General features: G+C 42.5%; 2 protein-coding genes across 2 annotated transcripts; one reads left to right on the top strand and one right to left on the bottom strand.

Moving 5' to 3' along the window:
* Positions 1–37554: 37554 nt before the first annotated feature.
* On the top strand, positions 37555–104141 carry SLC7A14 (solute carrier family 7 member 14). Its single transcript, XM_033855466.2, has 7 exons — positions 37555–37858; positions 65609–65845; positions 67448–67665; positions 75710–75856; positions 78381–78589; positions 80775–81649; positions 103819–104141. The coding sequence occupies exons 1-7, from the start codon at positions 37555–37557 to the stop codon at positions 104139–104141; spliced, it is 2313 nt and encodes a 770-aa protein (XP_033711357.1).
* Positions 104142–128945: 24804 nt separating this feature from the next.
* On the bottom strand, positions 128946–143649 carry CLDN11 (claudin 11). The gene is made up of 3 exons (XM_004321657.3): positions 143178–143649; positions 139461–139625; positions 128946–130254 (listed from the first exon to the last, which is right to left on the bottom strand). The coding sequence occupies exons 1-3, from the start codon at positions 143401–143403 to the stop codon at positions 130022–130024; spliced, it is 624 nt and encodes a 207-aa protein (XP_004321705.1). The 5' UTR covers positions 143404–143649; the 3' UTR covers positions 128946–130021.
* Positions 143650–144179: the final 530 nt, after the last annotated feature.

Here is a 144179-nt window from a genome sequence, read left to right as displayed (position 1 = left end):
CTCTCTGCAACTAGAGAAAGCCCGCACGCAGCAACGAAGACCCAATGCAGCCAAAAAATAAATATTAGTTAATTAATTAATTTAAGAAAAAAAAAGAAAAGAAAGTAAATTTGCCAGCCTAATCTCACAGCTTAGCGTGTCTACAGGGCCAGTTTCTAGTCAAAAAGTAGGGTAATATCAGTTTGTGAGTGGAATGTTAAAATGTAACTTATGGCTTAACTGCATCACAACACTAAGGGTGGATCCATTTTAACTTTGCTTTAAATGTTAAAGCAAAGGTTTCAGGGTTAGCTTTTTGCTGTTTTTTTTTTTAGTGAACTATAAGGTGGTCCTCACCAGAATTTGTTTGTTGCTCAGCTGCTTGGAGTTTTTTGGAGAAGTGTTTCATTACAAGCTCGATGGCTATAAGATTAGTAAAACTCATCTGTCCCGGACCTTGAATGCTGAGCTAAGATTAGGCTTTAAGTCACAAGCAGTGGGAGCCCCCCAAGGTTTTCGTACAGTGAAGTTGTGACCAGAGGAGTGACAGAAGGTTCTGGCAACAGTGAGTGGGACAGATGAGTGAGACAGAGAGAGGGTGGAAATAGAAAAGTCAAGTCAGGAGATTAAACTGTGAAAAACGTACAAGAAAAAGCGCACTTCATAGCTGTAGAATCAGTGGCCGTTGTTGCTACTGCTTGGCTGGGTGGAACCATGTCACCTGGACCTTGAGATGAGCACAGCTCCCAGGACTGGGGAGAGAGAGCACCCTCTCTCCTAGGCGTCACGCCTGACTTGGGGCCCCCCTTTCTCTCAGCTGACAGGAGCCCCTCTACACTTGTGGTGAAAGGGTTGGTGGGAATGGGCAGAAGTACAAAGAGGGGGAGCACCAGATAAGCTTTGCCTGCCTGGAACCAAAATGGCGCCAAGGAGGCACCATGAGGAAGTGAAGCAGGGTCGGTGGTTTCAGGTCTGCCTCTCTCCAGCTGCCTGTGCATCACCTTGCACAGGTCTCTTTGCTTTTCTGGGCCTGAGATGCCTCATCTGTAAGACAGAAAGGCTACCATGGATGATTATCATGGTTCTTTCCAGCTTGAAAATTTATAACACCAGCAGCATATTATTAAAGATGCATTTCACGGACCACATTCAATTCAATTCAATTCCAGCGTGGACCACTGTACAAAATGCCAAAGCTCCAAAGGGCTTGATTTCCTCTGTTTATTTTTTCTCCCTCTGTTTCTTGTATTTTTCCATTATTTTTCTGATAGAGTATTTTTCCCCTGTTCCATTTGTTTCTTCATTTTCTGGTGGCAGCAGGGAAGGGGCTGTTTCAATGAGACAAGAAACTGAGATCACCTGTGTATTGACAAGACAAGGAGAAGCCAGGGCCTAACCAGCCAGCTCTTTTCCACATCATTCTGCAGGTGACCCTCAGCCCAGCACCAGCAAGAAGGGGAAGTTGAACTCACCCTGCCTTCTGACTTATTTTTTATCACTGCTTTCTCCGCCAAGCTGCAGGCTTCCAGATGTTCTAGGCAACTCTCTCCCTCACTGCCTGCAAGCCAAGCAAGGTGATGGTTGTCAGCCCCTTTACCCTAGGAAAAGTAATAAAGAGAGAGGCGTTTTTTACAAGTCTTATGCACACGCACGTGTACACACACCGTCCAGCCTCCTATCTGCAACTGCCTCTGTTTAAGCTTGGCTTCCTCAAATCCAGCCAGTCAGCAGGGCCATGGAGGCCTCACTTCCAAAGGACCGGACACTAAATTAGTCACTTGTCTTTTAGTCGCTTGAGCTACTATTGCATTTGAGAGGCATCAGCTCCTTGTCTTGCTCAGCTCAGCTGAAGCTGAGCTCAGCTAGGGTCTCCCCTGTTTTGCTCCTCTACCTCACTCCCACCCCCAGCCCAGGGCTTCCGACCCACTACTTCGGTGTCTCACTTCCTACACCAGTCTGGTTGATATTCCAAGGGCAACTTCGTTATCTCAAAAGAAAGAGAACCAGGATGGTTCTGCTCCTCATAGGCTAAGGAGACTAGAGATTTCCTCCTAACAACCCAGGAGTCTGCAATGAGAACCAGATTACTGGGTGGCTAGAAATATTTTAAAAATAGAAACTTGATACCCAAGAAAGGCCTATGTGGATCTACATAGGGCCCAAAGCTGGAGAGATAAGGAAAGATTTAGTTGCCAAAAAAGTTCTATGGGAAGTATAAGTTACTATTAGAATTAGAGGAGGCAGTTGGTCCAGCCCTGTCTCCTAGAGTAATAACAATAATATCTGTATTTTAATCCAGTACGTACCAGGCACTTCATATACTGACTACATTAACATGAATTAGCACAATAATCCTATAAGGTAGGCATTTCTACGTGCATTTTTTAGATAAAGAAACAAAGGCTCAGGGACTTCCCTGGCGGTCCAGTGGTTAAGACTCCGCACTCCCAATGCAGGGGGCACGGGCCCCATCCCTGGTCGGGGAACTAAGATCCCTCATGCCGAACAGTGCAGCAAAAAAAAAAAAAAAAAATAAAGAAAGAAAGAAAGAAGAGAAAAAGAAACCAAGGCTCAGAAAGACTATAAACTTTAACAGATGAGGCAGAGACTCTAACACAAATCTGTCTGACTTCAAAGATTATAGCCTATTACTTTTGCAAAAGGATAAACTGCTAAAACTTAAACTTGATGAAATAAAACCAAAGCTAGTGAACTGGAGACAGACCTCCTGGGTCCTGGGACTACTGCCTGTAACCAGCAGTGTGACCCTGGGCACATCTTTTAGGTTACACTTTCCTTGTCTATGAAATGAGTTTCGGATCCAATTATTTCTTCCAGCTCCAGCACCTGGGAGTGTGCTTTCTAGTCCCTGCGTGTCTCTTTCACAGGAGCCAGCAGCTAAAATCATCTCAGCACAACAGATCTCTAACAACAGGAAGTGCCACTTCAGAGGCTCTGGAAATGACTCAGAAAATCATTCCGTTCTCCAAAGAGAACCTGTAATTTATATGACTGTGATTACCCACTGGTCAGGGCCAGCCTAGGTAACACTCAGCGCTGTTTATTCCACCAGCATTCCACTCCACGGCATTCTGATGACATTAGAGAGAGGATCTGTGCTCCGTTTTTTGTCACCCATGTGTTAAAGGGGATAGTGACTCAAAAATGAAACAGGGTAAAAGATTCATATTACAACCCACACGTACCTCTTATGTGAAAACCCATTATGAGAACGCGTTAATGGTAGGTAGAGCTGGGGTTATTTACTAGCAAGGAGTCTTCATTTAATAAAAGGAATCACCAGGATTCCTAAATAGTGTATGTGTACAGTCTGTCAGAGACTGAACTTGATGGAGTGATAGATACCAAATCCAATGCTGACTGAATGCAGATCGAAACCAAAGTGGGAACGTGTGTTATTTAATGTGAAAATAAGATATCCTGTTTGCAAAACTTTGCTTTACACACAGCCATTAGGAACCAGTATTTGCTGAACTGATGTGAGAGTACATTTTGTATGGCAGGAGCCCCACAGGTATGAATCTATGCAGCGGGGTGAGGAAAGGAGAATGGAAAGTGGAGGTAAGATGTGACAGAGCCCCATTTTTCTGCTTAGAAAGGCATCATGGCAGTAAATATTTCACTGACTTTTAAAAAAACTGGAAGGATGTTGCTAGAAGAGAGGATGATATATGGTGCAATTCTTTGAGTTAAACAACCAAAAGTGAAGCTTCATCTAAGCCATCTAGAATATTAATAGGGCTCCTTTGGTCAACATGTTAACCATTAAAGAGAGTCTGACAAGCAAAAACAATATTTCTTGTAGCAAGGACAGCAACCAGACAATGCCAAAATAAACAATATTTCCCAGGAGGAATCAGGAAATCTTATTACTGCCTCTGTGGTTTACCATGTCCTGACCTACAAACAACAATACATTATCAACAACACACCGTGGACAGCCTTTTAAAGTTTATATCACTTTTCCACATGGCATTTCTTATTTAATCCTCTTCACAACCCTGCAGGGTACACAGAGTGAATATACTATCTTCATTTTGTAGACAAAGACACTGAGGTTCAGAAAGGTAGAATGACTTGTCTAAAGACACACAAGTTTTCTGCAACAGATTAGTCTAATACCCTAGACTTCTGACTCAGTCCAGGGCTCTCTCCACAATACCCCAATAAGATCTGAGGCTTGGGGCACCCCCAACTATATCAGTTTAAGTGGAAAACAGCTTATATATTTTGTGTGAAGGTGCAGACATAGCAACTTCTCACACTGGGAAGTTTGTGAATCAATTAACAAATATTTGTGGCAAGAAGTTTACTAGGTTGTATATTAACCCTGAAAAAGACTAAAACATAGGTCATGTCCTCAGTGAGCTGACAGCTGTGGCGCCTAGACTGTGAAGGGACGTGAAGCCACAAGATGTATTATCAGAAGTAATATTAGCATCAATTAAGGCTCAGAGAATGAAGAGGTGAGTCAGAAGAAAAAAAGAGAGTGAGGGGAAGAAGGGTTATAAGACCCAAGACAGGGCACTAACGCTTAAGGACTTGGCTTTGAAGTCACACGCAGGAAGGACTGTAGATTTAGGCCTTCTGGAAGAGGGGACTTGAAACTGAGACCCCTACACAGATCTAGGACCTTCAAAGTACCTCATTCTCAGCGAAAGGAGAGACAAGAAAAATCCTACCCACTCCATCAATGATCATCAAGGGAGCTTGTCTCTGCCCAGAGCTCTGAATAGAGAACAAAAAAAGTCTTGCCTGAGAAATCAAAACCTCAGCCTTTCCACACAAGGGTGGAGGCCAGATTCTCACTGCTCACTCAGTATGAGAATCCCAAGGCTGGGAATTTAACATAAAAATTGGGCCACAAATACCCATGAGGCACCTGGCAGAAGCAAAATGCAAAACAACTCTGGAAGGATACTCCCACAACCCAGGCCAGACAGGATATCCTAGATAAAACAAGCTCCACTGAAGTTTGCTCACAATCAAAAATTTAAAAACAGATAAATACTCCCCCATGAGTCAGAATGAGTAAACACAGAGAACTGGAGGTTATCCCAAGAACCTAAGATAATAGAAAATCTGAAGGAGACTGAAATAAATGTGTTTAAAATAATTTTAAAACCAAAAGAAAGTGGGGAGGGGACCACAAAGAAAGAACAAGGTGTCATGAGAAAAAAAATAAATGAATTTGAAAAAGAACCAATTGAATTTTTAGAAGTGAAAATATGGTCACTGAAATTTAAAGCCTAACGAAGAGATAACACATAGCTGGAGAGAGAATCGCTGAATTGAAAGATTTTAGGCAACTGCACAGGATGCAGTAGAGAAAGATAAAAGAGCTGGATATATGAAAACACCATTAGAGATAAGAAGAATGAAATGAGAAGGCCAAGCATTTATCAAGTAGGCATTTCAGAAAGAGAAATCAGAAAAAAAAAATGTGTAGGCAACAATGTTTCAAAATATAATGCCTGGGAATTTTCCAGAATTTCATAAAGATATGAATTCTCAGGTATAAGGATAGCCACCAGTTCTGAGCAGGGCAAATAAAAATAAACCCATACCTAGGTACATGTAATAAACTTCAGAATGCCAAAGACAAGACAAAAAAATCCTAAATGTACACAGCAAGCATAAAAAGATTACATAGAAAAGAAAACAGTGGAATCTAAGCATACTTTTCAATAGCAACAATAGAGACCAAAAGACAGCAGAATAATATGTTCAAAATGCTGAGGGAAAATAACTGTCAATTAGTATTCTATACCCTTTTAGAGTAAGGCTGAAATAAAGACATTTTCCAACAAATATTAGATTACTTAGTCACTCAGAGACCTTCAATAAAAGAACAACTAAAGAATATTCTTCTAGGGCTTCCCTGGTGGTGCAGTGGTTAAGAATCCGCCTGCCAATGCAGGGGACTCAGGTTTGAGCCCTGGTCTGGGAAGACCCTACATGCCGTGGAGCGACTAAGCCCATGTGCCACAATTACTGCGCCTGTGCTCTAGAGCCCGTGAGCCACAACTAATGAAGCCTGCGTGCCTAGAGCCCATACTCTTCAACAAGAGAAGCCATCGCAATGAGAAGCCTGCTCACCACAACCAAGAGTAGCCCCCGCTCACCGCAACTAGAGAAAGCCTGTGTGCAGCAACGAAGACCCAACGCAGCCAAAAATAAAATTAATTAATTAATTAATTAAAAAAAGAATATTCTTCTAGAGGAAGAATATTGAGACCAGAGGAATAATGAGCAAAGAAAGAAATTGGAAACTTGGGTAAACCTAAAGAAACACCTCCACACCACTGAGAGGCTCACATACCGCAAAATAAATAAATAAATAAATAAATAAACAAAAATAAAGGATAATGGCCAAGGCAGTGCGGACTTAAAAACAAGGTAGGAATATAATAGTAGCCAACAATAACACTGAAGAGTGAAGGAAATTAATAAGAGCAAAAGGAGTTAAAGGCACTTGTTTCATGTAGAAAGTAGGGAAAGATATTGACTAGCTTCATATTTTAGGTCAATAAATTAAGGGTAACTAGCAAAAATAATAGATGGTATATAATCAAATGAATAAAAAGGAAAATGTATTTTTTATTCATTTGATTAAAAAAGGGGTAAAGTGGAGAGCAAAAAAAAAAAGACATGGTAAATACATAAGACAAAATAATATAGGGGAAATAAATCTAAATATTCCAGTAATCCAAAAATATCAACATATTAAATGAGTAACTTTAAGGTTCTAGGGTGGATTTTTAATATTTTATTTAAGGGATATACTTGAAACACTAAAGACATAGAAAGGTCTAACATTTAGGGATAGAAAAATATAATCAATATTTTTCAAATACTAACCAAAAGAGGATATTATAGCTCTGTTAGTATCATACAAAATAATTTTAGTATAAAATATAAACAAAAATGATAGTAACGTAATGATAAAAGGAAAAACTTATCAGGAATATATAATAATTCTGAACCTGTATACCCCTAACAATATAACTTCAAAATATATAAAGCAAAAGTTATCAAATACATAAAATTCCCAAATGGGAAAAGCTATTAAAAATTTTTAGATGTAACATAGTAAATCAACAGTACTTCCATAAAAAATTATTTGTTTTGAAAAATAATGTTTAGATAAACATATAAAATAAAATCTTTATTGTGTCAGAGTAAGGAAAGATTTCTTACATAAATCACACACACACACACAGCAGATCATAAGGGAAAATACTGATAAACTGACTACATTAACATTAAAGACTTCTATACAAAAGACACTATTTAAAAAAAGACAAGTCACAGAGTCATTATAGCATTATGAGCTACATATGACATATTAGAATGCAGAGTGAATGTTAAGATAGAAAAGATGTTAAGTCTTAGGGAACTGGCTGGTACTGTTTTTTACAGGTCAATACTACACAGTTAAATGTGTATGGGTATGTGTGTGTCTTTTCTGTTATGTATTGTTCTAGACACATGGTGAAAGTGGTTATGTATGTGACTCAGGCAATATCAATGTATAGGCTAAATAAAATAAGTCAAACAGATTAACTGAATATAATATTTCACTGGAAATTAAAAACACCATCCAGCTATGCTCAGGATTTCCTTCTGTTATGGAGAAGAGCTGCAAATGCTAGGCCACTCCCTGCTCTTGGTATGGTTTTCCATAAACCAAAACTTTGGTCCATCATGTGCAGATTATGAGGGGCTCTGTGGAGAGGCAATGCTTGTTTTGTTTCTCAGGGAAGAGGCTCATCTCCCAGTTAGTTGACTTCTTTTGGTTTTCTAACATAGAAGTTGTTTTAACCAAAAAATTCTTGAAGAGCACAGCAGTACTGGATAAAGAAAACCCAATCCCCATTGCTCCTTTTTTTTGGGTAAAATTTCTCTCCTCAGTATTTTCACAAGAATTAGGAGACTTAAAGCATTATTCCAACTAAATTCTCTTTTGAAGCAAATTTTACGTTAGCTATCAGAGGTGGAGAGAAACATCACAGGAGGTCTACATTTGCCATGATATTTTAGCACCTTCCATTTTAGATTCTGAAAACCATGCTTCACTGGAAAGAAAAATCTCTGTTTAATTTGAGGATTCTGTCAGCAAAAGAAATGCAAGAGCTGTAAGTCTCCTTGACACCAGGATAAAATGAACTTTTAACAAAAAAGAAAAGAAAGGAAAGCCACAGACCTACAGAAGACACAGTCAATGCATTTAACTATCGAAGAATTAGTATAAATCACATGTGTTTTAAAATTCCTACAGATGTATAAGAAAAGAAACAACAGCACAGTAGAAAATGGGCAATGATCAGGAACAAGCAATTCACAGAAAAGGAAACCCATGCGGTAAAACAAACAAACAAACAAAAACCATGAAAAGACCTACTTAACAAATTGAATAATCAGAGAAATGCTGAACACATTAAACCCACTGAAGGCTTCTCAAACCTATCATACAAGCAACAATTTTAAAGCCTGATAACACTAGGTGTTGGTGAGGATGTGCAGAAACAAGAAGTCTTGCACGTTTCTGATGGAAGTACCAATTTCTGCAACCATTTCAGAGAGCAGTTTGGTGGCTCGCTAGTATCTAGTAAAGTTAAAGGTCCCCCCACTTTATACCCAGCAACCCAATCACACACATGGAAGGAGACACACACTGAAAGGATGTTCCCTGCAGCATGGTTTGCATTCGTGAAAAAAGAGGAGCAACTAAACTGCCAGCATTAGGAGAATGAGTAAATAAATTAGTAGATTTGTACAGTAAGATTATTACACCTGAGTGAAAATAGATTACCTAGACATAGAGACAGATCAACTTCAAAATTAAAAATTTAAGTGCAAAAGCCAGTTGATACGATTTTTAAACATTTCGAACACAGACAACACAATAATCTATAAGAATACAACTTACGTGGTTAAAAAAAAAATGTTTAAAACATCCATGGGAATGATGTGTACTATCTCCAGGATAGTAGTTACCTCTATGGAAAAAGAGGGAAGAGATGAAATAGGAGAGTCTTGGCTATTAACTGGTACCTTTGATTTATTTTCAGAAAGAGAGACCTATAGCAAAATTGGTTAAATAGGAGTGGCTATCATATTGCTTTCTATACTTTTACATATGTCTGAAGTATTTCATAATTTAAAATTTTTATGTTTTGTTTTAAAATTTGAGGCACTGTGCCTAGTCCCGTATCAGAGCAGCAAGATGGCCTCACTGAGGTTGGGGGCTTTGAGAAAAGTCTTCCTAACAATTCATGAGAGAGTGGAGGGGGAATTCCCTGGAGGTCCAGTGGTTAGGACTCTGCACTTCCAATTCAGGGGGTACAGGTTCGATCCCTGGTCGGGGAAATAAGATCCTGCATGCTCCGCAATGCGGCCATTGTCAAAGAAAAGAATTCTCAAGTCCCAAGAGAAAATAGTTTTTAAAAAAAGAGAGAGTGGAATTTTGGAGGTCACAGTCCTACAGAGAGAGATGAGGGATGAGACCATCAGGTACCCTAGGCAGGGCTCTCGCACACCTTGACTAGCCCAGTCCGATCCGTGTTTGTTTCTTCAGAGACTGGAGATCCCAGCAGCTACAGCCACAGGTGCTGTGTCATGGAAGGAAGCTCCTGGTCCCAGTGAATGACTCAGCTTGGCCAGAAAGTTGGCAGAGACTGAGCTGGTCCTTCTCACCTCTGAAATGCCAGTGGACTGAAAGGGTTCAGTTCGATTTGGTTGTTAATTACACACCGTGTGAGACTGGAATCTCACCTAATAAAGCCAACCATAGTCTGGCCTCCCAAATTCAAGAGGGGAGGGGGGATGGGGGGAGAAACTCCGCATGTGTCAGTTGAAACTATTTGCTTGTTTTATAGCCCAGGTATTAGAATTAGTAATTTAAAAAAAAAAATCTGTGGCATTCAGCTAGAACACGGATTAATCAATATCCCATTCTTGAGTCAAGCAACCTAATGAGTGTTCAGGGGTGAAAAATTTTTTGCTAGAGAAAAGGAAGGAACAAAAAATTACTCTGTGAATGCTACATCCCTTACATGAAAACAATTTTTAAACTGGTCTAATGGTAGGCATGTTAAGGTGGAAGACTATAATCTTCTTCCTACTTTCTAAATTCTTCACAATGATAGTTATCAATTTTATAGTAAAGTTTTTAAGAAAAAAAGAGTAACATTGTATTTCTGAAATCAGAAATACAGTTCTACTGTATTTCTACTGATTGAGAGAAATAGATCTTTTCTGGTACCCGGAAGAGAATCTTACAATCACTTAAGAAATCAATTTGAATTAATGACATTCCACCTTTCTAAAAGAGAAAAGAATTGCATTCTATCTTCTCCCCCTGAACAAATTTAAAAATTGAAACAACCCTGTGAAATCACTAATGTTCTGTTTCAACAGGCCCTTTATCAGCATTAATACTAGCAATTGGTAGGAACACATTAATTAGTAATTTTGTGAGGTACAAGTTTAGAAAGCACTATATGTCACTTGTGGTTTTTATGAAACAGACTTTCATGCAACTAGACTCCTATATAAACCTCCCAGGGCCGTCATTTAGCCAGGCAGTTACTAGCATGAAAATCAACAGTTCCCCAGAGAAAAACATAATTCAAAAAAACACATGTACCCCAATGTTCACTGCAGCACTATTTACAATAGCCAGGTCATGGAAGCAACCTAAATGCCCATCGACAGATGAATGGATAAAGAAGATGTGGCACATATATACAATGGAATATTACTCAGCCATAAAAAGGAACAAAACTGGGTCATTTGTAGAGATGTGGATGGACCTAGAGACTGTCATACAGAATGAAGTCAGTCAGAAAGAGAAAAGCAAATATCACATATTAATGCATATATGTGGAATCTAGAAAAATGGTACAGATGAACCTGTTTGCAAGGCAGAAATAGAGATACAGACGTAGAGAACAAACATATGGACACCAAGGGGGGAAAGGGGGAGTGGGATGAATTGGGAGATTGGGATTGACATATATATACTAATATGTATAAAATAGAGAACTAATGAGAACCTGCTGTATAGCACAGGGAACTCTAGTTCACTTCGCTGTACAGTAGAAACTAACACAGCACTGTAAAACAGCTATACCCCAATAAAAAAGAAAATCAACAGCTCACATCCTTTAGCTGAACAGGGCCACACACAGGGAGAACAATTTATATCAGGACTAAGCACTATTATAACAGGAAGGAATTGCCACCCCTTCTGCTTAGGTGTAAGGAGAAGATTAAACAAGCCATTCTTATACTATAACCTTATATTTATAGCCAGTGAACAAGCCCAGTCATTGAAATCCAACTTTGTAATTCTCCATTGAGAATGACATTATAAGAAAAACATCATGTTTAACTCTGTCATTTGACATTTTCCATACCAAGTGGGTGTGTTCCCTATATGAATTTCAGCCACACAGTCTTATTACTGAGCTACTCACATCTACCATGGTGATCTGAAAATAAAACTGGCTATTTGCCCAGATACCTCAGTGTACAAAACACAGCAAGTTAGAAGTAGAATGGGGATTTAGAACTTGAGAATTGTAAACCTGAAAGGGAACGTAAGCAGTTAATCCCTCCCACCCTGCCTTTTTATTTTCTAAATTGAGAATACCAAGGTTCCCAGCAGTTCTGCCTGAATTGGGTTCGTGCAGTTTCCCAGTGACTTGAGCACAGGACAAGGTAATATGAGATGCCCTAGGGGAGCTCCTCCCTGTATTCCAGACTTATCCTTCTTGCCCCCATTGTGTAGTACAACCCAATTTCCCCTTGGCTGTCAGGACCAATCAGCCCAGCCAACACAGTAACCCCCTTCCTTCCCTTTTGATTCAGAGACATGAATATTACCCAAGATTATAAAACTATTCAGTGGGGAAGAGAGGACAAGAATTCAGAATTCACTATTGTCTCTCAACAGATAGTAATTAAACAACATTTACTGATGCTTACTGTAAGTCCTGCATTTTCTAAGCAAGTTCCATGGAGCATCTCATCTAATCCCTACAACAGCACTTTTAGGGAAGATGCTATTATTACCCCCATATTACAAAAGGAAAAACTCAAACCAAGATGTGGAGAACTCAAGTTACAAGGTCACACAGCTGATCAGTGACAGAGCTGGGATTTGAATGGAGGTGGTCAGATGCCAGGTCTCCACTCTTATCCACTAGGTCTTACTACTTCCTTCCCACCTATGTCTCCCAACCCAAGGCCACTTCCACTACACGGGCTCAAAGGGTCCCACCGCTTCATTTCCGGCCTCAGCACCCAGAACGGAGTCTGACACAGAATCGGCACTTGGTTAGAGTTTGATAAATAGGATTGAACTATTCTAGGTAACAAAATTAGGCAACTCCAGAGGCACTGTTCTTAAAATCAATATGGAATTACATAACTCAGGAACAGTGACAAATTAAGGCTGATTGAAAACTTCCTGGCCTGAAGCCATGATATGATAAATCATAAAAGGTTTGGTTTGTGAGTTTGTTTCTTTCTTTTTTTCTTTTTTAATTAATTAATTAATTTATTTTTGGCTGCATTGGGTTTTCGTTGCTGCGTGCGGGCTTTCTCTAGTTGTGGTGAGTTGCTCCGCGGCATGTGGGATCTTCCCAGAGGAGGGCTCGAACCTGTGTCCCCTGCATTGGCAGGTGCATTCTTAACCACTGCGCCACCAGGGAAGTCCCTGGGTTTGTTTCTTTAGTACTTCCAATGTGCCTGGACTGTACTAAGCACTTCACGTACATCATTTTATAGAATTGCTCACAACCACCTTGTAACGTAGGTGCTGTGATTATCCCCAGTTTGCACAGCTTGGCGGGCTGGAGTAACTTGCGCAAGACCATGCACTACTATGGGGTAGAGACAAACTGTTAACACAGAAATGTTTCATTCCAAAGTGTGCACTTTTCTACTATAAATATAAAATATGTGTTAATCCAGCCATTTTGACTATTTTTTCCCATGTGGTGACTCACCATTTACTGTGCTGATGTTGAAAAAGAGGGTTAATGTCTTCCTTGAAGAGCAACCCTGTTATATCAAACTTGTGTGGCATCATCCAGGGCACTAAGTGATTCACTGAAATGTGTATTACAAAAATAGCATGACAATTAAAACCCACCCCTACAAGGAGTCCTACATACATTATCCCTTTTGGTCCTCACATCCAAGTAGGGATGATTAATAGTGTTTACAAAAGAAGATCTGAAATCCAGAGAGGCAAAGCTGCTTTGCCCAAGGGCACCCAGATGAGCAACGGAAGCCAGAACTAAGGGAATGCAATCCTGCGGACTTCCCAACTTGCCATACTGCCTCCCGGCATCTAACCCCAGTCCTTATACAGGCTGCAGGCTGTCCTGAGCCCCATGGGACATTAGTTATCTATATGAGAAATGGGCTGTGATCCCAACTATTTATGAATATCATATCTTAAATATATGTTATTAGCTAAAGTCTGAAGGTACAAAAACTTTCGAATGGCATGCCTTGAAATAATATAATTCAATGCTTCCATTTTACAAATGAAGAAACTGAGATCCAGGGAGGTGAACTGTCTTTTAATTCAACCAACAGTTATAGTACACCCACTTCAGGCAGAACTTTGTGCCAGCTCGCACAGGGTAGACACATGTTAGTAAAGGAGATAAAACAAATATGCCAATTATTAAAATAATAGGCAGAAGGGTTATAAGTTGCCATCCTCTAGGAATCTCTTCTAAGCAAATATTAAAAATGTGGTCAATAATGTATATGCAAGCAAGTTCATTTTGCATTATTTATAAGAGTAAAACCTTGACAGGAACCTAAATGTCTAACAGTACCAACAACAGATGAATGATTATGTTAATTATGGCACAACTATATCATGAAACACTGAATAACCATTCAAATCATATTTTATAAGACTATTTAATGATCTGAGCAAATGTCCGTAACATAATAAGAGGTGAAAACAGCAGAATCCTATATTGTATGTACAGTTTGAGCATAACTTGGAACATTTTGCACCAAAATGTTAACAGTGGCTAATTCTAGGCAGTGGGATATGGGCAATGATTCTTTTCCTCTTTATTCTTACATTTTCAAAATTGTCTACAATGAGCAGTTATTACTTTCATAATTAGCTGAACAAGCAATATTTTTTCAAAGTGCTTGGCAGCCTCTTCCAAGATTACTTTCCACTGGAGCCATCTGAGAGTAACAGAATAGTAGGCTGGAAAGGCAGACTTGGGCAAATAACCTGCTAAGGGCCTGAACTTCATTCCTTTCCCATCAGGACCCTGTTAAAGGTTTCTGAGCAAAAATGTAATAACTAGGGCTGGGCTTTAGGAGCAGCATCCGCCGTGGGGCAGAAGATAGAGAGGAAGGAATTGAAAGCAGAAGCCAGTTGGTTGTCAGAAGTGGTTAGGGCAGCCGTGGCTCATGAAGGCTGAAGTGCATGAGGATTGTGGGAAGGAGGGGAGCTGTGCCAGAGACATTGCACAGGCTTAGTGCTGCCCGTTTGTGGAGAGGAAAATGCTGAATGTCAGTTAAAATGCGGTTTCAACGTAGTCCTTTGGATTTTGTACTAAACAAATGAAACATAGGCATAGAAGAGAAAATACCGAATCAATAAACCCCGACAAAAATCATTTCTCCTTAGCTTAAAAAGCCAGGAGCTGCCAACTGACTCATGGTTAATTTCGTTCTGGTCATTCTGAATTGTGTTGCTGACGTCACGGCTGTGCAGTGCAACATGTAATACAATCAATACTCTAATCACTCCTAGCCATGCCCAGCACAATCCTTGGACAGAGGAGAAGAGTTTATCCTCTTCTTGCTCTTGTCCTCTTTTTTTTTTTCTTTTTTAGCTCTGAAATCTGCAGTTTTCCCCAATGACTGACTATCAAAGTCACACCACAGAGGGGTTAAAAACACCGGAGGGAAAGTTACTGGAAGCATGTGCACCAGAATGTTCACAGTGCCGTCTGTAGGCAGTGGAATTCATGGTGATGGATGTTGTTTCTTTTTATTTAACCATACTTCTTATGATTTTTCCAAATAGTGTGTGTTAATTTTGGAATGAAAAAAATCATTTAAAAATGTCAAATCATGCAAAAAAAAAAAAACTTTTATCAGTGGCTTGGGCATCAGAGCAGTAGCAGGAGAATTGGTGTCCAGGGTTGACTCTAGTGCCAATGTTTGCAAATAAGTAATTTAAACACAGCAGCTGCCACTTCAGACAAACTTATTCTTCCAACTGTTCCCTGCACTCTGGCTGCTTTTAGTTCCCCAGAGCTTCCTCATCTCTCCATAGCTTCTAATCATTTTCTATCAGACATTTCCACTTTCCTTGAATATATCACATGGGGCATTTGGGTATTAAACCGCCTCTTTCCTAATGGAACAAAAAGGCTTTGCCCCATCATAGAATTTCTAGCATTTGGAAGATTTTCTATTGTTGTTGTTGTTGTTGATGATGATGATGATGATGAAGTTGATATTTTTACCTGGAAGCTTCCTTTCCTTACTCTCTTGAATTACACATACAGACCCCTGTCTGTCTTCTCAAATAAAGGTATATGTGTAAATAAGTGATAATAAATCTTTATGAGCTGCAAAGCTAATCAATGCCTCAGGAGAAACAGAGCAGTTAGTTTCCTGAGGAATAAGAACTTAGGGGAGTACGCTGAGAAAACCATAATTCAAAAAGAGTCATGTACCAAAATGTTCACTGCAGCTCTATTTACAATAGCCAGGACATGGAAGCAACCTAAGTGTCCATCAACAGATGAATGGATAAAGAAGATGTGGCACATATATACAATGGAATATTACTCAGCCATAAAAAGAAATGAAATTGAGTTATTTGTAGTGAGGTGGATGGACCTAGAGTCTGTCATACAGAGTGAAGTAACTCAAAAAAAAAAAAAAAGGTCATGAAGAACCTAGGCGCAAGACACAGACCTACTAGAGAATGGCCTTGAGGACACGGGGAGGGGGAAGGGTAAGCTGGGATGAAGTGAGAGAGTGGCATGGACATATATACACTACCAAATATAAAATAGATAGCTAGTGGGAAGCAGCCGCATAGCACAGGGAGATCAGCTCGGTGCTCTGTGACCACCTAGAGGGGTGGGATTGGGGGGCAGGAGGCTGGGAGGGAGATACAAGAGGGTGGAGATATGGGGACATATGTATATGTATAACTGATTCACTTTGTTATAAAGCAGAAACTAACACACCATTGTAAAGCAATCATACTCGAATAAAGATGTTAAAAAAAAAAAAGAACTTACGGGAGTACTGAGGATTCACTCTTGCAACAAAATTCACTGATCCCAACAGTGTACCAGGCAGTGTGCTTCGGACTGAAGTGGAACCAGAGATGCCAAGATGAACAAAGCCCAAAGTCTAAGCATGTTCCTTGCGAACTCAAGGAAGGGCACCGCCAGCTGGAGAGGGGACCCACAAGGCTTCCAGAGGAGCTGATAGAGCTGGTTCTGGAAAATGAATGTGATTTCCTAAGAGCTGTCAGTGTGCGCAATGCAGGGGCAGCGAGTAGTGGCAAGGCCAGTTCCGTAGGCCAGGTGGCGTGCAGGACAGGGATCTGGAGGGTAATCGAGCTGATGAGCTATGCTGGAAGACTTGAACTTCATTTCACAGAGCATAAGGAGCTATTAAAAGCTTTTGAGCAAGGAATAACCTGGAAAGACTCATATTTTAGCCGTGTGGGAGATGGGCTGGAGAGGCAGAGAAGGAAAAAGGCTGAAGGTACAGAAGGTGCCTTTAGAGAAGTGGTTCTCAATGGGAATATTGCTTCCTGAGGGATACTCTAGAAAGTTATGAGACATTTTAACTGTCAAAATGACTGGAGGGCGCACTGGCATGTAGTTGGCAGGGGCTAATAATGCTAGATGTACTGCAATGGGCAGCATAGTCTCACAGAAGGAAGAATTGCCCTGCCTCTCACATGACTTACAAATGCCCCACTGGACAAACATACAGGTGAAAAATCTGTTGACAATTGTCTGAGCCCAGAACATAATACCATTTTACATGGAAATACTATGCATAAATTTTATATATGCCATAAAGACAGGCATACAGATCAATGGAACAGAATTGAGAGCCCAGAATTAAACCCTTACATTTATGGGCAAATGATTTTGACAAGGGTATCAAGACAACTCAATGAGGAAAGTATAGTCTTTTCAACAAATGGTGCCGGGGCAGCTGGATATCCGTATATAAAAGAATCTTATCTCAAACCATATACAAAAATTAACTCAGAATGGATCAAAAAAAGACCTAAATGTAAGAGTTAAGACTATAAAAGTCTTAGACAAAAACATAAGTATAAATGTTCATGACCTTGGATTAGGCAATAGTTTCTTAGATATGACACCAAAAGCATAAGGAATAAAAAAAAAATAGATAAATTAGACTACATCAAACCCAAAATTTTTGCATTGTAAATGATACCATCAAGAAAGTAAAAGGACAGTCCACAGGATAGGAGGAAATATTTGCAAATTATATATCTGATAAAGATCTAGTATTCCGAATATATAAAGAACTCTTAGGTCTCAATAATAAAAAGACAAATATTCAATTTTAAAATGGACAAAGGATTTGAGTAGACATTTCTCTAAAGGAGATATGCAAACAGATAATAAGCACATGAAAAGATGTGCATTAGTTATTAAGGAAATGCAAATCAAAACCACAATGAAATATCAATTTATACTCGCTAGGATGGTGGTAGTAAAAAAATGGACAGGGTCTTCCCTGGTGGCTCAGTGGTTGAGAGTCCGTCTGCCGATGCAGGGGACATAGGTTCGTGCCCCGGTCCGGGAAGGTCCCACATGCCGCGGAGCAGCTGGGCCCGTGAGCCATGGCCGCTAAGCCTGCGTGTCCGGAGCCTGTGCTCCGCAACGGGAGAGGCCACAACAATGAGAGGCCCGCGTACCGCAAAAAAAAAAAAAAAAAAAAAAGATGGACTATAACAAGTACTGATGAAGATGTGGAGAAACTGGAAACTTCCTATGTGCTGGTGGGAAAGTAGAATGCTGCTGCTACCTTGGAACACAGTCTGGCAGTTCCTCAAAATGTTAAACATAGAGTTGCCATATGACCCAGCAATTCCACTCCTAGTATATACCCAACAGACTTGAAAGCATATGTCCAGACAAAAATTTGTGCACAGGTGTTCACAGCAACATTATTCATAATAGCCAAAAAGTGTAAACAACCAAAATGGCATCAACCAATGAGTGGACAAACAAAATGTGGTATATCCATACCATGGACTATTATTCAACCCCAAAAATAAATGAAATTCTGATACATGATACAACATGGATGAACTCTGAAAACATTATAAGTGAAATTTATGACACAAAAGGCCACATATATTATTGCATTTATATGAAATACTTGAAAAAGGCAAATCCATGGAGACAGAAGGTAGATTCGTGGTTTCCAGGAGTTGGGGGAAGAGGCAATGAGGAGTTACTGCTCATGGGTATGCGTTTCTTTTGGGGGTGATAAAATGTTCTGAAATTAGACAACTGTGATGGGTATGCAACTAAAAACCACTGAATCATACATTTTAAAAATGAATTGTATGACAGGTGAGTTATACCTCAATTTTAAAAATTTATATGTGCTGAATTTTTCAGAAAGGCAACTAACATACAAATCAAGGGCAAGTGGTATTAGGTTTAATTTGGAAGTTTTCAGAAAATCGCTTCACTCACAAACCCTCATCGGTAGTATCTGGATCACCAACAGCCCACAACTTTGTTACCTGTGGCTGCTGAGATCACCCTGGGCATAGATGCAAGTGTGCTTCATTATATTGTGCTTGAGCATTTACAGTCTGAAGAGCATTTTTATTATAAATTAATTGCCTTCTAGTTCTTCATACTATGAGGGCATTATATTGATTTTTCTTAAATAATGTTTGTGGGTTAATTATATTACCTATGAATTTCATGTCAGTATAGGAATGGGTATGATTCCCCATCACATTAATAATGTAATGTGTGCTATAAAAAAGCTGGCACTGAGGCTAATAGAATTGAGGACCTTGACCTATTTTCAAATCAACCCCTCATTACACACATACCCAGTCACAACCATCATTTAATTATAACCCAAGATCTTCCTCTTTTCTTCATTGAAGCCTTCACCCATTAGGCCTCTGCCCTTGCAATTAAAAGATTTCCTGCAAAAAGCTTAAATTGCTTTTCTATCTTTGCTCTCATTCAGACTCCCCATGCCTCCGTGGGTTTGGGGTAAGGTGATTTTTCCTGATTGATCTACATATGCTTTCTCCCCTGCTCATGTTTTAAAGTATAGTGTGGAAGTGACCACAGGCACCATTGTTTATTCTCAAAGGATGCAATCTTCATGTCACTCTTCAAGCCAAGTGCCCCTCTGTAGGATGTCAGGTGGGGATAACTGTTAGTATTCTTAATTTCTGAAATCCTAAATAAGTGTCACATTGGGGACATTTAAACAAATTTCCTCAGCTCTGGCTGAGTATAAAACCTGTAGAGGAACAGCCTGGAGAGGCAGAGAAGGGACAGAAAGCCAATGTCCAAATCTGGACCTAAGCTGTGTCATCATTAACAAGTCACTTTATGTCTCTAAACCTCTTTTTTTCATTTTTAGTTTAGGGATATTAATGCCTTACCTTCCTGCCTTACGGACTTACGACAATTGAATGTGAAAATATTTACAAAGTGTTTTGCAAGGAATGTCAACTCATGTATCCATTCCTGTGTTGCCAGAAGTCCTGGCTTGGTGCTGGGGACACTACAGTGCCCAAGACAGACACAGCTCTGCCTTCATGGAACTCAGAGACTAAAAGGGACAAACTCTAATGAATAATGACACAATTAATTCATTTACTCCATGGAGTGTTCAAAAGGAGAAGTGTGGGGTGCTATAACAGCTTATAGAGGTGGGGGATAGGACCAAACTCATTCATAGATCAGAAATGATGCTCAGGTGAGGCCTGGGGGTCAGTAGGAGCAACCTAACCAGAAGTTTCAAGAGTCTGGTCTGTGATTTTGTTTGAAATACGGATTCTTAGACCCCACTCCCAGAGATGTGGAAAAGCCTGAGAAGCTGTGTTTGTGCTTTTGGTTTTTTGAGTTTCCTGGGTGATTTCTCATGTGCAGCCAGATGTGGGAACAACTGACCTCAGCAAAGAGTGGGGAGGATCAAAGCAGGTAAATAGAACAGCTACTGCAAAGGCCCAGAGGTGGGATTGAGTCTTGCTGCTAGATGCAGACCAACTGCACAGGCAGAGGCATTTTCTGAAAGCTTCTAAGATGCAGAATCTCGGGCCCCATCTCAGACCTACCGAGGCAGAAACTGCATTTTAACAAGATGCCCAGGTGATATTTACATACATGTATGTACCCAGGAGCACTGGGAAGGAGAAGGCAAGAACTCTGGCTTATATATCTTGGTATTGTTAGCACCCAGTACACATTAGACACTCTGTAAATGCAGCCTGAATCAAGTTTTACTGATGCAAATTTTTATTTTATGGGAACTGCCAATTTCAGAAGCTGTTAATACTGGCGGGAAATGGGTACAGGCATATGATACTGAGGAGTGTGTAAAGTGCCACAATCTTTTGAAAGGACCATCTGGCAAAGGCACCAGAACGTAAAAGATGCATACCTAATTAACTTGGCAACTCCACTGCTAGGAACTTAGGGTAAGGGATTATATGGAAATGTCTGCAAAATATATATCCACTGTGGCATTGCTTATGAGAGGAAAATAATGAGAAGAGCTTAAATTTCTATTAAAAGAAGATTAAACTAATTGTTGAATATAGATGTTCCTCTATGATGGAATTACATCCCAAGAAACCCATCATAGTCAAAAATGCATTTAATACACCTAACCTACCAAAAATCACAGCTTAGCCTAGCGTAGCTTAAATGTGCTCAGAACACTAGACTTCCCTGGTGGCACGGTGGTTAAGAATCCGCCTGCCAGTGCAGGGAACACGGGTTCGTGCCCTGGTCCGGGAAGATCCCACATGCCGCAGAGCAACTAAGCCTGTGCGCCACAACTACTGAGCCTGCGCTCTAGAGCCCGCGAGCCACAACTACTGAAGCCCGTGTGCCACAACTACTGAAGCCCGCGCGCCTAGAGCCCATGCTCTGCAACAAGAGGAGCCACCACAATGAGAAGCCCGCGTACCTCAATGAAGAGTAACCCCCACTCACCACAACTAGGGAAAGCCCGTGTGCAGCAACGAAGACCCAACGCAGCCAAAAAAAAAAAGTGCTCAGAACCCTTATATTAGCCTACAGTTGGGCAAAATCATCTAACGCAAAGCCTAGTTTGTTATAAAGTGTTGAATATCTCATGTAATTTATTGAGTACTGTACTAAAAGTGAAAAATAGAATGGTTATGTGGGTTCAGAATGGTTGTAAGTGTATCAGTTGTTTACACAGCGGCTGACTGCCACTGCCCAGCATCAAGAGACAGTGTTGTACCACATACCGCTAACCCAGGAAAAGATCAAAATTCAAAAGTTGAAGTATGATTTCTACTGAACGTGTATCGCTTTCACACCATCATAAGTCAAACCATTGTAAGTTGGGGAATGTCTGTACACATAAAATGAGCAAATCTTTGCAGCTCTTTAAAATGATGTACATCTACATTAACCGTCTCGATATCTCTGATACACTAAGTGAAAGAAGATCATAAAATAGTGTCTCAATTTTGTAAAAATATATACATATGTGTGCATGCATGTGTGTGTGGTTAAAAAGAAATAGTAGTAGTTTTAACTTTCTTTTTTAGATCTCTCTAAATTGAAATTATAATAGGTATATATTGTTTTGTTTCCAGGAGATGGAAAATATTATCACGTTCATAAAAGAAAACAAAACCCTCCACTTCAGAAAGTGGAACCGACTCTATCTGGCTTGTTGAGTCACCGCAGGAGATAGAAGAAGGAGCAGGACAGGGTTCTGATGTCCTGAGGTTGCTAGTTGCTTCATCCAGGGTCTTAGTGCATTGGAATCACCAGGGATCCCCCCATATCACTGATGCCAGGTTCCCAACTCAGACCAATTAAATAGAAATCTCTTGGGAGTGGAACTGGCTATTGTTAGTTTTTGAAGCTCCCCAGGTGACTCAAATTGTTCTAAAAGATTCTAAGGCTGAGAATGTCTGGGGGTCTAACATGAAAGGCCAGGGAGATCTGTGTATCATCCACCTGCATGTGGTATTATTCATGGTGCTACAGCTCTCACCAACAATACTAGTTCAAGTCCAGCCTTTAGGCAGAAAAAAATGATTTGACAAGTAAAAGCCTGAACCAAATCACCTTCTAGAGCCAGCTGAGTATCAGTGTGAGGGGGCCCCCCTCTGATTGCTTTATTGGTGGACACACCAGGAAACAGCATGGTTTGACAGTGGAATTGCTCCCGGAGGTGGCTTGGAGGTCTGGCTGGGAATAGAAAAAGCTTCCGTTTCAAAGTACAATGCTAGATTTCATATCTTGAGAAGTTATAAAACGCCTTATCCCTTTCTCCTTCTCTATTTGTACTACCACGTGAATTTGTTCCCTCTAAAGAAGTCAGTGGAAATGAGGACACTAATTGACGTCATCGCTCTGAATTTTTAAGTACCATCAGGTTGGCTGTAGTTGCATAACTCAGTCATCATTTGAGATCCACCGAGTCCAGGGTATGTCACAGGGGAACAGGAAGCATCAAGGAGACTCAAACACAGATGCCCTTCCTCCCCGTACCTCAATGTCCTAAAAGAGTCCTCCTCAGTCTCTTCTCAAGCTGCTTTCCAACGAACTCCTACTTTCCAGGTCATTGGAAATACTGGCTTGCCCCTCCCCACCAGGAAACATTAGATTCTGCCTCCTGTCTGGGAGTTGGATGAGTCTTGTCTCCAGATAAGATAGCGATCGCATTTTGTGATCAGATGGGCAGACTGTTACCTGAAGAAGTCACAGCATTTCTTCTCTTCTGGTGCCAGAAAGGATTGCCTGGGTGCTTGGGACCTGGGTGCACTAGTATTTGAATTTGGGCTTTCTTTATTGAATAGAGTTCTGTTTTCTCTGTTCATGCCCAATAGTTAAAGTGGGGTTTCCTATTCACATAAGTCCTAAGTCACTAAAGTAACGTAGAGGAAGGCAAATCAATGAAATGTTATTAGTTATTGAGAGGTTACTGGGTACAAGACACGGTGCTTGGCTCACCATGGGTCAACATAAAGTTGGTTTATTCAAAACTATGCTTTAGAAACATGACTGTCTCCCAAATCATACATGATTGTCTATCTTTTCTTTAATAATACTATTAGCTAATGGGAACCTAACCGAAAGAAGTTTTTGTTCTGTTTTGTTTTGGGGTGTTTTTCTTCGTGGGTGGGTGAGGAGTTCAAATTAAAGAGCAAAGCTGGAGGTTAATATAACTTTAGTACTTTTAACCAAAGGCTGTTTTGATTTAGGGGCATATATTTTGTTACCAATGGTAAAAGAATTAGGGTGGGTTGAAAGGAGGAATAATCAAGAAGAAAGAGACAACAAAATAATAATTTGAGGTAAGCCCTTACGAATGTTAAGAATGAGTACACTACTTATTACCAAGCTGCTCCAGTTTAGTCAGTGAAACTCTGCAGGGCCATGCCACACCCCCCAAACACGTAGCATGACGTTCTGTCTCAAAGTGCCGTTCTACTGTTACGGCATTAATAATGAAGGAAGGGAAAGAGAGACTCTTTGATAAGGGTGGAGGAAGAAAGATAGGCTTTCTGATCCGGTTTGGAAAGAGATGAAGAGCCAGGAGAGTGGATGGGGGTCAGAGGCGGGGGTGTATCTCTGGTGACCGCAGCACGTGGTTTTAGAGGCTGGCGGCCTGGCTCTTCCACGTTCCGGCTTCAGAACCTCGGATAAATCCTCAGCTTTACTGACACTCACTGTCCTCTTCTGGAAAGGATACCACCACCTTTCTGATGTTTTTTGGAAGTTATTAAACACAGGTTCTACAGCTATGTTTTCCAGTATAATAGCCAGTAACCACATGTGGCTATCTAAATTTAAATCATTAAAATGAAATAAAATTTTAAATTCAGTTCTTCAGCTGTACTAGCCGCATTTCAAACGCCCAATAGCCACGTGAGGTTATAGCTACCATACCAGACATCACAAAGAACACTTCACCACCACAGGACTCTGCTGGACATTGCTGCTCTAGATGGGCCACTGCTCTGGAGATACAAATCCTGGGTTCAAATCCCATAACTGCCACTTAGTAGCTGTGCCACTTTGAATAAATGCCTTAACTGTTCTGTACCTCAGTTTCCTCATCTTTCATTTAGAGATGGTTAAAAATAAATCTCCCTCACAGGGCTGTTGTAAGAATTATATATATATATATATATATATAAATCAGTTACAATTGTGCCTGGTACATAGTAAGCATCATATAAGTGGTGCTATTCTATAAGTGAATTGTTACCCAAGATAGGATATGGGCAGCATCTGGCACACAGAAGGAGATGGGCAAATATTTCTACCTGACATGTGATGAACAGAAAAAGCAGAGAGGGAAGACCCTCTTTTTTAAGCACTATGACTTGCATTTTAGACATATAACCATATGACCTCCCCGTTTTTAGCCTCACAATAAAAGACTCCCTTTTTTGTCTATTTTACCTATATCCATTTGCAACAGAATGAAATCCAGAGTTCAAAATAACAAGGGGGCTGTTTTAATCCTTTTATGTGTCCCAAGGGGAGCTCACCCCTTTTTACTTGGAGATTTTCACTAACTAAATAGAATGGGGTCCTAGTCAGATGCAAACCACAGACAGGAAGGAATTACACTCTCAGCCTTTGCCTATGACAGGTGAGACCAACTAAGTGTTCTCAATACCTGGCTCTGAACACAGAGGCTCATCTGTTGGGATACTCATCAGTTGTCAAAATATGACACAGTTTGACCCACCCTACCTGGCTTGGTGCTAGAGAGACTGTACTTCTTTATGTATCTCATTGATGCAGAATATAGTGAAATGGGTCTTCTGGGGCTGGGTCTGAACACCAGACACCATGGCCTTCTCTTCTGGGGCAGACAGAGAAGAGAGTAGGTCACATCTGGGCTGGCGTCTTCCGGGGAAAGGGTGTAGGTCAAAGGCTCCAGGGCAGCAGGTCCACCAGCCTAGCTTGGAAAAGGGACTTTACACTTTCTACCAAGCTTCAGATCTCAGAGAGGGCAACAGTCTCAGACACATCAGTTCCAAGTACAGGTCAAGGTGCATGGATGACCAATAGCCCAGATGGACCTGAAAGTTTGTAAACCATCTAATCCTCTACCTCAGGAATATTTTTATTCTTGTTTATATTTGTTAAGTAGATTCTCAAATTTCTTTGTCATGTTGAATGAAAGGTGTCTTTTCCCCTTCTAAATCATTCTTTCAGCCAAGACATTCCAGCATCGTGGCATAATGGTTTCTTGATGTTGACTCACACTGACCAATACATGGTTACTTGTAAATATCATTCTATGATTCCATTTAACAGTAGACCCCATATTAAGGACTAAAAATGTACCAGCAGTGAAGATCTTCTAGAGGATGCGTTCTTCCTTTTAAAATCCCATTACACTAAAGAAGAAGAAAATCACAATAGCTTATTCCTAATAGGAGGTCACCATCAAGCTTGCACACTACTACACTCAACCCATGGCTCTCACTGCTATAAGATGAAATAAGAGTGTTTGAGGAGGACGTGAACAACGGTGTTGAATGCCTCTGACAGGCCAAGGGAGGGAGATGAGGGCTAGAATATGTCCATTGGATTTAGCAACACAGAAGCCACTGATTATTTCAGCAATGCACTTTTGGTGGCAGGGAACATACAGAAGGCAGAACAGAGAAGGCCAACGACTGACAAGATATGAAGAAGTGGAGACAGCCTGGAGGACAATAGCTGAAGTGTGGCAATACCTAAAGAGGGCACGGCAGTTTGGGGGAGGAGGGGTGTTTTTACTTGTTTCTTTTGTAAGATGAAACTATCGAGAATAATTCGAATTCTTAGAACAGTCCAAGAAATTATCAGAATTAGCTGCCTTTGGGGGATGGGGGATAGTCAACCTGGAAAGAAAGAAAACCAATCTAAGAGAAGCCAGGGTCATAGGACTGAGGTATTTGCTTTGGGGGCAGATTCTATCTTCCTGTATTGGCCTGAGCTTTGTGTGGCAACTGGGAGAACCCTGACTCCAGGCTCCCGGTAATTCCAATCTGCTGTGTAGGGATGATTCTGTAACCAAGTCGGAGCTTTCCTTGGAAATTCTCTGAAAATTCTATCTCCAAAGTGAAAAGAGTGATAATGATAATATTGGCTAATCTAATTCCATGAGGGAAACAGATCCTAAAACAGTTCCCCATAATGGAGATGCATGGAGACATAACTACAAAAACCAAGGATATATCTTCATTGCCAGGAACAGGAGCAGGCTGTTTTGATTTTCAATTAAACATTTTTTCCTGATTTAAAAAAAAGATACATGCTGACCACAGAAAAGATGAAAATAGAAATCATTCCTAATTCTACCACCTACTGATCCCTCCTTTTAACATTTTAACACTCTGCCTTCAGAAGAGAATGAAATTAAATCGTACACTGTACAGTTTATATCCTTTATTATTGTTATAGTTGTTTTAAATTAATATATTCTGAGTAATAGAACAATATTTTATTGGATGCTTAAAATTTTATTCTCTGAATGCCTCATAATCCATTTAACTCTGTCCCTATTTTTGGCATTTACATTGTTTCCAATTTTTACCACTATAAATGATACTGCAATGGCCCTTGAAAAAAAAAAAAAAAAGAACTTTTTTGCACCTGATTATTTTCACATGATAGATTTATTTTCCAAAAACATTTATGTCAGTTCACACTCCCACCGTCAGTGTACTGAAGTATCATTTCTTTGACCCATTTCTTTGATCCATATTATTGAATATTTGTATTTGCATTAACAGTTGCTATTTAATGTGCTCTATGAGCAATACATTTGAATTCAAGAACTTGCAGTTTACAAAAATTTTAACTCAACAGCTTGGAAGCAAGCACTTTTAAGTCAAATAGCTTGTAGGTTGTAAATTCATTTAAAAGTCCCCAAATGGAATCTGGCACTCCTCTGTGAGTTAAGTGCTGTTGGCATTGAAATGTGCTCTCCCAGTTTTCAGATTTCCTAATGAACAGACATGCGGATAGTCAGGAAAGAAACCTGCCTCCAGAGAGGAGGTCTCTGGGCTGTGGATCCAGAGTATACCCCAAGGGCCTGCAGATCCACGAACCCTGAGTGGGTGCTATCTTCCAAGCAGACTCAGAAGCTAGAAATGAACAGTATACCCACAGGGCGAAGTGATCTCCATTTTTCAAAAACATATTAAATTCCAGGCTGTCAAAGTGCTCAACTATTTTCCTCCCAGATGAAGGAAAAAAAAAAAAAAAAAGCAATGAAGCAAACTAAAAATTATACCTTCTCTTCTATGGTGCATACTCTATATGTATGAGATATTCACTGCTCTGATTGAGTAAAAGACTGTTTGAAGTCTCCAAGGAGCTATTGTACATGAACCACCTATACCAAACAGTACACCTGTAACCTTAACTAGACGTTAATGTTTTAATGTTAAATTTTTTTTTTTTGGGGGGGGTACGCAGGCCTCTCACTGTTGTGGCCTCTCCCGTTGCGGAGCACAGGCTCCGGACGCGCAGGCTCAGCGGCCATGGCTCACGGGCCCAGCCGCTTCGCGGCATGTGGGATCTTCCCGGACCGGGGCACGAACCCGTGTCCCCTGCATCGGCAGGCGGACTCTCAACCACTGTGCCACCAGGGAAGCCCATGTTAAATATTTTAATATTATAATATTGTGGATTTTTAATTCAGTCTTCCCTTGACTTAATTAATATTAAAGGATCAAAAACACAGAAATATAATTTATTTATAACTAGGTAATATAGATAATTTGGTTTTCCAAAGGGATTTGTGAAGGCAGTCAACGAGTTTAATCATTTGTAAAATCTGAGACTTGAATTAAATGGTTTCTGAGGTTTTGTGTTCTTTGATGTTATGCACAAAGGGTACTCAACAAAGGAAGTCATCTTACACTGTAATAGATGTCTCAAGAGAACACGGATTATTACAAACTCCTATTGTAAATTATATCTTTTATAAAGAAATATTTTATGCCAAATATTCTTTTTAGCTGTGGAAAAATCTTCATTCTACAAACAACTGTTGATTACCTACTGTTTGCCAGTCCCTGCTATGGTCCCTGGGGATTCGAGAAAGACCGACACAGACAAATCCATACCTTCAAGAGGTTTACAGTCTAGAGAAAGGATACAGACAATGAAAACATAACTAAATAAATGTCAAGTAGGGATAAATTACTCAAAAATAAATGGATGGATAAATACGTAAGTAGAGGACAGAAAGACAGATAGAGAGATAGACGACAGAACTTGAGAGAAAGAGTCTGAAAGACCAGGGCTACTTTTAGCCCAGATGATCCTGGAGGGCTTCTCTCTGCAGAGGTGACATTTCAGCTAAGACTGGAATCAGGAGAAAAAGAAAGCCATGCAAAGACCTGAGATAGGAAATTCCAGGTAGGGGAAATAAGTGCAAAGGCCCTGAAGCAACAGAGAATTTAGTGTGTTTCAAGAACGGAGAGGAGGTCAGTGGACCAAAAGGGAGGGTGGCAGGCAATGAACTCTGAGAGGAAGTAGACACCAGGCCGCTTACGGCCCTATAGGCCATTGTAAGGAACTTGGATTTTATTTTCTTTCCAAGACAAAACCATCTGGGGGGCTTTAAAGAGATCCAGGCCTTCAGGTGTATAACAATCTGTGGCAAGACACAACTTAACATATGCTGAGTTGGGGGAAATCAGAGAAGAGGAGCCCCAAGTGGTTAACATACATTTAATGACAGATGAGATATGAGCTGAGTGCCAAAAGAACATGAAAATATGGATAGCTTTGGGGAGGCAAAGATGGGGAAAGAAGCAAGAAGCAAAGGCTAAGAAGTAAAATCTTGGTAGTCAGTGTTGACTTCGTCGTCAGGCCTGTCTTCCTGGCCAGCCTGGGAGCTCCGAGAACAAGGGGGGCATCTTCCTCCTCTTTCTGTCTCTGCATCTTGCACACACGATGCCAGACATTTAGTAGGTGCTCTGAACCCATTAAAGCAGATGATGTGTATTGAAAACAGTACAAACCCAGAGTAAAGAGGGGTTGGGTATGTGGCGTCAGGCTTTGCTGAGAACCGAAAGTTCATGAGGCGTGTATAATAACCTACATCGATAAAATTAAGATCTGTCCACTTGTCTGTTTATTGTTCTATCACATACAAGCGGCCATTATCAAGATTTGAAGGATCTGCTTGAAATTATCTGACTTAAAATGCAGACTCTTTAGAATAGTAGAAATTTCCTTTGGGGGCACTGGAAGGAATCTCAGAGACAAGAATCTACAGAATAACTGAATCAAAGTACAAAGAGGCCTGGCTATGGGTTAAGACACAGTGAATAGGGAACACAAAAGGAGTTTCAAATATGGGCTCCAACCCCAAAGGCACAAAGGTATCCAAATTGCAGTTATGGATTTGTGAGGGAGCTTCTCATGTGGGCAACTCTATTTAGCATATGCAGGGAGAGAAGCTGCAGGGATGTATCTACTTAAGGATTTTCCTGGGCGATACTGAGGAAGCCAGCTGGTTAATAATGAAAAGTGTTGATTAGACTCCTACAAGACTCTTGCTTCTCCAAATTAGGATGAAGGAATTCCCACTGAAGCCAAGTCAATAGGAAAAGTTTTGAGGAACATTAAACACCCTCAGCTCCTTTAAAGGAACATTACCACATAGACAACTAGGTAAATGCCTTGTTTTCCTTTGGGGATCACCCCAAGCCTGGCATGACTGTGATAGCATACAAAGAAAATGGAGGTAGCTCTGTCCACCTTCTTAAATATGGAGCAGTAGGAAGAGCACTGGCGTGACGTCAGGGGGAGGAGGGAGGGGAAGATGATGTCAGGTGGGGATATCCTCCCTGCCTGGGTGTTGGAGGAGAAAGTGACATATATATATATATATATATATATATATATATACAACTGAATCACTTTGCTGTACACCTGAAACTAAGACAACGTTGTAAATCAATTTAAAAGAATAAATGTATATTTTAAAATATGTATCAGAAAAAAGATAGATGTCATTGTTTTAACATATTGAAATTTAAGACTGCTTATTACTGCAGCAAAAGCTGATTAACACAGTCAATAACTTTTTAGAAACAGAAAAAGAAATAGCAAGCTTTGTAAAGGAAGCCAAAATGGTACCACCTCTTTTGCATAGCTATTCAGTTGTCATAGATTCAAACTCTCCTTTAAAAAACATTCCAAGCAAAACAAAGCCAGCTGTGTCTGAGATCTCAATCAAACACTTAGCAAAGACATAATTGGGAAGGTTGGCAATCTGAAAATCAGGAACCCTGGTTTTAAAGCCAGTTGTACATCTGAGTGAATTTGTCAGGCACCAGCATTGTATGATTTAGGAGGTTCATGCGTGCGCGCGCGCACACACACACACACACACACACACACACACACACACACACACACACACACACACACACACACACACACACACACACACACACACACGGCCAGACTGATCAAAAACATCTCCCTTACCACTCTTTTATGGTTCAAAAATGTCACCATGATAAACGGCAGCCTGCCCAAGAAGTACAAATCAGAATGTGATTGATCTAGAAGCCATACCATGTGAGACACTGCTGATCACTGAAGAAACTGAAGATGTTTAGTCTGGGGAAGATAAGACTCCAAGCGATATGTTAGTTCCCTTCAAAAACTTGAAGACTTTCCTATAAACAGATTAGCCCTGTTAATCAGTACAGATACAGAGAACAAAACTGGGGACAACAGGAGAAATTTACCAGGACATAGATCTCAATTCAATTTACTAGGGTGTTCTGTTCGGACGCCGCAGACCCTGGGATTCACATATATCTGACCTGTGTCTGGCCACCCCGTGTAAAATCATAGTGACTGATAGGCAAGTGACTCCACAGTTGGGATACGAACTTAGAGCCATTAGTGGCAAGTTTGGAAGAAACAGAAGAGCAACAGAAGCCAGGACCTCAGCAGAGAATCTGCCATCAAAGGCTCCGGCTAAGTGAGCCACCGTAAGCCACAAGCAAGAAAGTCAAAAGGAGGTCGTGCTTTCAGGGGTAGGGTGGTGACTACAGGTGAATCCACCGTGCCCTAGCCACCTTTGTGTGTGTGCATTTGGGGCAGAAAAGTCAAGGGTGTAAAGGAATGAGAGCAGATATAACATCCAAAGGTCCAAGCAAATCGGCTGAGGATACCCCTTTAGATAACAAAACACGGGAAAGGAGAAAGCCCTTCCCTAAAAGCATGAAAAAGGCAAGCATGGACACCTAGGAGTGAAATACCAGGGTGTACAGTCTGCAGCCACAGAATCCAGGGGAGCTTCAGCAGAGAAGAGCCCTGGTTAAGGGCTGGGCAGCAGGCCAAGGACCCTCTTAGAGCTGCCTAGGGAGGTGGGAGGGGGTGTCAGCAGTCAGGGACAAAAAGACCTGGTCATCGGCCAGAGGAGGGTGATGCTAGCAGGCTGCCACTTCCTGGCAGTCACGTACGCCAGACGCTGTGCTAAAAGCTCCACACACGTTAGCTCCTTCACTCCTAACTAGCCCTGTGAGCTGGTTAGCGCCCTTATTTGCCCATTTTATAGATGGCAAAACTGAAGCATGGAGAGGCTCTTAGCGAGTAAGGGCAGAGCCAGACTTTGAACCCAGGGGACCTGGCTCCTGAATTAGGTTCTTAACCAGGAGCCAGGAGCTCAGCCCAGAGGAGAAGCAGCGGGGCTGGTGGGGAGGAGGGCTAGCACACGACACAGGGTACAGGAGTTGGGGGCGGGGCCTCAGAAGGCTCCTTCAGATCCTGCAGTCACCTGGAAGGGCTCATCAAACCTGGCACTCTCAACTGCAACCTCCTTTTGCCTAGGGACATCGATTAGAAGAATTTTGTTGCAATCCTAACTGTTCAACCACGTGAAGGGGCAGCTTCCACCAGCCAATGTTCCTGCTGCTCCAGATGTTCCAGCAAAGGCTGGACACCACCTCATGGGAAGTGTCAGGAAGGGATTTTTGTAATCCCTTAGCGTATTTGCAAAATCAGGCAGGAATGATTTGAGGCTGTTTACTGTTTTGTTAGCCTTCGTTTCCTTCCTGTCTTCGCCTCCGAACGCAGGCTCCAACCTAATTCAACAATCCTACCTAGACGGTGAACTTCCAAGCCATAATTATTCTCATCCTCACACAAACCTGCTCTTTCTGTCATTATACTTGGAGCCCACCGAACCCTCAAGCATGTCGGCAAACACCACAATGATGACTCCCTTCTCCCAGGGGCCCTGCAAGCCTTCCTTAGCTATAGCTGTGAAGTATTTTGAGAAACTTGAATTAAAGTGCTAGAGAAAGCACTACACACATTTATTGCTCATCTTGGAAAGACAACAGCAATAAGCTTCCAAAACTCTCTTTGATTAACATAATCTGGGGGTAATGAATATGGATATTGTCAATAGTCACTTAGAAGCATGTTTTCTTTTGTACATTTTGTTCTCTCCAGTAAATTTCCAACCAAGAAAGGAAATGCCCCAAGCCCCTGTTTGCATCAATAAAGCAAGCACTCAGAGGAATTACATGGAGGGAATGGAGCCAGGAAGGAATTCTACCACCTTCAACTTTTATTCTAGTTGATTCTCTATGTTTTCACCATGATTTCTAATTATCTACCAAAGTGAAACTGTCACGTCCCTAACCAGCCTGGTTCTTTTCTCAGTGTCCCTGTGACAGTTTCTGATGAAGGGCTGATCAGGACAAATATCCCAAAGGGTATCTCCAGATCCACAGTCACCGCCTGCAGAAGACTGCTGCTGAAAGGCCCAGTTACCTGCCCAGGAAGAGAAACAGGAAGTACCTGTCGGCCTTGGGACCCCACGTGGAAAATGGCAATGGCTCAGTCAAAGTTGTCCAGAGAAAGAGAACCAATAGGATTTATACAGATACATATGAGGGGATTTCTTACGTGAGGAATTGGCTCACATGTTATGGAGGCTAAGAAGTCCCATGATCAGCTGTCTGCAACCTGGAGAACCAGGAAAGCTGGTGGTATCATTCAGTCTGAGTCGGAAGGCCTGAAAATCGGGAGGGGCAGGTGGTGTGAGTCCTGGTTTGAGTCTGAAAGCTCAAGAACCAGAAGCACCAGTGTCCGAGGAGAGGAGAAGATGGGTATCTCAGCTCAAGCAGAATCAGTGAATTCACTCTTCCTCTGCCTTTTTGTTCTATTCAGGCCCTCAACGGATCAGATGATGCCCACCCATGCCGATGAGGGGATCTTCTCTACTCAGTCCACCAATTCAGATGCTAATCTCTTCCAGAGACACTCTCACAGACACACCCAGAAATAATGTTTCACCAGCTATTTAGCATCACTTAGCCCAGCCAGGTTGACAAGTAAAATTAACCATCACAGGCAGTATCTGGTTTTCTACACCAGCACGTTAGTCATTACTCACAGGGCAGTGGACCCTAACCCTGCTGTGCTAGGATCACCTGGGGAGCTCTAAGGATCTAAGGAATTCCTATATCTAGGCCACACCTCAGACCAATCAAATTGGGATTTCTGGGGCTGAGGCCAGGCACCATTGTTCCTGAAAGATCCCCAGGTAATTCCCCTGTGCAGCCAAGTTGGAGAACCATGGCTGCCCTCAGCTGCAGGTCCACACCTCACTCCCCTCTGTACTGATACATCTGTCCCGGCACTGACTCATCATCGGGCACGAGTCTTCAGTTAACTGCGCAGCAGCTACAATGAGCCTTTAAAAATGTAAATCACATCATGGTGCCCACCTGAATAAAACCCTCCCAGGGCTTCTCATGGCTCTTAGAGTAAACACAAACCCCTTGTCTTGGCTTGAGAGACGCTCAGCGGTCTGACCCTGTGCCCCTCAGGCAGGAAAGCCAGGAATAACAGCTTGGCAAGTGGAGCCAAGGCCCAGCTCTGCACTTATGGGCTCCATGACTTTGGAGAAGTTACTGGACCTCCCCGGCCTTCTCTGCCTCACCTGTAAATGCAGATTTAACTAGTTGACACATGTAAAGCTCTCACGTGGTACCTGAATCCTCCTCGTCACACTGTCCCAGTGTCACTCAGTTCCCAGAGCAGGCCACCCCGTCTCCCCTCTGGCCCAGCTCTGCAAGACCCTCTCCCCTGACACCTGGCATGACCGGCTGCTTCCCGTCACTCAGGAGCCAATGCTGTGACCACAGAGACCCTCTCGCCCCTTCATCACCCTGTCTGACTTCCTTTATAGCCTGTATTCATTTGCTAGGGCTGCTATAACAAAGTATCGCAAACTGCAAGGCTTAAATAACAGAAATTTATTGTCTCACAGTTCTGGAAGTCTGAGATCAAGGTGTCAGCAGGGTTGGTCCCTTCTGAGGGCTGTGAGGAAGGCTCTGTTCCAGGGCTCTTTCCTAGCTTCTGGTGGTTTGCTGGCAATCCTTGGTGTTCCCTAGCTTGCAGATGCATCACCCTGATCTCTGCCTTCATCTTCACAGCTCGTTCTCCCTGTGTGTGTGGCTCTGTGTCCAAATTTCCTCTTTTTATAAGGACACCAGTTGCATTGGGTTAGGGCCCCATCCTACTGCAATGTGACTTCATCTTAGTTAATTATTCAGTACATCTGCAACGACTCTATTTCCAAATAAGGTCACGTTCTGAGGTACTGAGGATTAGAGCTTCAACATATAAATTTTGGGGGGACACTACAACATACCCCTTATCCCTCTCTAGAATGATCTGGTTTTTATTTTTCTATCTGTGTGTTGAATTGTCTTATCTATCTTCACTGAATGTTATTGTTGATACTGTCTGATTTTTCTGCAATGGCCATGCTATATACATTTGTAATATGAAAAATAAGTAAAGACAAGGTTTTCAGAAAAAAAAAAAAAAAAACCTTCTCCCTTGCATTGTGATTTGGGTGACCATCATCTCCAGTTCTAGACTGGAAACTCCACGAGAGCAGGGACCGTGTCTTTGCATCCCTGAGCCTAACATCATGCCTGGCACATAACGGATGCTCAGTACATGCTGGCTGGGTTGAAATTAAATAGATATGTACATTGATTTCCCCACAAGAGCTCAAGAGCTCCAGTAGAGCAGTTGTTCTTGCAGCCTTCCTGGTATACATTTTCTCACAAATCTGGAAATCTTAAAAAAAAAAAATGCTGGCACTCTAGGCTTTTGAATGACTCTGGTATATACAGTGGCACTATCTAAATGTACTGATATCTAAGATGTCAAGAATTAACACACAGCATGAAGCAAGGCTGCCAAATTTAGGAGGAAATTAAACCAGTAGGTCCATCACCCAACCCCTGTGAGCCAAACTGCTACATTTCACCTGATTCTTCTAATTAGGTTGTATCCACAAAGCTTTTAGAAGTGGACAAGTGTTACATTAAGTGCTAAGTCGTATTAATTAATAATATGGGTAGATTACACGGGCTGGAACTTGCTGTAAATGTAAATGTCCTAGGCTTATCAGCACAGTACTTGGAATCAATGTTCCAGATGTACTTTAAAAATTCTTTATAGAATTTTATGAAGCTTCTGGCTTCCAAAGAAAGTAACTTCATATAATCTTGGCATTTTCTAACTTGACAAAACTTTAGAAATCATCTAGTACAATAATTCTCAAGTCTATCAGACCCAGCACCTCTTTTTTGTAATACATGTCTTGATACACCCCTCTTTAATATCCTAAAGCAAAATTCATGGGTAACCTGCCTGTATATAACATATTTCAGTATTTAAACGCTCAGGCAAGTACAGCTGTCATCATGAGATGCTTGCACTATATGAAAAAGTACTGTAAACGTGCCAGTTTCCAATGGCAGGCTGGTACAGGTGTGCTGAACGGGTGATGCAGCACCATGGGTTGCACTGAAAGGGTGTCTTGGTTTTCTAAAACAGTGATGAACTCCACTTAAGTTCAAAACTAAAGAATTTACAATCTTCCTTCAATTTATTCTATAATTGCCTTCCTGGAAAAGTCAAGGTACTTGCCTATTAAAACCATCCAAAATAATCTCATGTGCTTATATGTAAAACAGAGTTAGGTTTTAGCTTCAGATCATCATAACCAGAATTTTCACCTACAAGAATGTCCGGGGCTTCCCTGGTGGCGCAGTGGTTAAGAATCTGCCTGCCAATGCAGGGGACACGGGTTCGATCCCTGGTCCGGGAAGATCCCACATGCCGCGGAGCAACTAAGCGCGTGCGCCACAACTACTGAAGCCTGTGTGCCTGGAGCCCGTGCTCCGCAACAAGAGAAGCCACTGCAATGAGAAGCCCATGCACCGCAATGAAGAGTAGCCCCCGCTCACCACAACCAGAGAAAAGCCTGTGCGCAGCAACGAAGACCCAACGCAGCCAAAAATAAAATTAATTAATTGAAAAAAAAATGTCCAATATCTGAAAATGGTATGACACCATCCCACGCGTTTAACATCTCTGGGGCCCACCAACCAAATGCCATGAACACTCCCCCTACCCCAACCTCTGAGAGCAAAAAATTTCTCAAAACATTTTCATTTCATTTGAGAACAAAGTTCGAAGACAATCCCGTGGGGTGGCACTGCCCCTCTTGAGAGTCATAGATCCAATTTTACATCCTTATATAAAAAATGAGGACTTGTGTCCCCAGAGATTATGCCCAAGAATCACAGACCAGGTCTCGGCAGAGCCAGGTAAGACACACTTAGAGTCTGACAGAAGAGCATTCTCCACAGGCCAGGCATTGTCTTAAGCTCTTTTTAGACAAACACTAATTTAATTCTCACGTCGACACAAGGCAGGACGCTTGATTATCCCCACTATGCAGTAGAAACTGAAGCACAGAGACATGAAGTAACGTTTCTAAGTTCCCAGAACCGTAAGCAGCAGAGCCCTGACTCAGACCACCCTCTTCATAACAACTATGCCACACAGTGCAAACTACAGACTGTCATTTAGGACTGGAGGCAAGACAAAGGGGGAAATGCAACCCTCCTGCATTATAAATACACAGGTTAGATCAGTTCTACCAGTTCAGTACACTGACCTCCATCAATGCCTTCAAGCCATAGTTTGTTTCCCACTTGCTCTCATCTTCCTTTTTCTTGTGTTTTTCCTGCAGACATTCACTCCCAGGAGAAGCCTGCCCTGGGGACCTCTCGACCTTTCCTAAAAGGGAGATCCCTGGTCACTAGATGAGTTCCAGAAGCATCCACTAAGGCTTCTGCAGCCCTCTGCCATCAGTTGACCTTCACCACAACCCATCTCGCTCAGGATGAGTGGCTTCCTCGCCTCCCTGGACCCCCGGCGAGTGCAGTGGGGGGCTGCCTGGTACGCCATGCACTCCAGGATCCTGCGCACCAAACCGGTGGAGTCCATGCTAGAGGGAACTGGGGCCACCACAGCACATGGCACCAAGCTAGCCCAGGTGCTCACCACCGTGGACCTCATCTCGCTCGGAGTTGGCAGCTGCGTGGGCACTGGGATGTACGTGGTATCTGGCCTGGTGGCCAAGGAAATGGCAGGACCCGGCGTCATCGTGTCCTTCATCATTGCAGCCGTTGCATCCATATTGTCGGGTAAGCATCTTGTGCAGGCGCAGGCCTGTGGAGAGTGTGCCTGCAGGCCTGTTACTGTTCGTCCCGCTCTCCTAGAGTATTTAGTGGTGAGATGAGCAAAGTGGTCATCATGCCCCCTTTTTGCCTTGACTATCAGGGAGTTCAGCACTAGGTTTGGGCTCATTGTAGTAGCTTCCTTTTTCTTTGATTTTTCGATCCAAATAAATATTCTGGTGCCTAGCCATTGCCCAACTTCTCATTCCCTGTCATGTCCTAATGGCTCTATTTTTATTCTGTCTCCGTTTCAGGAGAAGAAAGGTCAGTTCTTTCGTGGGGGGTGGATAGAGCCAGGATATAAATAATAAATACTGGATCGGCAGAGTAGCAAAATGACAAGTCAGTAAATCTGATATGATTGGGATTTTATGAGCCTCAAACTGGCACTGTGATCTCCAAGCAGGAGGAAAGCAAGCTAGGAAATAAAGCCATCGTGAGAATCACAAAGCACCATCTGCCACAGCACTGCAACAGACTGATGTTCTGCAGAGGTAGCTCAGCCAGCGCCTTCTCTCTCCTTGAGAAAGAATCATAAAACGCATTTGCTTTTTTTAATGAAGTACCAGGACTTACACGTTGATAGTTTGTGAAACAGCTCTATTTCCTTTTTCTCCTTCCTCCTCTTCTCTTGAGTTGGAATCCACAGTATCTTCCCAGATGCTGGGGATGGGTCAATGGATACCTTGAAAAAGAAAGAAAAGGAAAACTTACTGCTTCTTGATGGTTATACTGCAAAAGCATGAGGCTTTGCTGGGTTTGGGATTGGCAGATCACGTGGGTCAACTCATGTCTTGGCAGTGAATGTTGTGGCCTCTTCAAATGTTTCTGGAGAAGTAAAGATGCTAACCTACACTGGGAGTTCTGTGTACTAATGCACACCATCACAAGAAGGGTCTACGTTAGTATCGTACATCCAGACTAAACAGTCTCCATCCATGTGGGATGCACAGACTAGGGAAACGCCATCAGAAAGTGCACTGTTTATATCTGACATCGTTTTAATGTGATGAGGAAAATATTTCCAGGACCGATTTGATTTATCTCCTGTCACGCCTTATATCCTTGTTGGTCTTACCACTATCTTTTCCTGAAGTCATTCTCTAATATGCATGAATATCCTAATATTTGAGATTCCTGCAGAATGGAGGAGTTTTTCCTTATATATGAATAAATTCTGTGGATGCTTGAAATTCTATTAATATTAACCTGATTGCAATCATTTTCAAACTTGTTTGGCAAGGAAATTATTTGGGGGAAGGTGCCAGATTCTTACACACCATAAATTTATAAATCTAAAAATGTTAGCACATAGAACAGAAGAGCAGTGGTAAGACAAAAGGCAGGCATGTAACCAGGGAGTCCTACAGAGAACGTAGGGCAGACGGTTCAGAGTCCTGCCTGGTCAATGCAGACTGCACAGTCTCCTCTAGATCCCATCCTATTAAGGCCCCGTCCCCCAAACCATGACATTCCCACAAATGAATCCTTCCTTCCTATCCTTCAAGGTGCTTCATTACAGTTAGAAATTAGAACAAGGCCCAGTCACATTCTGGTAGCCTGTCCCTCTGACAGCGTGCTCATGGGCGCTGTGTAACCTAGACTGGGGCTATGGAGGGAGTATTTACACCACAGAAATTTGCAAATGCTACAAATCAGAGTTTGTTTGTTTGCTGTTTGTTTTCAGAGAGTGAGTTGTTAAACATTTACCAGCACATCACTGAACCAGCTCCACCGAAGGCTCCAGTACTGGCCAGTAATTGGTGCCTTCACCACGGCACCAGGCACCAAAAGAAAGCCCTGCTTCTGTCCCAGTAGGGATGCCCCTCTCTGCACATGGCCTCGTCCATAACACTTCTCTACACTTTGTAACTGACATCTCCCAGCTGAGGCCAGCCAGAATCCTCCTAGAGCCCCCAGCCAGGGACAGGACCAAAATAACTGTGCCAAAGTTAGCATTTTTATATCAGGTTTCTTCAACCAGGCCTCTCACTCTATGATCCTTTGCCATTAAACCAAGGAAAGTCTCCCTCCACCCTCTTCTTTCCACTCCCCCACCATCATCTCCATATAGCTTCTCTCTGGACCCAACTTCCCACTGCTTCTCCATATCTGCATCTATCTTCAGCAATAACTGCTGCTTGGTTGCAAGAGTAGAATAAAGAAAAAGTTGGGATTGACTAGATTTAGCTTTTCCTAGGCAGAGAGAGAGGGGGGAAAAAGCCACGGGGCTAGGAATACTAGAAAAGGAAGAAGAAATACTGCTGGACCACACAACTTAGATTGGATGAGAAGGGAAGTGAGAACATGAAGGTAGTGGTGATTTACGAGAAGTGGTAGGATCGATGAAGACTGGTGTTCTCAATGAGGTCAGGAAATCACTGAAGTAAAAACACCGAGAAAGTGAATTAGAAGACAGAAGTGAAGTTGAAGAGTAGGATGCTTGAAATTAAGATTTCAGAGTGGTAAAGTAATCAGTAACGACAACTTTAGACTTGGAACCTGCCTCAGCCACTAACCAGCTGTGAGACTCTGAGCAAGTTCCATAACTTCTCTGAGCCTCAGTTTCTCCACCCTGAAAATGGTGACAATAATACCTACTTCATAGAGCTGTTGTAAAGACTAAATGAGGTATCTGTAAAATGCCCATACAACACCTGGCACGTAGCACCTATTAAGTGGTTATTATTATTTTGTGCCAAACCCTATATTAGGAGTTTGCCACACATCATCACGTCTAAGATTCATAATATCTCTTCAAAGTAGGTTTTATTATCTCCAGTTTTACATATGAGGAAACTGAAGTTTAAATAACAGAAACTAGATTTGAATTTATTATGCCAGCAATATCTCTCAACCCTGACTATGAATTTAAATTGGGGAATTTGCTTCTGAATAATGGATCGGGGGAGGAAGGCTCAGCTTTACTGAGTTATAAGTACATACAGTAAAGTTGACCCTTTTAAATATACAATTCTATGAGTTTTGACCAATACATACAATTGTGTAACCTCCACTACAATCAAGATACAGAAGAGTTCCATCACCCCCCAAATAATTCCTTCATGTTACCTCTTTGTGATTTTCCCCTCCTGCCACCCCCAACCCCAGGCAACCAGAGACGTTTTCTGTCTCTATACTTTCGTCTTTTCCAGAATGTTATATAAATGGACTCATTCAGCATGTAACCTTTTGAGTTTAGTTTCTTTCACTTAGTATGATGCATCTAAGATTCATTCATGTTGTGTGTTATCAATGAAACATTACACTTTATTTCTGAGTAGTATCCCACCATATGGATATTCCACAGTTTGCTTTTTTTCTTTTCAATTTATTTTATTTTCTATTTTTATTTTCTGGCTCTGTTGGGTCTTCGTTGCTGCACACAAGCTTTTTCTAGTTGCGGTGAGTGACGGCTACTCTTTGTTGCTGTGTGCGGGCTTCTCATTACGGTGGCTTCTCTTGTTGCAGAGCAGGGGCTCTAGGCATGCGGGCTTCAGTAGTTGTGGCAGGCGGGCTCAGTAGTTGTGGCTGGCGGGCTCTAGAGCACAGGCTCAGTAGTTGCGGCGCACAGGCTTAGTTGCTCCACGGCATGTGGGATCTTCCCAGACCAGGGATCAAACCCGTGTCCCCTGCATTGGCAGGTGGATTCTTAACCACTGCGCCACCAGGGAAGCCCCACACAGTTTATTCATTTACTAGCTGAAGGACAACTGGGTTGATCCAGTCTGGGACCATTATGAATTAAGCCATTATAAATATCTGTGTACAGGTTTTTGTGTGAACACAAGTTGTCATTTCTCTTGAGTAAATACCTAGGAGTGGAATTGCTGGGTTTTGTGGCAAGTATATGTTTAACTTTATAATGAACTGCCAGACATTTTCCCAAAGTAGCTATCTTATTTTTGATTCTCACCAGCTATACATGAGAGTTCCAGCTGCTCTGTTCTTTGCCAGCACTAAGAATTGTCAGGTGTGTTTTTTTGTGGTTGTTTTGTTTGTTTGTCATTTTGGACGGGGTATAGTGATATTTCAGTACTGTTGAAATTTGCATTTCCCTAATTACGAATATTTTGAGCATCTTTTTATGTATTTATTTGCCATGCAAATATATTCTTTGGTAAAGTGTTCACATATTTTTTTCATTATTTAATTGGAGTCTTCATTTTCTTATTAACTTTTAAGACTTCTTTATATATTTTGGATACAAGTTCTTTATTAGATATATGGTTTTGCAAATATTTTCTCTCAGTTTGTGACTCATTTTAAAATTTTCTTTGAACTTCTGTTTATTCCTTTTTTAAAATACCGATGCTCAGGCTCTACGCCCTAGAGATTCTAATTCAGTTGGACTGGGGTAGAGCCCAGGAACTGGCATTTAAAAAAAATTCCCCAGGGAATTCTAATGTGCAGCCAGGGTTAAGGACTACTCCACTATAGGAACCAGGAGCTACCTCTGGAATAGCCATGACCTACAAGAAGAGGAAATGTATGTTAAGATAGGAACTACTTGGCCAGCAGATTCTTAAGAGACTTCTGCCCTTGTGGCATCATCTCCCATGAGATGCAAACCAGCTTATAACATGAAGCAAATCTAAGAGAGAGAGCCACTTTCTCTATAATTTGATAAGACCCAAAGTTACAAAAACTTCCCAGGGACTTCCCTGGTGGCGCAATGGTTAAGAATCCGCCTACCAATGCAGGGAACACGGGTTCAATCCCTGGTCCGGGAAGATCCCACATGCCGCGAAGCAACTAAGCCCCATGCACCACAAAAACTGAGCTCTGTGCTCTAGAGCCCGTGCGCCACAACTACTGAAGCCCACGCGCCTAGAGCCTGTGCTCCACGACAAGAGGAGCCACCGCAATGAGAAGCCCGCGCACTGCAACGAAGAGTAGCCCCCGCTCGCCACAACTAGAGAAAAGCCTGCGTGCAGCAACAAAGACCCAACGCAGCCAAAAATATATAAAATTAAAAAAAGAAAAAAAACTTCCCAGGCTCCTCCTACTGTTCCTGCCCCAACACCATAACTGCCCACAGCCCTATCACAGGTAGAGGGAAATTTATCAGAGGAAGCAGCTTGTGCTGTAACCTTTACCCTTGTCCAAAAGGTCTTATCTACTCTTGAATAGCTCAGCAGCCCACAACCAGACCCCGTGCCCATGCCAAACCTTAAAACCCTTTTGTATATACCAGACTGTATAAACCAGATAGGGGAAACAGTTTTTCTTCCTGGTTCCCACTGACAGCTTTGTTGCAAGATGAGGGATGGAAGGAGGGTAGTTTATAGAGGTTCTCTAGTTCACTGGCTTGGGATGAAACACAAAGTAAAGCCTCCGTGTCAGCGACACCTGGCCATTAAAAATAATCTGCCCCAAGAGGCTCCTATGCATGGAACGTGAGTGGAGAAATAAAACTTATTTCCAGTTCTTTTAATATTAATGAAATTGAACCTCAAACAGAGTGTAGGTCTGAATGACTCCTAAGCTCTTGCACTGTCTACAACTACCGTTTCAGCCCATTTCTCAGGTGGTTCTGGTAAGGATTAAATGACAGTAAGCATGCATAGTATCAGTCTCCTGCCCGGTACACTATACCAGTAATTTTTATCATCTGCTCATGAGAAATAGTAGCAAAAATCTAATAAGATACGGTTTGGGAAAGCTGTATTGGGTACCTACCATATGCCAGTCCTGGAGCAATACCAAAAATAAATAAGAAATTGCCTCTACCCTAAAGTGCCCATCATCTCCATTAATGGAGATGAATGCTAAGCCTGATAAGTAATTATGGCAATAATAGTCATGATAATAATAATGATAGCAGCAGCTACCATTTATTGAGCACTTACTGTGTACCTAAAGAGTTCTAATTGCTTTACACATTATTTTACTCAATCTTCACAACAACCCCATGTGTACGTGGTGTTATTTTCCTCATATTACAGATGAGAAAAAGGAGGCTTCTGAAACCTTTGGTAATTGCTTTAAGGCTCTTGTTTAAGAGGTGACAGAGCAAGGAACAGAGTGAAAGCAGTCTGACTCCAGAGCCCTCTCATAATCACTGTTATTCTGCTACTGTATTAGCAGACTAGGATTAGGTTCAGTTGATACAGCAGAAAACTAAAAATGAAACATAATTTCACTTCTCTCTTGTATAACAGAAGTCTGGAGGGAGGCTGCTACTGTGGCTCTGCAGTCATGGGTAATCAGGCCCCTTGATCTTTCTGGTCTACCATCTGGATACTTGGCTTCCATCCTCAAGGTGCCTGCAAGACCCACGATGGCTGCTGTGGCTCCAGTCAATTTGTCTGAGTTTTGGAAGGCAGGAAGGAAACAGGAAGTTGAGGCAGGTCATTTCCCACATCTCTGTCCCTTTTTAAAGAAGCTTTCTCATAAATCCTTTCCTATAACTTCCATTCATATTGCTTAAAACCTGAACACTTAAGATACAGCAAGTGAGATTGAGAAATGTAGTCTTCTGACTGGGTACATTGCCAACCCAAGTATTACAGGGGTTCTATTGGTGGTAAAGAAAAGGAAAACTAGCTGTCACTGCCACATCTACAATCGATGCATAGCCCCTAAGCCCTCCAGTTCGCTGAGGTCAAGTTGTTCTGAAACATTTAAGTAAAATTTGTTCTGATTCCCAGTAATGTACAATCAGAAAATCTAGAGTCTCCCTCAATAAACCTAGAGAGTTGTGAAGCTTACTTCCTCCAGCTCTGAATCTCTGCTTCCATAGAGTCTCTGTCTCCACTCCATGTTTCATTGGCTTCTTCCCTTTTCTTCACTTCATCATCCAACTAGATGATACCCCAGTCCCTCCTGTCCTCCAAGTAACAGCAAGGTAAAGCTGTATGTGCAGTGAACTTTATGGAAAGTTTGGGCCAGAGATAGGAGATATAATGCAGTCCGTCCCAGCAGACAGCAAGCTTACGATGGAATATAGGCTACTCCAATTCTCCCTGGCTTTAGAGAATGTCCACAAACCCTCTGTTCTTCTTGACTTCGGCCTCCAGCCCCATTGATGGGCAGCCTTCCTCCTTTAAACTGACCTTCTACTCCCTCACCTGCTCACTGTCAAGCCCTAAAACTCTTGTTCATATCTTATCCAGAGCAGTCTACATATCTTTCTATCGCCCTCCAAGTTCATCCTGGCCATTCTCCAAAGACTATCATCCCCTAACCAAAATGGTCCACCAGGATCATTCATTTAAACAAAGTGAGTTCTAGAAGGAGGGATTTGGGGGCCAGGGCAGGAAGGTTAGACATCATTCTGTAGTCACTGAGAAGTTCAGTGGCGTGGCCAGATCTGTATTTTAGTAACACAGTGGGGAGAGAACAGAGCTGGGAATCTGGCTGTGTGCATATTGTACAGAACAGGCAAGAGACCACGGGCTCTAGGCGCTGAAGTGGAGGCTGACAGGAAGCCTGGCATGGAGAAGAGGATTTGGGCATGGCTGGATGAGGGAGGGTGAGGGAGAAGGATAAATGCTCTTTCTAGCTGAGAAAAGGCACATAACAAATGAGAACGTTTTTGAGATAATGTCATTTGAACAATGGATTTACAATACCATCCTGGTGAAAGAAAGTGAAGGCAGAAACAGAAAACTCTAGTAAACAGCCCCGCCACAGAACACCACGAGGTTCAGTAAACTAATCTTTGTGTTCAGAACACTGCATACGGTGCTCTAGTGTAGCGCCTCCTCTCCATCCCCACCAAGCCAGTGCAGGGAGGGGTGATTTTAGTTCTGCCCTCAGATGAGAAGCCAGGGGGTCAGAGGTTAAAGTAACTTCCTGAGAAGCAGGCAGATATTTACTGGCAGAGCCAGAACTCAAATCTAAGATTGCAGGACTCCAAAACGCACGGTCCTCCATTTCAGCAAGTTGCCTCTGATATCTTTAAAGCAAAACACTTTTCGCATTAGATGGGGATTAATAAATTGCAATGGATGAAACGGTCTAAAAGGCAATAAAGGCCCGTCACACCGAGTAGTACGTTTCTTGGCACTCTAAGCTTATGGTTCAGCACTAGGGTTGATCATTGTATTTCCTGCCACCCTCACTTGTTCTTTAGCATCTTCTCAACCAACATTAGGTGAACCCTGGTAACTGAATCCCTGGAGAGGCGGTAAGGGGAACAGAGCTCTTTCCCATAGACGAGGCTTCCAACCGCCTCCCTGGGCTCGTTCTGCAGACCTTCGCAAAGTTTAAGCAGAGTCTCCTCGTTCCAGTGTTCCTCTCGGGTTGGATTTTCATGCCGAGGAAGATCGCTAAATATTTAGGATCTATTTAGATAGCCTAGTGAGTTTCTTTGTTTTGTTTTTCAGAACAGACCATTTTCCCCTCCCCAAATTGAAGCCAGACCTGAGAGGTGACCACCAGAAGGGTTGGCCCTTCTGCAACCTATTTTCAATGACCTAAGATCACTCATTCATTCCACAAACTTGCATTTATTTGTTCCCCCAAACATATCTGAGAACTGCTCTTAACCACACTGGGGGCTGGGAGAGGCAGAAATGCAAAGTGGGTGAGAGGGTAGAGAGGAAGTGCAAAGATGAACAAATTCAGGGCAGTCTCCAAGCTTATTGAAGACTAGCTCTCCAAAATACTGTCTAAATACACAGCTGTAGTTTGAAATCTTAATAATGATAGCAGCTGCCCCTGATGTTTTAAAGTCTCTAAGACAGAAGTTAGTAAACACTCAGTAAATGTTAGTCATTTCTATTATTATTACTATTGTTTTTATTATCATTAGGCAAATTCTGTGCCCTGGGCACCATGCATATACTACCTCACTTAGTCCTCTCAGCCTCCCTGGTAGGTGATAGTAGCTTTCCTGTAGTATGCCCGATCATAATAGCTAAGCCACGGAGCACCGATAACATGCCTGGCACTAGCTGAACACCAGTTGCACAATCTTCTCAACAAATCCTACAAAATAAGTACCACTGCCAGATCCATTTTGCAGATGACAAAACTGAGGCTTGCGGGGGATGGGTGACTTGTCCGGGGCAACGAAGCAGTCAGCGGCAAAAGGCAAGTCTAAATTTGATTCTGCCTGCTCCAGAGACTGTTACCACCATGTTGCTCCATGCAGACACACCCCCTCAAAAAATTTAAAAACTCGCCAGAGAGAATCGAGCGAATCAAGGAAACCCTCATTCTTATTAGGGTTTCAAAAGAGCCTGTAGCTCATTCTATTCCATTGATTAGGAGAGCACTTTTCTAGCTCAAAACTTCTGTAACCCAGGTCATGAAAATGACTTCTAAGCTCAGCGGCTTTCTGTCACCTGTCAGCCGTGAGAAGGGTGTTGTGAAGTGCATGTAGCTCTTCTATGTGGGGCTGGATTGACAGCCCTGTAGGAAGGATGTCAGTTACCAGTTCAGAAAAGGTGAGCACAATTTAATAGAAATATGCAAGTTTCTCAAATTGCTGATTGTGAAAATGAGTTTCCTCCAGCACACACAGGAGAAACTGGGTTTCTTTGACATCTTCTCCAGCACTTGCTGGGGCAGACAGTGCATACCGAGAGCCCCTAGCACGGCTGTGAGAGGGACTGGCCGCCGGCTCTGGGCTCAGCGTGGCAGGGTGCCGCAGAAGACAGGAAAGAACTCCGAGACAAAGGGCTTGACATCAATCGATGCAAAGAAGCAAGACAGGCACACGTGAAATAGTCATGAGAGCTGCAAGAGACAAAGGGCCTGGGTCAGGAGTCAGGACACCTGGGATCTAGTTCCAGCTCTGTCCCTCAGCAGCTCAGGACCCTGGAACAAGTCATTCACGTCTCTCGACCTCAATTTCCTCCTATGCACAATGAAGAGTTCAGATTAGATTGCCTGTGTGAGTTAGGGTGAAAAAGAGAACTTAGGGAGCGGAAAGATTTGTCAAGAAAGGTCCAATGCCTCAACTCCCCACACACACATCCCAACACCACGTAGCAGAGGAGCACCAGGAAGCATCAGAGCAATTAGCCCCAGAGCTGATCTAGCTCACTTCAAGCCCTGCTCAGCCATTTACTACTTGTGCAACTTGAAAAATGTACTTAACCTAGAGCTTCCCAAGCAGGTTGCCAAAAATTATAGGTGTGCCAAGGTATTGCTCCCTCAGCCCTCAGGGCAGCAGGAGGTGGGAGAGGCCCAAGGCTACTCACTGCTACCTGTGAACAGCCTCGTCCCGTTACGCATGACCTCCTTCCCACATCCGTACAAACGTCATTTTCTAGGTGTATTCTGTCAAGTGGAAAATATTGGGAAGTCCTGAGAACCTGTCTAGATCCTGGACTCATTCTCTGTAAATGGAATAATGATGGCCTCAGCATCCTTTCTATCTTGTGAGATTAAGATCGAGTATGTAAAGTGCTCAGTAGAGCTGGTGCACACAGTAAATGTTTAGTAATGTTTGCTCTTATTTTTATCCCTACTACCACTACTGCTGGCCAGATCTCCAACCTAACAAGGCTAGGTTCGTTCTTAGTGCAAATGAGCAGGCCTTGGTTCAGATTCTGAAGCCCCTCAGCGCACACCTGGTAAAAGACTCAGACCCGCCTCCTACTCAGCCTTTCTCCAGATAAACCTTGGGCAAAAAGCATACTTTTGTTCCTGAAGGTATTTGCCCAAGAGGAACTCTCATCTCTACAGGGACAGTCCCCTTCAAACAAGCTGTGCTGCAAAACATACAAAAAAGCTGTGCCTCAGAAAACAAGTAAATGAGTGCATAAGAGAATTACAGATTGTGGTGAGGGCTCCATGGAAACTAAACAGGGTACCAGTGCGAAGTACTCTCTCTCTCTGAACAAGTGATATTTAAGCAGCCTCCATTCTGTGCACTAAAACAGGGGCTAGAGGTGAGTCAGGAACAACAAGCAAGGATAAGCACCTGAGACAGGAGCGCTCATGGAAACTCATAGAGGAGTTACTCCTAGCACCAGCTCCTGCCCTTAGGGCTCTGGGGAAAGGCAGACTACGTGCAGAGTCTAACTGGCTGGGCACAGCAGCTCAAGAGCTCCGCATGTGCCAGCCATCAGCTCTGAACACCCTGCCCCACTCGGTGCCCCTCCTCACACTGCCGGGTCACAGAGGCTGGTGCTAAGGGCCCATGGCCAGCCGAGTGAATCAGGGAGGTCACTGCCCCGACCCCGGCAAATTCCACCAGCCCTGGCAAGGGGGTGAGATCACCCAAGCAAAGGGGGTATGAAGAGAAAAGAACAAAGGGCAGAACTTTGTTAAATGGCTACAATCAGATGGAGATGGAGAGATCAAAAGCAATAATGGAGAAAGAAAAATGTAGGCAGAGGTGGAGGAGTGAAACTGAAGGAAGAATATATTCTTCCACATGGAACTGAAGAAGGTGTAAGCACTGGCAGCCCAAGCTGCAGGGACGCTGATAAACGGCCTTTCCAGTTGACAGGCTGAGGATCGGAGCTGCCAATTTCTGGGGTACAGCATAGACAAACACCGTAATACAAAGGGTAGAGCTGGCATGGAGAAGACAGAACAGCAAGCAGTACAGTGAAACTTTGATTTAACAACCCAAGAAATGCATTCATCCTAGACACAGTCTGTGCCTGTGCTTTACTGAGTGTCCACGGGTAGCTGTATGTGCGTGAAAAGCAATGATTTGCTAGCACGCATCACAAACATTTCATACTCTACTTCACCACTGGCCATTTACATAGACCTGGTCCTCAAAGTCCCTTGCAAAGTAGTTGAAAACATATAAATATATGTATACATTTACATAAATATGTATGTATACGCATGCACACATAAATACATCTTTATATCCTATCAACTCTTCAGGAATTTCCTATTCTGTAATAAATTCAATAGTCCTTGGTTATTTTGAGACTTTATTTACAAATACCCCAGTTTATAATTTCTGAGGCTTTTTAAAGAAAATAAACAATGCAATGAATTTCTCTTACGTATAAAACATAGATATAAATGCCTGCTCCTTTGCAAACACCTCTAAGCATGTTTTAATTATGAGAGCACTCGACACAATAAATCATGTCAAAAGCACTCAGTGTTTTCCTTGGAGGGCATGCCTCTGTCAAGAAGCCACCAACATATCCAAGCGATTCACTGTTCCATTCACTGGAGTTGTCTTGTAGAAAAGTCAGCTAAAATCCCACCATTGCTATTGCATTTGGTAGGGGCTGTCCAGTTGGAAGCAATCCATTAGGACCATCTAGGTGAGAATCTAGGAAAAACAGTTACCCCAGATCCTGGTCAGCTGTGCCCCAGTACTGTTTACCATGCACTCCATCCTTCCATCCTCATGGACCAGCAGGCAGCAACACTCACTCCTTAAAATACAAACTTCATACTTATGCCCTACAGAAGGCCAAATTCTTCTAGAGTTTGTGGGCTGGAGAGTAGAAAGGGTGAAGGAGAGGGAGGGAGGTGAAAGTGGTATGTGTTTGTACCCCAGGAGGGAGAATATACTAGAAAGAATTAGGAGCTGTAACCAAATGCCCACACCCAGAAGATTCTCTCTAACAACTTCCTGAGTCCTGAGTCTCTGGTCCTCCCTCTCTGCATGTGGCCCACTTTGGAAAAAAGTCAAGATGGCACCCCTCTTCGGAGGGGTTTCTCATGTCTCTGGGAAGGTGCTCCACTGAGAGCAGATCCAGGCCCACGAGAGATTCTCTGGGTCTCACCCTCCTGGGCATCTGCCAAGAACGCAGCCTGTCCTGGGGGAACCTGGTCCCACGTGATTGTCAGATGGGCTGAGGAGGCCACGCAAGGGCTCAGGTGTGTTCTCTTAGCACTCTCTTTTAGTCCTGCCCACTAAATTCTCAGGGCAAGGGGGTGATGGCCTGGTCCCCTCACAGAAGCTTCTTAGGACTGTCATCTCTGTCAGCGGGGGCACTGCCTACTCCTGGAGAGATGAGCTGGAAAATCTTTGACTGGCTGTCACTTCAGTGCCTGCCCTCCTTGCCTTTCCGCACAAAGCCTTTATGGCTCAGTCATTAGAGTCATCTGGACGAGGGGCAGTAGGTCTCATAAAGAAAGGTTGAACAAGAAACTGGGAACTTTCTCTTCACCCTCACAATTTCTAACAGGATTTGTGGAAAAGAACAGATGTTTCTAGATTAAAGATTAAGAACCTAAAAAGAAAATTTTCCAGGTCTTGACTTAGAAGTGAATCAAGCACACATAGGGCTTGGTCCAGATTCTAGATGACTTCTCTGCCAATGCTGAGTCTCTAAAACCATCAGCCAACAATACTTGTTTCTAATCTCTTTTATCCCATCTACGAGGCAAAGGCTCCTGCACAGACACTCCAGAAGCTACTGCTAAGTAAAGCTCTCTGATATCCTTTTCCTCAACTGTAGTAACAGCCATAACTCCCACTGGAGGAGTGCCTGCCCGTGACAACCTGCACAGTAGGCATCACCATCGCCAGTTTCCAGATGGAGAAACTAAGGGTCAGTGAATTGGGTGAGTTGCTCAAAGCCACAGTTAGTAATAGTTCTAGTTGCCATTTACCAAGCACTCACTTTGTGTGATGCACTGGGCAAAATGATCTGTGTGCATTATCTCATTTAATTGTTATAAGCACTCTCTGGGTCTCTCTCCAGAGGCTGTGTCTCTTCTATGACACCTCACGGCTTCTCCTAAAGCAAAGAGGGGCTGCTGATGGAGGCCCCAACATTCCCATGCAGCTTACCTGGGCATCAGATGAGGAACCATGTACAATGGGCCTACCATAGGTAGATGCTCCAACACATGTGTCTTTCCCTTTTGTAACATCTTTTCCCCTGCAAGGCTCTCTTTGATGGTAACCCAAGGTCACCTACATAAAAATGTTATGAGCAGAAAAAAGGGCAGTTCTAGCCCACCTGCCATCTCAGCAATGAAGAGGGACCAATCTGGGCCAGAAGATGGACTCAGGAAAAGCTAACCCTGTGAATTTTTCAGTTGAAAGCAACCATATGATCTTTATTATTATTATTACCATCTTCATTATCACTGATAAAGCAATACAATTAATGTACACTAAGGATGATATTAACAATAGCATGACCAGACAATATGACACTGGAATTCATCATGTTATGAAAACTGTACCTTCCAATAACCTCTAAAATATTTTCAAACGGGAGATCTAGACAAGAGAGTAAACACATAGTCTGGTCTTATTTCATAAGTAAACTAATAAACTTCCTTGACCTATTTTGGGAGTCACTTCCCTGACTATGAGGACAGCTTCTTTCCTTCCTGTTTATATGCTGATATATTGGTGCAGCAGGTTGGGGAACTTTCCAGTTCTCTGCTTCCTACCCAACTTTAATTGGAGGCCTGTCAGGTTCAGTAAGTAATAGTGTCACACACACCCTGATTGAAGATGCCACCCATTCCCTAAACACAGGCTCTTACTGTCCACCTGGGACCCGCTTTGGCAGAAAAATTATGGCGTCCCCAGACAGACTGCTTTTCTTCCAGATGCATTTGTAAACATTGCCTGGGCTTCACTGACAGGTGATGGAGTGACCAAGGTTACTCAGGTAGAAGAGACGGTCGAAGTGGGAGGGAGAGAGAGCCTGATGGATTACTCCCTGAAAAAGAAACCCACAATTTTCTTGGCTGATCAAGAGCATTGGGAAGAGGACATTGGTGCAGGGTCGCAGGGGGCTGAATAGATGTTTCTCAGAATCCAGCAACGTGCTTCTCAAGGGGGACAGTGATGATGGGGATACTTCATTACCACCATCTGGAATTCAGTGCTGCAGAGAACACAAATGTTTCCAAGAGAACTCACACTCTACTTCTCTCTAGGGTCCTGTGATTTCTCCTTATACCCCACTCCCAACCTACTAGCAGTACTAGCAACCATATCAGTATACACAACACGTATAGCCCTGCTGTGAATTGATTAATGGAACAGAGATATTTTAAGAAGACTAAGAAAATGAGAAGGAAATGGGTAACAATGATCTCAGCAAAATGCCGTCTTTGGTGAGGACTTCCTTAAAGACATGTTTGGGTCTAAGTGGTGAGTTGCACTGGTGTCATCCAACAGCTGATTCCTTCCTGGGTCTATGAGACAGAGGATAATTGGCACTCAGGAGGAACTGACTTCATGGACAAGGCATCGCTGACCGATACAACACGTTCAAAACAACCAATCAGGCCTGTTATCTGTGGCCTGTGGCCAGTGACCCCAGGCAGGCTCCTCTGAGCAACACACAGGCTGGGACTGATCCCAGAGACCTGTATGAAACTGCAGAGCTGGCTAATTGTTTTCCTAGACGCTCCTCTCCACTCCTTCTCGTACCTCCTGACGCCCTTTTCTCTATGGACAGTCCTTCTGGCTCTCTGAACACCTCACTTCAGAACTCAGGGTCACAGTTCTTTAAAGCAGCCCATGCACTTTCCCCCACTCCCTACAACTAATATCTCCTTTCTTGTTTTCTTGTAATTGTTGCTCTTCTGGTCTGTCCTCGCCACTAGACTATAAGACCCACGGAAAAGGAACTGTATTCTTCCTATTCACCTTTAAGTCCCTAAAATCTAACGTAGATGCATCAAGATGGCACCTTATAAATGTTTCAGATAAATGAATGAATGAATTGGAAAGCTCCTAGAACTGGCTATCAGGAGACTTCCATTCTAGCCCCTGCTCTGTCATTACCTGAATATGCAGCTTCAGGTCTGGGGCTCGGCTGCATCCTCTATCAAGTAAGAAAACCACCCAGATGAGCAGCTGATACCCCTCCCCCACCCCGCGCTCAGAACAGCCTGTGGGTCCTCAGAGGATAGTCAAAAGCTCTGGGGAGGCGTGGGATGCGGGAGATCCCGGGCAGACCAGCCTCAGGTCTCCTACTCTCTCCTCAGACAGAGCACCTTTCACTTATTTATGTATTAAGCTCTCAAATAAGACTTTGTGGGCAGACTGGGTTTTACAACCAAGAGAAAGCTTTACGACTATAGTAGATGAACCATACGGTCCTTTTCTGCTAGATTCCCCCAACGTATTAACCAGGTCCTGCTCCCTCAACACTTGACCCCAGTCCATCTCTGCAGACTCATCACCTTCAATTCCCAAAGCAGCCTATACGTCATTCCAGCTGTGTCCTTTCATCTGCCTGAGACCCCCCTTTCCCATTTTGTTCTGCCTGGGAAAGCCCAGCTCACCCTTCAAGATGCAACTCAATAGCCTCCCCACTTCATTTCCCCTCTTCCCCGGCAACCAGAGAACCATGCTCCCTCAGAACCACACTCGCCCCACGGGGCTCCCAGAGCACCTCATAAATACCCTACAAAGTTACATACCAGCCGCGTGGAATCTTCCGGTTATTAAGCGCTTTCCCGATTAGAATATAGACGCTTCAACGTCAGGAGACCTGCCTTACTTCCCGTTTAAGTCTCTGATACTCACCACAGCGCCTGATTTAGTAGGCACTAAAGGAAGGAAATTTAGGAAGTCCGAAGTTATTCAGGAAATCAGTAAATACACTGATAAGTAGGTTAGGGAATTAGTCAATATGTTAAACTACATGGTAATGGGAAAACCTCTCTTTATCTGAGTAGAGTAATTGGTGTTCAGGTGTAAATAACCACTAGATTTAATCTTCCCAGGCCCAAGTACACTTTTAAAAAGTACTTATTTGTCTGATGGCTTTCTTTGGTGGAAGGAAGAGGGAAATGTATTTCTCGAGTGGAGAAACCCTTCTCTACCTTTCACCTACCGCCAGCGGGATCTCTCTCCTTTACACCCTCTTAGGGTGGAGAATCTTTGCTTCCTGGTCCTGAGAAGGTACTAAAGAACCAGGGTGGGCAGGCTGTGAATGACAGGATGACATTAGACAGGGAGGAACATGTAGTGATCATCTTAACACTTGGGCAGCGCTGTCTTAGGTACAAGTTTAGAAAGTTCAATATTGTTCGTAGGCTCCCTGGGAGTATCTAACTAAAGCCTGGCCTATTATACCTATATATGATAGGACCATAGACTCTTGGAGTTAAAAAGAAATTCACACTGAAAGGAACCAAACTTTTCTGAACCTCAAATCACACATTTGGGGTACTCACAAAGGGACTGATCGAGAATGTTTCAAATATGGAATCTTCTGGTATCTTGTCCCAACCCACTTTTCAATGTGTAAATCCTAAGTTTGACTGCTCTTCAGGCTGGGAATTACTCAATTTAAGCAAAAGTAGTTCTAGGTATGGAAATAAAACAGAACACTAGGGATATTACAAAATGAGAACAGGGGTATGTTTACAATATACTTAAAAGGTAGATAACCGAAAAGGATATCAGAGTTGCAGGCTATGAGGAACCATTCCTATTCTCTCTAGTCCTGCAGAAATGAATCCTCCATACTGCTCGAGGACTTGCCATCTCTGAACAACCCTAATGGGAGAACTTCCATCATGTTCTCTGCAGCACGCTGTCGCTCGCTGATGGCCATTTGCACCCCGACATTGTACTCTCTATTGATTTTCTCCACCTACACGGTTATACTTTGGGAATCAATATGCCTCTCCCTCTCCAACCACTTGATGAATAGCCAAGGAACGCAAAGTCACTTCGATAACAGCATAAGGCAAATATGACTGGGAAGGTAACTCTGGGGCAAGAAATTTTTGAAATGCCTTACTAAATTGAGTAGAGATTGTTTATAGACTTCTCTCACATTTAGAATAGTGATTCTCCATCCTAGTACACCAAATCAACTTTAGATAATAAATACACTGCAATTCTTTTTCTACTATTCTGCAAAGCAAACTAGAGATAATGTTACCTTCCTAAACACTAACTTTTTTAAAAAAAAATCACCATGCCCTCTGTATAGAAGATAAATGAAAGAAGAGTAATTTCTGATAAAAATAATATATCAGCATGTGAATGCTGGGGCATAAGTACATTAGGGGACACAACAGAGTCGTTGGTTGCCTGCCGTCATTTGTAGAACCACTATGAATGCAACTGCTACAAATGTACCTTCACATAGGTGTGCTGTTTGGTGCTCAAAGACCATGAGTTTTGAGATGCTGCTGATGTGGTTTTCCCAAATGATGAGCAGCTCCTGGTAAATTCTGAGACAAAACAAATTACAACTGTCCCTCAATTTACCCAGTCGTTGCATCCCAGGAAAATTCAATGTACATAAAACCATACCAAAAAAATGCTTTGTGTTAATATGTAAAATGAAGATAGATTCAAGCTTAGAAATCATAAACAGGTTTTGTCTTACATGAATGTCCACTGGGACCTTCGGAATCATGTAAGACACAGGACAATGCCTCATTCGGTGGGACAGTCCCACACACTGCAGAATGTCTAACAGCCCAGGCTCCCACCCATTTAATGCCATGAGTGCCCACAATAATCATGTGAACCACAGACACCCTCACAGATTTCCAAAATTTCTCCTAGGAGGCAGTACTACCTTTCCCGAGACTACTGGCTTGCAGTATTTCCTACAGGGTTTCCCCCATTGACCCAAATGATTAAGAGTTTCTTCTAGCCGTAAAACCAAAGAACAATAGCATGAGAAGGTAGCCTGAAGCTCATCTAGTTGACCCCCTCGTTTTACCCATGTGAGGTAAGTAACTTGCCTTTGGACACTCAGTTACCACATAATCTAGGATGAAAAACAAGGCTTCCCTTTCCGTGGTTTTTATTTCTCATAGAAATTAGAAAGATACCCTTGAATGTGTCTCTCTTACACATGAGATAGTTGAAACAAATGTTGAATTACCGACAACATTTTCCAGTTTTTTTCCAGGATACTTGGGGTTGAAATCACTCACTCCTCACCACTGAGCTTCAGTGACAAGCTGTAAACTTTCTAGTGTCCACCAAAAGCTTGGATTCCTGCATACAAATAAATCAGAAGGTTTCAAAAATAAAACCCCTCACAATGTGTTCAAAATGAGAATGTGTCCCAAAGAATGATTTATGGTAGCAGAAATTGTCTTACATGGTTAGTGGCTAATTGATTGTCCCACTGTTCTCCCCAAACTCTAGTCATCAGGATCCAATCAGGTTTGGGGAAATGAGTGACTAAGATTCTATATGTTCCTGCACCGTGCACAGCATAGGGCCTCTTCCTCCAATCCAGGAGATCAAGGGGCGGGTCCCTTCACAAGACCTAAAGAAGACTTGACTCTTTGCTAATTACCCTTGGTCAGTGGGTTCTGATGGTGAATTGGATGCTTTTTAATTTAATTTGTCAGATCAAATATTAAGGAGAGAACTTTGACTACCCAAACTTCATAATACTGGCTCTCCAAATTAATTTGCAATCAAACTGATGCCCATTTCAAAAGCATTCCTTGCACAAATTCTACTTATAAGCCTTGTACATTATCAGGTGGTAAAGAAGGATGGAGAGAAGAAGCCCATAGAATATAAGAATTATTAGGTATACAGAGATCGGTTCAAGATGGCAAAGTAGAAGACCATGCTCTCACTCCCTCTATCGAGAACAACGGAATCCCAACTAACTGCTGAACAATCATCGACAGGAAGACACTGGAACTCACCAGAGAAGATACCCTACATGCAAAGACAAAGGAGAAGCTGCAGTGAGACAGTAGGAGGGGCACTATCACAATAAAATGAAATCCCATAACCGCCGGGTGGGTGACTCACAAACTGGAGAACACTTATACCACAGAAGTCCACCCACTGGAGTGAAGGTTCTGAGCCACACGTCAGGCTTCCCAACCTGGGGGCCTGGCAACGGGAGGAGGAATTCCTAGAGAATCAGACTTTGAAGGCTAGTGGGATTTGACTGTGGGACTTTGGCAGGACTGGTGCAAACAGAGACTCTACTCTTGGAGGGCACACACAAAGTAGTGTGCATATCGGGACCCAGAGGAAGGAGCAGTGACCCCAAAGGAGACTGAACCAGACCTACCTGCTAGTGTTAGAGGGTCTCCTGCAGAGGCAGGGGGCAGCTGTGGCTCACCAAGGGACAAGGACACTGGCAGCAGAAGTTCTGGGAAGTACTGCTTGCCATGAGCCCTCCCAGAGTCTGCCATTAGCCCCACCAGAGAGCCCGGGTAGACTCCAGTGTTGGGTCGCCTCAGGCCAAACAAACAACAGGGAGGGAACCCAGCCCCACCGATCAGCAGACAAGCGGATTAAAGTTTTACTGAGCTCTGCCCACCAGAGCAACAGCCAGCTCTACCCACCACAAGTCCCTCCCAAGGAAACTTGCACAAGCTTCTTAGATAGCCTCATCCACCAGAGGGCAGACAGCAGAAGCAAGAAGAACTACAATCCTGTAGCCTGTGGAACAAAAATCACATTCACAGAAAGATAGACAAAATGAAAAGGCAGAGGGCTATGTACCAGATGAAGGGACAAGATAAAACCCCAGAAAAAGAACTAAATGAAATGGAAGGAGGCAACGTTCCAGAAAAAGAATTCAGAATAATGATAGTGAAGATGATCCAGGACCTCGGAAAAAGAATGGAGGCAAAGATTGAGAAGATGCAAGAATTCTTTAACAAAGATCTAGAAGAATTAAAAAAGAAACAAACAGAGATGAACAATACAATAACTGAAAAGAAAAATACACTAGAAGGAATCAACTGCAGAATAACTCAGGCAGAAGAACAGATAAGTGACCTGGAAGACAGAATGGTGGAATTCACTGCTGCAGAACAGAATAAAGAAAAAAGAATGAAAAGAAATGAAGACAGCCTAAGAGACCTCTGGGACAACATTAAACACAACAACATTCACATTATAGGGGTCCCAGAAGGAGAAGAGAGAGAGAAAGGACCTGAGAAAATATTTGAAAACATTATAGTCAAAAACTTCCCTAACATGGGAAAGGAAATAGCCACCCAAGTCCAGGAAGCGCAGAGAGTCCCATACAGGATAAACCCAAAGAGAAACATGTCGAGACACATAGTAATCAAACTGGCAAAAATTAAAGACAAAGAAAAATTATTGAAAGCAGCAAGGGAAAAACGACAAATAACATACAAGGGAACTCCCATAAGGTTAACAGCTGATTTCTCAGCAGAAGCTCTACAAACCAGAAGAGATTGACATGATATGCTTAAAGTGATGAAAGGGAAGAACCTACAACCAAGATTACTCTATCCAGCAAGGATCTCATTCAGATTTGATGGAGAAATCAAAAGCTTTACAGACAAGCAAAAGCTAAGAGAATTCAGCACCACCAAACCAGCTCTACAACAATGCTAAAGGAACTTCTCTAAGTGGGAAACACAAGAGAAGAAAAGGACCTACAAAAAAAAAAAAAACCCAAATTAAGAAAATGGTAATAGGAACATACATATCGATAATTACCTTAAACGTGAAGAGATTAAATGCTCCAACCAAAAGACACAGGCTTGCTGGATGGATACAAAAACAAGACCCATATATATGCTGTCTACAGAGACCCATTTCAGACCTAGGGACACATACAGACTGAAAGTGAAGGGATGGAAAAAGATATTCCATGCAAATGGAAATCAAAAGAAAGCTGGAGTAGCAATTCTCCTATCCAATAAAATAGACTTTAAAATAAAGAATGTTACAAGAGACAAGGAAGGACACTATGTAATGATCAAGGGATCAATCCAGGAAGAAGATATAACAATTATAAATATATATGCATCCAACATAGGAGCACCTCAATACAGAAGGCAACTGCTAACAGCTATAAAAGAGGAAATCGACAGTAACACAATAATAGTGGGGGACTTTAACACCTCACTTACACCAATGGAAATCATCCAGAGAGAAAATTAATAAGGAAACACAAGCTTTAAATGACACAATAGACCAGATAGGTTTAACTGCTATTTATAGGACATTCCATCCAAAACAGCAGATTACACTTTCTTCTCAAGTGCGCACAGAACATTCTCCAGAACAGATCACATCTTGGGTCACAAATCAAGCCACAGTAAATATAAGAAAATTGAAATCATATCAATCATCTTTTCTGACCAAAACGCTATGAGATTAGAAATCAATTACAGGGAAAAAACTGTAAAAAACGCAAGCACGTGGAGGCTAAACAACACGTTACTAAATAACCAAGACATCACTGAAGAAATCAGAGAAGAAATCAAAAAATACCTAGAGACAAATGACAATGAAAACACGATGATCCAAAACCTATGACATGCAGCAAAAGCAGTTCTAAGAGGGAAGTTTATAGCTATACAAGTCTACCTCAAGAAACAAGAAAAATCTCAAATAAACAATCTAACCTTACACCTAAAGGAACTAGAGAAAGAAGAACAAACAAAACCCAAAGTTAGTAGAAGGAAAGAAATCATAAAGATCACAGCAGAAATAAATGAAATAGAAACAAAGAAAACAATAGCAAGAACAATAAAACTAAAAGCTGGTTCTTTGAGAAGACAAACAAAATTGATAAACCATTAGCCAGACTCGTCAAGAAAAAGAGGGAGAGGACTCAAATCAATAAAATTAGAAATGAAAAAGGAGAAGTGACAACAGACACCACAGAAATATAAAGCATCCTAAGAGACTACTACAAGCAACTCTATGCCAATAAAATGGACAACCTGGAAGAAATGGACAAATTCTTAGAAAACTACAACCTTCCAAGACTGAACCAGGAAGAAACAGAAAATATGAACAGACCAATCACAAGTAATGAAATTGAAACCGTGATTGAAAATCTTCTAACAAACAAAAGTCCAGGATCAGATGGCTTCACAGGTGAATTCTATCAAACATTTAGAGAAGAGCTAACACCCATCCTTCTCAAACTCTTCCAAAAAATTGCGGCGTAAGGAACACTCCCAAACTCATTCTATGAGGCCACCATCACCCTGATACCAAAACAAGACAAAGATACTACAAAAAAAGAAAATTACAGACCAATATCACTGATGAATATAGATGCAAAAATCCTCAACAAACTACTATCAAACAGAATCCAACAACACATTAAAAGGATCATACACCATGATCAAGTGGGATTTATCCCAGAGATGCAAGGATTCTTCAATATACGCAAATCAAACAATGTGATACACCATATTAACAAATTGAAGAATAAAAACCATATGATCTCAATAGATGCAGAAAAAGCTTTCGACAAAATTCAACACCGATTTATGATAAACACTCTCCAGAAAGTGGGCATAGAAGGAACCTACTTCAACATAATAAAGGCCATATACAACAAACCCACAGCAAACATCATTCTCAATGGTGAAAAACTGAAAGCATTTCCTCTAAGATCAGGAACAAGACAAGGCTGTTCACTCTCACCACCGTTATTCAACATAGTTTTGGAAGTCCTAGCCACAGCAATCAGAGAAGAAAAAGAAATAAAAGGAATACAAATTGGAAAAGAAGAAGTAAAACTGGCACTGTTTGCAGATCACATGATACCATACATAGAGAATCCTAAAGATGTCACCAGAAAACTACTAGAGCTAATCAATGAATATGGTAAAGTTGCAGGATACGAAATTAATGCACAGAAATCACTTGCATTCCTATACACTAACAATGAAAACTCAGAAAGAGAAATCAAGGAAACACTCCCATTTACCACTGAAACCAAAATAAAATACCTAGGAATAAACCTACCTAGGGAGACAAAAGACCTGTATGCAGAAAACTATAGGACACTGGTGAAAGAAATTAAAGATGATACCAACAAATGGAGAGATATACCATGTTTTTGGATTGGAAGAATCAATATTGTGAACTGACTATACTACCCAAAGCAATCTACAGAGTCAACGCAATACCTATCAAATTACCAGTGGCATTTTTTATGGAACTAGAACAAAAAATCTTAAAATTTGTATGGAGACACAAAAGACCCCGAATAGCCAAAGCAGTCTTGAGGGAAAAAAAACGGAGCGGGAGGAATCAGACTCCCTGACTTCAGACTATACTACAGAGCTACAGTAATCAAGACAATATGGTACTGGCACAAAAACAGAAATATAGATCAATGGAACAGGATAGAAAGCCCAGAGATAAACCCATGCACCTATGGTCAACTAATCTATGACAAAGGAGGCAAGGATATACAATGGAGAAAAGACAGTCTCTTCAATAAGTTGTGCTGGGAAAACTGGAGGGCTACATGTAAAAGAATGAAATTAGAACACTCCCTAACACCATACACAAAAATAAACTCAAAATGGATTAGAGACCTAAATGTAAGACTGGGCACTATAAAACTATTAGAGGAAGACATAGGAAGAACACCCTTTGACATAAATCACAGCAAGATATTTTTTGATCCACCTCCTAGAGTAATGGAAATAAAAACAAAAATAAACAAATGGGACCTAATGAAATTTAAAAGCTTTTGCAAAGCAAAGGAAACTGCAAACAAGACGAAAAGACAACCCTCAGAATGGGAGAAAATATTTGCAAACGAATCAATGGACAAAGAATTAATCTCCAAAATATATAAACAGCTCATGCAGCTCAATATTAAAAAAGCAAACAACCCAATCCAAAAATGGGCAGAAGACCTAAACAGACATGTCTCCAAAGAAGACATACAGATGGCCAAGAGGCACATGAAAAGCTGCTAAACATCACTAATTAATTATTAGAGGAATGCAAATCAAAACTACAATGAGGTATCACCTCACACGAGTTAGAATGGGCATCATCGGAAAATCTACAAACAACAAATGCTGGAGAGGGTGTGGAGAAAAGGGAACCCTCTTGCACTGTTGGTGGGAATGTAAATTGATACAGCCACTATGGAGAACAGCATGGAGGTTCCTTAAAGAACTCAAAATAGAATTACCATATGACCCAGCAATCCCACTACTGGGCATATACCCAGAGAAAACCATAATTCAAAAAGACATATGCACCCCAATGTTCATTGCAGCACTATTTACAATAGCCAGGTCGTGGAAGCAACCTAAATGCCCATCGACAGACGAATGGATAAAGAAGATGTGCTACATATATACAATGGAATATTACTCAGCCATAAAAAGGAACAAAATTGGGTCATTTGTAGAGATGTGGATGGATCTAGAGACTGTCATACAGAGTGAAGTAAGTGAGAAAGAGAAAAATAAATATCGTATATTAACGCATATATGTGGAACCTAGAAAATGGTACAGATGAACCGGTTTGCAGGGCAGAAATAGACACAGAGATGTAGAGAACAAACGTATGGACACCAAGGGGGGAATGTGGCGGGGGTGGGGGGGTGGGGGGGTGTGCTGAATGGGAGATTGGGATTGACATGTATACACTGATGTGTATAAAATGGATGACTAATAAGAAAAAAATAAATAAACATAAGAAAAAGAATTATTGGGTAAAGATGTGGATCCTGCACTACAGAGAATAACTTAGTTACCTCCTAAGCCCTTCCTTACACTGCACTTAAAAAGAAACCTACTCTATGTGCAAACTCAACTCCCTTCAGGAGAAAAGAACACTTAAGTTACACAAGTCCGCCAAGCATCCAAGAAAATATCACCAGGTCTCACACTCAGCACTTACACACTCTATACTTTCCTTATAGAGTTCCCCAGGCCTTCCTTCTGACACCACTTCCTCTTAATTTTAGACTCACCCTAACAATTTAAACATCAGGTGTTGGAGGCAGCAATTTAGAATAGGAGGAGGTCAGACTGCTCCATGTAAGCCTTGTGACAGCAACAAGAAGAAACAACTGACAGTCTGACCTCCAGGAAGTGGATGAAAACTATTTTACAAAGTGGAGGGAAGGGGGATGACATAGAAACTCAAAATAAGTAGCAGCCTAGGCCATTCAAGGTAGGGACAAACAGCTTTGCTAGCCTTGAGAGCATCTCCATAATACAGGACAATACAGTAACTAATGTAAAAGAAAATTATGTTCAATATATTTTGTAGCAAAATTCCATATAACAATAGAATCTTAGATTGTCAGAGTAGAAAGACACTTAAGACAGCATCCCAGCCTAATTCCTTTACTTTACAAGGAAGGAAACAACGTACAGGGGTACACAGGTCCAAGGTAGAGTCAAGACAAGAGGGCAGCCCAGCTGGTCCAGTGCTCCTTCCACATGGACGCCCTGACACTGATGCCACTGAGTGGAAGGAAAAGAGACAGTGCATCACATTTAATCATTCATTGTGTCCATGTTTTTGACATCTCTCTTTTTGCTTCCTTGCATTGATTTTACTCCCTTCAAAAGGAGAAGAGGGCTTCCCTGGTGGCGCAGTGGTTGAGAGTCCGCCTGCCGATGCAGGGGACATGGGTTTGTGCCCCGGTCCGGGAAGATCCCACATGCCACGCACCGGCTGGGCCCGTAAGCCATGGCCGCTGAGCCTGTGCGTCCGGAGCCTGTGCTCTGCAACGGGAGAGGCCACAGCAGTGAGAGGCCCGCGTGCCGTCAAAAAAAAAAAAAGAAGAAGAAACTTGTTCTCTTTAGTCACAAAAGAGTGAACAACTTTTCCCTGATTTGTGATGAGAGAACCTCAAGGTTGGCTCTTAACAAATTTGGGACTGAAAGTAAAGTTTACTTTGAGTTCCCTTCTACCTCCTCCTATATCCCATTCCTGGTGTGTTTCCTCCAAGCTGTCTTATGTCTGTCCTTCCACTTGGTACCCCACCCATTGGCCCCAAATCCAGAATTCCTAGTACAGTGTAGAATATTCTCCCAACTTCCAGAAGTTTGGTGTATTCCCTGTCTCTTTCTAATTTGATCTCTAATTCTATAAAACAAAAAAATGAGGCAATATACCAGTGTTTCTCAAATGTAAGTGGGGAGCTTGTTAAAATGCAGATTCCTGGTCTCCATCTCCCGAAACTACAATTCAACAGATGACTCTGGTGGAAGGCGGCCCTGACCCACTTTGGAAAACACATGACTTCTGCTTGCCTCTCCAGCCTCGGACCCTCCCAGTCCCCCCAGGCACATCCCACTCCACCCAAAGCTTCGTACTGTCTCTCCCCACCATGTCTTTGCCTCATGTTCCACCTTCTGAGTGCAGTTAATTCCTCCGTATACCTCAAGAACAGCTGAGGCACATGTATCTCTGCTCCCCTTGTTCCTGTACGTCTCTGGATTATTGAGCTTATACAGCCTACGATGTGAGCTGATTTCCTGGTATAGCTCCCCTTGAAGGCAGGGCCCTGCCTTACTTGTCTTTTTTTAGTCCCAGCACTTGGCACCTTCCCAAGCACACAGTAGGCACTCTAAAAGTGTTCATTAAATTATCTTTTGTATGCGCTAAATTTCCTAGTTAATAACTAGTCAGTTATTTATATTTGCATTGTTATTACCCACCCACCCGCCAGTATAGTACAGGATTTTCGAGGGTCGCTTGAGGCATCACTCTCAAATGAGGAACACCTTTTGTAACAGGTAAAAATGAAAGAGAAGAAGGCTAGTATAACCTAACCCTGCTGCCATCAATTGTGGGGTCATAATGAGTTAGATCCATGTTCACTCGGGATATCCTGACACCTAAGGAACAATGACAGAGACACATACAATAACCGGGAGTTTTCCTAATGAAAAGGATCAGCTTCTAACAGTTCCTTAGAATTAGTTCTGGCATTCATTCAGGTTAAAAAGTTTTCCAGAAGTGAAGCTGGAACACATTAGAACTTTGAATTGATTCATTTATATAAAACTTCGCCTATTTGTTCTAAGGTCCCAGAGATTTCCAGTATTCTCTACCCAAGATGGTTAACCACCAGAAGTTTAGCTCATCTTCTGAAATCCATCATCCATGTGTGTGTCCCATGCAGGTGTCTGCTATGCAGAGTTTGGAGTCCGCGTCCCCAAGACCACCGGGTCGGCCTACACCTACAGCTATGTCACCGTCGGGGAGTTTGTGGCGTTTTTCATCGGCTGGAACCTGATCCTGGAGTACCTGATTGGCACCGCGGCCGGCGCCAGCGCTCTGAGCAGCATGTTTGACTCACTGGCCAACCACACGGTCAGCCGCCGGATGGCGGACAGCGTGGGGACCCTCAACGGCCTGGGTGAGACTGCCACAGACTCTAACCCCAACATGCAAACTTGCTGAGCCAAATAAATGGGTTCCTCTTTCAGGATGCAATTTGGCAAAATGTATCCAGGGCCTTAATACATCTTTTGCCAAGTAATTCCCCCTCTGAATCTATCCTAAGGAAATTATTCTAGTTTCCATAAAAGCTTTATATGAAAAGATGTTCATCACAGCCTTATTTATAATAACAAAACATTAGAAACAACTTAAACATTCTACAGTGATTACATAAACTAGGGCAGCTAGTTTATGTAATCTATAAACTATAGAGCTAGCAATTAAAAGGAAGACCAGGAAGACTGCTGTAATAGCATGGAGTATGTTTTTGATGCGATGCTGTATGACAAAGGATACAAACTGGACGTGCATCATGTTAATAACTATATAAAAATAAAACTAATACAGGAAAAAGAACTATAAGGAACTTCTCCAGTGGTTTCCTTAGAACATTTTAAAAATTTTTCATAAAAAAGCAGGCATTAATTTTTAAATAAGAAAATATATTTCTAAAAGAAACAGAATGGATGAGTAACCGAAATGAGTGAATACTAAATAATCAGAAGCTCATGTAACAAACACCTTGACACTTCAGGCTCTGAGCCTCACTTACAACCCACTTTCCATCCTGATGTCTGACTATCCCTTTACATTCAAGGGAAGCTAAACAGTAGTTGAGGAGGCTTTGGGGTCTTGCCCCAGAACTTCCAGGGACTAATTCAGGGGCTGCATGCAAGTCATTTGACTTTGGTGCCCCTATCTCAGAAGAACTGACCAAAATGCTGAGCACCTAGATACCATGAGAAGATAAAAAATATCAAGACCACATTTTCTCGGTATAATGATTTCATAGAATCTTAGGTCTGAAAGTGTCCTCCAAAATCAGGTAGCCCGCCCTTTCACTTTACAGATGAGGTCCGGAGAAAGGAGGCACTTGCCCAAGGCCACACAGCTGGTCACAGGCAAGAGTTCAGCTGAAATCCAGGAGTGTGACTGCGGAGGCAGTGCCGTCTCCATTCTATAGAGGGCAGGAGTCCACTGGCCAACAGACAAGACCAAAAAAGGCGGGGCATGTTCCCCGGCCATCTTCTCCGCAACCACATTCACTCAAATGGAAAGAACACCCTTCTTCCAATAATTTTCAAAGACACGTATTTCTAAATTTGCTAACAAAGAGAAATTTATGGACTATAAACTAAACAACAATGAAGATAAAACAGTTCAAATAACATGTCAGATCCATATATACATCTGAATGTCCTGGGACAGTCCTGACTTTGGATGTTTCATGCGATGGTTCCATAGGCACTGCTGTAATTGTCGTATCATGTGTCCCAATTTTTGGTCCAGGATATTAGGCCGCCTCACCTATATACCAAAACCTTCCCATTTGCAAATAGACACCTGTGGACCACAGTGGACGTGAACACACACACACAAACACACACACACACACACACAGTTCCTTCTCCCTCCGTAACAAACTGACCACCTTTCTCTGAGCTGAGTGCAGATGCACCGGGGTAGGCCTGGGATTTTTTCTCCCTGGACAATATTAGCTCATGTCTTTCCACTCTAGGGAAAGGAAAACAATCATACCCGGACCTTCTGGCTTTGGTGATCGCAGTCATCGTCACCATCATTGTCGCACTGGGGGTGAAGAATTCTGTGGGCTTCAACAACGTACTCAATGTGCTGAACCTGGCAGTGTGGGTGTTCATCATGATTGCAGGCTGCTTCTTCATCAATGGGAAATACTGGTCTGAGGGCCAGTTCTTGCCCCACGGCTGGTCAGGGGTGAGTTCATTCCTAAATCCCAGTGTACCTGTTGCACGCTCTGCCTTCCACCCTGTGACAGTCTGAGACATACTTTCAAGAAAATGCTGCTTGTCTCATAACCTTCATGGCACTCTTTTCATCACCTTTTATCTGAATTTAATTGGAATGCTCTGAAGAAGAGGTTCTTTTTTATTTATTTGTTTCACAAACATTTGAGATCCTATTTTATGTGGAAAACAATAATAGACTTGAAGTTTTGGTCACTTGCAATATACCTAATATTACGCTAAATGCTCTGCATATAATATCTCATTTAACCTTCCTAATAACCTTGCAAGGAGGATATTTACATTCTGGTCTTACAGATGAAAAAAACTCACACTCAGAGAGGTCAAATGACTTGCTATTACGCACACAGTGTAAGTGCCCAAGTCAGGACCCAAAGCCAGGACTGTCTGACTCCATAACCTGTACATGAACAGCTCAGTCCTACAGAATCTCTCTACAGTCTATTCAGACAGTCCGTAAATACACAAGGCAGTAAAGGAGGCCAGGAGAGTGGGCAGGTGAGGAAAGCATGAGTGTTGCCTGGGTATGGAAAAAGAAAAGAACAGTTTTCAAATCTAATCCCAACATTTGACCCAAGGTGGAGAGTTCTGCTGAGGTCTGAGAGCAGAGAAGCCCACCTGGTGTGGTCTGTGGGTTGACAAGAGAGTGCGCTGGACCAAAAGCACATTTTCAGATCTCATCCCTGTGACCTGATGGTGTGGTTTATGCTAAAGAAAGATGGGAAGGTCCGAGTGGCAAATTCTTTATACTGAGAAGTACTAGTTCTAAGTCGCACCTGGATTCTTTCTCTAGCACAACTAAAAATGCTTACTTTATGGATTTATTGGTAAAATTCACCAGCTCACTCTTCTTTTTTTCAAATAGTAGAATATAAATCAGAGAATTTCGAGTTAGAAGGGATCACAGAGGTCACCTGGTCCCATCCCCTCACTTAACAGGTAAATAAACTGAGGCTGGGAGAGGCACACCCACCCAGAATCAGTGACAGAAGCAAGTCCAGGATTCCACCAGTTTTGCTTTTGTAGATTTTGCTTACACTGGTTTTCCTCCAAGAGGTCCAGGGACCAGAAATAGCTCTTGGAGAACACTCAAAATAACTTCTGTGTATTCTAAACCATGCCATGCTGTTCAATGCAGAGAAACAAGCAAGGAAGCAATTTAAGCCAGATTTCTAGTCTTCTGCTTATCAGTAAGAATTCTGCAGAGTTCATCCCTCCCTCTTGAAGTGAATAAATCCTAAAACTGGTTAAAACCAGAAGAAGAGACAAAGAAACACTGTTAACCCCATTCTGGATTCCCAAGCCTATATTTTCTTATGATACAAATCGTTCCCTTCCTATCAAATAAGAAAACAACAAATTGTAATAATGAAAAAGAAGAATGTTTTCCCAGAACTCAACTGCATTTTCATCATAGCACATGAAAATGTTCTCACCATTTTCTTAACAATGTAAGAAATTACTGGGTCATGGACCTACTACAAGACTTCGGCCAACAGTTAACTTCTGTGCTTTCAGGTTTTCTCATCTATCAAGTGGTAAAACTAATGACAACCAAATGTTTGCAAAAAAAGAATAAAATCTTAGATGTTTTTATGTGCACATTGTGTGGTTAGCAACAGCGATCATGACAGGAGGATGGAGTTAGAATTTACCCACTACCTGCTGGGTGCCCAGCATTCTGCTCGATGAATATTATCTCACTCTTAAAACAAAACTTTAAAGCAGGTGCTGCTATCCCCAACTTACAAATAGAGAATTCAAGGCTCAGAGAAGCTGGGTAACTTGCCTAAAGTCATTTAGCTAGTCGGTGCCAGGACTGAAATTCCCACCCAGGTGTGTGGCTCCAAAGTCCCTTCCACTGCACTGAGTGCCTTATGTATGATGACCCCTCCCTTCTGAGCCGTCTTTTAAAAAAAAGTAAGAATGTAATTAATCTGACATGTCACATTTTCATTTTCTTTAAGCCTTCACAAAGTCTTGGGGTCTTGGAGCTAGAAGGAGTATTAAGATGGGGGTATAGTTAAGCCGGCCCAGGCCAAATGTGCATTTTTACTAAGACATCATATCAAAGCAATTTGAAAACTCTTCTTAATTACTCAGATCATGTTTAATTTTCAAAATCTCCCTAAGAACTTATCTAAACGGCACACACTGTAGTCTAGGCCCCATGTGAAGACTGGAAATAGTCAATATCTTCTGTGTAAATACCCTTTGCCCATGCTGAAGAAGATGAACCAGTCTCTTAGCTCTTCCTTTTGTGCTTTGTTCTGGGGTCTTTATTCTCTTTGGGGGCATCTCCTCTCCCTGCTCAGGGGCTCCACATCCTTCCTCAGTCAGGAGCTGCCTCATCACGGAAGGAGCTAAGCAAGCTAGGCTTAGGGGCTTCCCATTTACCCAATCCCAGGTCTCACTAGCTTCTACAGCAAGAAAAGAAAATCGGAAATCAAGGCATAAAAAAGAAAGGAAGGATGCCATCCCTAACCATTTTTTCCTTATGACATACTCTTTCATACACACTTTTCGTTTAATCTTCACCACAGCCTTGCAAGATAAGTACAACGATCTCCACGTTTACATCAAAATAACTGAAGTTTAGAAAAGTTAAGATCACAGATCTAGACTGTTATAGAGCTGAAATTCAATCCCAGTCCTAGATGAGCCAAAGCCCTTATTTACTCCATTACGCCCAGGTTTGCACGCATCAAACCAACTGTCCTTTTTGGCACCTTTGGCCACTGACCTCACTCCAACCCAAACGTCTACCTGGAGTAGGCTTGTCATTGGTCACCAAAAAAGCTTGGCTGGGATTTTGGATTTTTCACTGCAAATCCATATTCCCTGCAAGAAATTCAAATGTATGTCCTAGTGGCTGTGCCTAAAAACATCATCTGAGCACAAAGGACAGCCCAGTGTGAAGATGATGCTGACTCATCCTCTCTGCTGTCTGCCTGGCCTTGGATTTCTGCGTTGTACATTTCCTCCACAGCCGACTGCCTAGACCTGTTCTTTCTTGACTTTGGTTTCAGGTTGCTTTTCCAGTCCAGCAAGGCCAGTCTGAATATGGAGGCTATTTTTTAAGATCTGACACCTTCTCATGAGAATGTCATCCACCAAGTGAATAAACACACTCCCTACTGTCATCTGACAATTGTCAACAAAATCGAGTTGCCTACTTGGCAGCTTCATGAACTTCTTCACTCCTTAAGGAAATTCTGACCCACCCCGACAAAGGAACTAGTGCAGAGTTCCAGTCCACTTTCTTCTTCAATCCTTTTAGGTAGGACGGGATGGAGGAAACCACTGTGGACAGAGTGGTTTATAAGGATACCATTACATGACTTGAAACAATTTTCAAGGACTCTGAAAGAGTTAAAGAGCAATCCATCCTCTGGCCATAGACCCCTCAGAAGCCTACTCTTTCCCTGCTCCAACCACTTCCTTCCAAAGAAAATAGCATAAGGAATGGTTTACTCACTTACAGGTTCTGGGTCAAATGCTTCTTTGGTCTTGAAGAGCTTAAGAACAACAAACACTTTTTTTCCCTATATCAAGTAACTGCTGGCCCTCAGCTGAACCCCTGCTTCCATCTGCAATTCCTCAGCTCTTGAACATTGTTGGATGCGTATTCGCTATATGTTATTTGTTCTCGATGCTATCTTATGGTTTCTCTTTAACCAAATAAGACACTCTACCAGCACAAATAGCTCCCAGGAAAATGGTTCAGAGCAAGTATTTGTGGGGAATGCTGACAGCCTCCAAACAAAGGAAAACCTGTTTCCCATGTCTCCACATCTGAATCCACTTGTTGGAACGTATTAGCACATTCCACTGTCGCTGTGGACAGGCTGCTAATAGATCTGGAGCATGAGGGTGGAAGGAAATGCTGTTAAAGTTGGAGTTTTGTCTTGTGACCTTGAGAGTGAATTATAAAAATGTGCCTAATTATCTCCTAGGCACATCTGGCAGACACACCAAGGCAGAATACAGAGAGCTGCCGCATCCTAATGCCTCTCAAATATCAGCAAGGCACGAGGGCCAGCGTTTAGGGATCCCAGACGCTGAGTAGCAGGCCAGCAATGACATTCTTTTGTCAACTAATTAAGCAGCGGCCCGCCAGCAACTGAGGGACGTGCTGTTTCCCCACAAACCTCTGTAGAGGGAAGGAGCCATCTGGATCGCCTGGCTGAGCAGCTACACCAGGTGGACTTTGGAAGACAATTTCCATTAATGTCATCAAATAAAAATCAATATTGGTTTTTTTTATTTATATAAAACATTAAAGGAAAGTTAGGATAAAGTACAGATGAACCCAGAAACACACACACACACACACACACACACACACACACTTCACCCACCAATTTAATTCACAGATGCTCACCCCTAGGTACCACACACATTCTTTCATGCATGGAAGTGTATCCTAATCGTAAATACAGAGGCCGGATCTGAGATCTGGGTAGAGTGAAGTGGAAAGCAGTTTTAGTGGGTATTTGGGTAGAGACACACCCATACACAGTTTCATTTCGTGGTTCTTTTGTATTTACCAGAAATTATTTGCTTACAAGGAAGAAGAACTTATTCAAACTAACTCAGGTAAAAAGGTGACCCTATTTGCTAATTGTGTTATCTTTTCTTACATAATCTGTTTATTTAATCTATATCTTGTTAGGCCAGAGTCTGTTTGATCTTGGCAGGTGCGCTGATTTTTCCCTATTTGCCCACAGTCCCCAGATCCATTCTCTACCCCTCATGCTCTGTTCTGTGCTCCAGAAGACCCCCTGCTGGTTGCTTCCTGTTGGGTTTAGCCAATGGGAGGTATCATCAGATCAGAAGGTGAGAAGAGAACAAGGCCAGGGTATTTCTTCCTCCCTTCTTCCCAGCCCTGACCCCTAGAGTGCCTTCACTGAAATCATTCATTTGAACCATCTGAGTTAAATTCCGTGTCCTGCCTATCGCAGTAGAACCTCCAGATGTCCTACCTTTGATCTGTTTAGTCTTTCTTCAACCATAATTTCTTTCTAGTTCTACACATGCAAGTTCAGGCTAACAGATATTCTCTTTGCAAACTTATTCTCTCTCTTCCCAACTTGATCATAGTTAATTTTCTGGTATCTAATCATTATCAGTAATTGCCATCCATTCTTTCATTCATCTGGGAAATAGTAGCATCTGTGTTTTACAAACAATATAGATATTTATTAATCTTGTTCAGTTTGCTACCACAGTCAAGGTAGCATTTTGGGTCGTGCAGTGTCCTCTAGACTCCAAGCCCCAGGAAGTCAAGCTCAGAGTGCTTTTTGCACATAACTGCATCCACATCACCAAGCACAGTTCCTGGTTCTTGGGAGCAGTTAATAAAATGTGTCAAGTTCTAAAAGAAAAAATAAGGAGGACGAGGAAGAGGAGGAGGAATTTGTGCCCTTGGTTTCATCTGTTCTAGAAAAACTTATAAAAGTAATAAAAATACTACTGATAAGAGGAATATTTATTAAGTACCTATTGTATTCTATGACTGTGGTTGACTGTATTATCTCATTTAATCCCTGGAACAATCCAACGAGCTTTATTTCCATTTAAGTGATAAAGAAAATGAGACCCCAAGGGGTTAGGAACTTGTTCTAGGTCACCAAGCTAGTACCTGGCAGAACCAACCTAGGTCTGACAGTCTACAGAATCTGCACTCCTAACCAAGTCCTATGCCACCCATTTGCATGGCTCTGTGATTCCCTCTGAAGCCTTCAAAATTGGAAGGTGTCCCTCCAATTCTGTCTGGAGGTATCTTCCACTGAGTCTTCTTTTTCAGTTAGACATCCCCTGGTCCTCAGTTAATCTTCATATGGCATGGTTTACAGACCTCTCACCTTTTTCCAGGGTAGATTGGCCCTATAGTTCTTATTTAGGACCTTCCTACCCACCTATCCTCAGCAGGGAGCTCTTGCAGTATCTATGACCTTTCCATCCAGCACTGATCACACCAAGTGGGCATAGCACCGTAGCCGTGGGACATCCTAATCGGGAGCAATGCATCTTTAGACTGATTGTCAGAGAAGGTCACTGTATGATTTACAAGAGGGGTGTGTGTGTGTGTGTGTGTGTGCGCGCGCGTGTGCGTGTGCGTGTGTGTGTGTGTGTGTGTGTGTGTGTGTACGGGAAGAAAGATGTTAAAGGAAGAGAAGACAGGACTGTTTTCTGGAAGCTGTCTTAAAGCAAGGCTTTCCTTGATTGGAGCAGCTTAGCGAGCCTACAGTCCCAGTAATCATTCATCCCTGAACACCAGAGACATTTGTTAGACAAATGAAAACAAGCACGTTTCCAAACCTGTGAACCTCCACATACGATGAGGTGAGATCTGTTTGACCTTCTTGTCTGGATGCCAAAGACACTTTCCACGTCCTCAAATGGAGGACTTCGCTGGTGTGAAATTGGGAGTTATCTCCTCTCCCAGAAAGTACCCCTCTGGTGACAACTGCTTGTTTGAGAAGTTCTTTCTATTAGAATAGATCAGGAGTTCTTAGATTTTTTTGTGTGCAGTAGACTCCTTGGCAGTCTGGTGAAGCCGATGGACCCCTTTTGAATTATGTTTATACTATGTATAAATTGTGTTTATAAATGAATAACCTAATTACATAGGAGTTCGAAAGAAATCAATTACAGTTAACCTATGAACAACACGAGTTTGAACCAAGCGGTTCCACTTAGGTGGATTTTTTTTCAAAAGTAAATACTACAGTACTACACTGGTCAGTGGTTGGTTGAATCTGCAGATACAGAACCACAGATATGAAGGAACCGAGTACATGGGGGAACCACAGATACAGAGGGCCAGTATAAGTTATACTCAAATTTTCAGCTGTGCTGTGGTTGGCACCCCTAACCCCCATGTTGTTCAAGGGTCAACTGTATATTGAAATATAGTTATAAAAATATTTTTAAATTGTGATATAACAATGTGCTTTGTTATCAGTGCTTTAAATATTAATATCTATGTCTAATAACTGACATAAATTGGAAGTCACAATGAGCACAAGTGGTATTTCAAGATCTCTGCAACAACTAATATGATGGGAAAACAGCTGATTGCTATTGGTGACAAAGTCACAGGTACTGTTAGTCACCTACACTCATAATTGAAAGAAATGATAACATTCAGTTGAAGGGTAGTGAAAAGAAAGATGTATTATTTTCTCTGAAAAATTCTCAGACCCTCCCCCATGCGAATTGCATGGACCCCAGAATAAGAACTTCCAGTTAGAGAACTGAAGCATTAAAGTCCTGACAGGAGAGACTGTAGAAGAGACCAACTCATTTTACAGATGAGCAAAGGTTGCTTTTGAAAGTTTGACACAATCTTCTATTTTGTGATGTTCCTTGTGGGTTCCAGGTTTTCGTCTTTTACCTATTGAGAAGTCAGTAGGAAAGGTAAGAGTGAAAATTTAGGGACAGGTGTCTGCCTGGCACGTGTTTAGAATTTCATCATTTATAAACCGAATATGGAGAAAAGGAAAAGCATCTGCGCCCCTACACTAAATGCCAGAAGCGCCCGCCCCATGTCTCTGTCGGTCACAGGTACCTCCCTACATTTCCAAACATCTCCTAAGGGCAGTCATACGGACCCTGGTTGTGATTGAGAGCCACTGAATGAAAACAGAGCACAAAGAAGTTAATGAGTTCCCCAAGACATAGGGATAGCCAACTTACTGATTTATTTGTAACCCCACTTACTTCCAAAAATTATTTGAATGTGTTGAATGACCTCGTTTTTATTTGGATATAAGCCTTCTTATCTTCATGTTACACATGGGGGAATTTCCCAGTGTCACACAGCTAGAAAGTAGAGATCAGAACTCAAGCGTTGAGCACAAGTTCTACCACATTACTCCTTCTACCACTCAGTACTGTTTGCCGGGCACCAGGCAACTCTGGGGACCACGTCAGGCCCTGGTGCTGCCCTGACACTTTGAGTCTGATAAATGTCTTCATCCCTACAGGTGCTGCAAGGAGCAGCCACATGTTTCTATGCGTTCATTGGCTTTGACATCATCGCCACCACTGGAGAGGAAGCCAAGAATCCCAACACATCCATCCCTTATGCTATCACTGCCTCCCTGGTCATCTGCCTGACAGCATATGTATCCGTAAGTACCAAATGCTTATGTGACCCTCCTCATGGCCTTTTCATATTTGACCTTAAAATGTGGCTCTGGGACTGGGTGTCCTTCTGTCAGGAAGTAATCCTTTACTTGTGCCTTCTAGGTGTTTGTACACATATGTTTCATGTTGCTCCCTCTTTTTACACTGGCTCAAGCTCACCCCACCCACCAATGACAAGGAGAAAATCAGGGCTCCAAACTGGAGCCGGGAGAAGCCCCAGGTCCTCACTTCAGCCATGGCCCCCATCCCTGCTCCGTCCTATGCACAGGCTCTTGGTGTCCGCTGCTGCCCAGGGGATAGTGTGCAGGGAGTGGGCTGCCGTCCAAGGAGCTCAGATCACAGGCTGGCAGTAACGGGTGGGTGTGCAAGCAGAGGCACTGTGGGCCTCTGCGCTCCCTCCTCAATGCCCTTCTGTCTTCTGGGAGCTTCCCGGCAGCAAAGAGACAAGGCTCTCCCAGGGTGGGGAAAGAGAATTCATCATCCTCTAGAAATGCTTCTCCCTTAAATCTGGGGGGTTGGGGGGTGCAGAGTGGGAGGAGAGGTAATTTCTTTCTGCCAGTTGCTCCCTCTTTTTACACTGGCTCAAGTTCGCCTCTTCAGGTTTCCCTGCCAAGGGAAGTCCTTAGAATGAAGCCTTCAGGCTGTCTCCTGAGGATCACGTCCCTCAGACACTCCTCACACTTCTGATGCGTCATCTCTCAGCTCCCATCCCAGAATTTCTATCACAGAAATAGTTCAGCCACATGCAACATCCCCCTCAGCCCCTGGCAGAGGAGAGGACCAGCTGGTAAGCCGACAGATGTGTGGTTACACAAATCCCCCCAAGTCCTGGAGGTCCAACTCACTTCAGCCACCACAATTATCATAGAAAGAGCCAGCAGCCAGGGTGCACGCGTCAGCCCTGCTGCTCCTGCTGCCACGGCATGCGACAAGAACCTCTTCACAACCCCTACCAAAAAAACCGGAAAGACACCTTTAGCAACAACCTGAAGAAACCAGGCCAAGGGATCATTAAGGCAAGCTGCAAAACAGGACTGTCCTGGAAGCCAAAGGAAAACATGAGAGCAGCACTGGATGTGGTTTGCCCACCCAAACCTTTATGGATAGGTCAGTTATCACCCCCCCCCCCCGCCCCGCCCCATGCACACACATGCAACTGGCTTCATCTTATCCAACCCTGATTAGCCCTGCAGACAGAATGTTCAGGAGTAGCTGGGGGTGGGGGAAGCAGGCAGGGGTAGCAGCAGAGACACTCTGCTCTGCATTCCCCCTCCCTCATACCTCCCCTCTTCCAGTAGTCAACCGTTGTAGCACACGCAGTAAAGTTAATAATCACAGCTCCTTCCTTAGAAGAGTGCTTTACAGACTACAGAATATGTCTACGCATCTACCAACTTTTGCCTATCCTAATCTAATGTGGGCAGGACACACTCTGAGAGTTGCTGTAAGAATCTATCCCTCTCTCCTCAGGTCTACCCCAATGTTGCTGGGAAAGATTCCCTTTTAGAATGTGTGGGCCCTAACCATGCCTCAGGGGTTGTTTGGTCTTGTGTTGGTCAGCAGGCACCCATTCTACCACCAGGAAAAAGTCAAATTGCTGGGCTGTGGTCATTCATCCTGCTGTCCTCCCTAGTGGCGCATGGCTTCACTGGAGGATCCTGGCTCCTGAGAAACAGGCAAAGAGGTGATCTAGAAATGAACCACTCTCTCCTTTTCAGGCTCCGGACTCCCTCACTGATGCCAGGATTGGCCTTCACAGGCCAGGGGGCACCTGGTCTTAGGACTGGCGGCTCCATCACCTGGGGCCAATTATGACGGGAGGGATGTTACAGCAGATCTATGACTTGTGAGGAGAAATAGCCTTAGTGGTCTTATAGCCCACAGGAGTACTGGATTCCATCCTGATGCCATAATTTACTTCTTGGCCTGCCGGGTTCCTGGGACTGAGCTACAGAGAGGAAATGGAAACATGAGTCCCGTCAGTTAATCGGTTGTGGCTCTCCTACGTATTTACCTTTAGAGTTTTGATCTCTGGTCTTTAGGGTTAGATCTAGTACAGTTACGATCCTGTAGGACCCTGAAAGTATAAAAGAAATGAGACTCTTGTCCATGTGGGCAGGGTGCTCATGGTCACTGCCAGGCCCTGGCTCTAGTGCCTTAGGCTGCAGCTCCTTCCATCGGATAATATCTGCCCTTCATTGAACTATCAGTGTAGCTCTGCTCTCATGGAGCTGAAATACCTGCAGACTTATCCCTCAGATACAAAAGGGTCACAGAGAGATATTACAAATGATTTGGTCTAGTCCACTAAATTCACATGTGGGGAGAAAATACTGAGACCGAGCGTTCCAAAGGCCAAATAACTGGTCTACAGTAAAGACACGTGCCACGAAGTGGCAGACCCCAGCTCCCATGCAGGACCAGGCCTCTTTCCTCTCCTATGGGACCTCCATCCATGCTTCAGACAGACCCCTCTACCCCCAGCCATGTTTCCTCTTGTTTTAACAGGTGAGCATGATCTTAACTCTGATGGTGCCATATTACGCTATTGACACGGAATCCCCACTCATGGAGATGTTTGTGGCTCGTGGGTTCTATGCTGCAAAATTCATAGTGGCCATCGGGTCAGTTGCAGGACTGACAGTCAGCTTGCTGGGCTCCCTCTTCCCAATGCCGAGGATCATTTATGCCATGGCTGGCGATGGGCTCCTTTTCAGGTAAGGGCTATGCTCGGTGGCATTTATTCTATTCTTCCAGGCCTGCCCAGGGAGACTGTCACCCACTGTCAGCCTGACTGTAATTCTGATGTGAGTGCCTGTCACATAGACAATGGAACTTGTCATATATCTTGGCAAAGGGTTTGAGTGATATTAGTTTAGGTCCTAAAACAGCCCCTCCGTTTGACTCTGGGTCCCTCAATCTAGCAACAAACTAATATGTCCCCCCAATGGCCCCCTCCCCTCTTATTTGACATTGTATAAAGATGATGAGTGCCAAAATGCTACACTGGGTGGCCTCCAGAAGGAAGAACCCATCCCAGGGGCATTTGAGGCTTGCCCTCAGATTGAGGCCTGATGACTGCCCTCTCTGAAGCTGAAAAAGTTCACAGTTACAATCAAAGAGAGGATAAGACCCTCTGAACAGAGCCTAATAACAGTAGCAACAATCACTACCATTTATTGAACATTTGTGTATACCAGGTATATGGTATCCCATTTAGTCAGCACAATAACTCTGTTTTACAGAAGAGTATACTAGATGAATATACTCAGAGAGGTTAAAAAAAAAACTTGCCCCAAATCCCCCAGCTGCTGGGTGGCGGGGTCAGGATTTGAACCCAGGACTGTCTGATCCCGACAACCAGACTTTTAACCACACCAGTACACTGACACTTCCAGCCCCCTAAGCTGGCTATGAAGTAGCCTATCTGCCCATGGTACAAAGGGGATGTGGCCCCATCTCTTGGTTCCTAGTGTCTACTGTGTGAAGAGCTTGCAGGGAAGGCATTCTTCAAGCGCACAAAACAAGGAGTAAACCTCCAAGGAGCTCTCAGGAGTGCAGAGGGATCCAGCTCAGGGACTTTATCTCTGCCATCGGCTGTCACATTCTGCACCCTTTCCTCCGCATACCCCCTGAGGTCACCACCGAGCTGTGACCTTGGGGGAGCTGGAAAGATCAAGAAAATGCTGACTAGCTATCTATTTTATATTTGGTAGTGTACATTATGCCCATGCCACTCTCTCACTTCGTCCCAGCTTACCCTTCCCCTCCCCGCAGCCGCATAGCACAGGGAGATCAGCTCCGTGCTTTGTGACCACCTAGAGCGGTGGGATAGGTAGGGTGGGAGGGAGGGAGCCGCAAGAGGGAGTTGATATGGGGATATATGTATATGTATAACTGATTCACTTTGTTTTAAAGCAGAAACTAACACACCATTGTAAAGCAATTATGCTCCAATAAAGATGTAAAAAAAGATGTTAAAAAAAAAGAAAAGGCTGACCATAGTGGAGGTGTGACAACTTCACACACCCAAAACGTTTTTCAGCTGTCAAAGAAAACCGAGAGGAAAGATGCTGGGGCTCCGAGCACAGTTTATATTCCTGTTTCATGGACTGAAACATGGAAATAAGGGAGGAATGGAAGAGGAGGGAGCAGGGAGTGCCAGAATGAGAGAGGAGGAGGGCGGGAACCTACCTAAGCCTCCAGGAACTGCTAAAGAAGGGTGCCACTCAGTCACCCTTGTTGGTCTTCTCTATCTTCTCCAGTTAGTAAGTGGCCGGATTTAGGTTTCATCCAGGAGCACATGTTCTCAACAACTGTACTACTTTGCCAACCAAATCCCTGTACTTCTGTTGTACAGCAAGTGCTTCTCAAGCTCTGGCATAAATCCGAATCCTCTGGAGGTTTTTTAAAGTGTAGACTTTGTTGGGCCCCACTCCCAGAGAGTCTGACATGGTAGGTCTCAGGTAAAACCTCAGAATACATATTTCTAACGAGTTCCAAGGTGATGCTGATGCTGTTGATCCATGGACCACACTTCGGGTAACACAGGTGTAGAGGACCCCCAAGCAGATGTATGACTTTGCCAAGTATCCCTTCTTCATAGCAAAGCCTGTGCTTCAATTTGGATTTCTGAGAATCCCCTAGATTCAATCAACCCATCACATCACATAATGAAGTAGGAACTTTAATAGAGAAGTTCGGCTCAAACTCAAGGAATTAAAGTAAATTCTGTTTAAATTCTACTCCGGGAACCAAATCCTGGGGTAGGGAATAGCAGCTGTATTTAAAGCAGTGAATCCAGAAGTAAGCTGGAGAAACAGGACCAGGAGGTGTTAAACCATGCTGAATCAATCCCCACGTGTAGCTCACCGTGAACCCTCTGCTTGCCCCTCCCTTCAGGTTCCTGGCTCACGTGAGCTCCTACACAGAGACCCCAGTGGTGGCCTGCATTGTGTCGGGGTTCCTGGCGGCTCTCCTCTCCCTATTAGTCAGCCTGAGAGATCTGATTGAGATGATGTCCATCGGCACCCTCCTCGCCTACACCTTGGTCTCTGTCTGCGTCTTGCTCCTTCGATACCAACCAGAAAGTGACATTGACGGGTTTGTCAAGTTTTTGTCTCAGGAGCACACAAAGAAGGAGGGCATTCTGGCTGACTGTGAGAAGGAAGTTGGCTCTCCTGTGAGTGAAGGGGAAGAGTTTTCCGGCCCAGCCACCAACACATGTGGGGCTAAGAACTTACCATCCTTGGGAGACAACGAGATGCTCATAGGGAAATCAGACAAGTCGACCTACAACGTCAACCACCCAAACTACGGCACCGTGGACATGACCACAGGCATAGAAGCTGATGAAACTGAAAACATTTATCTCATCAAGTTAAAGAAGCTGATTGGGCCCCGTTACTACACCATGAGGATCCGGCTGGGCCTTCCAGGCAAAATGGACCGGCCCACAGCAGCTACAGGGCACACGGTGACCATCTGCGTGCTTCTGCTCTTCATCCTCATGTTCATCTTCTGCTCCTTCATCATCTTTGGTTCCGACTACATCTCAAAGCAGAGCTGGTGGGCCATCCTTCTGGTCATTCTGATGGTGCTGCTGATCAGCATCCTGGTGTTTGTGATCCTGCAGCAGCCAGAGAACCCCAAGAAGCTGCCCTATATGGCTCCCTGTCTCCCCTTTGTGCCTGCCTTTGCCATGCTGGTGAACATCTATCTCATGCTAAAGCTCTCCACCATCACGTGGATCCGGTTTGCGGTCTGGTGCTTTGTGGGTAAGCAACTTCCTTTGAAGCCTTGAGAGTTCCCTTCTAAGACCTTGATCAGGCTTATCTCAAAATTACCTCCTAGCTGGGCTGGGCATCACTATTCCAGAGAAATCTGGCTGGTTCTGTGGATCCCTACTTCCTGCTTTAGAGTCAAAAAAGCCAGTTGTGCCCTTTCTGCCTGTTATGATCTTGGTTGTGAGTTTTGAAGAAAGATACTGATCAATCCATCACTTCACTGAATCCTATTACTGGATGTTCTTCTGGTGGATAATTAGTATCATAGAAAGTCCACTTAAAATGAATCCACATTTTTAAAAAGGACAAAAATAACATATAAAAATGAGGGTGGGAAAGGCTGATTGGAATTCTTAGAAACTAAAAATTATGAAAAATTTTATTTACCTTACATTCAACAAAATTAAAATGGCAATCAATCATGCCATGTTTTTTAAATGAGCAAACTATGAATTAAGTATGGGGTTTTAGGCACAGTTTTTTGACCAAATTGTATCATGGCACCATTTAACAGCCCTCACTTTTTGTTGACTTTGCAAAATATTCAAGTTTTTCATTTTTTCCCCAAGATCTTTCTTCATCCTTTGATATTCCGATCATTCTCTTGGGAAGTACCCATCATACCATCATCCTTGTTGCTTTCTCTCCTTCTATTGATAACTGATAGGACTCTGCTGGGTCATCAACGTCCACAGCTTTGAGTGAATTACTATTGCTCTCTCTAAACTCACTTTCACTGCCTTCAGGAAGTCCTGTATCATTCCTAAGATTTCTAGTTTTCCTTTGGGATCAATTTATATTATATTCACATTACATGTTTATCCTATATGACCATCACCGATGTTTACGAAATTGCTGGGGATTGGTGCTCATGATAACTTGAGAGGGATGTTTAAGTGAAGACTAATTTGAAAGTTCCTTAGTTATTATTTTTATATTTCCTATACAACTTGGTAACCCTGGGGTCTCTGGCAACAAATACTTAGCTAAGGAGAGTCCTTAGGTGCTCTGAGGAATAGGAAAGTAAAGAATAAGTAACTCAGCCTTAAGGGAGGCAAGACAAATATGTGTGAATCAACCAGCCTGGGCAAGGCAGCATAGAGAGTCATTGAGTTGTAGCCCATCCACTCCTTGAGGTCAGGGATATGGGTGTTCAACCCGGTGACCTCTGTGCCGGAACATAGTTCGTGCTTAATAAATACCTATGATTGTAAAGCACTCTTCAGATGAGAAAAAGGAAACTTCCAGTCAGAATAGCTGGAAAGGACTTAGGAGGTAGAATTTGAACTGGGCCTATAAGATAGGATTTCGGTAGAGGGAAGTGGGGGGAAAACACAGGATTCAAAGGAAAGAACATATGTCTCCCAGAAGACTCCTCACATCCGAAGGCCATCCTATGCCTTCCTGTAAGCATTTTGTACCAATTTTTCACTACCCTAAGCCTCATCCCTTGTTAGACTTTAAGGGATCTCTTGAGAGGACCCCACCGACTCATGAAAATTCTAAGCATTTATATGATTCATTCACAATCTCTCTTTTCTGTTTAAACATTTTTCCACTGGAACAAGAAGCTAACCAATGGAAAGATGCTATTATGGGTAGAAATGAATGCAGTGGGTAGAAATATTAGAGTCATGTATTTGTCAAGTGAATGAAGGCACAAACACAAATACACATGAATTTATTCATCTTTTCCTGGACTATTTAAGCTAGAAGAAGCCTCCAACATCTAGTACAGTGTTACCCACAGTGTGGTGACTATTCCATTGTTAATATTTGGACCGATTTTAGAGAGTATATGAATGAACTTTAAAAAATATTATATGATTATGATTCACTTTCACAAATACTAGAAAAATATATACATTCCCATGAATCTGGTGATTATTTTTAAATTCTAAAAGTGAGTCAAGGAGATTCAAGATGGTGGAGAGTAGGTGGACATGGAGTTCATCTCTCTCCACGGATGCATCAGGAATACATCTGTAGGTGCAACAATTCTCACAGAACACCAGCTGAAAACTAGCAGAAGACCTTGGACACTGGAAAGGACTATAAAGATCCCTGCATAACTGGGTAGGATGGAAAAAAAGAAGGGAGAAGGAGGAGGAGAGGAAGCAGGACAGGACCTGCACCCCAAGGAGAGGAAGCTGAAACAGAGGAGAGAGACCTGAATTGGGGGAAAACCCCTCTCTGACGGGGAAATAGACTGGGACAGAGGGGAAGCATTAGAGGCTGTCGGAAGACGGTGAAGTGGCCAGTCTGTGGCAGACAGGGCCGAGTGAGAAACACACAGACGGTCCATACTGTGGACATACGTGCCCGGGACTGGGACATGTATTCACAGGTGTGCAAAGGGGCTGGGAGCTGGTGCATGAGGACTGGAGAACAGGCTCAGAGCGAGAACTGCTGTTGGCTGTGGGGAGACGGACTGAGGGGATGGGAGGGAGGAAATCTGCAGCAGGGAATGCCTAGGGAGGAAGACTGGACTGCCATGGAAGCAGGGTGCTATTGATCAGTCACACACAGGGGGAGAAGCCATTACTGTAGCCTCTCTCTACCTACATGCCAGCACCTGCCAGTGACAATAAAAAAAGCCCCCTCAGGGCTGGCCCTCATGTGCCTTACGCCGGGAGGCAGAAAAGGCCCTCGCTAGGGCCATATCTCTTGCACCCGTGGCCGCCGGCTTCCCTGCGCATTTGGCGCCCCTGGGGCTCCCATGATCCAAGCAGTCATACCACCTCTGCGCCTGGTCCTCACAGGGGCAGACCCAAGAGCTCCAAGGCAGACTCAGGACAAGACTCCTGTGGGTGGACCACATGTAGAGGTGGGGATAAAACCAAAGCTGAACCCCAGGGATGGGGTGACTAAGGAAGAAGATGGACAATCTTTCCACCAGCTGTACAAGCTGCAGATTAAATCCCCACAATCAGTTAGGTAGACCCTGCGTCTATGGAATATCTGAGTAGACACTGAGTGTTCCCACAAATGAAAACAGTCTAGGGCTTCCCTGGTGGCACAGTAGTTGAGAATCTGCCTGCCAATGCAGGGGACACGGGTTCGAGCCCTGGTCTGGGAAGATCCCACATGCCGTGGAGCAACTAAGCCCGTGCGCCACAGCTACTGAGCCTGCACGTCTGGAGCCTGTGCTCCGCAACAAGAGAAGGCCGCGACAGTGAGAGGCCCGTGCACCGTGATGAAGAGTGGCCCCCGCTCGCCGCAACTAGAGAAAGCCCTCACACAGAAACGAAGACCCAACACAGCCAAAAATAAATAAATAAATTTATTTAAAAAAAAAAAACAGTCTAGCTCTGGCAGCTGTGGACTTTGGGGGCAGCACATGCAGGAACTGGGCCAGATCAGAGCCTGAGTGGTCCCCACAGTGCTCACAGCAGGTCCAGAGACCAGCCCAGAGGCAGAGGAGAGCCTCCTGGGGAGGCAGAGGGGGGCTGTGGCTCACGGCGTGTGCAAGGACACTTACAGCAGACACCCCATGGAAACATAATTATTACTATCGACTTTATTATGTTTTGATTCATTCTGTTGTTGGTTCTAGCTTTTTTTTTGGTTTCTTTTTCTTTCTTTTTTTGTTTCTTGTTGTTTTGGGGGGTTTTCTTGTTTTGTTTATTTAGTCTTTTGGGATCTCTGCTGTATAACTTTTTAAAAATTTTTTTATACATTTCTATTTATACTTTGCTTTTCTGTTGTCCTGTGTTTTTTCCCTTTTTATTTTATTATCTTTCTAATCATTTTTATCACTTTGTTGTCTCCTTGCTTTCTTCTTCAGTTGGCACACTGCTTTGGTTTTGTTTTTAGGTTATGTGTTTTTGTTACTTTTAATCCTAATTGTTTGATTTCATTTTTCAATTCTATTTGTCTTGTTGTTCTCTGGCTTTTTGTTTTATTTGGCTCTGTTTTTGTTTCTTTTATGTGTGTGTGTGTTTCCTTGTTTCTGTTTCTGTTTGATTTTGTTTTCACCATTTCTCTGGGATTTTGTTTGTCTTTTTTTTCTTTAATATATTTTCTATTTTTTTAAATATTTGTTTTATGTTGCTTTTCTGCTCTTCTGTCTTCTTTCCCCTTTCTCTTTTTCTCTTTTTTTTAATATGATTTTTGTTGGTTTGCTTTGTTTCTTTGCTTCATTCTCCAGCTGGCACTCTGCTTTGGTTTTGTTTTTTGGTTCGGGGTTTTTGTCAGCTTTCTTCTTAATTGTTTGATTTTCTTCTTGGGTTCTTTTGTTCGTCTGGTTGTTTTGCTATTTGATTTATTTTGTTCTGTTTTTGTTTCTTTGTGTGTGTGCATGTTTCCTTGTTTCTGTTTGTATGATTTTACTTTTTACCATTTGTCTGGGACGAGCGACTTGCGGGGTCATGGTCCCTCAACCAGAAGTCAAGCCTGAGGCTCTGGAGTGGGAGCACTGAGCCCGGGATGCTGGACCACTAGAGAATTCCTGGCCCCGGGGAAGATTAATCACCAAGGGCTCTCTTGGAGGCCTCTATCTGAATCCAAGACCCAGCTCCACCCAACTGCCAGCAGCTAACAACGCTGGACGCCTCACACTAAACAACAAACAAGACAAGAACAAAAACCCATTCATCAGCACACAGACTACTTAAAGTGATAGTAAGCTCACAGACACCCCAAAACATACCACATGACATGGCCCTGCTCATCAGAGGGAAAATACTCAGTTCCACCCACCAGAACGCAGGCACCAGTCCCTCCGATCAGGAAGCCTACACAAGGCACTGGACCAACCCCACCACCGGGGGCAGAGAACAGAAGCAAGAGGAACTATGACCCTGCAGCCGAGGGAAAGAAGACCTCAAATACTGTAAATTAGACAAAATGAGAAGACAGAGAAATATCTTATAGGCAAAGGAGCAAGATAAAAACCCACAAGGCCAAATAAATGAAGAGGAAATAGGCAAACTACCTGAAAAAGAATTCAGAGTAATGATAGTAAAGATGATCAAAAATCTTGGAAAGAGAATAGAGAAAATACAAGAAACGTTTAACAAGGACTTAGAAGGACTAAAGAGCCAACAAACAGTAATGAACAACACAATAACTGAAATTAAAAATACTTTAATTTTTTTAATTAAATAAAAAATAGCGGAAAACTGAGGCAGAAGAATGGATAAGTGAGCTGGAAGATAGAAAGGTGGAAATAACTTCCAGGGAGAAGAATACAGAAAAAAGAATGAAAAGAATTAAGGACAGTCTCAGAGACCTCTGGAACAACATTAAGCGTACGAACAATGAATTATAGGCATCCCAGAAGAAGAAGAAAAAAGAAAGGGTCGGAGAAAATATTTGAAGAGATTATAGTTGAAAACTTCCCCAACATGGGAAAGGAAATAGTCAATCAAGTCCAAGACATGCAGAGAGTCCCATACAGGATAAACCCAAGGAGAAACATGCCGAGACACATATTAATCAAACTAATAGAAATTAAACACAATGAAAAAATATTAAAAGCAGCAAGGGAAAAACAACAAATAACATACAAGGGAATTCCCATAAGGTTAACAGCTGATCTTTCAGCAGAAACTCTACAGGCCAGAAGGGAGTGGCAAGATATATTTAAACTGATGAAAGGGAAAAACCTACAACCAAGATTACTCTACCCAGCAAGGATCTCATTCAGATTTGATGGAGAAATCAAAAGTTTTACAGATAAGCAAAAGTTAAGAGAATTCAGCACCACCACACCAGCTTTACAAAAAAATGCTAAAGGAACTTCTCTAGGCAGGAAACGCAAGAGAAGGAAAAGACTTACAAAAACAAATCCAAAACAGTTAAGAAAACAGTAACAGAAACATACATATCAATAATTTCCTCAAATGAAAATGGATTAAATGCCCCAGCCAAAAGACACAGACTGGCTGAATGGATACAAAAACAAGACCCATATATATGTTGTCTACAAGAGACCACCTTCAGACCTAGGGACACATACAGACTGAAAGTGAGGGGATGGAGAAAGAAATTCCATGCAAATGGAAATCAAAAGAAAGCTGGAGTAGCAATATGCATATCAGATAAAATACACTTTAAAATAAAGACTAGGGCTTCCCTGGTGGCACAGTGGTTGAGAGTCTGCCTGCCGATGCAGGGGACACGGGTTCATGGCCCGGTCTGGGAGGATCCCACATGCCGCGGAGTGGCTGGGCCCGTGAGCCATGGACGCTGAGCTTGCATGTCCAGAGCCTGTGCTCCGCAACGGGAGAGGCCACGACAGTGAGAGGCCCACGTACCGCAAAATAAAATAAAATAAATAAAATAAAATAAAATAAAATAAAGACTATTACAAGAGACAAGGAAGGACACTATATAATGATCAAGGGATCAATCCAAGAAGATATAACAATTGTAAATATCTATTCACCCAACACAGGAGCACCTCAATACATAAGGCAAATGTTAACAGCCATAAACAGGGAAATGAACAGTAACACAATAATAGTAGGTGACTTTAACACTCCACTTACACCAATGGACAGATCATCCAAAGAAAATAAATAAGAAAACACAAGCTTTAAATGACACATTAGACCAGATGGACTTAATTGATATTTCTAGGACATTCCATCCAAAAACAACAGAATACACTTTCTTCTCAAGTGCACACGGAACATTCTCCAGGATAGATCACACCTTGGGTCACAAATCAAGCCTCCGTAAATTTAAGAAAATTGAAATTGTATCAAGCATCTTTTCCAACCACAACACTATGAGACTAGATATCAATTACAGGAAAAAAAACTGTAAAAACTACAACACATGGAGGCTAAACAATACACTACTAAACAACCAAGGGATCACTGAGGAAATCACAGAGGAAATCAAAAAATACCTAGAAACAAATGACAATGAAAACACGACGACCCAAAACCTATGGGATGCAGCAAAAGCAGTTCTAAAAAGGAAGTTTATAGCAATACAATCCTACCTCAAGAAAAAACTCAAATAAACAACCTAACCTGACACCGAAAGCAATTAGAGAAAGAACAAAAAACCCCAAAGTCAGCAGAAGGAAAGAAATCATAAAGATCAGATCAGAAATAAATGAAAAAGAAATGAAAGAAACAATACCAAAGATCAATAAAACTAAAAGCTGATTCTTTGGGAAGATAAAATTGATAAAACATTTTTCCAGACTCATCAGGAGAAAAAGGGAGAAGACTCAAAGCAACAGAATTAGAAATGAAAAAGGAGAAGTAACAACTGACACCGCAGAAATACAAAGGGTCATGAGAGATTACTACAAGCAACTCTATGCCAATAAAATGGACAACCTGGAAGAAATGGACAAATTCTTAGAAAACTACAACCTTCCAAGACTGAACCAGGAGGAAATAGAAAACATGAACAGACCAATCACAAGTCTGAAATTGAAACTGTGAATAAATATCTTCCAACAAACAAAAGCCCAGGGCCAGATGGCTTCACAGGTGAATTCTATAAAACATTTAGAAAAGAGTTAACATCTTTCCTTCTCAAACTCTTCCAAAATATAGCAGAAGGAAAAACACTCCCAAACTCATCCTACGAGGCCACCATCACCCTGATACCAAAACCAGATGAGGATGTCACCAAAAAAAGAAAATTACAGGCCAATATCACTGATGAACATAGATGAAAAAATCCTCAACAAATACTAGCAAACAGAATCCAACAGCACATTAAAAGGATCATACACCATGATCAAGTGGGGTTTATCCCAGGAATGCAAGGATTCTTCAATATATGCAAATCATTCAATGTGACACACCACATTAACAAACTGAAGAATAAAAACGATATGATAATCTCAATAGATGCAGAACAAGCTTTTGATAAACTTCAACACACATTTATGATAAAAACTCTCCAGAAACAGGGAATAGAGGAAACCTACCTCAATATAATAAACTCCATATATGACAAACCCACAGCCAACATCATTCTCAATGGTAAAAAACTGAAAGCATTTCCTCTAAGATCAGGAACAAGACAAGGGTACCCACTCTCAGCACTATTATTCGACATAGTTTGGAAGTTTTAGCCATAGCAATTGGAGAAGAAAAAGAAATAAAATGAATCCAAATTGGAAAAGAAGAAGTAAAACTGTCACTGTTTGGAGATGACATGATACTCTACATATATAACCCTAAAGATGCCACCAGAAAACTACTAGAGCTAATCAGTGAATTTGGTAAAGTAGCAGGATACAAAATTTCGTGCACAGAAATCTCTTGCATTCCTATACACTAACAATGAAAACTCAGAAAGAGAAATCAAGGAAACACTCCCATTTACCACTGCAACAAAAAGAATAAAATATCTAGGAATAAACCTACCTAAGGAGGCAAAAGACCTGTATGCAGAAAACTATAAGACACTTACAAAAGAAATCAAAGACGATACAAACACATGGAAAGATATACCATGTTCTAGGACTGGAAGAATCAACATTGTGAAAGTGACTATACTACCCAAAGCAATCTACAGATTCAATGCAATCCCTATCAAACTACCAATGGCATTTTTCACAGAACTAGAACAAAAAATTTCACAATTTGTATGGAACACAGAAGACCCCGAATAGCCAAAGCAATCTTGAGAACGAAAAACGGAGCTGGAGGAATCAGGCTCCGTGACTTCAGACTATACTACAAAGCTACAGTAATCAAGACAGTATAGTACTGGCACAAAAACAGAAATATAGATCAGTGGAACAAGCTAGAAAGCCCAGAGATAAACCCACACACATATGGTTACCTTATCTTTGACAAAGGAGGCTAGAATATACAATGGAGCAAAGACAGCCTCTTCAATAAGTGGAGCTGGGAAAACTGGACAGCCACATGTAAAAGAATGAAATTAGAACACTTCCTAACACCATTCACAAAAATAAACTCAAAATGGATTAAAGACCTAAACGTAAGGCCAGACACTATAAAACTCTTAGAGGAAAACATAGGCAGAACACTCTTTGACATAAATCGCAGCAAGATCTTTTTTGACCCACCTCCTAGAGTAATGGGAATAAAATCAAAAATAAACAAATGGGACCTAATGAAACTTAAAAGCTTTTGCACAGCAAAGGAAACCATAAATGAGATGAAAAGACAACCCTCAGAATGGGACAAAGTATTTGCAAATGAAGCAACGGACAAAGGATTAACCTCCAAAATATACAAGCAGCTCATGTAGCTCAATATCAAAAAAAACAAACAACCCAATCCAAAAATGGGCAGAAGACCTAAATAGACATTTCTCCAAGGAAGACATACAGATTGCCAACAAACACATGAAAAGATGCTCAACGTCACTAATCATTAGAGAAATGCAAATCAAAACCACAGTGAGGTATCACCTCACACCGGTCAGAATGGCCATCATCACAAAATCTACAAACAATAAATGATGGAGAGGGTGTGGAGAAAAGGGAACCCTCTTGTACTGCTGGTGGGAATGTAAATTGATACAGCCACTATGGAAAACAGTATGGAGGTTCCTTAAAAAACTAAAAATATAACTACCATATGATCCAGCAATCCCACTACTGGGCATATACTCTGAGGCAACTATAATTCAAAAAGATACATGTACCACAATGTTCACTGCAGCACTATTTACAATTTCCAGGACATGGAAGCAACCTAAATGTCCATTGACAGATGAATGGTAAAGAATATGTGGCCTATATATACAATGGAATATTACTCAGCCGTAAAAAAGAACAAAATTGAGTTATTTATAATGAGGTGGATGGACCTAGAGTCTATCATACAGAGTGAAGTAAGTCAGAAAGAGAAAAACAAGTACCATGCTAACGCACATATATGTAATCTAAAAAAACAGTACTGATGAACCTAGCGGCAGGGCAGGAATAAAGACGCAGACATAGAGAACAGACATGAGGACACAGGCAGGGAAGGGGAAGCTGGGACGAAGTGAGAGAGTAGCAGTGACATATATACACTACCAAATGTAAAATGGATGGCTAGTGGGAAGCTGCAGCATAGCACAGGGCGATCAGCTCGATGCTTTGTGACGATCTAGAGGGGTGGGATAGGGAAGATGGGAGGGGGGCTCATGAGGGAGGGGATATGGGGATATATGTATACATATAGCTGATTCACTTGTTGTACAACAGAAACTAACACAACCTTGTAAAGCAATTGTACTGCAATAAAAGTTTTTTAAAGAGTCAAATTGAAGAAAAAATTAGTACTAGTACATGTGCCATATGATTCAAAGTAATAATTAACACTTATGTAGCTCTTGCTACATATTAGCCATCAGTCCAAGGACTTTACTTATGTTAACTTATTTAATCTGCACAGCCACCTGCATTTCACAGATGAGGAAACTGGGGCACTTGACTGAGGTCACACAGTTAGAATACAGCAAAGCCAAATTAGAACTCAGGTGTGTGGGTCCAGAGTCCATGATCATAACCGCTATACTAAAAATGTAGTATATGAATATAAATAACATATAAATAAAGTTTGAGAAACACTGACACGGTCCACCACTTCCCCACTTCTCCCTCTCTCGACCTTACAGATAAGCAAACTGAACCTCCAAGAGGTTAAATAACATGCTCAAGGTCAACAGAAATAACAGGAAGTTATTCATAGAGCTATTACTACAATCCAGAATCTCCATGCTCAGATGTGGGGCTCCTACCTCCCCACCAGGGTGCCTCTGAACAGACCTTATTTGCTCAGAATGTTTGATATGTAGTCTGTGCAGATTAACACATAACATCAGGGGTGGCTCCACGGGTGGATGCTCTGTGCAGTCACACAGGGCTCTGCACTTGGCTTAATGCTCTGCTGCTATCTTCTTGAATTCTTAACAATTTTTTAACAAGAGGCTCCATGGTTTCATTTTGCACTGGGACCTACAAATTATGTAGCCAGTCCTGCATAATATCTATGTTTCTGGACAACCAGAGGAATTTTGCAAAAGTGATGAGGTGACAGGAACCCCCTGCCTATGGTTTTTTTTGTTTTTTTGATACAAAGCTAGATTTTACTTGAAAATTTTTTTAATGTTAGCATATCTAAATTCATATAGGTAATTGGTTTACAGTTTTTGTTTTTGTTTTAATTTTTATTAGAGCAGTTGCTTTACAGTGTTGTATTAGTTTCTACTGTACAGCAAAGTGAATCAGCTATATGTATACATATATCCCCTCTTTTTTGGATTTCCTTCCCATTTAGGTCACCACAGAACATTGAGTAGAGTTCCCTGTACTATACAGTAGGTTCATCAGTTATCTACTTTATACATAGTATCAATAGTGTATATATGTCAATACCAATCTTACAATTCATCCCACCTCCCCCTTTCCCCCTTGGTATGCATGTTTGCTCTCTACATCTGTGTCTCTATTTCTGCTTTGTAAAAAAGATCATTTATGCCAATTTTTTCAGATTCCACACATATGCATTAATATACCATACTTGTTTTTCCTTCTTACTTCACTCTGAATGACAGTCTCTAGGTCCACCCACATCTCTATAAATGACCCAATTTCGTTCCTTTTTATGGCTGAGTAATATTCCATTGTATATATGTGCAATATCTTCTTTATCCATTCATCTGTCTTTGGACATTTAGGTTGCCTCCATGTCCTGGAAATTGTAAATAGTGCTGCAGTGAACATTGTGGTACATGTATCTTTTTGAATTATAGTTGCCTCAGGGTATATGCCCAGTAGTGGGATTGCTGGGTCATATGGTACTTCTATTTTTAGTTCTTTAAGGAACCTCCGTACTGTTTTCCATAGTGGCTGTATCAATTTACATTCCCACCAGGGGTGCAAGAGGGTTCCCTTTTCTCCACACCTCTCCATCATTTATTGTTTGTAGATTTTGTGATGACGGCCTTTCTGACTGCTGTGAGGTGATGCCTCATTGTAGTTTTGATTTGCATTTCTCTACTAATTAGTGACGTTGAGCATCTTTTCATGTGTTTGTTGGCAATCTGTATGTCTTCCATGGAGAAATGTCTATTTAGGTCTTCTGCCCATTTTTGGATTGGGTTGTTTATTTTTTTGATATTGAGCTGCATGAGCTGCTTATATATTTTGGAGATTAATCCTTTGTCCATTGCTTCATTTGCAAATATTTTGTCCCATTCTGAGGGTTGTCTTTTCGTCTTGTTTATGGTTTCCTTTGCTGTGCAAAAGCTCTTAAATTTCATTAGGTCCCATTTGTTTATTTTTGTTTTTATTTCCATCTCTCTAGGAGGTGGGTCAAAAAAGATCTTGCTGCGATTTATGTCAAAGAGTGTTCTGCCTATGTTTTCCTCTAAGAGTTTTATAGTGTCTGGCCTTACGTTTAGGTCTTTAATCCATTTTGAGTTTATTTTTGTGAATGGTGTTAGGAAGTGTTCTAATTTCATTCTTTTACATGTAGCTGCCCAGTTTTCCCAGCTCCACTTATTGAAGAGGCTGTCTTTGCTCCATTGTATATTCTAGCCTCCTTTGTCAAAGATAAGGTAACCATGTGTGTGGGTTTATCTCTGGGCTTTCTAGCTTGCTCCACTGATCTATATTTCTGTTTTGTGCCAGTACCATACTGTCTTGATTACTGTAGCCCTGTAGTAGAGTCTGAAATCAGGGAGCCTGATTCCTCCAGCTCTGTTTTTTTTCTTTTTTTCCTCAAGATTGCTTTTGCTATTTGAGGTCTTTTGTATTTCCATTCAAATTGTAAAAATTTTTGCTCTAGTTCTGTGAAAAATTCCGTTGGTAATTTGATAGCAATTGCATTGAATCCGTAGATTGCTTTGGGTACTACAGTCACTTTCACAATGTTGATTCTTCCAATCCTAGAACATGGTATATCTCTCCATCTGTTTGTGTCATCTTTGATTTCTTTCATCAGTATCATAGTTTTCTGCATACAGGTCTTTTGCTTCCTTTGGTAGGTTTATTCCTAGGTATTTTATCCTTTTATTGCAGTGGTAAATGGGATTGTTTCCTTAATTTCTCCTTCTGAATTTTCATTTTTAATGTATAGGAGTGCAAGAGATTTCTGTGTGTTAATTTTGTATCCTGTGAGTTTATTAAGTTCATTGATTAGCTCTAGTAGTTTTCTGGTGGCATCTTTAGGATTTTCTATGTATAGTATAACGTCATCTGCAAACAGTGACAGTTTTACTTCTTCTTTGCCAGTTTGGATTCCTTTTCTTTTTCTTCTCTGACTGCCATGGCTAGGACTTCCAAAACTATGTTGAATAATAGTGGTGAGAGTGGATATCCTTGTCTTGTTCCTGATTTTAGAGGAAATGCTTTCAGTTTTTCACCATTGAGAGTAATGTTTGCTGTGGGTTTGTCATACATGGCCTATATTATGTTGAGGTAGGTTCCCTCTATGCCGACTTTCTGGAGAGTTTTTATCGTAAATTGGTGTTGAATTTTATCAAAAGCTTGTTCTGCATCTATTGAGATGATCTTATGGCTTTTATTCTTCAATTTGTTAATATGGTGTATCACATCTATTGATTTGTGTATATTGCCTTTGGAGTCAGACAGCCCCAAGTTCACTCACAGCTCTGCCACTTCCTTGTGACCTTGGGAAGTTCACTTAACTCCTTTGGGCCTCAGTTTTCTCATCTGTAAAAATGCAGATAATTCTTTTAGCCTTGATCTAGTTGCTGTTTGGGGCTTAAATAAGAAAATATCAGAGAAAGCAGTAAGAAATATTGTTTTGCTGCCTTTCTTTTAAAAAGCTAGAATGATTCATTGTCTCCCAGACTAGCTATTAGCTATCACATGCCAAAGTACAACATGAACCTGTTCTGACTCAGGCTGCCTTCCCAGTTATCAGGCAGAAGAAAACTCCCAGAGAACCTTCTGTAATCTTGCTGATAGCACAAACTTCAAACTAGCTCCAGGAACTGATACTCCTTGGCATGGGAGGATGCCACCCTGCAGCTTGGGCTGGCCAGACAGAGGGCAATGAAGCCTGCAGTTTAAGAAGCACCCAACTGCTAGCTATTAACTGCTTTGGTCTCATGATCTTTGAAGGCTGGAATATAAGTAAGTTTCGCCTAGAACAATGATTCTCAACCTTGACTACACAACAGAATCGTGAGAGTTGCTTCTGAAACATTCTATGACCAGGATCCCCTCACAGAGATGTTCTGATTCAATTGGTCTGGTATGGCCAACTATTGGGTATTTTTAAAACTCTTAGGTAATTTTAATGTGCAGCCAGGTTTACAATGATCTAGAACAGTGGTTCTCAAAGTGTGGTCCCAGACCAGCAGCATCAATATTATGTGGAAACTAGTTAGAAATGCGATTTCAGAGCCCATCCCGGACCTACAGATAGAATCAGAATCTCTGAGGGCAATTTAGATTTTAACAAGCCCCCCAGGTAATTCTGATGCATGCTCAAATTTGAGAGCCACTGATCTAGAGAGAAGAATAAGAAGATATTAGCAAGAAGGGCAGATAATTTAATTACAAAACTCCCTATTTTGGGATATATAAAATATATCCATACCACAACCCCAAATTGGCTTGTAAAATTTTTAACTATCTTGTAGAATAAATATCCTATCTTGTAGGATAAATATCCTATCTCTAAACATCTGAGCCTCCAAAATGTCAGATTATTCTTCTTAATCTCTCTATTCATAATATAAGTTTCCTGGGGAGAACAGTAGAGAGGTTTCTAAATGGAGCTTCTTATGAAACTTCTGATACTTTTTTAAAAGATTTACATGGTTAGGCTGAGTCATAACTTGATAATCTTCTTAAACACATTTTTTTTACCCAAATTTCTCTAAATGAATCTTAATTACAGCATTTTTGTAACAATGTTTTGCTAAGCTTTTGAGAGCACAACTCACAGCGAGAAACGAGGCACAGTCCTAACTAGACACCCAGTACTTGTTTATTTTCCTTTTGACAAGAGAAATAACACAAATAGCAAATGTTTAATAATCCCCAACAAAATGACCACAAAGCGGCCTTCATATACCTTTTCTCTTCGATGATGCAGTTTTGTAAAGGAATACCTCAGGAGTTGGGCAGGGGCTCAGGGAATATGAAACTAGGAGGGACCAGTAAGAACACTATACAATGGTATTTTCCAGGCACGTGTCAGGTCTACTGGTCCCTGTGGGCCTTTACTGTAAATGAATCATCTGTTAGACCAGCTGTGGGCGCCCTTACTCTGGAGTCTGTCAAGTTTTCATCTGGAATTTTTTCAGTCCCTCTGAGGAAAACAAATTACCGTCTATAGCTTTAGAGAACAGATAGGACTTGTGATTTGCGCAATGGCCCTCATAAATCCTGTACTAAACCATCACTATCCCAGACAGAAGGCATACTTTACGGTCTTCGCCTGAGCTCTCATCTGAAATCCTATTGGAAACTGACCCAAAGCAGCCACTGTGATGAAGGGAAGAGGAGGGAGAGAAGGGGGCCATGAATTCGACCTGACAGGGCACCAAGATAAACAAATTCCTGATGATATGTCCCATAAATAAGTTTGACATTCTCCTTGAAGGAAACAGGAAAACAACTGGCAGCTTCAACATCAAAATCATGCTCAGAAGAGCAAGAAAAATCACGGAGGCCAGAGTGAGGATGGCCACAGGGCCAGGGCGATTCCAAGAGGGAGGGAGGGAGAAGGTGAATCGTTCAGCAGCTGACGCTGCCTGCTGGCAGAGGTGCTGGGATACACAGGGAGACACCTGGCTGAGAATGAAGGCAGAGGAGACCATGGCAGTGGAAGGCCCTGGAGCGGGTGTGTGCCGTGCACCCTTAACAGACAGCGCTGTGAAAGAGTGGTGATGGGCTTCTTTCCCTCAGCATTCCATTTGTGAGATGCATCCGACTCGTGCTTCTAGTTTTAGTTTGTTCATGCTCCTTGCTGTCTAGCATTCCACTGTGTTGATACACCACAATGTATTTATCCATCCTGGTGTCCATGGATATTTAGCGTGTTTCCAGTCAGGGCCATTAGGAGCAGAGCTGCTACGAACATTCCTGTGCATGTTTTCAGTGGACACTCAGACACATTTCCCTTGGGCTTCTGTTGAGTTAGAGGTGGAACTGTTGGCTTGGATTACTGGGCTTCTTAATATGTCTTTAGACAAGATTGCATTCTGTCTCACAGCCATTATACTCAACAAATAACATGAGGGTCTCCAGCTCCATTTTGCAGGTGGGAAACTGAGGCATAAAGAATGTGACTTTACGTTAGATCAGCTGCAGGGCCAGAAGAGAAGCTCCCCCGGTCCCCATTCCATCCTGAGCCTGCTCTTCCTGGCCACACCATGTTAAACAAACCTTACTGTTATTACAATCAACAGGGCTTGTGAGTATTTAAAAAATAACCAGCAAAGTGGGAGCTGGCGGGGACTGTGCTGGATGGGAGGCCACCTTCTCATTACCATCTTCATTTCTGCATTGGCAAGTGTCTGTTTGGGAAAGTTGATTCCAGAGTAGTAAAAATAAAAAAGCCTCCTGGCATAACAAAGCGCCTGGTTACCTTCAGCGGGCAGGGCTTCCTGCTGGAGAACGTGCCCCAGGAAGAGGCTGTTCCACCCAGCCTGAGGGCAGATGGCCCGCCTCTTTTGGCCCTGAGCGTGGAGCCATGTTCAGAGGACAGGCAGCTCCTGGGGGACCCCAGAGGTCAGGGACCTTCTTCATAACCTGAGCTTGTTCCTGCAGGATTGGCAATCTGTCTAGACCCAGGTCACCCGGGCTCTTTTCAGCATTGAGCTTTTGTCCTGGATTTCTCCCATATGATTCAGAGGACCCCCTACCCCTACCCCTCTCACTTGTAGGTTTGAGGTCATTTGCTTCATTTGCACAGGATGGACTGAGACAAGTGGAGTAAGTAGGTGTTTCGCCAGCTGGCACTGAGGTGCCCTGATCTCGTGAAGGCAACCTGACATCCCGAAAAGCTCTCTGGAGGCCCCTGGGTAGGATGGGAGCGGCCCTCCATTTAGACTCAAGAGATGTGAGTTCTGGTGCCATTTCAATCCCTGCATATTGCACACTTCTTAACTTCTCTGGGATGATGGACGAGGGAGTGTGTTTGTATAAAGGGCCTTCTGATCACAAGGTACTGTTACATAAAGAAAGCCCGTTCAGTTGCTGAAGGCGCGATTCTTCATCTTGTCTAGCCCGAACCTCTCAGGCTAGACAAGATGAAGACAATATGGCAGGCATATTCTCTACCCGGGAACTTCTGTCCGGAAAAGGAGCCAGAGCCTCCCTTTGAATATGTCCCTTCAGCGCAAACAGCCTCTCACGGGACTCACTGCCATTACTGGGTGGCCAGTACAGCCGTGTCTGCTGTTAAAATACTGAAACACGTCTGTGCCTGCTGCTAACTAGTCACTGCCTTGAGTGGTCCCGCCCCTCCACGATCCAGCAACTAAAACAATAACTCCAGCCCAGCAGGCGGGCCTCCAAGACCCTGCTGCAACACAAAAGCTGACTCCCTTCTGATTTTTAACATCACGCCTGCCTTTCATTCATTCAGGTATCAGATGTATAACTACAAAGCAGTGGATCTAAGTTTTTATGGAACTGGAGAATTAAGTACCCAAATGGAATAAGTAATATTATTTATCAATCAGCCATCTTATTCTTGAGGCTTGGTTCCAAATGACTTCTGGCTTATGCTAAAAGCAAATCTACTTTCAAAAGATAAAACCTTGCCATCTGTAAGGGTTTACAAAAGAGTAAACCCAATCCCAGTGACAACCTAAATGACAGGACCCAAAAACTATTTCAAGCAATGATAGCAAGCAATCATTGAAATAAGTGTATAGCTTCAATAAATGAAGAGTTTATCCAAACATAATAATTTGGGGAAATTTTAATGCTGCTGGATATCAGATGATATTAAGGAATTTTTAAAATAAATTTTTTTTTAAATAAATTTCTTTATGTATTTTTGGCTGCATTGGGTCTTCGTTGCTGCACGCAGGCTTTCTTTTTAGTTGTGGCGAGCGGGGGCTACTCTTTGCTGTGGTGCACGGGCTTCACATTGCGGTGGCTTCTCGCTGCAGAGCATGGGCTCTAGGCACACGGGCTTCAGTAGTTGTGGTGTGAGGGCTTCAGTAGCTGTGGCTCGCGGGCTCTAGAGCGCAGGCTCAGTAGCTGTGGCGTACGTGCTTAGTTGCTCCACAGCGTGTGGGATCTTCCCAGACCAGGGCCCCGTGTCCCCTGAATTGGTAGGCAGATTCTCAACCACTGCACCACCAGGGAAGCTCCATATTAAGGAATTATTATCAGTTTTTAGATGTGATAATGATACTAAGTTAAGGTTTTTAAAGGAGTCTATTTTACAGATACATACTGAAACATTTACAGATGAAACAGGATGAAAGGGATTTGTTTCAAAATAATCTAAAGACAAAGTAGTAGGGGGGAGGGAGCAGGCTAGCAATGAATACATAGGCTTTTTTATACTATTCTCTCCATTTCTGTATGTTTTAAATTCTTCAAAAGTAAAGTTCAGCAAAATTGCTTCCAATTAGTCTATACCTCCCAGCCACCCCTGGTAGGTGGGAGAAATAACAATTGAAAGCAGCCTGGATTATGACATGGAGGACCCGGAAGGATCCACAGTCTGAACACTACCTAAACACTGACTGTGTAGCTGTGGAAAGTCCTGTATTTCGCCTTGTGCCGCAGTTTCCAGCCTGTGAAACGCACATAACCTTAACCCCCTCCCCCACACACACACCATTCTGAAACAGGCCAGGAGGAGTCTAAACAAAACAACATTTGTAAAACATTTTGTGTTCCTTGGGAGAAAGGTGTGACATAAAGGATGCATCACTGTAGGACCTCAGCACCCAGAGGGGTTGTGTGAAGTTTTGTTCAGATGATTCAGGATTCCCAGAAGCTCCCCACAGATTTTTCAGAAACGACCTCATGCTTCCCTCTCTAGGCCAACTGAAAAAAGGAGCAGAAACAAAACACCCTGCTTCTACACTGGAGGCTTTTAGCAGCTCTGTTTACTCCTCCAACACAAAGCCCTTGTTTATGTGTGACAGATGGTAATACATGTTTCTCTCTTCTCTCCGCCCCCGCTCATTTGTTCCCCTCTGTTCCTTTGTCCTCCTCCATTCTTCCTTTTCTCCAGTCCTTCTCTGCCTCACACCACTTTTCCTGAACTGATTCAAGGGCCAGGGAGAAGGATAAAGGCAGACAGAACGCCAAGCCCTAGGAGAACGCATGTGCCCAAGCCGGCTGTTCATGCTGTCAGGCCGATACACACAGTCGATTCTTGGTTCACAGCACTCATATTTGAAATGTATTTTTGAAGACAGAGTGACACACCTTTGAAACTGTAGGGGGCTCAGAGCAAACATTAGAAGGCCCATAAATATTTATGTGGTAGGTTTCCATGGATTGCTTTCCCAAAGTAATCACAGTCGACACATTTGCGTACAGACACACACACACACACACACACACACACACACACACACACACACACTCATGTTCCTTCCAGACCCAGCCACTCCCCAGATAGAACCTAACTTGTACCAAATATTTTTGCGCTAGGCACAGTCTATAACGCAGCAGTGGAGGGGGTGTGAAGGGCTGAGTAAGCTAGAGCCTTCTCTCTATCCTCATGGAATGCTACTGCTGTGACTCAGTCTTTCCCAGCCTCCATTTCTTCGTCTGTAAAATGAAGGTATTCAAATAGGTAAATGACATAGACTCTTTTCCAGCTCTAAATATCTATGATCCTATGAGCAATCACGCCAAGGCTCCCAGAGAATTCCCATAAACCGATCTACCTGACACCCCAATACTTGGTGGGGACAGGGGAAAGTTTGTCAGAATAGATGTCAAACCAGTGCTCAAATGATGACCCGTATAGTACAGAAGAGAGAAGCTAGGGGCAAAGGGGGAAAGAAAAAATGGTATTAAGTTTAGTAGGGAAATAACATGCTTATAAATAGAATCCAAGAAGGGGATCAAAGAGGAAAGAATTGATGTAATAGATACCAAGCTGAAGGAGAAGACAAGCTTTGGCACCTGCCTGTATGTCTAAGAGAAAAGATAGCAAGAAAAAAAAACTGGACATAAGGAGGTGTGTGCCTGAGGATAAACCTAGTCTCCTGAAACAAACATGCTTCCAACAGAGGCATTCTCCAAGAAGCAGCATGCTGGCCCTTTTAAGAGAGGCCTCAGTTTGGCGCCTTGTTCTACACAAGGATAATAACTATCCCCCATGGCCACATCCACCCCAGACAAGAAAGAGTAAAGAGCCATGCTCAGAACAAATGAAGTCGCTATTTCAGAATAGCTACGTCTGCAAATGATTAACTCCAGGATTTATTACCAATTAGGACTATAAATCTCTGCTTACTTTGGCTCCTGGAAAGTTGATTTCACTGGGGGATGGTGGGGGGAAATCCAAGCTTAAAAAGACACACTGCAAATTCAAAAGGAAGCAGGATACCTCAAGCACCAGAGCGGAAAGCAGGCCTCACCTTGTGGTTCTAAGCAAACAGCCCAGCAGATGCCCACAGGGTTAGCAAAGTCAAAGAGGCTAGTGCCACCGAGAAGAGGGTGTTGGGGCCTGGAAGGAGGGTGCATAACCGAGGGGCCCCCAGCGGCCAGGCCACAAAATGGCCAAAGTTGGCAGTGAAGCATGTGCATCAGGAGTTGTTTTTTTGTTTGTTCGTTTTCTGGCCACACCACGCAGTTTGTGGGATCTTAGTTCCCTGACCAGGGATCGAACCCGGGCCCATGACAGTGAAAGTGACGAGTCCTAACCACTGGACCACCAGGGAATTCCCACATCACGAGCTTTAATGTTCCTGATCTCAGGGGTTCTCAGCCTTGGCTGACCACTGGAATCACCTGTGAAGCTTTAAAAACACCTATGCTTGGGTCACACTGCAGACCAATTAAATCAGAATCTCTATAGAGGATGAGGCTCAGGTATCAGGATTATGCAAAAACTCCCCAGGTGACCCTCCAGGTGCAGCCAGGGTTGAGAACCACTGCTTATCTCGTTTCCTCCTCACAGCAACCCCAACGTATAGGTACAGTAGTACTCTCATGGTTTCCTAGAAGAGAAAGCTGAGGCGCAAAGAGGCTCAATAACTGGTCCAGGGTTACACAGCTAATAGTGATAGAGGCATGATTTGAACCCAGACCTCGCACTCTTAACCATCATGCCCCATGGCCTCCAAGGCTACAGTTCTCAGCGCTCCAGGCCCTGAGCCTTCATGGGCTTTTCAAGGTAGAAAATGGGGTCTCTCAAACTATTTTCATATATCTTTTCCTAAAAATTCTAATAGAAATGAAACATTAGCCCATATTAATGCTACGTATTAACTAGGAAGGCAGGTTTCTTTCCTTCGCTTGGAATGAGAAGGTTGCACTGGACACTGCATGCGTATCAGGAGTTCTCATTCATTCCTTCAACAAACATTAAGTGCCAGTTTTCTGCACAGTCTATAAAACAGAACCACCCTGTACAGATAAGCACACAACAGATACCCTAAGGGCCGAAACAGTGGCATGCACTAGACACTGTGAGAGTCCACAGATGAAAGTGGACAGCTGAGTGGCAGTAATGTATTATGACTTTGGTGAGTGAAAAATGGGAAAGTAAATCGTAGGATCATATATGCATGTTGCTACGTGGTGAAATAAAAGATGGAGTCCCTAAGTGCAGGTATGGGATAATAAGATGCTATGAGAAGGTTGGGAATACACTGCTGGTGATCCATAACTATTTAATCCAGAGTAGAAAATGCACATTTCCTGGCGAGCACCTACATGAGTACAGTGAGCTAGATGTCAACAGGGGAGGGGGGACTGAGGTGACCTCAAGAGCCCATATCCTAACTAAAGAGGCAGCCAGTTCTCACCTCAGCCAAACGTTTCCATATCGGAATGTGGGTACAGTGTTGTCAGTCCTTCTGACTTTTTTAGGGGAAGCTGTAAATATGGGTTGCTTAATGCAAGATCTCCCAATTTTTAAACAGCATCTAATTCGAGTCTTTTCAGTACACTGTATAGACCAAAGAAAACACAACCAGCACCAGCTCTGCTTTCACGATTGAGAGTGAGCTCCCTGCTTGACCCACAGATCCCAAAGCAACTGCTTATCCCACTTGTGCTTCCCCCCACCTCCCACCTACAGGTATGCTCATTTATTTTGGGTACGGCATCTGGAACAGCACCCTGGAAATCAGCGCCCGAGAAGAAGCCCTGCACCAAAGCACGTACCAGCGTTACGACGTGGACGACCCCTTCTCGGTGGAAGAAGGTTTCTCCTATGCCACAGAGGGCGAGAGCCAGGAGAACTGGGGCGGGCCTGCCGAAGACAAAGGCTTCTATTACCAGCAGATGTCAGATGCACAGGCAAACACCCAGACGAGCAGCAAGGCGAAGAGCAAAAGCAAACACAAACAGAACTCAGAGGCCCTGATTGCCAATGATGAGTTAGATTACTCTCCAGAGTAGGAGCAAACACGCAAGAAATGTGTAGAAATGATGGTGATTTATTTTCAGTAACTTAACCTGTGGGGTAGAAGGTGGAAACGTCTTTGGCTCTCATTGCAAAAACCCAGCCTTCCCCAAAGTCAGTCCCCAGTCATAGCCTGTCATTTGCCACTTCTGCTCTTCAGGATGGTTCTGTCGAAGGGCTTAACCCAGGTCCCATAGCTGGTCCCCTTGTAAGAAACAAAAACAAAAAAGCTAAACAAGAAGCTACAAGAAGTTCTACCTTAGGTGCAACCATCAGAGCTGATGGCAGCAAACGTTTCCCAGGCCTTCGCTTTGCTGGTTGAATCTTTTCTCTTCTAAGGCCCCAAGAAGCAGGGAGTAAACTTCCTGGACCACACTGAGGCTGCAGCTCCTCCTGGAGATGTGCCAAAGCAGGCAGGGGTGGGCACAAGGCAGCATGTCAGCCACCTGAGACCACAAGGGCAAAGCTCTGTTTCAGCGTGCTGGGCTGAGAGCTGCTCCCTGAGGCCAGGTGGCACGTGGCACTTCCTCAGCAAGCCACATTGTGTCCTGCAATCTCACAAAAACAAATTCATGGAGATGCATGCCTCTTGTCCTTTGCCAAGGTTCTCACAATCTCCCAACTAGAACTTTAGGACACAGCAAAGGTCAGGGACTCTGAGACCATGACCCCAAAGATTTCAGACGCACCATAAAGCAGTCATGCAGACCCAATAATATGGTGAGAAGCACCATCAAAGCTCTACTTAAATGCCCAGAAAAAAGAAAAAAACTGAATAACCATCTCTTGCAGTGAAGGCCAGAAGGGCATTGGCAAAAATTAACTCTCTGTCATGCCTTCTCTTATACCAGACTCTAAGCTCCTGGTGATATGATGAAAGCGGGCAAAGTAGGAGCATGATTTCATGGCACTAGTATGCCTTGAAGAAGTAGGCTGTTTGTCTTACGATCAGATAAAAAAGCTTTCCAAGGCAAAGTGACCCAGCCACTGAGATCACATTGCAAACTCTACTTCAGATTTCTAAAATTATAAATTCTGTAGTTTTGTGAGATATGCAACCACTTGATTGTTGGGTGCTGCTCTGAAAACAAAAATATTGAAGCACAGCTACTTAGTAACTGCATTCCATGAGGTCACATTTCACTTCTGAACCTTATTCCTCTGGAGTAGCTCACTTTTAGATGTGTATTTTTCCTGTTATTTCCCAAAGTAGTTTCACTGAGGCCCAGAGAAAAATCTGGTAAGGTCTAAATCTGGGCCATAGAGGGGGCTCTTAAAGGTATTTTCTCTGAAACAAGCTGGAAGAGAACATTTGCAACAAGAAAAAAAACACATGGTCTATGCATTCTAGTCCTGGGTTACAGGGATTCCAACACTGCCTTGAGATGTGCACGCATGTATGTGAAGGCACAATTTGGATCAAGCTAAAATCTTTGTGAGAATTTCCCGAAAGGGAGGCGCAATAGCAAATTCTTTGCTCTCTCTGTCTCCTGGATCTAGAGTTATGCCAAAAGTTTTCCAGAACATCAACTAATGTTTAAGTCTATTCTTTCTTAAAGGTTGAGGTTTGTGCCACCTTGGCATGTTTCAGGATTATAAACAGGAGGCAAAAGCACATTTTTATGCAAAACTAACACTGATCAAGAATGTATCAAGTCTTAAGCAATGGGAATAAAAAGAAATGTAACATCTGTCCTTGGAGGCTCACAGCCCAGGGAACAAGCAGCACCAGAGCCTGATAAATGTAGATAAAACAACCAAACCTGACAAGTCCTCTTGGTCGATGCCCTGGGCTTTAACATAATATTGTTTAAAAGATCAACTGACACTAGTTTTTTTTTTTTAAATAAACTGCATATCCCACCCATAGCCAATGTATGCCATTTAAATTCAAATAATTACTGTTTCCAGATCTTCTTTTTCATTCCTCTATATTAAGTGTTTAGAGCTCTGGTTTCCTGAGGTCATTTTTTCATTTTAATTTAAGGCTTGGCAATGCCATTTTTCTCTCGCCTAAGATTAACCATAAAGATACAGTGCCTGGTGTGTGAAATACATCCTTGGGGATTAAATTCGCTATCAGTAATTTTTGTGAAAACAAAGTTTCGAACTGGTCTTAGGACTCAACAAATCTGCCTAGTTTAAATATAACCTGTTAAACCTGAGACACATCCAGACAGATGGGATGGGGCTGTATTCCTTAAAAGCGTTCAAAGAGAAATATGAATACAAAAATAACAAAATCCTAACGTGAGTGAAAGAGCTTCCTTTTGCTAGTAAGGTGTAGGTACTAGCGTAACCATTGTCTGGTGGCAGATGTATGCAGTTTCTGCAGCATGAGAAGAGAGAAGGCATGCTTTGGTAAACCCTGTTGGTACTGATTTCTTGAAGGCCTTCTCTAAATCATTCTCATTTCAGGAGTCATTTCTCACCAGTAGCATCTATATTTTTTTAAGCTTTGCTCTCCTTATTGCTCTAAAGTTGATTAGTCATTTCACCAGTGACCTTGGCTTTTAAAAAAAGTTAGTCAATATGATAGAAAAAGTTTTTCAAGATAAATAGACATGTTTTTCCCTCATGTTTCCCAGCCTCTGTGAAACAGTCCTAGATTTCACAATGCAGTTTTCAAATACCAGAAGCCACCAGAATGATTATAGTAGCGTTTCCTAATTAATTTTCTTAAGACCATATTTGTGGGACCACGTTATAAGTAAGATCACCCTATAGTTACCTCAGAAACTTAGCCCCTTGAACAGAGTCCAAGAAAGACCTCTATTTTACTGACTCCTCTGTAGCAAGAGCTCTTTCAGTGAGATTTCATCATGTGGATTTACGATTTGGAGGCAAGTACTTGATTTTTTTTAATTGTATGCTCTTTATTAGCACTCTGCTTCATTTCAAGAGGACTTCAGGTGGCTATAAAAATACATACAATACAGAAAGATTAAGTGAGGAACTGAGGCAAATAAAAATAGAAATAGAAAGGATAAGACAAGGCTAGACGTGTATTTAGTGCACAAATGCAGAACTTTGACATGCACTGCTAGATTTGCCAATGAGGAGGCAACTTAAGACATAATGGAATTGTTGGTAATGACAACAAGAAGTGTTCCTGGATGATAAGAATATATCCTTCCCCACGAGGGCAGAGAACTGCAATACCATAATAAGCTTCAGAGCCAGATTTTACCAACTGCATGTGCTTGGCATATAGTGGATGTTCAATAAATATCTGATCAGATGGATGGGTGGATGGATGAATGAAGGGAAAAGGAAATATCATTTATTCAACAATTTTTTATGGAGAGCTTATTATGTGCTGTAGGGGTTCAAATATCGAAAAGACCTCCCTCCATCGGAAAGATCATAGAGAATGCAGCCCTTGTGTTGAGGCTTGTGGGGTGGGGAGACTTTTGCCAGGTAGAAATGAAGGAGATGCTCGCCAGCTGGAGGATCAGCATGAGTAAGGTGTAGACTGTGGCTAACAGCTGTCTCCTGACTAATCATTTGTACCGTGCCTCCTTCAAGGAAAAGCAAGAAGCTAGTTTGACAGGAGCACATGATTTGTATTTAGAACTGTAGAAAATAATGCTGAGAAGGCAAGTCAGGGCTCACGCACAGATAGATGTGAATGTTGAACTGAGCTGGCTGGCTCTCCTTGGGTGGGGCGGCAATGAGGAAATGATGAAAGTATGAATCAGGGAAGGCTGGACTTCAAGAAGCTGGGGCAGTGGCTTCATCTGCCTAGCAAGGGGCTGAGAAATTACATACACACTCCAAGTTGATTTAACATACCTAAAGGGGGAAAATATCCATACTTAAAACAACGTATGATTCTTCCTTTGAAATCCTGTCTGATTTCATCAACTTAGGAGACGTATAGTCATTTAACATGTGGACAGACAACACAAAGTTATTTCCCAGCCACTTTAAAATTTTCAACAGTAAATTTAAACAACCAAACCTAACAACATTTTATATCTATCTAACCTGAACAGTAAAAGTGCAGCTCAAGATTTTACTCGAGTGTAAAGCCACTTTGTGAAAGGAAAGGAATGACAGAATTAGGTCAAGAATCCAGTTCTCCTTCTTAGTAACAAACTAATAGCTAATCAAATGTCAACATAATGGTCATGATGTGCCTGTTTAATAAAAAGGGGGGGAAAGGTTGTTGAATTTAATGATCCATCTTTCTCTAGAACCTGTGGTTGGTCCGGATATAAACCTAGTAATATCGGGGAAACAAAGCACAAACTCCTTCAAAGAAATGTCTTTCCCCCATTCTGAAAAGAGTTGATGAACCTGAACTCCTTTACATCCCACTTGTGAATCTACTTTACAAGGGGCTACCTCTTCTCCGCATTATAAAGAGAAGCTACAGGAGTTTGAGAATCTGTCTAAAAGACTGGAGGAAGTTGCTGTCCCCTTTCGCACTAGATTTTAGGAGGGCCGAGTTGTCAGTGGAAGCCCACTGAGGGTCAGCCGCACGTTTACTAATTCTGTGTCGCAGATTAAAATGTCTTGCTGGGTGGAGATGTCAGAATGTGTCTGAAGCCACAGTTGGGGTCAACTCACCGAGTCCTGGCGGCGGTTAACAGTCCACGCTGGGATTTAAGCCCTCGGGCTAGTGCGCACTCCGAAGGCCAGCTTAATTTCTTATGCTGGAGGAAAGGGCGGAGCAAATTCGCCGCCCTCCAAATTCGCCACGTCGAATTCGCACTCCATGGTGTTTAGAACAAGACTTGTCCAGGAAGGTTTTTCTATCTCAGATTTCCACGGAGCCTCAGTTTCTCCCATATGCACGCACCTCCCGCACGCTGAGGACCCCCTGGCCTACTGGCAAAGACAGGCGCCAACTGGTAACCAGTGATGGCGCCGCCTTGAGACAGCCAATAATGTGTAAGTAAACAACGCGCAAGCGCAGGACAGCGTCCCAACCCGCAGGTCCCGCCCCAAGCGGGAACTTGGATGCTGTTTCCGCAAAGGAGTTTGCGTTTCTCAACTGGAGTGGTGATGGCTAGCAGAAAGCCCCTTTCGTGTACAAATTTGTTAGTCCTGTGTCTACTTTTATTGTCTCTAAGACTTTTGAGGAGAGGCTCTTGTAATTTTTCCCCCCTCAGGAGCAACTTTCTTTCTTAAAGGCTTTCCTTTTCTTGCCCGGCTTGAGTAACTCACTCGTCGTTCTGAAATACCTAGGCACTTGCCTTGTGCCATAACTACTTCTCTGAGAAAATGTTTTCGTTTTTTAGGACTTAACGCCCAAAAAGGATTAGTGGAAGTTTTGAAGACCATCAAAAGTGAACATATATTCTGTAGCATCAACTAAAATAGTGTTAGAAATCATTAAACAGTATGCTACGTGCATGGAGTTACAAAATTCACATAGGACCTTCACAAAGACAGCTTTGGGCTTGAAGTCTTCTGAAGGCAGGTAGCTGTAATTTCTTATTCTGTGAGAACGTTTAGTGCATTTTGATACAATAAGGAAAGAAAATGGCTTGATATTAGAACTAGGAAACAGGGGCAGCCTAGATTTTTTCATTAGGGACTCCCTCTGTGCTCTTTTTTCCCGTTTTCCTGACATTGACATTGGTGGCATTGAGTAACGGGAATTGTGTGTCATGTGAATTTCCCAGGAAGTGCAGACTATGAAGGACTGTATTCATTCTGAGAAGGCTGCTCCTTGTACATCTCCTACTAATTGGTCGTGGCAGTTGCAGGTACTTTGTCTCACTCACTCACGCTTCCAAAGGCTAGACTCTACCCTGGAAATCAAACACCCACCTTCCAAAGCAAAAACACAGTTAATGCTATGATGGCGCATAAATACCTCAACCATCTGGGCTGATAGAAGGGGCTGCAGGTCTTTTAAAGAGCAGCTATAGTCCTCATCCCATATAGGCACACCATCTAACCAGGACTCCCATTCTAGCTTTTCTCACTGTGGAAAAGAAACGTTACTGTTTAATTCATATCCAAAGTTATACATACAGCTTGTAAATTTTACTAACGTGTTTCATTTTTGTTTGGTCCTTGAGAGCTACAACTTGCTTTTTTGCAGATGGTAACTTCTGGTGTTGTTCTCTGCTTTTTTTTTTTTTTTTTTTTCTGGTATGAACTTGCTGTATTTGTTAAAGTTTGTCTTGTGGTTTCTAATTCCCATTGGTGCACTGTACAATGGGGTGTGTAGTGTCATGAAGAAAGAAAGAATATGCAGCTATGTTATGAAGTGTGTTTTATTTTTAAATGACTGTGATGTTGACAATATATTGATTTATCAAGACACTAAGGGAAAATTCTAAATTTACCAAAATGTGTATATTTTAATAAATGCATAAAGCTTTATTGTGTGCCTTTAAATTTAAAAATGCGTTTATAAAGAAAGTCAGAAACAAGTGTCTTACTATAAAATATTCATAATAATGTAAAGCTCTTACACAGGAGATGACCAATAGAAAAAAGAAAAGAAAAAGGAGCTTTCCCATAGTTTGTTACCTTGACCAGTATCTGAAGTCTGCTACTTTCTTTCCATCCTAAAATGGAGATGAATAAGTGAATCTTGCCTTAAATGTTTCAATTGTCCTTTGTAGAAAAGCCAGATAAATGAGCTCATTTTTTGGAACTAATTGCATTATTGTGGAAAATTCGTTTTCAGAATAAAAATATTTTAAAAATTACAGCTAATCGACTATTAAAACTTAAATTAGAAGAAAATGCCATCCTACCTTATAAAGTTCACTTTACTTCTGTGAAGAAACTAAAATTCCGCTTTAGCAGACTCTTGGGAGAACGTGACGTGATTCCATCTCCCTCTCACCGTTTTCCTCCAACAAGGTACAGGGCTCTCTCCCTGGGACCCTGCTCACTACCCTGCCTCATGAGTTACCCCATTCCCAGTTCCAACTCCCAGTCACAGCCGCACACCACTCCACCCTCAGCACCATGGAACATTCGAGTCATTGCCCTCCTTCATTTTTTGGACAAATTGCAGGAACATTACCTGCCTATAGTCTCAAACCCAATTCATGACAGTAGCATTCATTTATTTTACTTTTTGCTGGTACAGGTAGTGACACCTGGAGAAAAGGTAGAGGGGCGTATCAGGGTCACATATTGCCCACACCACATGAGATGCGAAGAACCTGCCATGTCTTTATCCTACAACTCCTTAATCTCCCTTGCAAAGGTTCACCCCCCTGGGTGGCAAGGGAGAGAAAAACAAACTTTAAATATATTAATTTATGGAATCACAGTTGCCTTCCAGTTTGGCCTCTTTTTAGATGACCTAGTCTCTTTGGGATAAATTCTCCATCTTCTGGATTCCCTCCCTTCCTCCCCCTTGATTCTCTCCAAAATGGCATCTGGGAACAGAGCTTATGAGATCTCCTAAGAGGGGGGGAGTTGGGGTACAGATGAGAACTAGGGTGTTCTGGACCCTTAATGGACGCTGCTGAAGAATGGTTACCAGGATGGCTCCCTGGACAGATGACCACTGAAGAACGACTGGCCAGGGGGGGTTCATGATGGCATTCATTTCCAAAGTCCATAGGCCTGGCGTTTAACTCCAGAAAAGTTCCTGCACATTGATGCCTCTTCATACGGACTCCAGGCCTTTGCTGGTCCACTGAGACCTCAGCATTTCCACATTAGAACCCACTGCATCGCACCCCACATACCCTCTGGGCCTGGGGAACCAGGAGTACGACCTGGGGCTCAAGTAGCAGCCACTCCCTTCACTAATGACGCACTGTCATTTCTGGGCTGTGTTCACGGAGGCTTACAGCAGCAGCCTGCACATAAGAATGATTAACTTTCCGTGACTTTTGTGAGTCAGTTCCTGAAACAACCATTATTATTTTATTTTGAATTTTATTTTATTTATTTTTTTATACAGCAGGTTCTTATTAGTTATCCATTTTATACATATTAGTGTATATATGTCAATCCCAATCTCCCAATTCATACCACCACCACCACCCCAGCCCCGCCTGCGCTTTCCCCCTTGGTGTCCATACGTTTGTTCTCTACATCTGTGTCTCTATTTCTGCCCTGAAAACCGGTTCATCTGTACCATTTTTCTAGGTTCCACGTATATGCATTAATATACGATATTTGTTTTTCTCTTTCTGACTTACTTCACTCTGTATGACGGTCTCTAGATCCATCCACGTCTCTACAAATGTCTCAATTTCATTCCTTTATATGGCTGAGTAATATTCCATTGTATATATATGTGCCACATCTTCTTTATCCATTCACCTGTTGATGAGCATTTAGGTTGCTTCCATGTCCTGGCTATTGTAAATAGTGCTGCAATGAACATTGGGGTGCATGTGTCTTCTTGAATTATGGTTTTCTCTGGGTATATGCCCAGTAGTGGGATTGCTGGGTCGTATGGTAATTCTATTTTTAGTTTTTTAAGAAACCTCCATACTGTTCTCCATAGTGGCTGTATCAATTTACATTCCCACCAGCGGTGCAAGAGTGTTCCCTTTTCTCCACACCCTCTCCAGCATTTATTGTTTGCAGATTTTCTGATGATGGCCATTCTAACCGGTGTGAGGTGATACCTCACTGTAGTTTTGATTTGCATTCCTCTAATAATTAGTGATGCTGAGCAGCTTTTCATGTGTTTGTTGGCCATCTGTATGTCTTCTTTGGAGAAATGTCTATTTAGGTCTTCTGCCCATTTTTGGATTGGGTTGTTTGCTTTTTTAATATTGAGCTGCATGAGCTGTTTATATATTTTGGAGATTAATCCTTTGTCTGTTGATTCGTTTGCAAATATTTTCTCCCATTCTGTGGGTTGTCTTTTCATCTTGTTTGTAGTTTCCTTTGCTGTGCAAAAGCTTTTAAGTTTCATTATGTCCCATTTGTTTATTTTTGTTTTTATTTCCATTACTCTAGGAAGTGGGTCAAAAAAGATCTTGCTGTGATTTATGTCAAAAAGTGTTCTTCCTATGTTTTCCTCTCTAAAACAACCATTATTAACACTTAACTTCTACAAACTTACAATTAGTTATATTAAAAATAAATGTGATAAATACTCAAAACTAATTATTTTATTACATGTAACCATTATCTATGCTCTTGAGGTTATTTACAACTGTTACATGTGTATGGGGGAAAGACTATATAATGATATGCTATTACACATTTCTTCCCAGCTCCATGTTCAATGAGTTCACATTGATAGATTGAAATCAGCCATGGTGGAAGTACTTACACTGTGCAAATTGGCACATGCTGCAAAATCAGGGTTGGTTTTGTTTTTGTTTTTGTTTTTCCAGAGAGCTGTTAAACATTTATAAGCACACCATGGCTTATATCCTTTCCAGCTAAGTATACCATAACCCTTCTGATGTTTTCAGGTGTTCTCACTCCTATCACACCCCTGCACACAGAGCGGGGAAAGCCTGCACAGGTATTTTTCCCTCTCCGTCTTATCTCTATTTCTCCTCCTCTCTCCACCATCCAGCAAGACCCTCAGGGGCTGGCTTTCCACTCTTTTTTCCATCTGACAAGGATTCCCCTACATATTATCCTCCTTCCTGGGGGGAATAAGCCTTGTAATTTACTCTTACCCGTGGGAGGGTTGTTCATTTGCCTGTTTACAAATAGTATCCAAGAAGAGCCACAGGGCAACCCGGAACTAGGGATTATCAGGATCAAAAATAATTGAGTTGGGCTTCCCTGGTGGCGCAGTGGTTGAGAGTCCGCCTGCCGATGCAGGGGACGCGGGTTCGTGTCCCAGTCCGGGAAGATCCCACATGCTGCGGAGCGGCTGGGCCCGTGAGCCATGGCCGCTGAGCCTACGCGTCCGGAACCTGTGCTCCGCAACGGGAGAGGCCACGACAGCGAGAGGCCCGCGTACCGCAAAAAAAAAAATAATTGAGTTGATATACCAAAATACAACCTCATTACATGGGTCTTAAAGTTGAAATGTTATTTAATAACAACTACTGGCGACTATGTGGGGAAAACGGAACACTTGTGTACTGTTAGTGAGAAAGTAAAATGATGCAGCTGCTGTGGAAAACAGCTTGGCAATTCCCCAAAGTATTAGAGATAGAACTACCATATGATCCAACAATTCCACTTCTAGGCATATATCCAAAAATAATGAAAGTAGATTCTCGAAGGTATTTGTTCATAGCAGCATTACTCACCATGGCTAAAACATGAAGGGAACCCAAATGTCCATCAATGAATGAATGAATAAAGAAAATGTGGTCTCTACATACTATAGAATATTATTCAGCCTTAAAAAGGAATACAGTTCTGACACATGCTGCAACATGGAGGACATTATGCTAAGTGAAGTGAACCGGTCACAAAGAGACAGATACTATATGACTCCACTTATATGAGGTACCTAGAGTAGCCAAAATCATAGAGACAGTAAGAAGAATGGAGGTTGCCAGGGGCTGGGGGAGGGGAGAGTGCAAAGTTATTGTTTAATGGATATAGAGTTTCTGTTTGAGTTTGGGAGAGGATGGGGTTGATATTTGCACAACAATATGAACGTACTTAATACCACTGAACTGTACTCCTAAAAATGGCTAATACAGTAAATTTTATGTTATGTATATTTTACCATAATTCTAAAAATTGAAAAAAAAATTAAAAGGTTATTCTAGAGGCATCTTCTCCTTAGTCTGTAACTCAAAACCATTTTAAAAATTAAATACCCCATTAGAAATTTAAGAAATCCCTATATCCCAAACATTAAGTTGACAAACATTAAATTGACAGATTTTCCACATGTTATTTCCAACTATTAGCAGTTCACTGACTGGCAATGAGAGTATCTTCCTCCCCTTAGCCCACATGCATCTACCTGAGGATAAGTTCCTTGCATTCTCATATTGGCCTCAATCAAATTGAGAAAAACTCTAAGCTATGATGCTCAGAGAGAAAAAAAACCGCACATCCGCATTTCTATGACCTAGAAATTTGAATTCTCCAAGCTTTTATTTCATATATGTGTAAGCCTGATGCTTACCCATCAGAGCCATTTAGGGTGCTTTCAGGAAGGGATGAGCCCTCTGGAAGTCAATTAACTGGACAGGATAAGCACTGTGGCAGGCTTTCCTCCAGAGAAGGGAAATACAGATGATTTGTGACACTAATTAACTTCAAACCCAGCAACAGGAATACAATTTGGAACAGAATCCAAAGAGGAAATAGTCCATCCAAATTCAATTCTGGTGACTGGAAGACTGTAATTGAATTTCCTTCCTAGAGGAGACACTCCTCACAGGGCAGGTGGGGAGGGGGAAGGGGGTTTCCTAGCAACGAGTTTCCCTGTTCTCTGAAGCTCTGTGTTCGAAGTAGCCCCTCTAATATGCTGGAAATAAATTCAAGGTGTGGATACAATGTCCTCAGCTTTCTTGCCCAGCCGCGTTGACCTTGTACTTAAGGAGGAGGAGATTGGGCTAAGCAGCTATGGAGGAAATGGTGTGCAGGAAGGTGCGCTGTGAGCTTTGAGGACCAGCAGAGGACCCTGTGTGCTCCCTGATTGCCCAAAATGCTCCACTGGAAACCAGGTCTGGCATTCCTCAAGAAGAAAGAGATCTTCAGATGCCTTCACAGTTAACACCCCTTGCAAGAAAAAACACAGTGTCTTAATTCATCCACATTGACATATGAGTGACTGATATCCGTTCCTTCCCAGAAAGCAGGTTTTCACAAGTCATAAGAAAAAATTATGAGGTCTCTGGATGCCTGAGAAAGGGCTAGGGGACTCCTGGAAGGGAAATGGCACAGAAGGGGGAGGCCAGGGCCCCAAAGACACACATGGCCCCATTGACTTGACAACCTTGCCAAGAGTTAGATCTAAATACAGAAGATACCATAAACCAACCCTGATCTGATGCCCTCAAGATCACACTGAGGGGAGAGATGGCTGGTGTGGGGCAAAGAGGCTTGAACTTCAAGAGAGAAACCTATATTCCAATCCTGGCTCTCCACAGCCAGCTAGGTAAAACTGGGCAAGCTGCTTCCCCTGTTTCCTCATCTGTAAAACAAGAAGTTGACCCGCGATTTCTAACTTTCCAGATCGCTGCCATGAGCACAGTGAACACATCTTTCTTGCTTCCTGCTGCACCTTGGCACCTAGTGCAGAGCCTGGGATTAGGAGGCATTCAATGAATACTTGTTGAAGGAATGGATGAATAGAAGTATTCTCTCATCATTCAGAGGCCCTCCCTATGATTTTGCCAAAGTAGAGAACAATTTCAATCACCCTGTTTAAATATTCGACAGTTCACTTCTCTGACAGATTTCAGATCTTTTCAGAAATTGAGCCCACAAAAATAAATAATCAGAGATACGGTCAAAGATCTATGCCAAAGAATACCTCTGTAATTACAAGAAAAAATAACAAAAAATTGGAATCAACCTCATGTCTCAAACTGCAAGTTGTTTAAATAAATTATAGTGTAACTTTAGAACTCAGTACTGCGCAGTCATATAAAAATGTCTTCAAAGAATGTTTCATGCCATGAAAATATTCACTAATTACATTAAATTTTTAAAATAAGATGCAAAGATTACATACAATGTCTTTCGTTTTGAGAATGTATATATTTTATATATGCATAGAAAAAATATTTAGGAGATTATATAAAGTATTAACCATTGTTACCTCTGAGAAGTCTGACTTGGGGTGGCTTTGCATATTCTTCTTTATGATTTTCTGTTTTTTGCAAATGTTCTTCAAAATATATTTTACTTTTATTTTCAAAGATACAATGTAATTAATGTTTATTCCTTATGACATAAGGGCCTTTTCAATATTTTCCACATCCTAAATGGCAAACCAACAAGGCACCTTGGCATGTCTTCCCAACCAACGACACAAATAATAGAATCTCAAAGCCATACCGCAGACAGATTTCTCTCTCTACATTGGCACATGTAAATGTAGGATGCTTACATTTCTTCAGCAGAAGGAATCCATACTCAAGTGGAGCTCATAAGCTTGGAAACTTGGCTCATATATATATTGTTAAGTTTTAAATACCAGTGTTAATTTGTTCCGAAGGTCAAGGGTATCAAAGAGACATCACCATGCTAAAGGATAAATGCAGATACGTGTGTATTTAGTTGTAAATATTCAGTTTAATCCTTCTACCAAGTAAACTATGCACCATTATACCTTTGTGTTGCCTTGGGGATACTGCCTGTCACACAGAATATGGTCAATAAGTATTTGTTAAATTAGATTGAACAGAATTTCACCCACATCTGCCAAAAGTGTAATTATTTTCAAAATGTGCATATTGTTCATGATTTATAAATGAAACACATCTTTCACTGAGGTCATTCCTCTACTTCAAATCTCCAGTGGCTCCCACTCGCCAACAGAGCGAAACCCTTCACTGCCTGAACCCCGTCCATCTCTCCAGTCGCATGTCTAACTCTCCCCCACGTCCGATATTCAGACCACAGCAGACTCCTCGGGGTTTCCTGGGCACACTCTCCTGTCTTCGTGTATCTTCTTGAATGTCCTTTACCCCCTTGTCCACTCAGCAATCTCCCATTCATCCTTCAAGTTCCTCTCAAATGTATCTCCTCTCTGAGTTTCTGGAATTTAACCTCTGCCCTACCCTCTCCGCCCCGACCACATGATCCCATAGCATTTTTATTTTTTCATTTATGTGTTGAATACAGTTATTTGTTTAGATGTCTCTCTCCTGCTATAGATCAGAAGCCTCCAAAAAATACGAAAAAAAAATATTAGAACTATTTTTCTAAAATATTTTTAGTCTAAAAATTAAGAACAAAATTAAGCCTTATATTCAGTATATTATATAATATTAATATATAGTATAATGTATTGATTATAGTATATATTAAAGTATTAATATAATATGTTCATTAAAATATATTAACATTGTTATAATAATATTTTCAGTGCTAAGTACAATGCATAATTTGATTTGTATTGTATTACGGAGCTTATTATGGATCCATTGAGCCACAAATTCATCAGACCATTCCTCTGAGGGTCTAATGATCATCTGGGTCTTCAAGAGCTCCTGAGGCCAGAGGACACTCTTCAGTGAGGGAGGGTAGGGCTTCCCTGGTGGCGCAGTGGTTGAGAGTCCGCCTGCCGATGCAGGGCACATGGGTTCGTGCCCCAGTCCGGGAAGATCCCACATGCCACGCAGCGGCTGGGCCCGTGAGCCATGGCCGCTGAGCCTGCGCGTCTGGAGCCTGTGCTCCGCAACGGGAGAGGCCACAACAGTGAGAGGCCCGCGTACAGCAAAAAAATAAATAAAAGAGGGCGGGTAGACAGCACCAGCCTCACTATTTCATTCAAGTTATTATAGTTTGTATAATACAAATACCTATTTAAGTGGATTTATAGATTGCATTATCTGTTTTTACCAAACTAACCTCACAAAAAGAGCTAGTCATCTAAAAAGACTCCTGCCAAGAAACCATAAAACAGCCTTTGCAGCAAAAACAGTGAAGCTAAAAAGTACAAAAGTTTGCTATCTGACAAGGATTTAAAACAAAATAGACATTGTTAATCTATGATCTTATACAATTCATGAGAAAGCAATTTCTTTTTGAAGGAAATGAGTGCAATGGAGAAGTCATTTTGAAAAAAGATGTTTGGACATGTGTGTGATTTTCTTACTGAAAATAACATGTAACAAATATAAAAACAGGTCTACTGTATGTACAGAAAATTTTTAATTTTAAAATCTGATTAAGAAATTTTACGGAGAGTCTCTATGGGTTTTCAAACAATTTTTTAGAAATAAAAACATGCAACCTACCTGATTAGTTTGAAAAAACAACTGAAAGGCATCAAGGAAGATGGAGAACAGCCGAATTTTAATACAAATCTTTGCACTTTGTGGAGGAGGTTGACACGAGAGTATAGTGATTGGGGAAGACAGTCAATGATGTACTTCTTCTATATGGTTCTATGTATTCATATGAAGTATCTTTTTTCAGCCAAAGCAGCTATTAAAACCAAGTAGTATAATTAACTGAACTAAGAATCAGACTTCTGAATATTTTTATCCCAGTATTAAATAATGAAGTAGGTTCAAACTCATGGCTCTCATTAAAATATTATTACTAGTAAAAAGAAAAAGAGTTTGTATCATTAATAAATTAATAAATAATGTGAAATCAAATGTTTCATTTTTCCCATTCTTTCAACTTTTTGTACATTTTGTACTGTACATAATATATTAATACAGTTGTTCATCTATAGAGATAAGTAAATAAACATACATAGGTATATCTAGAGACAGAAGAGATAGTTAATAAAAGTTTGCAGAGTGCAAATCTTCTAAGATTTAATAGCAGAGACATAAAAAGTGCCCATGGAGCCTGTGCATAAAATGTGAAAAAAACATAAAATGGGGGGGGGGGGAATACTTTTAGGTAGGCCATGGTCTATTTACTTTGTAATAATCAAGAGGAGAGAAATCCTCTCTAAAAATTTGGGTGTCCTAGAATTTAAACTATAGCACTGAGTAAAAGATTAGAATGTAAACTACAGCACTGTGTACAAGAATGTGAAACCGTATATTCAGCTAAGAAAATGTATCAGAGAGGAATTAAATATTGAAGTTTAGTGGCATTTTCTGACAAACTCTCAAGATCTCATCATTAAATAAATTCACTTGACCAAACAAAGACACATTCTAGTATCTTCCCTCAGAGCACACTAATTTGAATTCATGAATATAATGAAAGTCTGTTTCCAGAAAATGCCCAGAGGGAAATAAGAGGCATTTTTATCACTTATCATTATATAGCAATATAGTGCTTTGAAAATGAGATTCAAACATGTTTTGTTTTCTTTTCTTAAACTCTGTGGAGTTTTGGTTCCATTTAACAGATTAGAAGATGCCTGCATTTGAAGCTAATTCACTTATTGCTGTGCCCAGATCTTCAATCGCTACAGAATATTTACCCCCTCTTCCTCCCCAAAGTTGCATCTCAAAAGCTGCTCAGTTGCTGAGATCAGCTTATTGATCTATGAAAGGAGGTGAGCAAACTTAGTGGCAACCAAATGAACTCTTGTTGAGACAAAAGCAGCCAGCTTACTGGAGACAATTTGAGGACAAATAAAAGGAATAACTACTTTCACCATGGGTGGTAAACATATGGAACTTGTTAACTCCAAGTGACAGTGCTAACTCAAGCACAAATGGGTTCAAGGAGGGTTCAGACACATTCTGAGAGAATAACTCTCTAAAGGGTTATTAAATGAAAATTAAGTTTGTTCGGGGAGAACTCCATGCTCTGGAGATGGACCTCAAGGAGAACATGAACCCCGCTCCTCTGTCCATCAAAAGCACTGCGACTACTCCGGCCTGACACAGAGCAAAGTTCTTTTGTTCTTACCATGACATCAGAAATAAATTCCAGATCCTATTACACAGAGGGCGCCTTTGATAGCCTCCCAGGTCTTGGCACTGCCCACCCTCCTTGGGCTGGGGAGGAAAGTACGTGACTAAGAAATCAGAACTGTTGCTCTCTCTTTCCCATCCTGAAGCCAAATACACTTTTTAAGCAAAATCAAGGCCCTACTTCCCTTCAAGGGGCCTTTGGAATTGAAAGTAGCTCAGAAAGACCTCCTGACCAACAGTGCTCTTTTTTTTATTTTATTTTCAAATTTTAAGCCAAAATTGGTTAACTTCAAAGAGGCTCTGTGCAAAAATCACAGCATTGTTTTCCTAAGGAGGCCTTATTGAATGATTGATATTTTTAGGGTTTTCCAGCCCAATGATCTCTTTGCTAAAAACAGCATGTACTGACTCATCTTGGTGTTTGTTTGCAAACAAAACCCACAGTCTGAACTCTGTTTAGCAACCCCCAACACTGGAGTTGCTAACAAGTAGTGATCACAGTGGCCCATGACTAGCAAAAGGTGCTCCCCTGTGACTTTGCTTTTTACATACAGATTATAATCTCTGTCCTTCATTGGAACTTCAAAGCCTACGAGAGACTATACTCCCTTCAATAGCTAATTCCCCTTATTTCCTGAAAATCTGTTTGCGGAGAATATGAGTCTACATTTCCTCTTTCACAGATATAAATATTCACTAGCCCTTATACTATAGAGAAGTTTGAGCTTCCTCTACTTTCCAGGTGACCACAGATAAATGATCCATTTCTAAGAACATTTGTTTTGAAGACTAACAGGTCCAGAATTTAAACCTACCCCTAAACTAACATTTTCAATTGGGAGAATATTTATGTTAAAGAATCTTAAGCTAATTTTGAATCTGTCCTTTCATTAAATGGCTTTCTGTAGTAATTCATTCCCCTTTCTTTTTTTTTTTTAATTTACTTATTTTTATTTGTTTTTGGCTGCATTGGGTTTTCGTTGCTGAGCGCGGGCTTTATCTAGCTGCGGCAAGCGGGGGCTACTCTTCATTGCAGTGCATGGGCTCATTGCAGTGGCTTCTCTTGTTCCAGAGCATGGCCTTTAGGCATGCAGGCTTCAGTAGTTGGGGCACATGGCTTAGTTGCTCTGTGGTATGTGGGATCTTCCTGGACCGGGGCTCGAACCCGTGTCCCCTGCAGTGGCAGCCAGATTCTTAACCACTGCACTGCCAGGGAAGTCCCATTCCCCTTTCTTAGGGAATAAATTCCACTTGAAGGCTAGAGCAGTGGTCAGTACTTCAGGCTTTACAGTCAGGCTTGCAAGGCTGTGGAACCTTAGGCAATCTACTTAACCTCTCCATGCCTCTGTTTTCTCATCTGTAAAATGGGTATACGATAGCCATTAACTCATGAAATTGTTGTAAGAATTAAATGAACAAATACACGTATGGTGCACTCTATGCTACTATCGACATTTCAAGTAAAATTTATGTTTATCTTTAATAGCCTATGAGAAAGAGGCATACTTCTGACGTTTTTATTCTACTGTATTTTGTTAAATGTAATTTAGTTTCATTTCATAAATTGCAAGTATGCTGTAGCAGTATGAGAACTGGCCTTAGCATTGGAAGACATGGGTTCAAATCTTGACCTGATACTTACTAGCTTGTGGCCTAGACTCATTACTTCACCTCCCTGAGCCACAGTTTCTTCACATAGATAAAGGGGTGATACTGATGGCTGAATGGACTGAATGCTTGTGTGCTCCCCAAAATTCATATGCTGAAGCCCTAATCCTCAATGTGATGATATTTGGAGGTGGGCCCTTTAGGAAGTAATAAGTTTAGATGAGGTCATGAGGGTGGGAGCCCCTGTGATGGAATTTGGGTCCTTGTAAGAGGAAGAAGAAAGACTAGAGCCACCCACCCTCTTTCTCTCCCCACCAAGTGAGGACACAAGAAGGCAGCTGTCTGCAAACCAGGAAGAGTCCTCCCCAGACACCAGCTCTGCCGACACCTTGATCTTGGACTTCCCAGCCTCCAGAACCATGAGAAATAAATGTTGACTGTTTAAGCCACCCAATCTATAGTATTTTGTTATAGCAGTATGAACTGACTAAAACAGATGCCCTCTTCATAGAATGTCAGAAGGTATGACATAGGCTACAAGTTTCCCTCAAAATCCACTCTTTTCTTCTTACAGACTTAAACAATTAGCCAGGCACACAGCCAGATAGAACAAAGGCCACGTCCAGCTTCACGGACATGCCACCTGTATAGTCTCACAAGCCCCACAAGCAGAAGGACCATTAAACCCTGGCTTAATTCTCTGCTGTTGGCATCTCGGATTCTTAATAATTTTATCATTGAACTTGTGTTTTGTAAGTGAAGTCTAATGGGACCATGGAGCATGCGTGTGAGCTGAGAAAATATGTGCAATGCATGTGTGCATCACTTCTTGCCACCTTATCTGTGTTCGTGATTCCCACGAGCACAGATTTCTGATGGATCCATGATGTATGGGAGCTCAGCAGGACTCAAAGCAAGTTCAGAGGTAAGTGTTTGTTATGCCTATGACTGAGTGCCATGGTTTGAATGTTTGCATCCTCCCAAAATTCGTATGTTGAAATCCCAACACCCACAAATGATGGTATTAGGAGGTGGGGCCTTTGGGAGGTACTTAGGTCATGAGAGTGGAGCCCTCATGAATGGGATTAGTGATTTTATAAAGGAGGCCCCACAGAGCACCCTCACCCCTTCTACCATGTGAGGACACAGGGAGAGGGTGCTAGCTATGAAGCAGGAAGAGGGTCCTCATTAGGTGACCATGCTGGTGTCTTGATCTTGGACTTCCCAGAACTGTGAGAAATAAATTTCTGTTGTTTATAAGCTTCTGGTCTGTGGTATTTTATTATAGCAGCCTGAACAGACTAAAACTAGGTAAACAGGTACACGGACAGTCCCCAGAGGCCACACTTACCATTCAAACAACAACTTTCTTCAAATAGAGAAAGAAGACAATGAAATTCTAAGAAACATGAATGACCAAGGAACATTATCTTTGTATTAATTCCCTGTATTCACCAACCACTTTACACTGAAAATGATGACATAGAAGGAAAGGGAGAAAAAAAAAAAAAAAGAAGGAAAGGGAAAGATAGGGCAACTTATGGGTCATATTCATTTCAATCCTTCCTTACTCATCAGTAAGCTGAAGGTAGAGCATGTTGGCAGAATGTGTGCATATCAAAAAGTAAAATTAAAAATGAGTTACTTCTGTGCAATGTTTCCACCGTTCTAATAAGAAATACTAATATGTGTACATGCTACCAAATAGAAATTGTGGAATTTTAGTGTTTCCATGTAAAAGTGAACTGTTCTTTTATTTGCATTTAAAACAGACGTTGCACAACAGAAATAAGAATGGTAAAATTCAGGCTTTTAATTTAAAATTTTAATTTTTCTTTACTTAGAACAACATTAAATAGCAAAAAAAAAAAAAAAAAAAAAAAAAATCCACCATGACAACTCAAGAGAGAGACCACAAAAAAAAGGAAAAAGCTTTATGTTTTAAGTATTTTTAACCACACTTTTTCCCTGCTTTTTGTAAAAGGAGCTACATATTTCCATTTTATCCTGGGCACTGCAGATTATGTAGCCAATCTTGATAAAGACCATACTTCCCAGCCTCTCTTGCAGCTACATGTGGCCGTGTGACTTACTGCAAGCAGATTCCTGCAGCAGCTTCAGGGAACTATCTTAGGAGATGGTGGGCATGAGCCTTTGGCCCTTCTCTTTGATCCTTTCTCCAGCGGCAATGTAGATGCTGCCATCTTGCACCATGAGTTCAAGAGTCACCCCCTGGGGCTAGCAAAGCGGTGAGTTGGAAGGAGCCAGGGTTCCTGAGGGCTTTGTGAAGAAGAACCATCTAATAGGCCAAGACTGTGAATTGCTCAACTTTTACCGTGTGTAGAATGGATTTCATGAAATGACTTGGTAATAGTGTGTGCCTGTATTAGTCACTCGGTGAATGCCTAGATTTTTATTCTTATTGTTTGTTTTCTAGTCAGCTAAAAAAAGAAATATCATTCTTCATATTTTTCTTGGGAACAGTTTAGCACCCTTGGATCATCTACAATCCCCAGCAAGGGGTCACTGCTTCAAGTTTCCACTTTGCTCACTATACCTGGCCGAGCCTTCTACGACAAGTCAGTGGCAGCTGACTTCACTGTTCTTGTTGCACCTATCGTAATAAAAGCTGAGCTCTGGCACCTGGAGAGGAAGTTCTTATATCATTCAAACAAGAAAAGATTGACACCTTCAACTAAATTCCACCCCTAAAAAACAGCATGCTCCTCTGTGGAAGGTCTCAGCAGGACACGGCGCAGAAACCTGGAGAAGGCCTTCTCTGCCCATTCCTCAGTGCGTAATTAAATCAACAGAGTTTGGGGATTGGCTGACTTTCAACACCCATAAAAAAGGTGCAAAGTTGGGAGAAGATCTAGTCAATATGCCTTTATATATCAAATATTCTGTAAACTCTTATCTTTAATCTGTGCACTAATGTGCTTCTGCTGGTATTTTATTTTCTCCTCTCAGTCAGGGTGTAAATTTCCAAAGTAGATCAAAGATGGCAATGATAAGAAGCCAATGGCATCATGACATTCCTGACTACACCACTAGGTTGTGAGTTAACTGAGGGCTGGGATTGACTTTGAGATTCTTTTTCATATCTGGTGGCTAATGCATGGCTGGCACATAACAAGTACTCATCAAATGTTTGCTTAATTAATTAACAAATGAATCAATTAATGAATAAATAAATACTTTTAACAGATGCTCTTAAAATCCATTTTAGAATGACTAAAGTTCTAAGAGCTTGTGACTTGTCTTTTTCTAGTGTTCAAATTTTCTTTAATGAGTGTATACGACTCCAGGTGTGAGTCTAGACCAAAAGCATCAGCATCCCCTGAGAGCTGGTTAGAGATGCAGAGTCCCAGGCCCCACCCCAGACCTGCTGAATCAGAAGCTGCATTTTAACCAGACCCCTAGGTGATAGGTATGAACACCACAGTTTGAAAAGCAAAGTTGAACGTAACTTGACATAACGTTTTAATTAAAGAAAGCCCGAGACTGTGACAACTAGGTGCTCTTTGCCATTTGGAAGGTAATTTTGCTATAAAGCAGAAGCAATTCTTACCTTCCACAATCCTCTAGAAATGGCTTACGGTTTCCATGTTTTTCATTTCAACAATGTGGCATGGAGCAGTGACAAGTCCCTCCATCTCCACACCCTCCCCCAGCCCCAGGGCCACAAAGCCTGAGCTCTGAGATTCTGCGTGAGGTAAAGAAATATAGATTCCTCAAGAGCTGCTATTCAAGCCATAAGCAGCATGTGCCAATGTTCCACCCACAATTCTCGTTTAGTCTCCTTTAAGCTGCACATCTGGCTGTCACACACTCTTTTGTGGGGACATCTCAATGGCAGCACTGATGCTGCCTTTGCCCAAAGCCAGCCCTACAGTGGCCTCCCTGTCCTCCCAGCATGTGATGTCATGAGCATGAATGTCCTGCCAAACATTTAAGATGTTGCAGTTCACATTGTGTACATTGTATAGAGAAACACTGAAACGCAGATTTGAAACTAAACAAAAACAAAACTACAGGGCAAGATACAACCAAACCTTGTTCTATTGTTATCCCTAACCACCAGTTCAGCACAAATATGTAACTTGTATTCTTAAAGTAGACAATCTTCTCTCTCTCTCTCTTTTCTTTTTTTTTCTGTCATTGTAACTAGCATCTGTAGATTCAGAGATTTCCTTGAAACATTCTTTCTCTAATGTGGTTTCTATCAAATTCTTGGAAAGCTTGAGCAGAACTGGTTCATTTCAAACCAAAGGTCCCCTGCATGTGGTCCCTTCAGAACAGGCCAAAGAGTTGGAGGGAAGCTGCATATAACTGTTAGAGTAATCTTGCCTCCAAGGACCATCTAAGAGGGATGAAGGATGGGATTAGCTGCACTACAAAAAGGCATGAGGAACAGGTCCTTCCCTTCACTGTTAACAAAGTGTGGCGTGGGAACCACCTCTTCAGAATCACTGGGGATGTACAATAAAAATGCAGCTTCTTGGGAAACAACCCATATCTATTGAGTCGGTGTCCAAGGTGAGTGCAATTTACCTGACCTCCTGTAGTGATCCTTATCTTGGAGAACAAGGGCTTTAGAGCTAGACTTAATCCAATTTCAGTGCTCTACAGGGGCGATCTGACCTTGACAAATAACCTAAACTCTCTACATGTTCTTTTCCTCATCTATACAACAGGGAAGGATTGAGTGTGTGAAGTTCCTGGCACAAACAGGTCTCAGGAGCAGGACTCCCCTTTTCCCTGTTATTCAGGTAGAGCTCTTTGGGTCTGCCTTTTTACCTGTGAACAGGGGTCACTGTCTTCCCCTGAGTGACAATTACTATATGTGCCAGGTTCTAACAGAGCTCTAACGAAGGCAGCTAAAATCATCAAGACTGAATCCCCTTTTGTTGCTAAGGGAGAACTGCTGTTCTCTAGCTGTGCTGTCCAATCCAATAGCCATTAGCCATAATTAGCACTTGCAGTATGGCCGGGACAAATGGAGAGGTGCTGTAAGTGTAAAAGCCACACTGGAATCCAAGACTTAATACAAAAAGAAGAGCATAAGATATCCCATTAATAACTGATTACAGGGAATCCCCTGGTGGTCCAGTAGTTAGGACTCCGTGCTCTCACACTGCCAAGGGCCCGGGTTCAATCCCTTATCGGGGAACTAAGATCCCACCAGCCGTGTGGCACAGCCACAGATAATAATAATAATAATGGATTACATAATGAAATGATAATATTTTTGAGGCATTGGATTAAAATAGAATATATTAAAATTAATTTTGCTTGTTTACTTTTAGCTTTTTAATGTGGCCCCTAGAAAATTTTAAATTACACACGTGGCTCATATTACATTTCTACTGGACAGTGTTGTTCTGGAGGAACAGCTATACCCCCGCTCCCTCCCTCACACTGATAATAAAACCCAACACCGGAGTTATGACCTACAATATGGGATTCCCTAACTAGGCGGGCAACGATCACCTTGGAGAGACTGGGGTATCTCTTCTCCTGCTGTAGGGAAAAGTGGGGCTCCTGAAGCATACCCCCTCACGAGAGAAAGCAGCAGCAGTCTCAGGGAGGGGTGTGGGTCAGTGAGCGCATGCACCCAGAAGAGGACACTTCTGATTCAAGCCGGTGGTTGTGACGAGGGGGAAAAGGGCCTTCCTTGTCCACGCCCCCTGAGAGCATCCTGCTCTATCCACGTTCCCAATCATTACTCCCTGGCAAGTTTTCATGAGGTAGGGAGCGTCCTCCAATACAATCACACCACTTGTGTCCTTACGAGACTGTATCATAGGGCTTCCCTGGTGGTGCAGTGGTTGAGAGTCCGCCTGCCGATGCAGGGGACACGGGTTCGTGCCCCAGTCCGGGAAGATCCCACATGCCGCGGAGCGGCTGGGCCCGTGAGCCATGGCCTCTGAGCCTGGCCCGTGAGCCATGGCCTCTGAGCCATGGCCTCTGAGTCTGGAGCCTGTGCTCCGCAACGGGAGAGGCCACAACAGTGAGAAGCCCGCGTACCGCAAAAAAAAAAAAAGACTGTATCATAACTAAGCAAATATTTTGGTCAACAAGAAGATAATCTTTTCTCCATAGGTAATTTAGAAATAGTTTCCACCAGGTTATAATCTGATGTACACAGATCTCTACAAAAATGAATAGCCCAAGTGGATATTTCCAAAGAGGAAATGTTTGCCAATCATTATACTATCAGCTAATGAAATTAGTATTTTTGGAAAAATACGGCCAAAATAGACTGCAATCTGTTTTTTTAGAGCAGACTTGTAACTTGACAGAGTTTCTGGTATAGAAAACACACATAAATCAATTCAATGTATTTGTCTTTGTTCGAAATTACCAAATGTATACATTCATATGTTTGAATGAAATACATTTAGATATTATGACCTAGAGATCCAATAAAATGGGATTGTTTTATAGTTCCCTTTATACCTAGCCAATTCCTTTACTAAGCACTCAACGTAGATAAAGGAGTTTAACTGTGTGATACTTGGCACTTGATATCTGATGGCTGCCTATTTATATATGACTTAAAGAAGCCATAACATCCCCACTTAAGAGACCTAGAGATCATCTAGGTTACATTTTTACTACCACACATTACCACCACGATACAGTGAATAAAATATAACTTTTCAATTATTCATGGCAGTGCAGAATGACTGGTTCTTGAATCCCTGACCAGGTTCCCTATAAACTACTAGCAGAGATGAATGAAAAATTTTTCAATTGATGGATGAATACCTCTGGATACAACAGAATATTAAAGGCCAGTTTTGCAGACAGTCCGTTATTTTATTGCACAGATTTCATTTAAAGAATAAAATGCACCATCAATGTTTGGAGAGTTTGGGGTCCAGATACTGATACACCATCAGTATTTGCACCCATAAAGCCAAATTCAACAGTACAATTTATGTTAAACAATATTGCTTCAAGGCAGCTAACAGAATGAAAATAGAGAGAAATGGGGAAAAGCTTCTAAAATGTGTTAAATGGAAGCACATGCAGGTGTAGGATTCAAAACTACATCATACAAACCTGGAAATCAAAAACGTTTTGTGGAATGTCAGTTCGAGTTATACTCACTTGTACTGTTATTTATGGTATCATTAAAGTCTACCTGGTTCATTTCCTTCATACTGATGAATTGAGAATTTCAGGAAAACCATGGTTATAAAAATGAGCAATCTTGAAAAAGTATGTACAGATAAATGTAAAATCACAAACTAAAAAATATCTCCACCCCTTGCCCTCAACTTACAAAAGGGAAACTTTCCCATGGAGGGAAAGTGCCACAATTCCCCTCCCTTCCCCACCCCGTGTTCCCAATTCTATCTTTTTCTATTGGTTATAACTAAGTGACCTTGGAGCTGAGAGAGGAGGGAGGGAACAGAGAGGCATGTTTATGAGGCTCCCATTGTCATCTGTAACAGTTTGAAAGTGTCTTTTATTTCTCTCCCCACACCCAACTCAGCAATGTTTGCAAGATATTTAAAAGTTAAAGAGAGGGGGAAATTTTTTTTCCCATATATATGTGTGTGTGTGTGTGTGTGTATATATATATATATATATATATATATATATATGACAAAGGAATGCCCAGAAAAGAGCTAATAGTGGGCAAAACCATGGAAAAAATGTGTGGCATCTGAGCTAAAGATTTCTCTTAAGGTAACAAAAGGAGAGGAGGTGTTAAGACTACAAAATGCCAGACAGGATGCTTTTCTAGACCGTTGGCTTTGGAGCCTGGCAGAGGAGTGGGCTTCCCACCCCCTCACTGTGGCAAGCAAACCTAGGGCCATGGGCCCAGCATCTATAGCACCTCCATGGGCAGGCTGGTAGCTCTCTTATACATGGGCGCTCTTGGCATGAGTGGGGGAACTGGAGCCCGAAGAGTAGTAGAAACGGTTTTCACCAAACGACTGGGCATCTCCGGCGCAGCAGATGATGACACAGCCACCCACAAGGCACAGCACAGCACCGATCCAGCCCGCGTACAGGGAGTAGCCAAAGCTCACGATGGTGGTCTCACGGTGGGCGCACACAGGAAACCAGATGGTGGCGACCATGGCACAGAGAGCTGGGGAGACATGGAGAGGGCTGTGACTGGGCATCCCCATCACACACCAGCAGCGGGCAGGCTCCCCTTCACTCCACATACACACCCCCCTGGCTTCCAACCAACTCCAAAAACTCAATACACTCAGCTCTGCTCCCGCAGGGGCAATCAGAACTTAAAGGTTTGAATCTATGGAATAAGCTGATCAAAAGCTTGTACCAAACTGCTAGGTCCTAATTTTTTCAACAGGTGGTGGAGACAAAAGAACTCTGATGTAAAAACCTAGAAATAAATCATTTAAGTCCAAAAAATATGTATTTGTATTTATTTATATATCTTGACTTTATATACCTATAATTATAATTCTACTCTTACACTTACCTAATTGCATTATAATTATCTCTTTATATGTCTACTTCCCATTCCAAGTTCTGAGTTCCTTGGAGGCAGGGCCCATGTCTTACGTTTGTAAAGTCAGAGTTTAGCTCAGTACAAAGCACAGAGTATGTGCTCAGTGTATACCAGTTGAATGACTGGATGACCTGAGCTATTCAAAAATGAGAAACAAGACAGTGCCCACTCCAATTTCCACTCTATTCTTTCCGTTTGGTCAATTCATAGTACAAAGACCAGAAGAAGCTATGAAAATTCTCTTGCTGTGGTGAATACTGCCAGACCTCGGTGGAGTATCGGCTAAGAGTCTGAGTTTGTATTGTGCTGTTTCACAGTCACAAGATCTCCATACACACATGAACACTTCTCAGAGTAAAAGAAGCTACCCATTCAAGGGTTGTGACCCATCACAACAAATGTCATCACCATAAGAAATAGCCTCTACATCATTTAGTGCTTCCCCTCCTCCCAAGCAAAGTAACAAAACAGGGCAGGCAGGAGCCTATAAAGACTTGAAAAAACATTTTAAACCTCTACACTAGCAAGTCAAATAGGGTAGCTACAAGCTACATGGGCTATTGAACATTTCTTATGAGGGTAGTGAGACTGAAAACCAAATTTTGAATTTTAATTAGTTTAAATTTAAATGAACACATGTAGCTAGTGGCTAATGTACTACATAACAATGCTCTAGGCAAAGTAACTCCATTCTTCTTTTGGTATCATCTGATCTCTCACAACTACAGCAGGACAGAAATTTTAGTTAAAGATGTAGGTTGGGATGGCCCATGAAAGTTGACAGACCAAAAAGTAATAATAATAATAATGTTTCTAATTGTTAGTCATAAAACCTTTGATACGTTCACAGCAGGGCATTGCACTGTTTGCTACAAGGGGTACCCTTGTCACTTTCAACTCAGCAAGCTTTTTTCTGCTCATACAGAGTAATTTTCTAACTTACTTCTATGCCCACAGAGAAAATAATGTAATTTTTCTTTAACATAGCACTCAAATCTAACAGCCCTGTACATTAGTTCTAAACTGAAGAAAAGATTTAGGTCTTACGCATTTTGAAAGACCTTTTAGACTATCTCATTGCACTTGTGTAGATTGTAACATAAGGTTTTGTTGACAACACACTAAGCCCATCCCCACAAGATGTGTATAGATATATATAAATAGATGTGATTCCTGTCCTAAAAAAGTATAGATCCCAAGTGGAAGTCAGAAGTAAGAAAGTGAACTTGGGGGCTTTGAATTGCTCCAACTGGCTTTCTAACAGCCTAAATTCATTCCGTTAACTGTGAACTATTCATATATTTAAGCAGTTTATATATTGATAGATTATCTAAGAAGCTAAAATCTGTCCATATGTTAATAGCTTCACTTAAAGAGTAAAGCACCATCATGCCAGCTTCTGTAATAGTTTTATATGCGATACCATAAGAAGATGTATTTTCCTTCTGTGAATAGAGTATTCTCAAGAACACCAGTTGATCTGGTTGATGGAACCTTCCCTTTCCAATGCAGGGCTTTGAATACTTAAGATACAATTTTTTTCTTTCTCTTCCTCTGGCCACAGATTCCAAATCTGGCACTCTTGGAGAACTGCTTGGCTATTGTCATAGTTATACTCTCAGTGAGGCACAGAGAAAAGCCTTTTCTCTATCGTGAAAGGGGTACAACCTTTTTCTAGAGTGTTTGAGCCAGAAAGAATTGCTCTAGATTCTTCATATCAAGATACAATCCAGCTACACACCCCTAGATGCCCAAAAGGGGCATACGTTTTGATACGGGCAAAAACAGCAACCTAGCAAGGGCTTCCAAACACCCAAGCTTGATTAGAGGGAAAGGTGGGGAGGGAAAAGCCGAATTCCATAGGGAAAAAAAAAAAGATTTGATTCCCAGTTGACTTGGTTCAATCCAATTGATCTTTCCTATAAACTATTAACTGGATTCAAAACAGGTTATGGTTCAAATTAAGTTTTATGTTTTTCAATTACTTTGTATTTATATATACCACACACACACACACACACACACACACAAAAGCATTCTCCACATTTCATTTAAACCTCACTTAACTTGCAGGTTGGTTTAGATTTTATAGAATAAGATTTAAAGTTTGCCTCTAATTTCACTGAATTCTTTCCCTTTTCCTAAGCAAAGGTTATCTTCACGTAGGGAAAGAATCAGGCTCGCTATTCAAAAGTAATTATCACTCTTGATTTTGAATGTTTTAGAGATTTTGTTAGATTTCATTCCTATATAATTCACCAGAAAAAGGAAAAATCATTAAAATGTCTGAACATTTAAATAATGAACTTATAGGACTGGGTGAGTGAATGGGTGGATGGATGGACAGACAGATGGAGAGATGAGAGGTAGATTCATTTCCAGTCTATTCTCCACCTCATCCACACCAAAACTGACTTCCAAAATTATAAAACTTGAATGTGACTTTAACACACTCAAAGCTACAAGCTCATGATTTACCTCATTAAAGATGTCCTTCTTTTACAGTCCATGCAAAGCAAAGCAAATGAGCACCAGCAGGCTCTTTATTTCCTAGTAGATAATTGAACCCTGGGTGGAATTCCTGTGGCTCTCAAAGATGGACCACATCAAAAACCACTAGAAGATGACAGACTGCCACACAACATAAAGGGAATGAGAGGTTCACTGTGACCTTCAACTGAACTCACAACGAAGAATGTTTAAAAACTAAAAAAAGAAGTTTACTCAATTTCAGCATGGTTTGAAGGGAAGGGAGATTTACTGATTTACTAGTTTTAATCAGTAAAGTTAAAAATGCAAGTCATATCATACTCAGCTGAAAGATGTGACACATTAATAGAACTGGCAGTAATTTTTGGCTTTCTTAAAGACATAGGAGGCCTGCTAGAATTATTGCTATTTGCAGACACACACACACATACAAAGAGTTTGTAATGATTCTCTCCATATTTGGGGAAAATAAAGAAAATGTTTTTCTTAAAAAGTCACAGTTACCCATAAGGTAAAGAACATTGAAGGAAAGTAAAGGGAATTTTCATTTCTTTTTATGTCATCAGAATTCATTTTTAAATTAAGTCTTAAAAATAGGACGGGGGAATTTTTTTTTTTTTTTTTTTTTTTTTTTGCGGTACGCGGGCCTCTCACTGTTGTGGCCTCTCCCGTTGCGGAGCACAGGCTCCGGACGCGCAGGCTCAGCGGCCATGGCTCACAGGCCCAGCCGCTCCGTGGCATGTGGGATCCTCCCGGACCAGGCACGAGCCCGCGTCCCCTGCATCGGCAGGCGGACTCTCAACCACTGCGCCACCAGGGAAGCCCAGGACGGGGAATTTTAACACTTAGATTTTTCAATTTGTTCCTCCTCTTCTAACTTCAGAAGATGCAATAATTAACTGCACAAGAGGAAAAAATTCTGCCACTTGTGGGGGACTAGCAAGTGAAAATTAGGGATATCTTCATCTGAAAAAACAAAAGAAGGAGAAGGGGAGAAGAAAGCTTCACAGTGTAGATATAGATTCATCTGGACTTGGTCCTCTCACAAGCAGAATTCCTTGCTCCTCATGGAATAAAATTGTTTGCCCTTCTGGATAAATTTCAAATAATTTAATACAATCAGTTCTTTAGTTGATAGGAAATACCCTTATTAAAAGTTAGCAATGATCTTGATGTAGCCAAACACAGAAAATACTTGGGAAGGCAGTTTAAGAGCAAACATGAAATGTAAGTGTAGCTTTTCATCTATTTAGGGATTAGATGACACAGGGTAATACATGGAGTTAAATAAATGTGATGAAGTTAAATAAAATTGGTACAGGTGTGTTTGGCTTTGGAGGTAACAACTTAGAGACAGAGAGAGAAGGACAGACAGACAAAGAAGCCCAGAAAGACAGAAGAGCAGCAGACCCTGACATTTCTTCCTTCCTCCAATGAGCACCTCTGTTTTCAGGCTTCGTCACCTTCAGTACTAAGCATTGAAACAACTTTTAAATGCATCGTTTCCAGCACAAAGCAATATTTTCATTAAAATAACTTAAATTACTCTGACTTACATTAGTAATACTGGAAAAAATCTCCCTTGATCTGATATCTGAGATTTGCTTCAAAAAAATCTGGGGACTGGGAGAAAAGTAGACGTACAGAGACGAAGCAGATTGAAGGTGAGTTGATCATTATTGGGAATGAGTTTGGGTTCATTACACTAGCCTCTACTTTTGCGTATGCTTCAAATTTTCCACAACACCTTTTTTTAAAATCCCCTTCCATTTAACATTTTACAGTGCACCGAACGCCATCTTCCGCAATTGATGCTATTATCTCATATGATCTAACTAGCAATTCACTTTAGCTTTTCACAAAGAATCCGGTTAACTCAAGACAGCAAGTAATCAGATTTCTAACCAGCTGTTGGTTGGAGTCGTACGTATTTGTTGTTTCCTTATAATTTGAAACCACAAAATGTTTCGTCTTTCCTTTTTCCATTTGTCACTGTCTAAAGTTTGACTTAAGAAAACAGCCGCCAGAGGACACAGGCCTCTATGCAATGACTTTTATGAAGATCTAATGTTTACAACAATCATCAAGTCAATGGAATATCTGAGTACATTATTTTCCTGGCCTGCTTTCAGCCCTTTTTCCCCTTTATTTCTATTCCACACATCGTTATCTCTTTTTTCCTACAACCTTTTTTAAAAGCCAGCTTCGTGGTTATTTGTTAAGTTTTTAAAAAACACTGAAGTTAGAGACAGGAAAGACCCCATAAAGCAGTTAATTCCTCCAATTTTACTAATAAGGTCATTTTAAGCCACAACCATACTAAGATGCTACATCCTTTCTTCTACCCACATGAAATTTGATTTAGATTAGGAACTTTGTGTAAAGTCAATGAGTTTGAAAGAAGACTTTTTCTATTATCTCAGTACTCCGGGATTAAGGGCATCACTGTTTATTTCAAACCCAAGGATTCCCAATCCCCCTAGGACATCCGATTCTCTGTGTGTGACAAGCTCAATTTTTCCCACATTTGCATATACCCTTTATTTTACGGCACTTTCATTATTAGCCTATAAGTTCCAAGTTGCAAACTTTTTTCCAATACAAATATTGGATTCCTGAGGCCATACTTTTGAAACCTTTTTTCCAATACAAATATTGGATTCCTGAGGCCATACTTTTGAAAAGGAGGAGAGAAGACGAAGGATTCCACTTAGGAAGGAAAATACATTTCCTTTCCTTCCATTCCCTACCCCATCTCCCCAAGAAACACCCAAATCAAGGACTTTGTAACTTACAGTGAGATGAGAAGTAGACTGAATCAGAACTAAGCTTGAGCATTTTCAGTTGGGTAGCTTATCATGACTTTTCATAATGGAATAAGTCCAAAACTCAAACTATTGATCCCTAGACTCTGGTTTTTACAAAGTAAGCAAAGAAAATATTTCCATTAGACCAGGATGTGACCTGGTGTTTCCAGGAACAGCTCGTCATCTCTCCTTACCAGTTTCACGTGTGGAGATGACCCTGCAGAAATTAGATGTGATGGAAGGAATACCCAGTTACCTTCTAGGTTAGCTCTCTATTTCCTCTAAACAACAACATCTATAAGGTAGCAACCAGTTGTTGAGCACCTACTGGGCGCCAGACACCATGAACGTTAAATAACTTGCATACATCATTTCACTATTCTTACCAACCTCAGAAGTAGGCAGTATTGTCCCCATTTTATATAAAGCCTCAGAGACATTAAGTAACTGGCCCCATTCACACAGCTAGAAAGCGGTAGGTCCAAGATTTAGTACAGTTGGTCTGACTCCACATGATAGGATGAAGCATCTCAGGGCATAGATACCTCCTGCCTCAGCGGGGGTTCTTGAAAAGCCATAGGTTAGAATTAGATTTGCCTCTGCTCCATCCTGGATCTGAGGCGCCCACTGCGCCTTGAACTACTCATCTAGCTTAAGAAGTCGGCAGTTTCGGGCTCCCATTCCTTCCCCCACAGCAGGAACCAAATCCTCACAACACTGAACTCAGACTCCTGAGAAGATAAGCTGTTGTACCACAGACATAATTTATTTTAAGCTTTCTGAAAAATAAAGGTTTTCAGAGTCAGGAAGAACTGATTTTCATTAAAAGTGCTTACAGTTTTCATCCCAAGATTAGCTTTGACACTGTTTCCGGTTCCCAGGCTCCCACACCCCAGTGTGCCTGGCCCCCGTTGGAAGGGGACCACACCTCAACTGGAGCACCTCTGGTGACCCCTAGGACAGAAGCCCATCCTGAGCCACACAAAGGGAGGCTTCACTCTCTCTTGTTCCTCCCACCCACTGCCCAGCAGGGGAAACAAGGCAGGGGAAACAAGGCACACGGGCTCCCTGCCGAGAAGACCTAGGGGAGGCCAGCAGGTGCCACACTTGAGACAATGAGCTTTACATTTCCAGATCTAGCAAGCAAGGGAGCTTGTTCCAGTCTAAACAACATCCAACCCAAAGGCAAGCCGCGACCCACTGAGAAACAAATCCGGACAGGAGCCATCAAAGAGGACGCAAGTACCACTGGAGATGCAAGGCTACAAGAGGGCAAGGGGCAGCCTCCCTGGGGGAAGGGGTGTCAGATCACTCAATGCCCCGTCCATCGTCTCCCTCTGGGCAGCAAACAAAGACTGAGGAGCTCACACCCATACCTGCCCACCCCTCTCACTCTCCTCTCTATGATTCTGTCTGCATCCACCAACCCACTTGAAAAAGATGAAGAAAAACAGTATTTAATTCGTCTAGGAAGTTTCAAACGACGGGTTGTTATTTTTTTAATAATCATTATATTCAACTGGACAATTAAGTTGTTTTCAGGGGTTTTTTAAATACCAATTTGTCTCTGTGACTTTGCTTTTATATCTTTATTTTCTACAGGTTTGGGTTTGGGGTTTTCTCATGTATTCTCTTACTTGTGGATATTCTGTGACTCTCATATGGAAGGCTAGGATTTCTAAAGATGAACACTCAACACAACGGACCCATCCTTTGGTTTTGGGATCCTCAGAGCTAACGAGAAAGCCTTCTGGGGCTTCTGTAAGAATGTGAGGAAAGTTACAAACAACCGCAAATATCTGGGATGAGAAGGGTTTCACCTGGATGCTGCAAACCAGTTTAATTGTAGAGCTTTTGTCAACCTACTGGAAAGGGAGTTCAGATGCAAAGAGCTGGCCATCGAAAAGCACTACAAGGAAGGACCCTGTGAGTTGACTGAAGCACATGATGCTGATTTTGTGTTCCGTGGGGCACTCCCACACAAATTCTTTGTGGCGGGAACCAAAATGGCCACGCCCAAATTCTTCTCTGGAAATTACAGAGGTTTTCTGGTCTTTTCACTCCTATTAACACACACACATGCACACACACACACACACACACACACATACGCACATGCACATGCACACGCAAGCCCCTCCTCTGAATTCTCCATGGTTTCACAAGCCTCTAAAAACCTCCAACCCTTTGCAATCAAGGGAAACCTCACCCCTATGCCTCATGGCTCCTCACCTCACCAGTGTCACTGTGGGTGACCATCACTAAGTGGCACTGATCCACACAGAACCCTGGCTCCTTACCTTTCCCCCTCAAACACATGGTCTGATACCAGTTTGGGGATGGGAATGTCCTGTCCCAGGAGAACATGATTTATATCTAACTCATATGCAAACCAATGTCTCCTCACAATGTCTCGGGACACTTGGCAATAAGAGCTGCTGTTCTTAAAATGCATGTCAGAGAGTAGAGCTAGAAGGACCCTCCCTAGGCTGTTAAATCAAGACCCCCGTGTGCAGGTGTAATCAGGAACACCGAACAAGCACATGGCATGTCCTTGGCCTGAGCTGCCCCTCTCTCCAATCCATGACCTAATCACCTTCTATCCAGCTCTCAAAATTCATCGCCAGCGTCCTCTGCTCTGGAAAACTCCTCCAGTCTGGATCAGGTGCCTTCCTATGTGTGTGCACAGCCTGTGTACCTTTTTTAGATGAGCAAGTATACCAAGTACATCAAGATGTCCAAGTACACTCAAAGCACAGACTACCTTCTTTTCTCCAGTATCCCCAGTGCCTACCATACTGCCCAGCACTCAGCGGGTGCTCAGTGAATGCTTGCTGAATGAAAGATGGAATCATCACCTGGTCATCTACCACCCTCAGCATCTTACTTTTATCTTGCCCTCCTCTTTCTCTGGTCTTTCTTTATATGTTAACTGAAGTTCTCAATCCTGGTTGCACTCAAGAGTCACCTGGGAAGCTTTCAAAAAATATCTTTGCCTGGTCTAATGCCCAGAAATTCTGACTCAATGGACCTGCAGTGGGACCTGGACACAGGTTCTTCCAAAAAGGGATTTTTATCATGAGGCCTGAGTGGAGAGCTTTCCTGTAACTCTCTTCTGCCTTCTGTTCTCTCTCTTAGGCACACCCTCAAAATCCTTTTTGTTTGTTTTCTTTAACTTTTTTTTTTCCTTGGCAGCGCCGAACGGCCTGTGGGATCTCAGTTCCCGGACCAGGGATCGAACCTGCACCCGCTGCAGTGGACGTGCAGAGCCCTAACCACTGGAAAGCCAGGGAAGTCCCTTAACTTACTTTTATGTTCAGTGATTCCCACAGACATTACTTATCCCTCTGCATCAACCGCCCAAGAAACATAAAGGGATACACATTGTGGGGGGCTCTTCCCCCAGTGGATTCACATGCCTTCCTTGCACACGTCTCTTGAACTCGATGAAGCAGCAGCAAGACCCGAGATTCTTCAGGTTCGCTGGGAGTTGGGGTGCTCTACAGAAAGCTGTCTTACCCACAAGAATGAGCATAACGCCAGCCAGCTGGGCCCGCCTGTACTTGGCCACGCCAGGCTCATGGCCCGTTCGGATGCAGGGGAGAACGGTCAGCAGCAGGAGAATGGCCGGCAGACCCAGGACTGAGGCAGCGATCATCAGGGCTCGGCAAGCCTGCACGTAGCCTGGGAACAAGAGTGCAGACAGGGTGGGTTAGGCCATGGGTCCCCGTGGATCCTCAATCCTGCCTCACGGGAATCCAGCACCATCTACCTCTCCCTCCCTCTTGTCCCACTCCAGGACTTATAATATGTTAAATATTGTCCAAGATCACTTTGCATGTTCAATTTTTAACGTGACTCAGTGACAAAAAAAAAGGAAGGTTGGGGGCTGGAGAGACTGAATGGGGATCCCTGGTTTAGACCACTCATCCAAGCTTCCGAGATGAAGAGGCCAAGAGTACAATTACACTGTTACATCACCTTGTGAAAAATTCAGATTAAAATTCAAATCTTTGAAGAATTCTTCTGTGATGGTCTGTGTTGATCCCAGCCTGCTGTTGATATGTTCTACCTGTGTGACCTTGGGCAAGTGTCTTGACACTTTCCTCACCTACAGAGTAAAAATAATAATAGTACCTACATCTCTCCAATGGAACTCAACTAAGATTAAATTCGTTAATTCATGAAGTGCTCAGAACAGTGCCTAGCGTATGCTAAGTACTGCAAAAAGGGTCAGCTATTATTACTGGTATTCCTAATTTTACTCTGTGTCAAGGCAGTACTTTTATCTCCAGGTGTACTAGGTGATTTTGTCCCTTAATCATGTGCTTTTAATTCACATTGTATATAAACAGTACGTGGCCCTAACTAGACTAAACTAAGACTCAGGCTTCCTCTCTTGATATCTCCCCAGATACTGCTTGCTCATGAATCCTGTCCCCTATAGATGGTCAGGCTCCATCTCCTGCCTCCCCGACTGTGCCCTGGGCATGCTTCCACAATGGTCCATTTTCCATAAAGGCATCTCTCCAGCCCCATGGATTCCTAGAAGACAGACACCTGCCTTGGTCTTCATGGAGTTAACACAGTGCCCACAACAGATGATGTAAACATACAATTATGAATGAAGGAATTAACGAGTTGAATAATAAGAGTGGAGCAAAGCTACCTGAACTTTATACTGTCAAATAAAATGCCAGGTAGCTACTTTATTAAGAAACAGATTATAATATGTGCAATATTTATGTAAAATAAATCTGACAAGATGCTGGGAGAATATGACACACTTAAATGTATCGTTTCTCACTAAAACACTCTCCCTCCTTCAAAAAAGGGGGTCGGGGAGTTGTAACTCTCCCTCTTGACTCAGAGGAAAGTAGAGCTAATGACCTGGGGGAAGCAGAGTTAATGGCAAACCCAAAAACAAGCCCCAGCTTCTGCCTCCTGTGGCAGGACCCTCACACCAAATGTGGCCAGCCTACCCGTGCACCAAGACCCGACTGCAAGATTGCCTCTTAGCAAGTTGTGTTTTGCGAGAATTCAGACTCCACAAGGGCACGCTCCCAACAATTGCCCAACTCAGTTTCTTCTGAATTAAGGGTAATAAATCAATCAAGTATCTGTTGACTTGAAGACCCCCAGATAGGAGCCACAGGAGGTCTGAGGCAAGACCTCTGACCTCAGCCCTAAGCCCCTGCGACTGGTCAGAGAACCAGGGCTGACATAAAGGAGAGTCAGCTAGCCACCCGGATTCTGAAATTCATGGCACGGTCTGTGAACATGCTAGGTGTCAAGGCCACATTTGAGAATCTAAAGATGGAGACTGAGATCTGTCCCCGTCCCCACCTACAGTGTGAGGGAGGGGACCGCAGGAAGGATTAGGCCCTCCCTAAAGTGTACTCCGTCTGTAGGATGGTCTATGTTCTCTAAAAATAAACCACTTGTCACCGAATGCTCAGCAAATTTAATTTCAGGAGGAAGGAAGCAGAGAGTAATTTTATGCTTCAAGTCAGATTCTTAAAAATACCATGCCCGGCTTTTAATAAAAAATATAGCTACCATTTACGGAGCCTCTACTCCATCTAAGGAGGCTTAAATTTCTCATCTCATTTAATCCCCAAAACAACTCTGAAAGATAGGGGGTTGGTTTCATTTTAATTTTTAAAAGAAGATGACCGGGGTTCATAGAGGTTAGGAACTTGTCGCAAAGCACTCGGATTGTAAGCACTGCATCCCAGAGTCTGATCCAGGTCGACCAACGGCAGCTTTAACTGGAGGTGGGTCCACATCTGGGTTCCCCAGACCTCTGTCATTCTGAAAGTCCAAAATGGAGGGCAGGACTGGCACGCACTGTGCGTACCTGCTGTGTGTCAGGGGCAGTGCCAGGTGCAGGGGAAGATGCAAAGAGGGTAGGATGCTATCTATATCTCTGAGGAATTTAAAATGTGCTAGGAGAACTTGACTCACAAACAAGGAACAGAAAAGTCAAAACGTGCACTGACGGGGATAGGGGTCAAATACCAGGGTGGCAAGGAGGAAGGGCGATAGATTCCGACTACAAGGACCTGGAAATAGGAAGCACTTGAGGTGAGGCTTAAAGAGGGACAGTCTTCGGGAGAGAAAAGCTCATCCAGGAGAAGGCCAAAGCCAAAGTCTCCCAGACTGGCGGCCTCGGGGGCCAGTTACTCCGGCCTACCGCCCAGTTACTCCACTTGTTAAGGAAACCGGGATAGGCCTTTAAAGGCGCACCATCCTCAAAGGCTAGCGAGACAGTCGTGCTTAGGCCTGGGCCGGGATAAGCCAAGATTCCGAGCAGAAAACCTGAAGGGGCTCCGAAGACCTTGTCAATCATCCAACTGGCTCGAGGTTTAAATCTGAATTGAAACTTGCCCAGAATTTTTCAACAGGGCAGCAAGTTAAGATTCAGCACCGGCTGGCATCGGGGAAGGTGGAAACTAGGCAACTCTTCCCTCCCCTCCCCACTCTGAGGCACAGCCGTAGGGGAGGGGGCGACCCGCGGAGTTGCTTCTTTTCCCAAGGTGAGTGGGCCCTCCCAGGGGCGCCCGTTCTTCCCTCTCTGACCCCAGGGTGCGGAGACTGGGAGGGGAATCTCGGCAGGCCCGAGGACCGACGCCCTTCACTGCGGGGGCAAGGGGTAGGGGAAATGGGACAGGCCCCGGGGCCTGTGGGAACCGACTGGGCGCAGGTAGGAGGGCCCTAACTTGGCCAGGGCACCTCGGCCGTCCCACAAGGACTGGGAAACTCAGCCTGCGCCTGTTCGGATAGCTGGAATGCTTTTGTTTCTCTCTTTCCTCCTCCAGCCTCTGCGGGTGGATTCTAACAGGGGAAGCGGGGCGCCTGAAGGAGGAGGCCAGGGGATGAAGTACTTCTGATCCACCCACAGTGGGAGCACGCGGCAGGTGAGGCTACGGTAATTAATATGTAGGGAGTTCCAACTATGTGTCTATGTCTCAGTTCATTACCTTCTCAGGGTGACTCGGCCAGTGGCCACCACTGTCATCCCAAATTCCAGATAAGAAAACTGAGGCTGAGAGAGGTTAAGTTCAGGGCTACCTAATTCCTCCTCAACAAAGTAGGACTGAAGGTGTCAAAAGATGCCCCAAAGTCTTCAAGCCCCCAGACGATTCTGTGAACGCTGCCTAATGCTCCCCTCCCCCGTCTGCCCGGAAGGAAAGGGTTTATTTAGGACAGCCACTTGCAAGGCAGGGTCCTTACCCGGCAGGATGAGGATGTCCACCAGGGGCTTGCAGTGGTACAGCCCCGTGGCCAGGACGCAGTCGGCCCACAGCCCCTTGGAGCCCAGCTCGTCCAGCTTGCGGCAGGTGGGGATAGTGTAGCCGCAGGTCACCACCCAGTCATTGGTGGACGTGGTGACGATGATGCCGATCCAACCCACGAAGCTCGTGACGAAACCCACTATCTGCAGGAATGTGGCCACCATCGTGGCCGCCCTGGAGTCCCTGCGCCTCTCCCCTCACTAGCTGTGCCCGCGCCCGGGCTCGACGGCGCCTGACCCGGCCCTCCTTCTCCCGCGCTGGCAAGCCGTTGGCCTGCGACGGCGAGATGCGGGATGCTGGAGGAGGCGGGAAGCCACGAGACGCAGCGAGCCCAGCTGCACGACGGGCGCGCGGCGAGGACAGCAGCGCGGCTGGGCAGCGCCCCCCCGCCCCCCTCTTTAAACCCCGCAGACCCGGCCGGCGAGCTCCAATCCGCGACGGCCCCGGGTCCAGCAGACCAATCGCCGGGCGGGGTCAGGAGTGGGATGTGGAGGGAAGCAGAGTTAGGGAGGGGGTGATCCCGCCGCCCCGCCGGCGAGCGTCGCACGGTTAGTGTTGGAAATAATAAAATTTCGAAAGAAAATAATTCGATCCAGGTCCAAGTAATGGACAGTGACAAGAGGGCTTGCGTCAGGCGCGAGTTCTATTTTGCTGCGAATTCTTTCTCTTCTTGCTGCCCCTCTCTCATCCTATCTCTGGGTCTCTCGCTCCATCCCTCCTCAGCTTCTCCCTGTTCCTTCCCAGCTGAGAGCAAGGACCGTGGTACTCCCAAGAGCGCCCAGTACAGTTCCTCCTTGGCCCAGGATTGTTTTTTGTTTTTGTGTTTTAATACATCTTTATTGGAGTATAACTGCTTCACAGTACTGTGTTAGTTTCTGTTGTACAACAAAGTGAATCAGCCACACGCATACATAAATCCCCATATCCCCTCCCTCTTTAG

Source organism: Tursiops truncatus, chromosome 4 (genome assembly GCF_011762595.2).
Source record: "Tursiops truncatus isolate mTurTru1 chromosome 4, mTurTru1.mat.Y, whole genome shotgun sequence".
In the NCBI taxonomy this organism is placed as follows: Eukaryota; Metazoa; Chordata; class Mammalia; order Artiodactyla; family Delphinidae; genus Tursiops; species Tursiops truncatus.
Note: the sequence above shows the minus strand (reverse complement) of the source record. Positions and strands in the feature narration are given on the sequence as shown.

Coding starts and splice junctions, on each gene's coding strand:
- SLC7A14 (XM_033855466.2), top strand. CDS start 37,555: ATGAGTGGCTTCCTCGCCTCCCTGGACCCCCGGCGAGTGCAGTGGGGG. Junction 75,857..78,380: donor GCCTGACAGCATATGTATCC/GTAAGTACCAAA, acceptor TTGTTTTAACAG/GTGAGCATGATCTTAACTCT. Junction 78,590..80,774: donor GGCGATGGGCTCCTTTTCAG/GTAAGGGCTATG, acceptor CCCTCCCTTCAG/GTTCCTGGCTCACGTGAGCT.
- CLDN11 (XM_004321657.3), bottom strand. CDS start 143,403: ATGGTGGCCACATTCCTGCAGATAGTGGGTTTCGTCACGAGCTTCGTG. Junction 139,626..143,177: donor GGACATCCTCATCCTGCCGG/GTAAGGACCCTG, acceptor TCTTGTTCCCAG/GCTACGTGCAGGCTTGCCGA. Junction 130,255..139,460: donor CGTTATGCTCATTCTTGTGG/GTAAGACAGCTT, acceptor ATGTCTCCCCAG/CTCTCTGTGCCATGGTCGCC.